The sequence below is a fragment of the Electrophorus electricus genome, chromosome 6 (genome assembly GCF_013358815.1).
Source record: "Electrophorus electricus isolate fEleEle1 chromosome 6, fEleEle1.pri, whole genome shotgun sequence".
Lineage (NCBI taxonomy): Eukaryota > Metazoa > Chordata > Actinopteri > Gymnotiformes > Gymnotidae > Electrophorus > Electrophorus electricus.
Genome location: NC_049540.1, coordinates 16411678 through 16537033, shown reverse-complemented (window position 1 = coordinate 16537033; position 125356 = coordinate 16411678). Strand labels below are relative to the sequence as shown.

The window sequence follows — 125356 nt, the reverse complement described above, 5'->3', positions numbered from 1 at the left end:
CTTATGAAGAGCGACATTATCGACATAACAACAGTATTTTCCTTGTAAATCCAACCCATGACTTTGGTGGTTTGCTTTAATGTTTGACTTAAACAATTTCATTTTTTAAATCAAGTGCAACAATAATTTGTTTTAAAATGTATGCAAATCATGGATTTAAAGATGCCGAACTAAGATTTTGTCCTGTAGGTGGAACTAGTGAGCAGCTGTCAAAGTCAGAGTCAGCGATTTTAATATATTTCACATCAGTAGAGGTAATGACAATCCAGCCCGACATCTAACCCAGTGTTTTCTTCACCGACGAATATACTGGTCATCTTTACAAATGTAAAACATTCTAAAATTAATATTGCAGAACTGTATAGTGTAAATAAATTAATCTTTGTTTACCATGCGTGTGAGACTATTTTTTTTTGGGGGGGGGGGGGGGGGGGGGGGGGGGGGGGGGGATTTGCGTATGACTGCGTATTTTCAACTGCAAGTCATCTTTAGCAATATTTTCTTGTTCACATATTTGTATGTTCAAATGTCAACATTTATTTATAAGCTCTATTCCTGTCATGTAGGGCCTGTGACTTAAGGTCATCTGGAGCCTGACCTGAGATTCTGACTCACTTCCTCTGTCATGTGAGCTGATGAGACAGTATGTGGGTCAACATGCAGCCACCAGAAGAGTATGTGTCTGTTGTCTGAGTACAGGTACAAGAACTCTTGTATAAGTGGTCTTGATGGTTGATGCCACTGTGTAAATAACACCCAACTAGATACTGGGTTTTATTGGGGTGTATTATAAGATGTGCGGAGTTACTGTTTTGTTGTTGTTGTTTTTTTAAAAACAAACAAAAAAAACCCCAATAAAGCTGCTTAAAGTAAAAAAGTAAACTTCTCACTTTAGAAATATTTGCTATGTATAGTCATGTATTATATCTCCATATTTTGCAAAGCACCTTATACATTAACTCTCCTGAGTTACTTAGTTTTGCATACAAATCAATATGTATGCATTTGTTGCAGGCCTATGTATGCAAACTTACAGTGTGACCCAATTTCACGGCGAGTGAAATAATTACTTCAGTATGGCTCGTTTTATCTATTCTACTTAATATCACAGTATTTTTATAAAGCCTTTGATTAACTGATAAGCTTAAGAATCATGTACAAAGAATCTATCTTTCTCGTCATATAAGGGTGTAAAAAAGCAATAAAGACTGTTACAAAAGACTAGATCATCAAACCGTACAGGGGGTTAGGATTTCCCCGTCGCAACCCACGGAGTTTACAGAGCGGAAATGGTGTATCGAATACTTAACCAACATTTCCTCCTGTTCAAGCGGTTGGGGTTTTCTCAACAAAGTCGGTTCACTTTCTTGCAGCGCGACGTCATTAAGATGGAAAAAGGTTGTTATTTGTCTAGTTTATTCACTTAGGCGAATATAAACAAGATTTTAAAACCGTTTGCTGTTGTGTGACGTGCGTCTGTTATAATGGGCTGGATGTGTTGTGCAATTTGATTGTCGCTTTTTGAGCGTCAGGAGAACGGGGACTTTCCCATATGTAAGCTACACGTCTGTAAGGTGGAAAAGGCCCTATGCAAATTAGAGAACGGCCCAGTTATATAGCTCGCTGAACGGGCCCGAGTAGCCTACGACGCGGCTAAATCGAGTAGGCGGTCGAAGAGCTGTTCATGCCTTATCATCGCAGATGTCTCTGAGTTATGATTCAGCATTCAGTACTGGTACCAGAATGACTCAACATCCTAATGCGGGCTGCTTTTGGGAGGAAAAAGCTAAATTGAAGGTAAGCACGACAGGGGAGTGAGTGTAGTTGGGCCGCAATTACATGCATCTTCGTGAACTGTCTCAAAACTATCTCTCGTGAAGGAGCTCTGTATAGCCTCCACAGAGGAAGCATATGTAGCGCATCTTCGTACGTGATAGCCAAAGGTAAACTTTTATGTATAGACGTATGCGCCTTTTGTCCCCCGAGACGTGGCTGATTAACTCCGGACAATACACATTTTAAATGAAAATTTTAGTCACCCCGTCCCCAATCTTTAAACATAAATCTCGGAATTCTTAAGATAACTTGCCAGAAATATTTTCTCTATTTTTCTGCCTTATTTTTTTTTATTACCGTAGGCCAACAACATGCTCGAACATAGTGATGTTAAACTGAAATAATTGTGGGATATCTTCACTATTTACACATCCATGTTTAGAATATTTCTTATGATAATCTAGTATTTTGTCTTAATATATGAAAGCAACTCAGCTCAATGTTTTTATTAGACCTGTTTTTCCTGAAAAGGTTAACACGTAAAGTTCTTTTATAACTAAACTATAAAGATGTTTTTCAACTTTTAAACCTTTTCTCTCTCCTATCTCCCCACAAGGACGATCCCCAGCCTTGATAGTCCTTGTTGATTTAAACATTTAAATATACAGGAAGTATAAGATAAATTATGTGCAGATATAAATGAGGAACAAGGAAATAAAAATATAATTCCCAAGCCAAGAGACAGGTGCTGTAATGACATGAAAAAGTCAATAACAATTTAACAACCACCTGTTAGTTAAAAAAACAAAAACAAATTAAAAAAAACAACTACATGCAAACGCCTTGTTATTTGACACTAGGGTATGCTTGTAGATATATTAACACCAAATGTCATTTCCCTTTTGCTGTAGGTCAGTCTATGTTTCAAACTGCAATGAACTGAGATCTTGGCTTTGAGAACTGAATTCCAAGGGTGTTAGACTGGCATTCAGCCCACGGAGTTCAGTTCTTAAGTTTGGATGCTCCAGACGTCTACCAGTTCTACCTGCAATTCTGACACAAAATGGCTGTAAGGAAACAACCAGTGCAATACTGACTCCATTGAAGGTATTGGTCCAACTGATTATGTGCTCTCTGTCACCTTGGTTTGTGCCTGTAAAAGTGGTAAATGAGAAGTGCTAATTATTCCTCGTTTACAGATACATAATTTTCAAATGTTAAGATCTGAGTTCGTGTTTAGATTTTCAATAATGATTCAAATAATGTGGGCCGTGGTTGGGGTGGACATGAATACCTTAGTAGTTTGTGTGTTAGTATTCTTTATTTCCTTCATTTTAAGTTTATTAAAATGTTAAGGAATATGCAGCTAGCACGCCATGGTGTAAGAGGCCTGTACAAACATGTGTACTGTCCTTGAATAATTTAAAGAATAGAATTTTTACACATTTACTCAATTAAAAGCAAGAGCCAATCAACAGCATCATCTTATGTAAGGATATACTACAACAAAGCCGATGTCCTCATCGTTATAGGACATGGCGGACGAAGTCCATTAAAACCATTAGAAAACCGCACTAAGGTTGGAGGATTTGAGCTACATAGAAACCCATCATAGCTGGGATGCAAGTTAAATTTTATTGAACATGTAATAAAATAGTCATTTAAGCCTTTTAGAAACATATTTACGGATATTTATGGATCATTGATCACAGTATAACTCCTATTATTTTTGAAAAATGCTGTTTTTAGCAGGTTACATTAGAGTACAGCATTTTGAACCTGAGAGACATGACATGAGCACATGAGGCGTAACTATAGTTTCAGCACAAAAGGTTTATATATATATATATATATATATATATATATATATGTATATATATATGTAAAAATATGTATATATATGTAAAAATATGTGTGTGTGTATATATATATATATATATATATATATATATATATATATATATATATATATATATATATATATATATATGTAAAAATACTTTCTTGTAATGAGAATGTTTTTATTAGAGTAAGTGATTCATTTGTACAATTTATTTAAAATCGTTTCAGATTAATTAAAACATTCAAAAACAGAATGAACCAGAAAAATCTTATTTAATATTAGGCCTAGATATTCAGTGAATCTGAAATATGAAATCTGAGCAAGTACTACAAAATAATTATCAAACAATTAAATCAAGGGGTTAAATTAATATAAATGTATATAAAAGTTTTATAACAATCTGTTTCTGATGTCTGTGATAGCATTTCCTTAGTAGCCTTTATAACCTAAAAATACCCCAACATACCAGAAAGACTAAAAGGGTGTGCATATATGTAAATAAATAAATGAAGGAATTCTGTGTTTTAAAGTGTCTTATTTATTCTAGTATATTTAATTATTATTATTTCACTTTTTATAGTTCAGAAGGACCATTTAATATTTATAGAATGGCATTAAGGGACAAATAGCATAGAGAACTTTCACCATAATTAGAGAGGATTTTTTAAAACACTCTTATTCTGATTTCATATCTTGCCTTCTGTTTTTAAAAAGGACATTTTAGGCCATGTAAACCATGTTTCGCGGTTAGTAAGGGTGACATTTTTTCAAGCATGTAGCTATTTTTTACTCACTTGTGTGCATGACTTGGCTGTTTGTGAATGAACAAAGAACTCCACTTGCATTAACAATAGGTGAAAACGAAGAGGAGTGAGAGAGTGGGTCCTAGAGACATTGTAAACTTAATGTCTGCACCACACTCAGATGTTGAAACCATTACCTACAAAGCATACCCCCTCACACACATACACGTACATGGACCAATGAATCAAGCAATGAGTTTTTGATTGCATGATCAACACTGTGCTCTTTAATTTTTTTTTCCACAATAAGGAATGCTACTGCACTATTACATTGTGTAGACTGAACCAAAATACGTCGTATAATTGCAAGTGTGCATGAGTGTGCGTGTACTATGCATCATTTATGTGCCTTCCAAATATTCCTGGGCCTACACCTGTACCAGACACATGTGAAGCCTTTATGAGTGAGACACACACCAACCAGCATGTGTTCAGCTCATTATGGTGCAGCAGCACAGCAGGTACAGGATGTCTGAAAGCATGAGGTAGACACAGATGTCCCCTTTTCTCACCCCACCACCTCGGGTTCCTGCTATCAATGCTGCTCTTCCCATTATAAAATGTAAATGCTTAAGGGACTTATTACAGTACTGCCAAAAAAAAAAAAAAAAAAACAGACTTGAGGGCCCAAGACCAGCTGCCCCTTATCATGCAAAATATCCTATTTATCTCCATTATCGCAAGGCTGAGGGTTTCCTGCAAACTGACCATTAATCTGTTTTAGAGCTGCGGACTGTTTTACGCTTGAGGGGAGGTCCCGGATGGCTGGACATCTCACTTTATGTTCCACTGGAAATCTACACATTTGACATTATTCTTGTTTTGTGAAACAAGGAGTTGTAGTTGCTTTGAATCAAGGAACAAGGAGTTGGGCGACGCAGTTTATCTTGTTTAATTCATACGAGCTCACTGGATTTGAAGAAAAAAAGTACAACTGGGTTGAAGGGCAGATAATCATCTTTAATCCTATAGTATGTGCATCTCTGCTGGGTGAATCATAGGATCCGCTCTTTTTTTTTTCAACTAAAAAGGCCTGTACGTATCTAGATAAATTAACATAATTGATTAAGATCTTTTAGTTTTTCCCACAAATAGTAAAAGCCTTGGTTTGCATAGGCCTAAATTACATTTGAAACAAAATTATTTAGATTTTAGAGACTTCAGCGTGCCCTAATAGCCTACATATAACGTCGCTTGTATGTCATTTTAATGTGCTAACATGGTATTTGTGTTTGCGTTACCGTACGAGATGTACAATGTTCACTTGGAGCTGAAACTTTCCACAGAAAACACAAGAAGCCGGTAATTCGACCAGTGGGAGAACAGCGACGAAGCAGGTGCTACCTTGAAAAATACCCATCTCGCGACTCTCCCCCCCCCCCCCCCCCCCCCCCCTTCGCCCGTAAAACCCTCCCACCAGACTTAAGCAAAATAACACATCTTCGAGTCCTGCTGGCGACGAACGGAGAAGCATGGTTAACCTCAGTGGCGTTACGCGTCTGTCGCCACTGTACCTCGGCAGCGAGAGCTTTGAGCGGAGGTCCAGGCTTATGTAAGTCAAGGCTAAAGAGATGCTGCCTTGAAATTGCACAGATCTACCGTCGCTCACTTCTCTTCGAATCTCTGTCTATGCGAATGGCACGGAGTGCTATGTGGACCAGAGAGTGATGCGCAGACTAGATCCAGTAAAAAGATGAAATGCTTCTCCCGGTACTTGCCTTACCTTTTCAGACCTCCGAGTACCATCCTTTCCTCCAGCTGTCATACAGAAGGTAAGGATTTAACGAGTCTATGTACGTAGCTGGGTATGCGGGTGTGCTAAATATGTTTCTGTGATCAAGAGCTAGTCACTGTGTAAGAAGTATTTGCAAAAAAACAAACAAACAAACAAAAAAACCCAACAACAATACTTTGGTCTGATCCACGCAGATAATGAGTCTTTCGTTACAATGTTTACCTAGAACCGACGAAACCAAGTCTTTACTAGCACTGAGATCGTTGTATTGACATTTGAAACTACAACATCATTTCGGGGTCACAGAAGATCTGACCGTTGTTTTTTCCACCTCCTCATTACATTATTAATGTTCCGTCATCTGGTGTTGAACTGTGTAAGGTTGTCACACTCTCTGATATAGCCTCTTCTCTTCTCTTCAAAATCACTCTTGCAAATGTGGGTAAAACTATTTCTGTTTCTATATTGGATAATTCAGATCTAAAAAAACCCCATGAACAATTATAAAAAAATATATATATGTTTAACACCCACTGTAACAATCACTGTAACAATAGAAAAAGTGGACTGCCTTCTGTGTCCTCTGTACTGTGGTAAACCTAAGTGAAGCCAGTATTTCCCTGCTCCATGATGGCAGAGGAGTGGTTCCAAGTCAGGAAGGACATATAGTGGTGGTCTGATAGACAGGAGAAGCTCTGTGCCACACATTTCTCAGACACCTCAGGAACCACTAATGCAGAGGCCTAGATTAGGTGCACATGACCATTTAGAAATTAGAATAGCAAGAATTTAGGCTACTTTAAACATTTAAAAATGTAAAGCTTTTGTTTAAGATCAAGTTATTTAATGTACATTCAACTAACTTACAGACCAGTAGAGACCAAAAAGCTGTTAAATGTCCTCTAGAGACATATATAAGTATGGAGGACCAGACACATTGGCAGACTTGCAGCAAGATGACTGACATGTATTATCTTGCTTATTTTATGCTCTCTCTCTCTCTCTCTCTCTCTCTCTCTCTCTCTCTCTCTCTCTCTCTCGCTCTCTCTCTTTCTCTCTCTCTCCTTCTGCTTGGAGGTGTCATTGGGATGGTCATGATTATATCAGAACATCTTTTATATAAGTGGGATTCCCTGCTATCTCACATAATTACATATAAGCAAGTTGTTGAACCTTGTGTTTATAGTAATGTTAATATTCAGAGGCTATTTCTTGATCCTGTTTGGATACAGACAAAGTGATATATACCAGTTTGTCAAACCAGTTTAACAGATTGCCAAGTATGCCATATTGCTGAACAGTAGACCTACAATACTTCAGTTTAATTATTATTAATTATATGTAATTATAATTATACCATACCATATAGAACCAGAACGATTTGGTTCGCCTGATGCTTTAGGTCTGAAGTTTAATGCATGGCATGGGTTTGTATATTAAGGTGACCTATATTTGTTTATTCTAGCTGTCCACAAAATATGGCAAACGATCTCTTGAGCACCCCCTAGTGTACTGGGGAGTAAGAAAACGTGATTATTGTGGAGAGTTTGGAGATTGGCATGCTTGGTGCAGAACGACATGGTCAGTCTGGCTGGTTTGGTTTGATCACCTTGGGCACTATTGTCACCAGGTTATGGATTCTGTTGCACAAGCAGCTTACCTGTTGAAGGCACAGTGTGTGTGTGTGTGTGTGTGTGTGTGTGTGTGTGTGTGTGTGTGTATGTATGTATGTATGTGTGTATGTATGTGTGTCTCTCTGATCTACACATATGACAGAGGGCACGCTTAAAACTGCTCTTTTGGGCACATGTTCATATATGGCCAATATTCTGTGTAAGATACTGGCAATAAGCTTATTATGTTCCTGTTTGACAGACTGATTAAATTAGAGTTCAGTAGTCATCAACCTGGCAAGTATTTGATTGACATTGATGAAAAAGTATTGTTTTTTTAATAGGCAAACATATGAAAGCCTATGACTGGGGGAACTATATCAAAACTGGAACTATGAATGCAGTAACTCAAACACCAGGGACAGCTTATAATGCTATGACTCACACATGAGTAAAATAACATGTTTGCACAGCAGGAAGCTCAGTCAGAAAATTGTTCTTTTCCGAATCTAATCAAATATTAATAGTACAGCTTGTGATTATAGAATTTCAAAGTCTTTTTGAATTGATTCGCTGCAAAGCTGAAAGAGAATATGAGGCAACAGGGCAGAGCCACAACTGGTTTGGAGCAATTTGGAATGGTAAAGTGGAGCTGGAGAAAACTGTAGCTTTTCGTCTGAAACCCAATGAAATCACCTTTGCTCCTCATAATTCTCCACTCGATCTGGTTAGAAACATCATTCACTCTTTTTCTCTTTTCCAGGCTGCTCAGGTTCCAGTTAGGGACAGTAATGGACACAGGTAGCCCTCTAGGTCTTCACATAAGTAAAACCTGAGTACTTGCCAAGAAATGGCCTCTGCCAGCCAGACAGATCCAATATCCCACAACCCCCTGTGGCATGTGTGCTGGAACTGGAATATAATGGAACACTATCAGCAAAATATCTGTCTTGCCCTCTTTCACCCTCCCGCAAACACCTCTGCTTCCATTTATTTTGCTCCCTGCCTTCCTTGTTTGCAGAAGAAGAAACCAAACAGACAAACAAATCTTTTAATGTTTACAATTGGGTCTGACAGCTCCCTTTACCTTCCCCTCACCCCGAGTCTTGTGATTTGTCCATTAAGAATACTCGTTTATCCAGAGCCCTCCACTGATGCTTCTCTTTCTCTTGTCCCCACCCAGGAATGATCGATTGGCTCTTAAAAGGCTTTGAATCCCTCTTTCTGCCCTACTTTGGTTTGAATGCAAGCCGAGCGTCTGCGAGCCTCTGTGTGATGAGGTTGAGTGAGACGGAGTGGTTGGGCTCTCCTCAAGCCCCCAGAGAGCACCGGTGGAGCTGCTAACACATACCAGAGATATTAAAGTGGTGTAAACATTCACCCATTGATCTCTTTGCTGGAAGGATTTCGGGAGAAGCAGAAAGCGAGAGTGAGAGTAGAGGGCGAGATAGATGGAGAGAAAGCAATGAAGGGCATAGGAGGGCTTGCTTTGATGAGTCCAGGTAGATAAGCTTGTATTGGAGAGACTGATAAAAGAAGCAAGTTGTCCATCATGGAATCCCAGGGGTATTACGCAGCCGTGCTTCTGCAGTTCAACATGTCTTTGTGCATGGCCTGTTCGCAACTACTGCAGAAATAGTTAACAGCTGACAGGTTAAATAGACCATGTTATCACAGTTAACATAAAGCTTGTTCGTCTTTACGCTGATCATGAGCAGGTGTTTAAAACAGATGCAGATGTTTAACAGAGATGGATAAAGATATTGAAACGGTAGGCATATGTAACCAAGGTATGGCAGGGGCTTCCCAGCACTCTACTTGGAAATTAATATCAGACATCCTGCTAACAGGTGCTTTGAAGGAAGGCAGTGGAGAGCAACTCTCCATACTATGCACTCCAATGGAATTTCTAATTGAGCTGATGGTGTATCCACACGTATTCAATTCTGGCCTGGGTTTGTGTGCTGTACGAAATGAGCACCGTCATGTGAGGTGTGGGTGGCCATATCATAGAATAGGTTTGTGTTAGTGGATGTGGTATGGAACCGTGGTATGGTGAGGGGGATAAATGAATGGAAATAGATATGGCAGGACGTCCTTTTCTCGGGCACACTTGAGCTATGTCAGCAACAGTGAGATCTCGGGGCAAAGGCCTGAGGCTCCGCAGGGAGGATGGGGGCGAGAGGGAGAGAGAAGACACAGAGATGTGAAGGGTAAGAGAGATGAGATGGAGAAAAGAGAGAAGGTGCTGAAGAGGGCGTGGAGGGTGCCACTTGGTTAGTGTAGGTGTATGATAGTGAATGAGGTCAAAGGATGATGGACAAAAGCAAAGTGAACCTGAAGAAAGACAATTGGATATTGTAGAAGGTGGATAAGAGGCCACTGAGTGAAAGGACAGACACAGATTTCACAGAACAAATGAAGGTAGGCCAAATGTTTTGAACAAACCAGAAACGCAGCTGTTAAACAGAACTGGTTACTCTAATGTTTTAGCACTTTGTGAAACACAGAAAATACTTTTTTACCCATTTTCTATCTTTAAAACATATCACTCGAGCCTCCAACCTTCCCCCGCAACCCTAACCCCCAATCATCGTTTATGCCAGAAGATGGATTCCAGAACATTCCACACCAGAGAGACACAGCCGCTGTCCCAGTGGGTGCGAGAGAATGCAGGGGGCTATGTGTGTCCATGCGGGAGATCCCCCTGGCTGAGCTAGGGTTCGGTAGGCTCTACTCGGCTCATCGTGCCCGGGAGGAGGCATCTCCACTCAGAACTCTGCCATAAGCGGGACGTGCTACAGGAAGTACAGAGCGACTTGCCAGTTAAATCCCACAGCGCTCGTGTTATTAGCTGGCAGCTCCGAAGGGATAACTTTGTGAGTTATACGAACATCCTTGTGCTGTTCAATTGGTGAAATCATGTTTAGATCCCACGTTGCCTTTGTTCAAGGCTGTTCAAAATAAACTTGCCATTGTGAGATGCCAGCTGATCAATGGATGAGTTTATATTATATTATCTTTACATGGCAATGGGCTTTAAATAGATGTTGGTCGATAGCAGTATGATTGGACTTGGTTCCACCAACTCTGAACAACTGATAAAACAATAAAGCTCACAGATATTGATTTTTTTAAATGAAACATGATGTGCTGTTTTAAATGGACGAAGGAGTCATTGGTATTGAGCTCATTTGGTGCGGTAATTCCTTGCCCTCTGGGCCATGTTTGAAATCAGCGTTCACTAACTGCAGGACATAGATACAAAGGTGATTCCTCAATGAAGCCACTGCCCACTGCCCACTGCCCAATCTTGTCACTAGTCTGTGATAATTCCTTTGTTTGTTTTGGATCAAGGTGAAACCATGCCAGACATGATTTTTAGATGTGTAAAATGTTTCTTTCTATGAGGAATGGCGTGGGTAATTTGAGAATGCATGACTTAGACTGAAATAGAATAGTTGTATGTCTAAGGTCCCAAGGGTGCAATTCTAGGAAATGGACAGAGCAGTCACCTGCGAACCACATCCCACTGGGAGTACTGGCTGTCCAATCATGAACGCCTGTCCATTCTATAAGCTCCTCCCCTTCAGCTGAGCCCAGCATGTCCTAATCCTAATTGCCTCTCATATGATAACACTTGGAGCATATGCCAGTGCCTCCAGCCATATATAGAGTTATGTAAATGTATGGGGTAGTGCCATTACTCATCTAGAGCAAGAACAGAAGGCACTCTTGGTTGAAATCCCCATTGATTCAAAGAGCTTCTTGGTGTCTGAGTTAGATTCATGAAAATTCAGTTGCTGAATGAAGGGGGCCCTCCTCCTTTGTAAGGGCTGTCAGCCAGATTGAGTTTAGTTTAGACTCCCTGTAGAAAAGACCCTGCTCAAATCAGGGCACTATAATTACAGAACACATGAATGTGCACATGATTTTTCCATGATTAAAGATAAGGTTATATGATCACAGCAAAAAAAAAACTTAGCAATTTTAATGAATGTGTACTATAAATGCCTGTGATTTTTTGAATATAAGCAAATATCTCAGTATAAGACTGTAAGATCCATTACATTACACATTACATTACAAAATGGTCTTTACTGTGAAATGTTTCTATTGACTTCTCTTTCATCAATTCAAAGTGGGTGTTAGCTGGACAGTCCATTCCATTAAAAAGCCTGCAAGGCAGATAGCGATAGCATAAACGCTGTATTGCGATAATAACGTTTTGAGTTATACCGCCGAAGACTAAATCCAGGGCTTTTTTCCTCTTAATGTTATTCAACAGCCATTTGCTCTGTGTTCGATAATGCCCAACAAGTAACCAGAGGAGACCAGCGTGAGCTGTAATTACATGGTCTGTGGAAAGTCCGGCCATTAGCGGGTGTGCATGGTAAGCTCAGCTCTAGGCCCCCGCAAGAAAATAGGCCAGTTGTGTCATTTAATAAAGAATGACATTCCCCTCAGGTGATGGCGCAGGAACGTTTAGGATCCCGCTACGTGTGGGACGTGCCTCCCCTTCAATATTTTTGTTATTTATGAAAACGTTTCAGTCTGCCGTGGTTTGGACGGAATGAAACGCAGAAGCAAAGTGATTGTGTGCTTCATGTTTTACCGTGATATCTGATGTGAGGTCATGGGGAGGTTTGGGGCAGGGGCTTAAAACATGATTCGTGTGAAAGACATGCGTGTATATTTTTGTTCACCCTGCTGCTGCCAACACATGGGACTGGCTGATAAATGGGGGAGGGGGGGGGGGCGGGGTGTTGAACAGAGAGAGTTAGATATACTGAATTTGCTGGATTATGAGTCACTGTTATACCAGTGTTTTGGCAGCTAGAGATATCAGGCATGCTAATGATTAAAAGGAAGTCTAATTTTTTTCTCCTGATGGGCGCTGCTTTACACAACAACTGTTTCAGAGAACATCTTGGCCCAGCTAATCGTACATGAACCCTGACACATCAAAGATGGAAAAAGGACAGCTACACAATCCATCCACCATTAGTGTTCAGTTCGTGACCTACCAACTTTCCTGAAGTATGAAACCAAAAATGTCCCGGGCCTGTTCTGTGTTGCTGTGAATATGATTCAGAAAACGGACAGTCATGGTGCTTGATAAATGCAGGAAATTGCAGGGAATTAAAGGGAATTAAAATCCATTCCTTGGCTCCTCATGTTCTTCTGAACCAACGGAGATGAGGTCTTTTTCTGTTCATTAAACCATCTATAAGTTGACCTTTACAACTTGACCTACTTTGTGGTTAAAGAGAACGGATGACCTGCAAGTCTTTGATCATGGCCTCTAAGTCCACACTTCAAATCCTTAATGACAGTTACTATTGCTTGTGCTCAGTTTAACAGTGTCTAGCTGGCCAACTATGTCATCTCGCCCAACAACGTGCCACAGAGGTTTGGCTGCCAAAGTCTCCCGCTTAGCTGTGCAAATGATCACCTATCGCAGGAAATTCTGCATCCTGGTCCTTATTTTAGGCTCTGACTGTGAAGCTGATGTGATAACATGGTTGCCCAGGCAGTCCTGCTGGCAATGCAGAGGCTGAGGGCAGAATGTGTCCCCCTGAAACCAGCTGTGGGGGATGTGATTTATTTCTGTGGAATGGGAAAGGGAGGCGAGGGGACAGGAGTTTGTGTGCACTTCTGCCATGTGTCTTAAGTGCTAATCTTCGGCTAATGAGGATGTGCCTTCTGGCTGGTTTTCCAGCTAAGATATGACTGAGCAGTTGCTGAAAGAGCTGTAGAGAGTACGTTCTTTAAAATGTCAAAAGAGGAACGTTTATAAAATGTTTACCATGAAAAGAGCACTAGTTTTTTGTGTGTTTTTGTTATTAATTTTTATTAAAATGCAGACTGTAGCAAACAGATGTGCCACTGTCTCAATAGTCCTTTACATTAATTAGTAATGATAAGTAATGGGTAGGACTTTGACCTACTGTCTGATTGATAGACCCTTTATGGCTCACTGTGCACACTCTACATTTCAGCATTTTGCAGTGTAGCAAGTCCCTAATAATTAAGTAGTGCTTTTCGCTATGGCTGACCAGCTTCTCAGTGCGGGCTGTCTGCTGAGCCATGTTTGGGTTGTTTTAAACCTGGCATGTGCTAAGTAGTCACATATCTAATAGTGCTTTTACAATGATCACATCGCTTCCCAGCATTATCGTATCTACTTGGCTCTTCTGTTTTGTGTGTGTGTGCGTGTGCGCGTGTGCGCGTGTGCGCGTGTGTGTGTGTATGTATGTGCATAAATAGTCTGGGCACTTCCCTCCACACTCGTGACTATGACTCACAGTTCAAATGGCTTGTAAAACAGGCAGGAGAGCAGGGCAGCTGGCAAGGAAAATACCAGAAACGCCTGAGACTGACACTCTCTCTCTCTCTCTCTCACACACACACACACACACACTTACTCTCACACACACACTTACTCTCTCACACACACCCACACACACACACACACACATGCACACACACATGCACACACACACACACACACACACACACTTACTCTCACACACACACTTACTCTCTCTCTCACACACACACACACACACACACACACGCGCGCGCTCTCACACACACACTTACTCTCTCACACACACACACACACACACACACACACACACACACACACGTGCGCACACACACACACACACACTTACTCTCACACACACACTTACTCTCACACACACACACACACACACACACACACATGCGCTCTCACACACACACTCTCTCACACACACACACACACACACACACAAACTCACACACAAACACATGCGCACACACACACACACACACACACGCACACACTTACTCTCACACACACACTCACTCTCACACACACACACACACACACACACAAACACGCACATGCACACACGCACTCACACACGCATACACATTCACTGCATGCACACCCAGACCAACAAACAATAACCATAATTCACATATATAGCTATGTCAATTTTTGACTACCTCTTCAAGGGGCCTCCAAGCAGCTGGGGAAAAAATATTAACCAATAATCACGTCATGGTTTCACGATCCAATCAAATCCCAAAGGATAAACTGCAAATCCTGCCAATGCCTGAATAACTTTCACTCTTTCACTTAGAAATATTGTCATATTAGGGAAGGAAAATGCATTATAATTTGACCTTAAAAGAAACGTTTGCCCCACCAGTCTTGCACTGCCAATGTTTGCAACCTATAGTCCGTGGCTGTTTATGCTGTTTAAAGTGTCCTCGCTGTGGCCGGCTCTATCTAAAGCTAATCTTTAGTACCTAAAAGCTTCCGTCCCACAGAGCCTGTGCTGCGATGTTTCCCCTTTCTTTGCTATGTCCCTGTGTGTCTTTCTGTGTCTCTCTGTTGATCTTAAGGATGGTAAAAGGGGTTGGAAGGGGATTAAGTGGTGATGACTAGGAGATGAGCAAAACCCATGCCAGGAACCCATCAAGCAGTGACTGATGGCAGATGAGGTGTCTCTGTACGCAAGCCATGTTCCTAAACCACATTTTGGTTCTAGTTTGTTGATGAGATGCTGATCTTCAAGTTCATTGATGGATTTTCCAAGTGTATCTGTAGACAGCTGAATCCCCAAGCAGAGACTTCCCCTGTCTGAGCTGACAAGAATTGGAGGGGGGCTCTCCTGGTGCTGTTCTGGTGGGGGTTGGCCGCTACGATGGAAGGCAGGACACTAGAGAGCGCCTCTTGGAGTCTGGATCCCACCAACCCCACGTTTAATGGTGTTCAGCATGACAGGCCCACTCCGAGGTCCACCACAGCTCAACCTTCTAGTACTTCCCTCAAAAAGACAACATCTTCAGGAAGCTGTCTGTGAGCAAAAATAACTATTCCTACTTGTGGTCCTTAGACAACAAGTATGTTTTGGGATTTCTTTGTTGTTGTTGTTTCTGTGCTATACTTAGATTTTTAACAGATATTACTTCATGACATATTTTGAAAAAAAAGGCAAAATCATGCTAAAAATGAATCAGATTTGGTTGTGTCTACAGCAATACACACTGTCTGGCTGACTGGTAGTGAGCTGTTAGTTAGCTCTGTAAGAAACCTATAGCAAGTATATTAGCCATGCTTGGTAAAACTCTTTAGGCAAAGGCACATTTCACAATTCACCACTAACCTTCAGATTATTTTTGGTAATTAAAGCTTAATACTGGTTGTGGTGACAGAGACCGTCACACCCTGAAGGAGAGAGGGTGATGTATAATGCCCAGTGTGTGAACCCTGGTGAGGGACATGGATGTAACCCTAGATGATTGGCGTGCAAAGGACCCATGAAAGGACAGGTGTGCGCTCCAGTGGAGCGCACAGACGGAGACGGTCACCCCCTGAAGGAAAGAGGGCGATGTGACAGGGATTGTCACTTCAGGCAGGTCTTAGGGGTGCTCCGGCTGCTATTTCAGGGAGCTGGCTCTTTGATCTGGTGGTCAGGGCACATGTTTAAGACCCAAGTTCAAGACCCAAGTTGTGTGCCTTTAGCCTTTGTCACACTGGTACTTACGCCTTTACTTGGGTCGCATTTCAGTGTGAGGTTTTCTTTGTCATTTGAGAAAAGGAAGAGAGAATCTCTCTTAAGTTTCTTTAGTTCAGTGTTCCTGTAATCCCTGAGCTGTCTGGAGACTAAGTCACTGGGCCCCTACCTCTACATCAAAGGTTTCTTAACCTTAATTCTTACAGGTAGATTAACCAGTCAAGGTTTTGGCATTACTCAGTATTACTGACCTGACGGATGACTGAACACTCCCAGTTAAGCAGTTCACATTCACATTGGGGGTTTATGTCCTGTGCCTGACAGTGTGTTCTTCATGACAGCCCATTGCCAGCTAAGATTGTAATGGAAAGCTGAATCCTAAAACAAAAAAAAATCCTAAAATGAATCCTAATATGAATCCTAAAAAAGAATCTTATCGTATTGTATTATTTACAGCTTAGTTACACTGTTTTATAGAACCTATTTGTTTGTTCAAGGACATGCATCCTTACAATCTTCTGTTCTGAAATAAAATTTCCATTTTGAACTGAACCGATATAGTACATGATTAGAGGTTTCTAGAATAAACACAAATCGAGTCTTGATCTCAAAATAAAAATCAGGAAAACCTGGAAAGGTGCACCCATACTGCCAACACACTCAGCTGCAGCGTGAGCACTTAAGCCCCGAAAATAGCAGCAGCAGGGGTGGAGCTATGTCCAGATGAAGCCGCGTAAGTTCAGGCGGGGTCGGGAAGTGGGTCGAGTGGGACCCAGTGGGATAGTGGGAGAGGAATACTGGGATTGGAGTGCGCACAGATGTACATCCGGAGCCCGATGAGGGGTGGAAGCAGGGGGTGGAGGGGCACAGAAGTGCATAAAGCGTGCCCATCGTTCCGGAGGAGCTCATGCTGAATCCAGCCCTTTGATGGAGGAGGTGGGGCGCTCACCAGTTGGCGACTATTACAGCGCAGCTTTTCGAGCCGGGCCTGGCAGTCTTTCAGAGTGCTGGTTAGGGCCTACTTGAAAGCCTCGCTCATCTGGAGTGTTAGAGCAGGCATCTCGGCTGAGGACATGCAGCCTAATTAAGCCTCACTGTGTTAATGCCTCTTAGGCATTTATTTCAGCTGTGCCACTGCATATTTTTGCCTCCGATGTTGAAATGTTGTCTTGTGGAAATCAAGGCTGCTGTGTACTACACAGCATGGTCCTGTTGTCAAGGCTATGTCCCTTGGGTTGTGCTAAAAAGCCATATGACATGTGAATATAAAAATGGACTTCTGTTGCCATCTGTAGTTGGCTCCCTAGTAGCAGTCGTGTCACAGCTTTGGGTTTGAACGACAACGTATCTGTCCATATTCTTTTATCCCCACCGTCACATAGCAGAGAACATCAAACTCCAGGGTTCTGAGAAGTGGTCAGTGTTTCTTATTATAGCAGCATGGTGCACAGCTGTAGTTTCTCATGACTCATTTCCATCTCTGTTTCCTGGAATGGGCATGGGCACCAATGCTTATTACAGTTTAATGCCCAACGGCAGAAAAGCCTTTCACCTACTGATCCGGGAGCAGTTTTTCACCTAACAGTAGTCCCTTTAGACCAATTCATATTTAGACAATAAAGCTGCTTCTTGGTCAGGCAGTAACTTTCCATAATACAGCAGCACAACAGTAGATATCCCTGCAGATGCATTTGAGATACTCATTAAAGGCCCAGTGTGAAGGCTGACAGTGTGAGATTATAGTAATACAATAGTGTGTGTGTGGCATATCAAGTGCAAAATGTCTTTTATGCACACTGATGCCAAGAGGTGAAGAAACAGCACTTTTAGTGTTAGAGGTAAACAAATAGCTTGTGTCTTCTAATGTGTGTTGTGTGATTTTGGATTGATTTTATGATTTTTCTACAAAATCAATCCATTCCAATTTTTGTACAAAATCAATTTTTTTTAGTGTGAAAAGAATCTTACAAGGAGTCTGTATGAAAAAAGTAATAGGTGCAGACTCATATAAAATCAGTTTTTATCAGTGTGGTTATTTTCTTCTGTTTACCCAAATGTAAACCACTGCATCATGTCACCATATCCAATGAAGAGGCAAAGAGTCTCAGATTTAGTGACTGACCTCTAAAATATAGCCATTAATTATGTATATAGTTCAATTAAGCTTTAAAAAAAAAACTGTTTTTGTAATATATATATTTCAGGAGTGTTATACCATCTTATTTGTGTAATATACATGTTCTGTGGCCCAGGAAAATGATGTAATGTTTGAGGTTAGCCAGGAGGTGGCAGTGTGTGGTAAGAGTTTTAATACTAGCTCTAGATAGTCAAAGGCCGCATGCATGGAAGTGACAGACAGCTGTGGATAAAGCCAGGTGGTCTTATTTCTGCCTCACTGCCTCTGCTAAGCTTTGCCATGGGTGGGAATGCAGCTTAGGGTATGCCAGATCCGTGTGTGTGTGTGTGTGTGTGTGTGTGCGTGCACGTGTGTGTTGTTGGCTGCCTGCATGTGAAGGGTTCATCATTTCTGTGTACCAGAGTATATGTAGCTGCTGTTATTCATAAAGCTACATACACATGATGCAGAGAATGCAGAGAAAGCCCCACTCACTGAGCTACACCCAATACGGTTATGATCTTGTCTATATCTGACTCTAAAGATTGTTAGGGTCAGTTCAATACTATTAGGCTGTTAGTAGTTTGTGACAATGCTACAGTATTAATTGATTCAATGACCTGTAAATAGTTCAATAGCTTCATCAGTAAGCCAGGGAGAAATGTCCAGATTTTGTAACCTGATACACACAGCTGGGCTTAACTGAGTGACCCTGACTTTATGTTCTCTTGCACATCAAAGATGCTAAATATTGAAAACAACAGCGGCTGATGCTGGAAGAGAACGCGACGTGTGTCACCATCACCATGGTGACGGCTGCTGGCTCTCAGCAGGACCGGCAGGGGTGCGGAAGCTCCCGCCATGAGCCGTCTGCCCGATCCCCGGAAAGCCCCCCTCGTGGCCCTGTCGGGGACAAGCTCCAGTGCCCCCTCCCCTCCCCATGCTGCCGTTACCAGGCACAACAACAGGTCACCGTTTAAGACTGATGGGTCTACTGAGAGAGGGCCATATGGTGCTTTGGGCAGAGTGGGGCCCTGCAAGGGAGATGGGCCCAGTGTTGCTGGAGCAGAGAGTTAATTCCAAACTCATTCATAAGACTGAGCCCTGGGGTGACTGTAGACACAGCACCTTGGACAGCGGCAAGCTTAATCCCACAAATCACATTGCTGAAAAGCATTCACAGGCATAGGATTATGTGGATCCACAATCTCAGTTAAATCCTATAAGGTTAACTAGGTTTCAACATCGTTGTTTACCTGAACTCTAGTCTTAAGTTCCCAGTGATGGTACTACTTGCACTGGTTCCAACACTACAATAGATTCAGCTCTTTTGTTTTGCAGAAGGTGGGAGAAGTTGTGTTTTAAACATGCCCCATTCAGATTCTGCTAGCGAATCATATAATGACTGCTGTGATTGGCAAGCTCTTGGTATACCGTACTACGCTGTGCCTAATTCATCAACCTCACTCAAATTTACAGTGAAATTGTACCTGATTGAGACACTATTGTGGTTGTCATAACAACTATAAAGGAGAGTATCTAGTCCCTGTGATAAAACCAGTCACACTGATGCAACTCAGAGTGGCACAAATCTGGCTGCTCTTATCCTGGAAATTAGGGCCACAGGCTTGCTTTGGAAGACTTGCCTTATGAGACTATAGATTTGCTGTATTTCACTGTCCAGTAAATAATTGGTGATAAATTGCATGTTGCCTTGCATATGCAAATGAAAATGGCTCTATTAATACATAGAACATCTTGTAGGGACATCAAAGAGTTACTGCATCTGTTGGCCCGTCGTACTTGAGCCTCATACGCACATTGTGTATCTGCTGATAAGGGATTCCATGCCGTTGGTAGCTGGCTGTTTTCAGTTAGATTGACTTTGCAGCTGTCCCCTCAAGCAGAATGTTCATGTGTGTCATCTATGTATAGAAAATTAAAGATCGTAGCCCAAGCTATGAACCACCAGATAAACCACCTATGGGCTATTGTGGGACTGTCCATGGTCCTGAAAATAGAAGCTCCTGTTTTCCCCTTCCATGGAACATCCCACCACTACCCCATAACATTGTTCAATATTAGAATCACTGTTATATTAGAGATGCTCTTTAGGATTAGAATACAGTTATAACAGTGTTATAGTAGAGATACTCTTTAGGATTAGAATACAGTAATGAGAGTGTTATAGTAGATATGCTCTTTAGGATTAGAACAGTGTTGATTTGGCCCACTGACTGATAAAAGGGAGACACTATTCAATTAACTAGACCTAATAATGTATTTAAACCTAGAGTTGTTGGACCAGCTCAAATCTATAGGGCATTGATAAAGCAAACAATTAAATTGGAACCTATGGCTACAATTCAACGTGTGTGTGTGTGTGTGTGTGTGTGTGTGTGTGTGTGTGTGTGTGTGTGTGTGTTGAAAGATAGGACACAGTTTAGTCCATAAGATCCATATATACCCTATAAAGCAAGAAAAGCACACACACAATATACTTTTGATTTTCAAGTTGCAATAGACAATGTATTCTGCCAAGGGCACATAATCACCCTTATAAAGTTGGATTACCTTGCATCCTTGACAACACATTTGTCTTATTCAAATATGGCTGATATTAACCATAAACCATAAAAATGTAGATATGAAAATATGTAGACTTCTTAAAGTTTGGCTATTTATGGCTTAAAGCACTTTCCTGGCATGTGAGCCAAAATTGCAGTGGTCATCATGACTTTAAAAAACCTATTAGATCATACCAGAGCAGTCTGCTTTTAATCCGCTCCCCCAGAGCTGTGCATTTATCTCCATGGGTCTCTCACACCTACCCACACACAAAAACCCACCCCCCACCCCACAGCCACACACACCCGTGACTCTACCCGGTCCTTGGTTCAGTGTTTTCCTCGTCCTTGGCTATTGTGTGATTGCACGTCTGATCCCCCCCAGCACCCGCTGTCTTTGTCCTGGTGGTTTTCTCACTTTCCCTGTTTGGTCTTGTCGCCTGTGACTGTGTGGCGTTGATTGTGCTCATTCCACCTTTGCCTGTTTCTCCAGTCTGCCGCTGCCGCTTCTCATGGAGGGCACTCTGCACTCCTCTTCTAATCCCCCCCCCCTTTCCAAAATAGATGAGTTGGCTCTCTTCCTAATAAGACTTTGTGAGGCATGGAGAGGTGTCTGAGAAGTGTTCGTGTGTGTGTGTATGTTTGTGTGTGTGTGTGTGTGTGTGTGTGTGGGGGGGGGGTGGCTTTGCTAAAATTATAGCAGGGGTTGTATTTTTGGTATTATTGCAAGCTACAGAGATATATATTTTGTGTCATGTTTCATGCCACTATTCCTTTCATGCTACTACTGTCTTTCATCCTATTGTGTACTAATTAACATAATCCAATATTATACCCTGTGTTTGATGAGTAAATATTCAGTGTTTTGGCAGCATTTTTTTGTCCTAAGACACCAATGATCTTGCTTTATGCTCAGGATCACGCATGTTCTCAGCCTCCACAGACCCACATGCCCACACAACGCGCATGCTCTCAGCCTCCGCAGACTTACAGGTGCACACAGTGCGTGGTGGCGGCTGCCTAGTGTTACTGTCACATAATCCCATTTGCTCTAATTATAAAAGTAAGCCATCTGATGTGCCATTGCACCTCGCACGTTGTCTAGTATTTTTCCGAGTTGCACGGTTTGCCCGAGACTTGATGCTCAGAGTGCTTGGGTTGGGCCCATTGATCTGCGGGAACGGGGGTGTTTATCATCGCAGCTCTCTGTGATGAGGTCATGAGAGTGTGATCTTCCCTCCTTCCAAGGACACTGATGAGTCATTGTGTGTACACAAGCTCCTGTAATGTTGGCCACCTGACCTGTCCAAATCTAAACCTTTTAAACCCCAGACGGAAATTTACAGTTAATGTTTCAAATGACTTATTTGTCAATGTGGCAAATGTCACATTTGGGTCAAATTTGACAATCTGTTGAAACTGATATGTCTCGGATAATATATCAGCATTTAACAATTTGATTCTGGCATTTAAAATCAGAGCAATGTTTTAAGGCAAGAACAATATCTATACAGTATATAGAGAGAATGAATTCACTTCTGTATACATGTATGTCTTCTTGAGGATAGATGAGTAAGGCTTGGTAGTAGCCTTGGAAGAGACATACAGACCATACACATTTGGTCACCAGGTTTGCTGTGATTAATGAGAATAAACTTCAGTGCTAACTGTAATCATGTTGGGCTATAACCAAATACAAGTAATGGCAGTACAGGGGACTATTAAAATAACTCTTATAATCCACATACTGTACATTTAATATCATTTACCATTCAGAATGGTTATTTTTTAAGGTAATCCTAGAATACCTCACCACCAATTATTAAAAAAATATTCAAATATTAAATTTTCCTTTAAAGAAATAGCATAATTTCTTGTTTAACTTTTTTAAAATTAGTATACTCACACTTTCATGTTTGTGCCCTAGAGCTGATACAGCATCCTGTGATTGCCGACTCTGCTAAGATTAGTCTTAGCTACAAAACCGTTTCTTGTTTATGGAAAGCCATTTGTTAAATAAATAGAAAGGGAATTATGAAATAATTTACCATACAAATAAGTAGGACATATCTAAATGAGTAAACTAATGGAGGAAAAGTATATTTAAATGAAAGTCATCTAATTATTCTTATATACAACTATATAATTTGATTTAATTCAATGAAATTAATTACAGTTTTTGTTTCTTTATTTACATTTTATAAATGGGACATTTATAAATGGCTCTTTACCCAGTTTACTTTTATACTTACTGACAATTCATATTTATTTCATCATTCCTGATTTCCTCGAGACTTTATTTCAAGATTGAATTTCTTTAGTTATTTTTATTTCTTTTATTAATTTATTATTGTCCATCTGGTCACCTTAAATAAATCAGTTTTAATGGCTTGAGTAGCTTGACCTTTCAAATATGTTGATGGAAGTCTTCTAGTCTAGACTCTCCTTGGAACCATAATGCCTTTTATCAGTTAGGGGCCCCTTTCACTCCATTGGTAAATAAAATAAACATAATGTGGCAAGAAATAAATATTAATAAAATGAAAAGTGAGTACAAATTATAAAATGCATCAATTTATCAATTAATGTAAATATTCATGTATGTATATATGAATATATTCATTTAATTACTTAAATGATCTTGGCAAAAAGGAAACCTTGAAATTAAAAATGTCACTTTCAACCACCAACTCTAGAGCGTGGAGTATATCTAATATTGTTTATCTAAAGTATATCTAATATGATTGATGGTTTGCAAGGATTAATAAGAAAAACATTATTGATGAATTCAGAGAGGACACTAAAAGCTTGTCAGAGCAAACTGAAAAAATAGAGGCTGTTAATCTAAATTATCACTGAAAATAATATACTTTTTTCCTATTTTTGAATGCTTATATGTAGAATGGTCTACTTATTGTAGCGCCACTCTGGGAATGGAGAGGGTCAAAATGAGGGTAACTGGTGCAGTGTACCAAGCTTAGTATAAGGGGGTAATTCTTGCCTATATCAGATCCTCTTTTGAGTATGAAGACATGTTTGTGCGTACACTTGAAGACATACAAGCACGTCTTAATGCCCAATGGGAATATCAGAAGATCAGAATATTCCGTGACCATGTCTTCATACTGCATATACGTATTCCGCAGACATATCTTCAGTTCGCAAGACCACGCCTTCATTCCTCAAGCGCAGGTTCACCAAGTACATCTTCATGTTGAAAGAGAGTCTGAATACAGGCAGGAATCAACCCTTATAACAGGAGAAAATGTCTGGCTAAAATGCCTCCAGATAATGAAACAACAGAATCAATAGAAATAAATTCTCAATGAATATGCAGGGCTATACCTTGTTAACTATATAACATGTTAACTATATAACAAGTTAATGTTACCTAGGTTGATAAGTTAACACAATGTTAGGTACATTGGTGGTTGCCAAGAAACTGGTGCATGTACAGTGGCGAAAATGTGAGAAAAATGAGAAAAATGTCTGGGGAGGCTAAGGTATGATTGAATAATAAAGAGATGGCAGGGGGTGACCCGACAGTGATGCTGTATTTGCCAAATGACAGAAAATGCTGGAGTTCACAGCCATGTTACCGTGTTAGTCCTCATTAACATTAACATAAAAGATGACACCAGTGCATGCTAAGTGATTCTCAATGCTAACTGGTTCACAAGATGGCCCTCCGTAGTTAAGGTTACTGTAGATGAGTATAGATGCTTATCAACACAGAAGGAGGCAAAATTCTATTTCCAAATTCTATGCCTCCATTTGAACTGTTTAACAGCTTTTTTACAAGATTTGATTGGCGATACTGAATTTTCATCCTGATTCTGATTTGCCGGTTTACCTAACAGAGGATGATCCGATTCTTTGCAGGTCTAAGTGAGCTAGCAAGCTCTCCACATATCCCTGCATTTATTTAGTCCAAAAAAGCCTGAACAGAACCATGCATTTTCCCTGTGAATCTAATTTGCAGTGTGGAAATCACTATAGTATCAGTAACAGCCCTCCTCTGATGTCACTGTGCTGTAAAATAATAACCAAATGAGAGTATTATATGACTATACTTCATATGAGTATATTTGCTCTAAAACAAATGATACATGTGTGATGTATAATAGATGCATGACATGGTCGTTGTCACGTCCGGGGGGCGGGGTGGGGTGGGGGTGGTTGCCCTCCCACTGGTCAGGGTTCATGCTTCTCCTGTGCCAGGGCATGACCCTGTCTGAGTGCCCGCTGTATCACCCTCCTTGGGCCACCTGACGCCCACCTCTCAGCTGCCTCTCAGCATGTCCTGCCGAGTGCCAACACCCTATGACCCAGTGACACCAGAACATCAAAGCTGCTCTGGGCTTTTCTATGCCTACCTCACGAGACCGTGTATCATCTACCTTCTCTGTCCTGGAGTATCCATGTTTGAAATGGTTGTTATGGCTCTTATGTTCATCTTCCATGCATGAACAAAATGCATACATCACTATAATACAGCCTCATTAAAGCATTACAGCTGGATGTTGTATCTGTTACAAATATTCCTGAATCCATCTCTGTTTAATCAGTATTGCAATCAGTCCTTATAGCTTAAACCTACAGTCAGTCCCTGTCTAAGGTTTACTGGTGCCTTTCTAAAAAAACCTTATTCAGTAATTACATGGGGGCAATCAGATGAGGGTAGGTTCTTCTGTAGAGTTTTGGACCTTCTCAAGGTTTATTCTATGTTGTAGCTCAAGCAGTTTATTCTCACCATTTACTCTATTTGGCTTGGATCGATGTGACCTGGGTTTGGAACATTGTAAAGCCACTTCGTGACAGCAGCTCATGCGTGAAGAATCACAGATTTTAATGTTTTTTGGGTTTTTTTTTCCAGCCAGAGCTGCATTTTGAATGGGATAAACAAAGAAAGGGAGTGACACGTAGGCTATTGTCTCTGGACTATACATACAAGGCAGTGAATAGAGAGGCATTTCTCTTTGGCTCTCTGTCTGCCCCTCTCTCTCGCTCTTTTTCTCTCTCTCTCACACACACACACACACACACACACACACACACACACACACACACACACACACAGGCGCAGATGCACCCCTACCCCCGATGCACTCCAAAGCTGGCAGGACTGCTGCTGGCCTGGATGTGTGTCCGGTATGGAGGGGTGTTAATTAAAGCAGGCACGCTATTGATCTTCGCCCAGGCTCCCTTGCTGCTCTCACTGCTTGCTCCCATTACCCTGAAAAATGCTTGCTCTCTGGGGCACTGTCCCACAGATCTCTCTCTCTCTCTCTCTCTCTCTCTCTCTGTGTCTGTGTGTGTGCACGCCAGTGCCTGTGAGAGGTATGAGAGTGAAAGGCACTTGTAAGTGTGTGTGCAGGGTGTGTGTGTGTGTGTGTGTGTGTGTGTGTGTGTGCACAAAAAGGGGGGCAGGGTGTTAGTTTGTTGACTGGTTAAAACCCTGCAGTGCTTTCTATTCTGTAAAGCACTTTGTAATTCTAGTTTCAAAAAATGTTCTATATAAAATCCTTATTATTATTACTTTTATTGTTATTTACTCTTGACTCCTCAAAGATCAGTGTCCTTTCTGTGAAATGCAACATTATGCTTAACGCTTTTAGCTGTTGTCTGCACATTACACAGCACCTGAGAGACACAGCTGCTGCTTAACACCAAGGTCTAGCACACTGACTCCCCAGTTAAGCATGCCAATCTCTTCCTCCCTGAAGTGATCATGCAGTAAATGTGGAAAATCTAGTGGAAAAAAACAGGGCTTTTTTCTCAGTCCATTTTGTCCAATCACATAATAAGGAGTTAAGACCTTCACTGAATATTTTGTAATTATGTGGGAATTGGTATGAAGATCATCCCAGGGCTTTGGCAGAATAGCTCGTATCCTAATTAAAGGCATCTGAGGTGGAGAGGATTTCATTCTCCATGGAACGATGTTTGGTGTTGGGGCAGGATCTCCAGCGGTTTGAGTTATGGTGAGATAATGTCTTTAATTTATTCCGTATGCGGTTCCTGGATAGTGTTGTGTTAAATAACCTGTATGCTGTGAGAATGGTTCAACATGTGGAGATGAGAGGTCAGTAATGGCTCTGCCTACAGAGCAAGTGTTACAGACAGGAGGTGAATTTAGGGAGTTTTTTAACAGTGTCTTTATCAGTGTATCCCCAGTCTTGCATTTGGTTATACTCTGAGACGAAGTATTGGCCTGCCCAGAAATATAAACACATAGCTCCATTCAGGATAGAGTGAACAGATGAACATCATCAAACAAGGAGTACTGAATGAGTCGTTCTTTTGTCCAGTCTGTGTGTGTATGTGAGTGAGAGACTGACACACAGACCCACAGCATTAAGGACAGTTCTGTTGCTGCTTACAATTACAGTTGTATCAAAAAATAAAAATAAAAATAAAATAAAATAAGTTGCACGGCACAGCGCAGTCTTGAGCCCCCGCACAAGCAAAAGTGATGCTGACGCAGGTGGACAGAGGCAAGATGTCGGGGAGGAGCTAAAAACGCATTGCGCGAATCGGACTGCTGCAGCGCTAGTCTCCAAGTAGAACCGGTTCGGCGTGGCGGTTGATGTGTGCGTTATATGTAATACAACGACTATAAGAACGCGAGCCTTATTTTATTAAGAGGAAACGTTAGTCATATTTTGATGCCGCCAAGCTCTAATTTAACTGCTTGACAGCTCAGTTAAAACCATGGAACTTACTGACGCGGCTCCTTGGCTGTCTCGCTGCTGCGTACCTGCGTCGTCCGTTGACCATTAAACTGAATCACGTTTCAGTCTCGACAAGTGCTTTAGTGACACACCCAGACTTTGGACACTGCGTACCGGCCTCCGCATACTACTGGTTATCGTTAACAGAGTCGCTCGTGTGTATTTGGGCGAGGGCTGGGTGGTGAAATTGGTGGCAACTACTTGTCTCCACTCTGTTACGTGTCATCATCATCATCATCATCAGTTCTCTGCTGCGGAGTCGTCCGAGCCATGACAATGCGCCCGCTGCTTGCGCGGACCCTTGTCTGAATGGATGTCAGCGGATCATGGATATCGGTTTCTCCACTCTATGCTTCCAACGTAAACGCGCTCTAAATGGATGAGGAACTAGACAGCCGCAAAGTCAACAACAGCTTCCTTCGCGATCACAACTATGCAACCGAAGGTATTCAAAATGAATCTATTTTTCGAGTTTGCCATCTTACTGCCGTCTCACGTGCCCATTTACTGCAGTGTAAAAAAAATGCGTTAACGAAAGCATAACGATTCGGAATGATTTTGCAATGAGCGGGAATTTTCTAATGTACATCCCCATGATCATTTATCATGTCCAAAATGTTCCATCGCAATATTTGGACAAAAATAGAACCAGCCTGACTAACACCATAAGAAGATTTAGGTTCACTTGTCCATGTTCGTCCCCTCAGTCGCATAATTATCACTGGCGAACAAGAGGTTAGAATGAAAATTTGGATTTGCGCGTTATGAATGCAATACGGTAGTGGTGTCATGGATGGAAGTAAAGTATTTTACTCTATGAGCAATGACTCCAACTTTGCTGACAAGAAGCTGCATGTTGCAATATTTGTATATTGATTCTTGCGTTGAAGGATACATCCTGGGTTCGTCAGTCAACAATGAACAAATATAAGTTTATGATTTCCTTAGAATATTGCACCAATATTCAATAGTTTTTTCCCCCTGTGACAGGCTATTTTAAGTCAATCCTTATATAGACAGTATTGTACAGACTGTACAGACAATCTAACGTTTCTGAGTGCTGCTGAATGTCACAAAGCTGCCTGGCCTCTTATAACGAGGGCCTCCAGGAATGGTAAATGAGGTGACTGGAGCAAGTGAACAAGCTAGACATAGAGAAAGAGAAAGAGAGAGAGAGAGAGAGAGAGAGAGAGAGAGATAGAGAGAAATGAAGGATGAACACTGGGGGAGGCAGGCAGACATATGTGATGGGATTCCAGATGCTAAATCCATCGCACTCCAATACGTAATGTTTCATGTCTGCCCTCTCCAAAGCTCCATTTGCCATGTTCAGACCTAGCTAGTTTCACTATATTTCTGGCAGGAGTCCTCTGGGTACTTAAGGATTGGGGCCCTGTGTGATAAAGCTATGTAATGGTAGTAATGGTCTGCCTCAGAATATTGCTGGGTTATTAGAAAGATATTTGATATTTAAATTAGATTTGTAAATTATTTTTATTTTTATTTTTAAATGGTCTCTTAGGCTACATCATTACTTGCATTTTGATTTTAGGAAGGAGGCTGCACTTTGGTAAACACAAAACAAAAATCTAAATAAATAAAGAAACAAGTTCTGATATTTTACTAACACAAAACTCCAAGCATTTAAATACATCAACATTTAACAATAGTATCAACTTGAAAATGAGTCCCACTCATTTCACAGTCAGGCTGTGTGTATGGCTCTCTTCTGCATGAAGATAGACTAGAGGTGTTCGAATAACAGTCCTCAAAGTTCAGGTCAGGTCCTACAGATTTTCCTCCCTACCTAGGAGTCAGGTGTGATGGCAAAACGGCCAAACAGCTACATGAATCATTTAAATCAACTACAAGGGATCACAAAATCCAGGACCGGATTTGGATTTGAGGTCCAGATTTGAATACCAATGCACTAGGCTCTTGAGAATTTCTGCTGAAGAGTAGTTCCTACAGCAGAACATGGCTAAACTCCCCACCCCAAATTACCACGCATCTAAATGACTCACATACCCAGCTCCCTGGGGACCCAATTTTGAAGGGTTACTCAGAATCACATGGTGCCTAGCCACACATTTCATGCAGAAAGTTAAAACTGGTGCTTGTCGATTGAAAGCCCCATGCCTAACCTCAGTCCCCCCCCCCCCACCCCAGCCCATGCTCTCTGCAGACCACACTCACTGAATTATGTAGGTGCCATACTCATTCATCTATCACAGCTGAAACCACCTCCCACCGAAGCAGGAAGTGCCAAATTTAGTCTCGGGCAATAAAAGAGAGATGACAAGTTAAATGAGGACACCATTTGTAATATGGTACTATCACTAGACGCCACAGCACAAGCCTTCAGATGTCCACTTAGAATTTTTGAGATTGAAAAGGCAAGCGTTGAGGGGAGGGAGTGGGGAATTGGGGGGAGGGGTGGTGGGCCTGCGCTAGCGAATTTGTTTGTTGTTTGTCTGCCTGGTTGTCATAATGTAGCCAGAAGTTCCTCAATGAGAAAACCATCTCAGCTTTTTATAGGCGCCGGCCTTAAACCCCCCCCCCCCCCCCCCCCGGTACACAGGAAAAACTGGAAAGTGGAAAGACACATTCCTTTTTGTGGTTTTTTTTTTTTTTTTTCCATTTTTCCTGGAGCAACATTCTATAATGGGCAAATCACTCATAAAATTGTGACTGATCATGACTGTTCTTAGATAGGGAATAACTGCAGTCCCAAGTTGTTACTTGAATAGTTAACCATTAACTCACTGATGCCACTGAGTTTTTGACAATCCAATGAATAAATATAGACTCATACATTTTTAACACAACTTTAATGTGTCCCCGTTCCATTGCTCTGATGTTTTACAATCCAAACATGAAGTTTAAAATGAAAACCATGACACAAAGGCCCAGATGAAACGCATGCATTTAAAGCCATTGTTCAGCCATGTCACAGTTGTTACGTCACTGTTACGAGGATGACATAGATCCCACCTGTAATGGCATTTAAACAGCAGTTTTGCAGACAGTAGAGCTGAGGGAAAGCACAGCCTGAACACTAAACGACACCTTGCCCCTTAAAAGTATTTGGCTGAGTGTTTTTTGTTTTTCTGTATTGCTGTTGACATCAAAGACATCAAAGAGAAACCGGAGACTCTTCTTTTTTGTTGTTGTTGTTTTCATTCCCCATTACATAGTATCATCATGCTATGGCTTGTCTATATAACAGCAAACAGAGTGTGATTTCATGTTTAAAAGAGTGAAGATCCACATGAGACCCACATGAGAGTTTTAGGTATGGATTAGTGGTGAGCGATTGGGGCACGCACTTGAACGCTCCTCCTAATCCCATCAGAGAGACTTAGCCTGCTCCCCCCACGTCCAGATGATTTCTGTGCATTCACTGGCAAGCAGAGCAGGTCCTATTTGTGCAGACAACAGAGGAGGAGTGCCAAAAACCAGCAAGAAATCCAATTAACATTAAAACGCATTAAAGAAATGTATAAATTTTTTTTTGTCAGATTGTAAAGAGTATTTGATTTTAGAGATAATATGAAGGCACAAAGAAAGCCTATTTTTGGTCCACTAAAAAACTCTATAAAGGAAAAAGTGCTTGACAGATGCTCAAAAAGAGTAATATTACACTGAACATTTCAAAAGTATAGCAGACGCACAGGAACACTCAAATGTGGAAAGTGATCTCAAATGTTGGCTCACGGGAGACTGCATGTGACACGTCATTCAGAAGCATTAGGTTTCAAAAACAGGCTTTTTTTCTGTAATTACCAAATATTTTTTGTGCTGAGGCAGTGCACAAAGCCGCATGTCTGCTTCGAAGGCTGAGGTTGAGTAAGTATAGTGTTTGGATGGGGCTATCTCGGGAGATCCCCTCCCACCCCACCCCAGCTCTTCAGCGGAGGGAGCCTAAAATAAGGCTGAGTCTTCTGGGACAGCGCAGAAGTTCAAAGGGACAAGAAAGATGGTTCAGCACAGACACGGGGGCTGCTGGAGAGGATAAATAAAGCTCACTGAAATCCGTCATTAACCTGGGATCTGGCTGACCTAAAAACACAGGCCTTTTCTACTTGGGCAGGAACATGTCTTACAGAGAAATGCTCCAAATAATTCTTTACTTCATTGTGGAGAGGGAACATTTTTAAGAGGCGCAAAAACGGCTTACTTCAAATAAAAATGTGTGTGTGTGTGTGGGTGCACACACCGTGTCAGACCACCCAGGATTAAGCTAGCATATGCTCTTGTTTGTATTGTTGGACTTTGATTGGCACCAGTTCTTCATAATTGGGAGGTGGGGAGTGAATATTTATGTCTTTGCCCTACGTTTGTACTGTACATGGTGACTTGCAGCTACAGAGCAGGCTTTTGGGGGACGCCCCTGTGTGATATTCATTGCAGGGTAAATCCCAGTGGAGTTGGCCTGCATTTACAAGACGGAGTGAGCAGGGCTTTGCATAATTAGTGTGCTAATAAGAACTTGTGTGTATGTCGAGGTGTGCGGATATCTGAGCCTGGGGCAAGCAAATTCTGTTGTGTATTGCGAGCTACTGAGTAACCTAAAACCAGTTCCTTGTATGTGTGAACATACCTGGCTGATAAAGCCTGATTCTCATTCTGTTCTTTGCACTTGGACCCATTTTTACTGAGTACCATTATTATCTGTTACCTGTAAGTTCCATTGCTCTATTGTCCTGTCCAGTGGCATGACTGCATTTTTTCTTTAACACTAATTGGACTCAACCTGTAATCTCATTGGCTCCAGCTGTTGCCCATTCTGGCATCTGCTTCAGGTCCTTGTCTTTGTCATTTTTAAGGGATCTCTAAGAAATTCTAAGGAATGTGCTTTGTATATTAAAATAGCAAAATATCATACAATAATACAGTAAATACAAGGTGTCAAGATTTAATAGGGCATGCACACGAGGGCCAAAGCAGAATTTAAGTAGAGCTGTGGTGATCGGTCAGTGTCATTGGTTTATCCCGGCAGGAAATTTATCATCGAGAAATTGCATTAGTGACATGTCGTTCATTTAAGAAAGACACACTGGCCTCGTAGCATAATTACTCTTTGGAGAAGACAGCATGACTTGCTTAATTGCAATCGTTTTATCTCAGTGACAGGACCACCAGACTTTGAAACCATTAGTATAGCAACACAAGGTGATCAAACTTCATTCAGACAGATCAGTCTGTTTCTGTGTGTTAAAGCATCAGTCAACAATTCAGTTAACATTCTACATATGGTGCTATAATGCAGTGCTCATTAATACGCCTGACCTGCCATTGCATTAAGTGCATGAAATGTAACAAAGCCCGTTTACCCGTTTACCCCTGTAAGAACACAGGAGTTGTGAAATGTGCTCCTTTCAGCTTCAATCTGAAGGTAGCTAGCTGGACTTTGTACCCCGTTCATTGTTTTGGAACAGCTGCACGCTTCAGTTTGACCTCTGGCCAAGTCTCATACTTTTCTGCTTTTCTGTAGTCCCCTTTATGGAAACTGCACGTGTTTTCCTCCTTTAGCCGCATGCTTTTTGATAGCTGCCTGAGCAGCAGTGCTCACTGTTTGCGCAAAAGCAACGGTGGGCCTTTCATGTGAACAATAGCCCCGAAAGCAGGATGAGAGTCACTGGCAAAGAGCGGAAAAGTCGCCGATGGTCTCTGGAGGTGTGGCCCGTCGGAAGGTTCCAGAACAGCTTGTGCGTCCTCCACCTCTCTTTGTCTAGACATGGAGGAGGAAACTAAGAATGTCCAAGTGGTCTGATAACAAGTGCAGGGCACAGTTAGGAGGGCAGAGAAAGGACACTGGGGAGGTAGAAGCCTCCATTGTTTCAGAGTGTGTAGAGGGGCGGTCTGTTAGAGCACTGTTTTTAAGGCTTAAAACAGTACTGTGGGAGAGGGGAGCCAAGGAGCTCAGCCATCAGCGTTTTAGAGTTTATGTTCTCACAAACACAATGGGTTGGCGGTGGTTAAGATACTGTTGCCTATGACTTTTGTGTTTCTGTCATCAGTCCTGCACACTAGGCTGGATACCGTATAATGGCTTGGACGCGATAAGATCTTACATTAACTCTTTAGAGTGATACTGTATCGCAAATATCTTTGATACATATTACATTTGTAATTTGTGATGGTCAGCACTAGTCAACCTTTGCTTGTGAACTCATGTGAATTTAGTGACTCATCCAAGCATTCACAGTCCTTTGAAATGTCTGAGCTTAGATCAATGCACACAACGCTATATAAAATGTGAGGATTTCTTACTGGACTGGTTTACGTATTTAAGCCATCAGGCATGGCAATACTATTAGAAGCCCCAAATTGGAATAACAATTAACAAATGATATAATGTGCAGACCTAGTTACTGGAGTCACTGGAGGTAGCTAGTTCTGCACAATACAGCATTTGTTAATGATGGGGACTGTACCTTTCTATAATCTGTGGAGTCACTATTCTCATGTTTTTTTTTTACTGTATTTTTATTTTTTCACTTTCAAAATCATTATGTCATATTGGTATTTAGGACTAAAGCATTTAGTCAGTACTGTCATCCAAAGCAGGCAAATAAAACACTGAAAAGACACTGGAATTATTCTATTGGAGGATCAACTGCATGAAAAGTAAGTAAATCAGTCAGTATAAATGTGATTGTGTGAACATGACATGTGAACATGACATGCTTGATGGTGAAGCACTACTGTGCACTTTTATTTCTTTTAATTCTTCATTTATTTTGCTTTACTTTTTACATTTTTCTTTATTTTTATCACATGTTTGATTTTTATGCAGTTTATGTCTTCTATTTATCATATTTATTATTTATTATAATATTTACATATTTATATTTTACAAATGTATATATTTATACCTCTTTATTTAATTTTTCATTTAATTTCTTTAAATCAACTTGTTAATTTTCTACTTAAATCAACCATATTTAACTTTTATTTTAATAGTTTTTGTAACATTTTCTGGGGTTTTTTTGGGCAAAAACCTTCCTAAGGTAATAGATCTCAGGATGTAATCAGCTATATTATTCTTTTATGTCTTTGTGAAGCACTTTGAATTGCTACTGTGTATGAATAGTACCTACAAATAAACTTGCCTTGCCTTGCCTTGCCTTTCTGGATGTTATCAGTTGGGCTGTGGTTGATGGCCAAGTTCTTCAGCTAGTGAGCTATTGATCTCACACATCTACAGCCTGCAGCAAACATTGTAAACATGTTGGTGATGTTTACAGATCTCAGATAAAGGTTAAATTATCAGATGATAATTAAAATGTGGAGATACCACATCTCCCAATGCCCTGTATGACCATGCATATGTGGATATGCATGTGTGGGCTTTCTTGCAAACTAAACGGGCTGCTCACCACCAGTAACTGACCAGCAGATCCTTGCAGCCAGCCATGCCTATATGCCTTCTGCATGCATAATAGGGTGAACTGGATAACATTTGTTACAATAAAAATGAAAAGGAAGCTGTTTATGATTGGAAATTGATCCATAGCTAATACCGTCTACCAGATTACAATGCATCAAAGACCAAAATATCTGCACAATGTGTGCAAACCCTACTTTACTCTGCTGTCATCCGCTGAAATGGGACTTGGTGAGTGGTGATCTTTCAATAGTGATGCAGTGACCCACTAGCTGTAGCCCTCTTCACTCAATGAGTCCTCGTACCACAGCCACCCTCTCATGATGAGGGATGTGATCACTCATTTCCCATGCTTGGGGAGACGTACCTCCAATTTACTACTCGTTGGTGCACAGAAAAGACACCCCCTTCAGAACACTTGGTGCTGAGGTTAGTGTTACAGTAGCGCCACTCTGCTGGTAGATACTAGAGAGGGAAGGATCCTGAGAACCATTGGGAGTAGAGGGCAAGCTTCCACCCCTGCAAGATTGTGGCCCTCTGGTGTAGGCTCATTAAATTTGGATTGCTAGTGTTTTTCTGGCTCCCACTTCACTTCTCCGTTGCCCTGAGGCACCGTAAGACCAATTTTGAATGTCCCTATACCACCCCCCACCCTCCACTGCAGTAAGTGCACTACACAAAACAGCTAGGCAGTATTTTTTTTATACCTCCTACACCCTTAAAGGCTGAAACCAAGCCCTGTTTCTTCATTTCTGTGAGCACATTATTGCAATTGCACAGTCTTGAGCTTTGCTGCTGATTAATGCAGCTATCCTTCCCCTGTGTCTTCTCCATAAACGTCTGGCCTGGTCTTTTTCAGGAACTGCCTCTAGAAGTTCCAGTGAACACAATGGACTGCTGAGATCTGAGCTCTGAGATTTTTTTCCTGGCAAGAGCAGCCTCAAGTCTGTATATACGGGCTATATATTACTCTGTATATATATATAGGCTGCCTAATCCCCAACCCCCCCCCCCCTACATCTAGCTAGTATATTGCACATCCACTCTACCTCTTAACACAGACCCATGGGGATCGCCCCCGGAGCTAGTGCTTGCCCTATCTGTGTGCTAAGCTCCTACAGACCAGGGCTTAATTGTTTACTTCAAAGCTCAACTGTATACAGTCTGACAGCCACGTCTTCGGAATCTCATGGGTGGAGATGTAAAGCCAGCGTGGCTGAAGCGCATTGTGCTCGAGCTGTTGTTGCATCTGCCTTCCTTTCGGTGCATCCCACCCCTGAAAGCAGTGCGTCTTCAAATGAGACTTTGCACTTTGTGCCTATTATGTGCCCAAGCTGTTATTACGAGCTCATTAATACCAGGGCTTTTTATGACTCAGTGGGAGGGGATGCTGAAGGAGCAAGTTCTGGACCATTAATGTAAAAGAGATCTGTTTTAATGATAGGCCTTATGTATGCTCTCAATATCCTGCATGCATCCCCTGAAATGAATCGGCCGACTGCTCACATCACTCTGATACATCATCTGATTTATTAGCTTATATGCTCGGAATAGAATGACTAGGCCTCTCTCAAAGCAGGACAGTGTTTGTTAGGTCACATGCCAAAAAAAGAGAAGAACAAATGCCAAAGTAATGCTGCATATGACATGAAGAAAAGGGTAATATCACACACCATGTGGTTTCTTATTAGTTTCACAGATGCAATTAGCATTATGGACACAATCTATTACGTCCTTAATGTTAACACATGCAAAGTCTAGTTCAGTACATAATTACACGTGGTAACATGCTTGACTAGTTGTTTTTTTGTTTTTTTTTCCAATTTCTTGATGATGTACGAAGCTGTTTTGCACCGACAGTTAAGTGTAGCAACACTCCCCCACAACTCTGTGTTAGCTTATTTAATTTCCGATGCTAATGCAGCACCTCCAACCCCTGACGCTGGAGACCGCAAAATTAAAGTACGGAGGAAGCTGGACTAAATGGGTCCCTCATGGTCCTGTTTTCACTTACACACACACACACAAACACTCACACCCACACGCACTTAAGCTCATAAAGAGTTTGACAGCTAGACATGTCAGTGGGGATCACTGCAGGCCCAACCCAATCACCCAGTCTCCTAGCACAATCGCTCCACTGGCACACTTAAACCCGCAGGTCTTGCGACGCAGACCCGGCCACAGACAGCGCCAGGCTGACATCGGCTGGCATGGGCCAGCATGGCCTTGGCATGGAAATTGGAGGAGTTGTGTGGCGTGTTTGGGGCGCCCCTGCCGAGTGCCAGGCGTGCTCTGTCTCTGCGCCCCCTCACTTCGCCTCCGGCATACAGCCGTATCAGAGACACGGGCAGCCACAGATGTTGGTGTAATGGAAGCAGCTAGTGCCGGTACACATGGTGCCGATTTGAGGATGCAGATGAATAGTGCCAGCACTCTAGAGGGTACTGTAATATTTACATTGCTGTAGTGTGTAGAGCGTGTTGTGTACTGAAGTGTGTAGTGTACTGTAGTGTGTAGGGTGCTGTAGTGTGTGTAGTTTGCTGTGGTGTGTAGGGTGTTATACTGAACTGTGTAGGGTGCTGTAGTGTGTCGGGTGTTGTAGTGTGCTGGAGAGTGTAGTGTGTTGTAATATGTAGAGTGCTGTACAGTGTGTATTGTGCTGTAGTGTGCTATAGTGTGTAGTGTGTTGTAGTGTGTAGGGTGTTGAAGGGTGCTGTAGTGTGCTGTACAGTGTGTATTGTGCTGTAGCGTGTAGAGTGCTGTAGTGTGTAGGCTGCTGTAGAGTGCTGTAGTGTGTAGTGTGCAGTAGTGTGTATGGTGCTGTAGAGTGTGTATTGTGCTGAAGTGTGTATTGTGCTGAAGTGTGTAGGGTGCTGTAGTGTGTAGTGTACAGTAGGGTTTAGTGTGCTGCAGTGTGTAGTGTGCTGTAGTGTGTAGTGTATATTGTTCTTTGCTGTAGTGAATGCCAAAGTTGCCCTATATGTGACCATTAGTAGAAACTACATTAATCTCTAGAGATAATGCATGAATATGAATGTAACTATGAAGTAATACATCTAACTCATCCTAAGCCTCTCTCTCTCGCTCTCTACCTACCTTTACAGCTATCTATCTGTATATGTGGAGAGAGAGAGATATTCAAAGTTTCTTGAGAAACAGGATGTTTCGGACAGAGGTCCTTCATCATCCGCTATGCAAGCAAAGTGCTTCTGAATTTGCAGGAAGAGGACCCCAACAAATTCAGAAGCACTTTGCTTGCACAGCTGATGAAGGTCCTCTATCCGAAACGTCCTGTTTCTCTCGAAACTTTGTGTGCTTCACTACTATTTAAAATATCTCTACATCTCTTACTACAGTACACTGCAGTTTTATATATATATATATATATATATATATATATATATATATATATATATATATATATATACACACACACACACCACACACATACACACACACACACACACACACACTTGTGTGGGTGTGTACACATATATTTTATTAGTAAAGAGTTACAGAGAAGCATTTGCCAGTGTTTATTAACAACAGGCAATAGATTAATTCCATTCTGAATCACTGCAGCGCACAATTAAGTTCAGCTTTTCCCTCCTTCACCATCTGGTTAGCGTAGGCTGCCTGTAGGAGAACTATATGTGCAGCGGGTTGTGCGCCACTGTGGTGAGCTGGCATTGATCTGGCTCCCCTCTCCCCATCAATGCAGAGGGTTATTCATAGCAAGTGGCTCTGTGCCGAGCCCTGTCTTTACGGCTGCAGTGAAACGGAGAGTGCGGCTGGAGCTCCTGAGCTCAGCAACCCCCCCACGCCCCCTCTATTTACTGCAATCCCCGCAGTCATGTAGGCACCCCCCACCCTAATATACGTGCACACCTGCCCACGCATACACACACACACACACACACACACACACACACACACACACACACACACCGGACCTACGAGACTCTAGCAGGGAAAAATGGACGACCAGTGCCACAGAGAATCCACTGCCCTCAAGGGTGAGGCAGGGTTGGGGGGGAGGGGGGGTGTGTGTGTCTGAAATACTGGACACCAGGGACCGATATTCAGGATTTATGTATTTACCCTGATAGCATGTTTCTCACTCGCCGTTTTGCGTGGGCCCATTGCAGGTGTGGCTTGTTGGCGGTCTGCTGCCTACCGAGGCGGGAAAGCTGCGATGGCTTTGTGGCTACAGCGGAGCTGACAGATCCGCTCTCCAATATGGAAGCAAGCTCGGAAAATGGGTGCATCCTTAAACATCCTGAAGCAGAAAGGGTCTCATGTTTCTGCTTGTGGCACTGAAGGAAATTCCAGTTTCTTTCCAGTTTGAAGTCTCCACTTTGGAGATGACATCCGGTGGCCCAGTGTGAACAGAACATTTAAAACAGAATTTGAATTCATTTTAAATCAATATAGGTTTATCTACTTGGGAATGTGCTCCTTCATGCCAAATCATTGCCATATTTCTTTGTCAGCTCATTTTTTATACAATAAAATGAGTAAAATGGAAGTATTCCATTCCAGTTTATTGATAGTGAATGATAATTTAGATGCAATTGTAAGATCTTCTATTTGTCAGTTGTGTTATAAAATCATAAGCCTATACAACTATGTGCAAACATGTTAAGAGTCAAAAACACAAAATCCTATCGTTTAACAAAGTCCTACAAGCCTTTCTCTAATATTGGCTCTGTGCACCAAACACACCAGGAACCAGCGTATCAGATCAACATAAATCTGTTTCCATCAGCTCAGAACTTTCAGTTTCAATGAAATTTTATTTGTTTGACACTCTTTACAATACATGTCACAAAGCAGCTATACAGAAACCATCTATACAGATAATTTGGGTACAGGCCCCTAACAAGCAAGCCAGAGTGTCAGTGGCAAGGAAAACCTGCCCAAGAGCAAGAGAAAGAAACCTCAAGAGGAATCAAGACCCAGAAGGGAAACCAATCTGCCTCCGGCCTTCACCGGATGGCCGACTTTGCTTCAGGCATGCGGCCTCCCTGACAGGGAGATGGCGAACGAGCAACGAACTCCAAGCAAAGAGTCTGCCGATCTGGCTGTCTTGGAGCAGATCCGGATCTCAACCGGACCGTCGGATGGGAAGTTGGGCACAGATTGTTATAGAGGGGGCCTCAGCGAGTGTCTCTGCCAAGTCAAACAGCCCCCCGGCTACCCCACGTTTATCCAAGAAAAGAAATGTTTCATCCAAGGCCCCGAGAGGCACATTCATTATTCCAAAAGAAAATCCTCCCCTGCTTGATGTGTTCGGCTCAGTGACGGAAGGAGGGGCAGGTTATTTGCCGAGGGGTAAAGGGGGATGTAGGGCTTAACACAAAAAACACTGTCTCATTCGTTTATGTATTCACAGATTTTGTTGTGCGCATTAGCTTTCGGCACAGCCTTTCCTGAACAAAACAGTGTTCCAAGTGCTCGATTCTGAAGCTTAGATTGGTTGACACACTTCATGGAGTGTTGCATTCCTCAGTGCAATTCTGTTTGGCTATGCAAAATTTAGGTCTAATGGCTTTAGTGCAAGTTCAGAAAGCGTACGTCAGGTTTGCGGCTCTGGCCTGCTGTGCTTTAAGGATCGAGCCATGCTCAGTCCTTGGGGACATGCAAAGAGACCCCGCTTATGTTTTAATGTCCGGTTGCTTAGTTACACTGGTGATGAAAATCAGATTGTAAGCTCTTGCCTTGCATTGCTCGAGGAGCCATGAGATCCTTATCCATAACCCTGCCATCCTACGTTTCACCAGAGACATCTACTTAATCTATGGTTGGTCTTTCACCAAAGTAAACAAAGGGGCCTCTAAATGCTAATTTTACTTTCACTTTCTGACATTTCCCCGATGGTCTTATTCATTATGGACTTAATGTCATTGAGAAAGGACCAGTTTTATTCTGTCTAGCTGCCGGTGCTTGAGTAAAACAAAGGCTTTTGTGGAATTAGCACATGTATCAAGGGCTCTGCACTGATGTGTCATCAGGTGTTGCCAAGCGAATGGCATTTCAAACCAAACAAATGAATTCATTTGAAATTGTGCCTGTGGAGTTGTGTGACACGGGGTAGTTGCTGTTCATAACCCAGCGAGAGAATTACACACGCCACTGTGGCTGTCGCTCACACACTTGAACTGCATAAGATGGCAGGAATGGCGGGAAACTAGTGCCGTAAGAGGGCTCGTGGTATTGGTGTGGTATTAGCTGGAACCCATCACTTACCCTCAAGTAGGTTTGGCTCAAAAGCAGACCCGCATTTGGGGTGATTGGGGTGCGTTGGGAGAACTTGAACTACACCAGCCCTTATGGCATATTAATCATGTTGTCATAATATCGGGCTGTTTCTTGTGCCCAGTGCTGGTGCTGCGAAAGTTTTTTGCAAACTTTTGGAGATTTCATTTTTGATACAGGGGATTTCCACTGAGTCAGAAAAGATAGCTCGGTGTGAACAGATGACCGTCTGTATTTGTGCCTCCGCTGAACACAGACGGGGCAACCTGCGTGATTATCCTGGAGCCCATCGGCCTGACGCATGTAGGTTAATTCAGTAACCTTATAGCACCGTAATCTGTTAGTCATGCAGGTGTTTAGCAATGCGTGACGCCACACAAACTACTCAGTTTCTCATTCACTCATTGTACTACAACGGGTTTCCATGCTCGTGCTGTTTTGTTTGTGCTGTTTTTGTTCTCATGCAATTTTACTATTTGGCTGTTTAATTTGATGCTTAGCGCTAGTAATTCAATGAATAACCATTTTTGCGATATCTCTCCTGTTACTGTTACTTAACTGTCTCTGCCATCCATACTGAATCTGGTTGCAATGAAATATCCTTAGTGGAGGAGGGTCCTGTGACCTTAAATAGGAGATTTCTTTAATATTTTCATAAAAAAACCCTTTTAAGCCTCCGTGCACATCTGCGCCTTCAATATAATCACAAATTGCTGCTCAGTCCACTCCCCCACCTTTTCATGGTCACCCAATTGTTGTAAATGGATTTTTCTTTTCCATTTTTGTTAGAAGTCTCTATGCTTACAAAAGATCTGTATTGTAAAAGAGCTTATATCTCTAGATCTTTTTTCTTCTGTTTTTGTTTTATTCATTTCCTGGTGCATTCCTGCTGCCTTTCAAGCAGGCAGAGGCGAAACTGTATAACGCCTTGTTTTTAATAATCCACCCTCCCACCCGCCCCCTTGCCCTCTGTGCCTCAGTTACGGCCAGCCTGGGATTCAGCAGCAACCGAATTGTTTTTTTTTTTCTAATTTTAGGCTTTTCATCTCCCGTTGAATCCATGCACGGCAGAGACCGCAGAGAGATCCAATCTCCGCCGTGGTAGGGTACGCTGAATCTGCAATCTCTGATCTGCACATGTAATAATAACAGAGCGAGAAGTGCTCGGGCTCTGTGATAAATTTGTGCCCCCCTGAGAACCCATACCCTCCAAACCCACCGCTACTACCCCCCAGCCCGCGTTATTATTCGAGATGGATTTCTGTTATCGCAGGACGTGCCTTCGTGCAGCACGGCGACCCTTGACCTGGCAGTGTTCACAGGCTTCGCCAGCTTCATGATTTATTGTCTGGCTGTGACGGCAGGTTCCGCTAGGGCCTGTCCGTCCAAGTGTCCGAGGCGAGGTACGATTGGCTGTGGCGTGGCAGATGTGTGCTCCCCTTGGAGAGCCAAATTGAAATCTTACATTGCTGCATGTGACCGAAGGAGAGGAGGGAAGGAAAAGTGATCTTCTGTATGCACAGCGAAGTGAATGCAAACCAAAACAAATGATCCAAACGAAGGATCTGTGATGCCATGGTGCATGGTGGAGTGAATGGAAAAAGAACATCACCTTCCTAACATCGAGGGTTAGGATACGTGTAGTGGACTATGGATAAGGGATTATCATATGACTGAATGGGTACAGCGATTCAAACAGATGAGCGCTTCCTTGGAAATCTGTTCAGTCTGTGGTTATAATAAGGTTGAAGGTGACTTTCAAGAAGTGAGATTAAATGTCAGTAGTTACATTCTTACATTCTTCCCCTGCCTCTGGGTTCTGACAAGCTTGGCTTTTAAAGGTATTCTTTCAATTGCTTAAGGCAGTGTAGTGTTTTGGTACCAAAAGCAAAGAAAGTAAGTAAGAGCCGAGCCCCCGTGTTTTGACTGTGCTTGTGTGTGTGTGTGTGTGTGTGTGTGTGTGTGTGTGTGTGTGTGTGTGTGTGTGTGTGTGTGTGTGTGTGTGTGTGTACACATGAGATGATGTCTGTGCCAGGTTGGCCATGATCACAGGACAAAGCTCCATGGCCTCTTCACTCATCAGGCCATCTCCATTAATGAGCTACTTCTCCACTTTCAGATCCACCCGTGTTTAATGTGTTAATAACGACTGGGGAAGCCGACTCTTTAAGAGCACTCTGGCTGCCGAGTCTGTGAGCCTTCTTGTCATACCAGACACAGACAGCAGTCTCAGTTCCTCCCTCCATTAAGTAGCCCACAAAGAGGTTGCTGTCGTGTCAAAGTGGCGCCCATGACACAAGCCAAGATGCACTTTGTAAAATGACTTCATAAAGATCACAAAACCAAAATGGCGGTATGTTTCAGACGATAACAAGGTAGCTACCCGCTTGCCCCCAAAGCGTTTGCATATCTCTTTCAACGTTTAATTGTGCTCCGTTTTCATTCTCGCCAGAAAGTTATGCCCCCTCCGCTCCTCCACACTCCCCTCTGAAGATAACGATGAAAAACACCCGGAAAAGGAATCGGAAAATTGGATTCTCCCGAGGCCTAATTAGGTCAGCATGTTTTGTGAACTCATTCGGAATTCTGCTTCTGTGTGAGGAATCAGAATATGATTTAGATGTAATTATTTATGCCCCCGGTTCCATCTCCTGCATACACTACACCCTGTGACGCTCTTCGGGCTGTGATTTGCTCGTTTGACATATTGCTGGACCAGCACATTGAGTGGAGTCTGGGGGTATATGTATGTCACTGTGTGTAGCATATGTAACTGTGTGTGTACAAAGCATCCTAGAAAAAGATTCACATGGAGGACCAATCTAAGTAAAAATGGGTCAGACCCTGTCATATGTTACAAGGTGTGACAAGCCACTGCTTGCATGAGAAGGAAAGAGAATGAGAGAGAGAGAGAGAGAGTAGTTTCATCAGTCTTTCCATAAGAAAACAGTATCTGTGCTAGAGAATCAAGAGCCCTTACATAAAACGTACCATGACACTATGAAAAAACTGCCGTTAACCCAGAACACAACAGCCCCCCCATCTGTCACTGAGGGCCAGTGTTGGCCAGGACCCTCGTTAGTGTAACACCAGTACTGAGCCTTCAGCGCCAACAATCTGTCCAGTTCCCAGCGTTCACGCCAAAGGCTCGTCGCTTTTCACCACGCAGAGTCCCCGCCGACTGTTGACTGCGGCAAGACGAGGAGCAGCACGACCGTGTCGGCTCAGTGGCCAGCCATCCCTTCTGGCTATGCTTACGGGATGCAGTGCCATTAATTAAATGAGAACGGCAGCTTAAGGTCCGCAGAAAGAAAAAAAAAACAAAAAAGGCGAGACTTAGCTCTGTGTCGAATGTACAGAACAGGAAGGTGTGAACACTTGGGCCAGCTGTGGCTGTGTAGTGTTGGATATTGGCATCGCTGAAGAGCCCCGCGTAATGGAGTTGGGTGCAAATGGCGCTACATTTACTATGTGTGCTGGCACTTTAGACTTCTGCGTAGGAATAGCATGAACAACCCCCCGGTCTGGGAAAGGGTTGTCATGGAAACCGTGCCCTTAAATTCTCCACGCATATAAAAACCCATGGAGGTGTGTCAGAGGGAACAAGTATAAAAAAAAAACAAAAAAACAAAAACAACAACAACAACCGGATGCTTTCCTCTTGCTCTCCGTCTGATTCTCTCACTCTGTCTCTCTCTTCCCTCCCTCCGTTTGTGACGGGCTCCTGAAGGAACAAAGGGATTTGTTTCGAAAGGCTCGGCTCGCTCGTTTGCTGCGGCCGCGCGCACGCAAATGACGGCCGCCGCACACCGTAACGTTTTGAGTGCTCGGCGCGTCGCGGGGCTACGAGGACGGAGCTGATCGGAAGCGAGGTGATACAGTGCAGTTGCGAATATAGCTGCCTGCGATAGTAAGGTGAGCGAGAGAGTGGGAGAGAGAGCAAGAGGGGAAGAGAGGAAGAGAGAGAACTGCAGTTAGCACAAGCGGAGATAGTGTCCTTTCTTTTCTCGGGAAGGATTGCATAGCAACAGTGCATCGCAAAGCCAGAGAAACAGATGCATCTGCTTGAAGAGGACCAAGGAAGATGTGTCAAAGGTAGGACTCGATTGCGTGTCGGAGGGTTGGAGTCAGGGCTTTTCTGAGTGAGCAACTTTAGGTCCACAAACCCATCTAAACCACAGATGATGGACCTCTTTGCATCGGTGATCACCAGTGGTATCAGTTATGGCGTCAGATGCTGCCGAATGCTGGAGCTTGTTGGCCAGGCCATTGAGGACACGGCTCCTATTTTGAGTGGTGGTAGGAACTAGAAGAGCTCTGGGTTAACTGAGGACAGGGTGAGGAGAGGACTCGTGTTTCCTTTCAGCTTAGGACTTTCTCAGAGCGATTTGTGGATGATCAATTATTGCCAAAGAGCAAGCGACTGAAAAATTATGTTCTGGCTATGTCATGCATGTCTGTCCAATGAGCAGGGGGTTCGGGGATCTGAACAGACTCTTATTTACATAACGAAGCATTAAAGCTCCGGGAGCTTGTGGACACGCTCGTCACTGGTTGTCCCAGCCTAATACCCCCCCCCCCTTCACAAGACTCTCCCTTCCCCCTCGATGGTGGAGAGTGATTAGACACTTGGAACGCGTTAAGCATCGGGGCTCTCAGAAGCAGCTTGAGTCTTTTTTGGGTTGGGATGTGGGTCATATGCAGTGAAGTGTGTGTGAGCTTTTCATCGCGAGCTGTTCTGCAAATGCAGATGAGAAAGCAGAAAAACAAGAAGAGCTAGCTGGGAGGAGGCTTGCAGACCAAACCTGCAACTAATACATCGATTATGATGAGGATCATTGTCTCTTTAGGAAAACAGCCGTTGTTTTCTTAGGGTGTCTATAATGAACTGTATCTAAGTCCTAAAAACAGCTAGTCTCAAGTGTATGCATTAATTATCTGTCTCTGTCATAAGAAAATCTTTCTAAACGTTGAAAAAGAAGCTGCCCTTTACTGTTTGTGAACATTTCACTCGCTATCAGATGTTTGATTGTTCCCATCAAATTACAATTTTGGAGATACGATGTTTTTTTTTTAATGCTGACATGATCATTATTGGCTTCCCCATTCACACAGTATATTTCACCCCAGACAGGAAAGAGCATTCTGTCCAGCATGCTTGCAAACACCAGCTCGTGCGTGCTTTGTGTGTGTGTTTACTGCTAAGGTCCAGCGGATGTTTCCCATGTGCGGGTCTGTACACAAGGGCTTTTGACATGCAAGCGCTGCCGCCATTATGGAGAGAGGAGTATCACCCCAGTTCATATCATATATCATGCCTTCATCTCATTAAAATAAAGACCTACTGATTGTGTGTGATCTAGGTTTGGCTGAATGCTAGCTATAGTCCATGTAAGTCTGGTGCTTATTAAGGAGTTTGCTTTCGCTCTGTCTTGCCTGGAATTATGGAAGTATGCGATATTTGGAGAAGGGATTTGCATATCAATGGAGTGGTAGCAAATAGTGACGTGGTGGTGAACAGTATTGGGGGGAACAGGCTAGTCTCCCAGCATCGCCTTTCATCGTGTATGGCGTGAGATGGGTGGCATGGTGGCCTTGGTGAACTCCTAGACAGGGAGGGTTAATCAGGTGGTATAAGTTACTTCTCAGCTATGCTGTCACTGCAGACAGCACACGATCATTTGAAATGCAGGCAGCTGAGACTATACTGGGATATAATCTTGACAGGCAGAGGAACCCCAGCCCCCCACCCCCGCCACCCCAACCCAGTCATTTTCATTTTCTTTCAAACATTTTTTTTTTTAACTGGAGGCTGTCCTGAAACCCGACATTCCTGCTGCACATGTATTGAATTTTTACGCTCTCTCCCCTCCAGCTGACATCATATCCACGGTCGAGTTCAACTCCACCGGAGAGCTCCTGGCCACGGGGGACAAAGGAGGTCGTGTGGTGGTGTTCCAGAGAGAACAGGAGGTAAGTATACAGCCCATATGCTAACACTAGCTGGGGGACCATTAAAATGGGGGGGGGGATAAAATAATTGTCTCCCTGCTGAGCACATTATTATGTGTCTATTTCAGTTTTGCCTGTCATTCATGGTGTTTATTTCTGGTTTTGCCATCTTAGAACATGACAGTGCCTTGATAGATTATACCTCACATAATTTTAGCAACTAATTTAATCACACACATTTTCGCAACTATTATAATTGCTCACAAAAGCACATAAACAATACCCCAGGGTTCTGTCTGGCTCAGTAAATGTCTGAAAGGGTAACTCCCCACATCTTTGCTGCCATCTTCTCTAAATCTGTTTTGGCGATATCTGCTAATCTCTGTCTGCAGAGAGGCGTCCCCCCCACACACACACTGAGGTTAAATCTGTTCCCATTAAGGTGTCCACTTCGTCTGATCTCACCCTATTGACTCAGATGTTTCCTGAAGAGAGATCGGACCCTGAGGGTATTCATGGTTCGATCTGTATCAAGATATTCTGGGCCCGTGGACAACCTTCATGTCTTAGGATCATGCCCCCTCTTCAGAAACAAAGGAGGGTGGGGGTGTATCCACACATTAAAAATCAATGATATTCCACCGCCATTGCAGTGGGAATGTCTGAGGTCTGAGACCTTTTTTAGCTACAAAACAAGAAGGGTATGAGAAAGTGAAAGACACAATATGAGACTACTATTTCAACTCTCCAAAATACAGCCTACATACTGCCCATATGAAGAGCATATCGTCATATTTTATGCTAGACAAAGTTCCCTTCTTATTTATCATCTTGTTTCATTCTGATTTATTTTATAACCTTGTTTACCCTGATCATCAACATGATGCACAAATTATTATTTGGTTAAACTTAACATTAATGTCCAATTCTTCTCATGGTGTGTTTGAAAATCTTGCCCTGTGGTCAGAGTAAGAACCAGCCCCACCGACGAGGGGAGTACAATGTTTACAGCACCTTTCAGAGCCACGAGCCTGAGTTCGACTACCTGAAAAGCCTGGAAATTGAGGAGAAGATCAACAAGATCCGCTGGCTGCCTCAGCAAAATGCTGCCTACTTCCTCCTCTCCACCAATGGCAAGCCAGATACTTTTATTCTCAACCAATGCTAGATCAAACCTAGAGCTAGACTTTTCATTTATAAAAATCCCGAAAAGTCCATAATTTATGAAGTGTAAATAATTATTCAAGGTGTCTCCCTGAGAAGGAGAATAGAATAGGACAAAATAGAATAATTCAGTATCGTAGATGGAAATTTTACAAAGCAGGATTTTTCTCTTTGCCAGATAAGTCAAGCCTTACTAAGAGTCAAAGAGAGAAAGTTAGACAGTTTTCAATTTGGCCTTATATTACTTGATTTATTATATACAGAAATATATATCCACTGGATACTGGATACCCCATGGTTTTCACATGATCATATTATCACACAGTATGACCTACTGATATCTATAAAAAACTAACAAAACCATACATGTGTGACCATTGTAATGTTTTGCTTCGATAACAACATCATGTGAATCAGGAAGTTATGTGGATCATAGTATAGCAATACTTTGAACATAAAATAATATTCTACTTGACTTTTTACAGCATAACAAAAGAATAAACAGTGACAGTGAACACCTGTTTTACCCTCTACATTTACATTTACATTTACAGCATTTAGCAGACGCTCTTATCCAGAGCGACTTAGAAAAGTGCTTTGTCATTTACTCATAGAATATATCCAAGTACAGTACAGTAGGTTAGAATTAAACATAGCAATGAACTAGAATACTGTAGAATACAGGGATGAATGCTGATACCTATAAGTGCAAAATACATAAGGTCTATCTTAAACAATGATAAGTGCTATAAACAATAAGTGCTGGAGTTTGTTAAACAACATAAACAATGCCTTACAATAAGTACAAAATTAGTCAGTCAAGATGGGAGCAGTGTCAGTTGTCCTTTAAATATTCCTTTAAGTAGATGGGTCTTTAGTCTGCGTTTGAAGACTTTAAGGGACTCTGCTGTCCTGCTCAGCAAGTGGGAGTTCATTCCACCATCTTGGAGCCAGGACAGAAAATAGTCTCGATGCTTGTCGTCCATGAGACCCGAAGCAAGGTATTTCAAGCCGAGCCGTACTTGAGGTTCGAAGTACTCAAGGTACGGATCGGGCTTTGACCATTGACCTTGTATGAAGGGGCTGGTCCATTTTTGGCTTTGTAGGCAAGCATCAAGGTTTTAAATCTGATGCGTGCAGCTACAGGGAGCGCAGCAGCGGAGTAACGTGTGAATTTTGGAAGATTGAAGACCAGTCATGCTGCTGCATTCTGGACAAGTTGTAGAGGTTTGATGGCTCTTAGAGGAAGACCAGCGAGTTGCAGTAGTCTAGCGAGTTGCAGTAGTCTAGCTTAGAGATCAGAAGAGATTGCACAAGCACCTGGGTAGCTTCCTGAGAAAGAAAGGGTTGAATCCTTCGTATGTTACAAAGGAGGAATCTGCAAGACCGGGTTAGATTAGAAACATGAGTTGAGAACGACAACTGGTTGTCCAAAGTTACGCCCAGGCTACGGGCAGCTTCAGATCCTAATACCAGGGAGTTCTCAAAGGAGGTCCTGGTAAGGGTTGGCAGTACCTAGGATGACCAGAAGTTCGGTTTTACTGGGGTTGAGCTTCAAGTGGTGGGCTGTCATCCATGACACGATGTCAGTCAAGCATGCCGAGATACGTCTGGAGACCTGCGTGTCAGAGGGTGGAAAAGAAAGAAATAATTGAGTGTCATTGGCATAGCAGTGGTAGGAGAAACCATGAGAAGATATTACATCACCAAGAGAACGAGTATACAAAGAGAAGAGAAGGGGGCCCAATACTGAGCCTAGTGGAACACCAGTGGAGAGTCTACAGGGTTTGGATGTGGATCCTCCTCATGTCACCTGATAGGACCGTCCATATAGATAGGTCTGAAACCATCTCCAAGCAGAGCCAGTCACACCAAACCTGGAAAGAACAGAGAGAAGAATGTTGTGGTTCACTGTGTCAAAGGCTGCTGAAAGGTCTAGAAGAATAAAAATGACTGTAAAAATGACTGTCAGCTTTAGCGGCATGAATTTTCTCAGTCACTGCTATGAGGGCCATTTCTGTAGAATGTGCCGGTTTGTAGCCAGACTGATTGGGACCATGCAGCTGGTTCTGGGTGAGAAAAAGGGACAATTGATTATAAACTGCTCATTCAAGGGCTTTTGAGAGGAAAGAGAGAAGTGATACTGATCTGTAGTTGGTAACGCTGGAGCTTTCAAGTGTGGCCTTCTTGAGGATTGGTACCACCCTGGTGGTTTTGAATACAGTAGGCACATATCCAGAAGATAAGAAGTTGTTGATGATATCAGAGATGAAAGGAAGCAGATCTCTTGCGATTGTCTGGAACAGAGCAGAAGGAATTGGATCCAGCAGACATGGAAGTCAACTCTACCCACTCCTCCTCGTCCTATCGGCTAGGCTAGATGAAAAAAAAAAAGAAAGAAAAAGAAAAACAAAACACAAAAGTAAAGCACATTTATGGATTTTTTATAAATATTTGCATGTTTAATACCCACCTACACTTCAGGCTCTATTTGCTGTGCCTTGTCATCTAGATAGATAAAGGGATTCCAGGTGTCTAAAAATGTACTAGAGTACGATGTCTGATCTTCTCCATATGTACTTTGAACTTAAATTTCTGAACACAAATTATACATGCTATTATACAAAACTGGTTAAAACCAATAAATAAAAAACATCCAGTATCAAACATCTCTGGGCTGATCGGCTACATTTGGGGTAAATGTAAAATTGTGTAAACTAGATTTTGTATTCCTTATAACCCTTTATATGTTGGGTCGGTTGCACTACAGCAGTGAAATGCAGAATTGTTCAGCTCCCCTGGCCTGTTGCTGAGACTGAAACCCACTGGAATAGTTGATTACTATACCCCTATCCCCCTCGAGACCTGATTGGCACGCCTTTGCAGATGATCATCAGACTCTCTGTGATACAGTGATACATACTCTCATACTCAAATACTGAGTAATGCAGGGCAAAGTGGAACCTGGGAATGAAATGTAATTGATGTCTTTCAGTTAGCGACTCTTGTATTCCTCAGTCCACCAACCTGCTAAGCTGCGATTGGCGTTGGCTTCCTTTTCAGGTTAATTAGCCCAGGAAAGGTGCCAAGAGGCCAGCAGGAAAGCACTGTTCTGTCTTTGGTCACATTGCAGCAGTGATGAAGGCCAGGCAACAGGAAGCTTTCATCAGGTTAATTGAGAGATACTGATCTTTGCTGACATATCTCCTGTCCATTTGCCTCATGTCGTCTTCGTTCATGCTCTCCTCCACCGGCCCTTCTCTAGCAAGTCAGCAAACTGTTTGCTCTGCCCTCGGCCCTCTCGGTTGCTTTGTTGCCTTGCATTTGACCTTTTGAATTGTGGTTCACACTCCACCCCCCCCCCCCCCCCCCCCCCACCTCACCTCCACGCTCTGCCCACAGACAAAACCGTCAAGCTGTGGAAGATCAGCGAGAGGGACAAGAGGCCAGAGGGCTACAACCTAAAGGATGAGGACGGCAGGGTGAGGGACCCCTCCACCATCACGGCCCTGAGGGTAAGCTCGATTGGTACGGTGGCGATACTGGAGCTGGAGCTGGTTGGGTGGGGCATGAAGGCTTAAATCTTTGACTTAAATCATTGGCATAAGATGGGGTCCAAACATCGCTGCTAGCCTGGCAGCTATTCCTTGAACTCACAGTGACACAAGGCGGTTTCTGGGGGATTCCTGCGGCCGAGGGGGTGGGGGGTGGATTACGGAAGTAGAGCAGTTTCATGGCTTGCCAAATGCAGGTTGGGGGTGGAGGTTTGTGGGGATGGGAGGAGTTGGTTGAGGTCTCAGAGGGTCTTCAGAGGAAAGAGCGGAAAGACCCATGCTTATGGTTCAGGTCTGCTGAAGACCAGAACAGAAATAGGCCATCTGTCAGTGTGGACCCAGAGGAGGAGGGTCAAAGAAGGGTCGACTCTAAATGCCAAAACCTGCCTGCCCAACCCCACCCCCACGTATACAATCACACTGGGAATATGGAATGTGTCCAGGAGTGACCTGATGGTCCGTCTGAGGGAAGCTGATAAATGTCACATGTTAATGCTGTTGACAGATCTTAATGCTGCATTAATACTAATTAAAGGGACAGTTCAATTAAACAATTCAAATGTGGCACACATTTTAACACCAGCTAGCAATCAGCATTGGCTTTTTGAATATCACTTTTGCATTCTTACAATCTTGGATTCTCAAATAGGCCCTTACATAACGTGCAACCTCAGGAATCAGCAGGAATCGCATTATGCTGAGAGTCGGAATTCTGAGGCGCCCAAGACAGGCTGAAGTGAGGAGAAACAATACAACACCTGGCATGCCTCCCCTCCTCTCGTCTCGTCTCGTCTCGTCTCACTGTTGTGTGCCCTTTCAAAGAGTTGCACAGTGAAAGGCATTGACAAGTTTGGTGACTGGGAGCAGGATGAACTGTGTAGTTTGTCGCGTAGTGGTGGTGGTACCGAGGTCCCTGACTGCCTCTTTTTAATGCCCAGTTTAACATCTCTTTTAATGGAACATATGACTTGACCTATGTGGTCATGTTTTTATGAACCAGTTTCAAAGTCCAATAGGAAGACTTTGACCAAATCACAGACTATAAACTCTGGTACAAGCCTAAATTTAAAATAGAATTTAAATCTTAATCTAGGAATTACAAACTCATGGATTATGATTGACCTGACAGATCACCTGGGGATTTACTAAACAGATCTGTGCATCAGATTGGTGGTGCCCTCATGCCCATCCTAGAGACCTTTGTGTCTTTACTGAGGAACTAAGACGCAAGCAACAGTTGAGCCCTCCAGTGACAGGCAACTAGAAGAAAAAATGCAGCAAAATGAACCTCCGTCCGTGCCCAAGAAATGTGATTTGTGGGTAATGTTTTAGTCACTTCTTTGTGATTTCAAGGTAATAGTTTAGTCACTTCTAATGTGACAGTGTGTGGTTTTGCTAGTAGGGGCTTGTGTTACACTTCTGTACTGGAGGATAATTGCATCACAGTGCTGTAGCATGGTGTTAACAGTCGGCTGGTCTTTAGCATCAGATAATCTTCAGACATTCTCCCTCCAGCAGGCATGAATTTACACCTTTTTTTTGCTTTTTTTTTTTGCCAACAATCGCTCTCCTGGCTCCCTCCTTCGCGCCCTCCCTCCGTGCCTCTGTAGTACGGCAGCCCCTCTTTCACTCAGACAGCTACTGTAATGTGGCCAGCGCAGTGATCCCCCTTGTCCATCACCTGTTCCTTAACTAACACTGCAGCCCACTGGAGACAGGGCAGATTATACTGGAGTAGCTGGAATCCCATCCCCAAGTGCAAGGTGGATGTGTGTGTTGTTTTAAGGGACCAAGAGCATTTATCACAGCACAACCCGAGTGAGGTGTGGGTTAAAGGGGGTAAGGATGAGGCAGAACAGGGGATTCTGAGTGGGTGGCCACACGCTACATCTGTTGCTGACCATACAACAGTTCGGCACGGCATGCGATAGTGTTTGCTGGCTTTCTTCCTGTTCTGACTCGCTAAATAAAAGGGAATTCACCCTGCAGAAATGTTTTGCACGAGGAGGAGAGGGAATCACTCAACAACTGTAGAGCCTAGAAACCTTTAGGAAGATGGGCAAGAACAATGCGGGGCAAGAACAATGTGATTGTGTGGGGTAAAGAACAAAAACTGAAGATTGTTCCAAAATTCAGAACAGGGAAATGGACACGAATGTATGCCTACACCCACACAGACACACAGACACACACAACTAAATCATCTGAGATTTTGCATACACACCTGCTGTGATGACAGCAAAACTTAATATGAATCATAGCATTATATTGTATTATAATTCACTAATACATTGTAGCAGTTTTATAAGCTTTGCAGCCCCAGTATTTAAACACTAGTAGCAGAGATATTAATAATGCATGGTATGTACTGTGCCCACATAACTACCCCCCCCCCCACCACCACCACTCATTAGTGGCTGAATATCACAGCAATTGAAATTAATTAAAGCTTGATTCCCAGATAATAGCCCCAATCAGCACAGACTGCTCGTCAACTTAATTCATGTACTGATTTTGTTAGAAGCAGCATCGTTATACACGGTCAAATAATCAACCCTCTTAATAGACTAAACAAATTGCTGTCATCAAAAAAATATTACTGTAGTCTTAAATATCTTGTTTCACTCCTGTCTGGAGTGATCACCTTACATTTTATATCAATTAATACCTCATTAGGAATGAACTAATAGGAGTTCAGGGTTATTTCTATTGTTTTAGTCTTTTACATACATTATCTCACAAAGCATGAGGGGAAACATGGGCACATTTATTCCGGATAAACTGGAGTGGTTCTAAATCCCTGCGCCCAAATAAAAGTCCCCATGTGTGCAGTGATAATGACCTGCCTCAGCAGTGCCCCCGCTCCCCCCACTCCTCCAATCAATCTAAAAAGCCAGGCGCAACTGCGGAGCCGAGGACCATCATTAGAGAGGGGCTTCTCCCCATAAAGCGGGTGGATTGGGGAGGGGCAGACGCAGCCCAACCCCAATGCAGCGGCGCACCCCTGCGGTGTGACGCACGGAGGAGCCGCGCTCTTTAGATTAGTTGTCATTAAAGGGCTGGCCTTACCACAAAGGAACCGTGATGCCTATTAGAGACCCTCACGGTGGGGGTCCACAGCACACAATGATGCTTGGTCAGGTTGTGTAGCTCTCAAGGCTTCAACGGTACCACTCTGTACGCTGGCTGGACTGACTAGTAATTGGGGCAAAGAGTGCTTGAAAAAGCTCCTATTATGTGCTCTTTCCGTAATCAGCTCTCTTATTATTAATCAGTGGCACTTCGGGTTCATCCACTATATAACTGTACAAAACTAAGGCTTTGACTATTAATATGTAAGTGTTATTTATTATATTAACATACAAGTGATAATAAGCAAAAATATCTTATGTATTATGATGTATTATATATGTATTATTTCTCTATTTACAAATTGTGATCTCATATACAATATTTCTAGACACTTAAGATTACTTAAACTTAGTTCATCAAATGAAATGAAGTAAATAAATGAGTAAAATTACCTGCTAGTGCAATAATAATTTCACTTGGCAAGACACTTAAAATAAATGTTTAGACATAAATTGAATATGATTCAAAGGTTGAAATGACGACTTTATTTTACATTAGATATACTGCCTACATTCAAGCTGTTTTTGCAAGAACCATTGCTTCTTAATCCTTGATACCCTTTATTTGTCATCTCTACAAGGTGCCGGTGTTGAGGCCCATGGACCTGATGGTGGAGGCCACACCTCGCCGAGTATTCTCCAATGCGCACACCTACCACATCAACTCAATCTCAGTCAACAGTGACTATGAGACATACATGTCCACAGATGACTTGAGAATCAACCTGTGGAACCTGGAGATCACCAACAGAAGCTTCAGTATCTTTGTACCAAGACTGATCTATGCTGATACATGTTTCTTTTAATGGAGAGATTGATGCCTTAGAAAAAGAGTGTATCTATGTAATTAGATATCAGTCACTTTTAATATGTAATTTGACTCCAGGAATTTAAAATGTTAAAGCCCGTTTTGCTCTTAAGAATACCACCAACCACCAGCTCATGTTGCCTTATAATGCTCAAGCTTATCTTCAGTGGCAAACTTCACACTGGTGCATTGCCCGTTATCAAGCATTCTCCACTAATGTGCAGCCTTCCCAGAGGTCAGTGTGGTTCACCCATGACAGGCATGTCTCCCCATTGATCACCAGTCTAAAGACCTTTGCAGAGTGATGAGAAGCTGCCTTTGACAGCCTAATTGGACGATGACGACTGGGGTCGGATGCTCATGGTGCATGGAGACCCCCCCAAGCCTCCTGTTTACCATGCTTGGCTTGCAATATCTGCCAGAAGCAGGCCATAATCTTTTGAACCTTTGCCCCATCATGACAGAGAGCAAGGTTTTGCTATAGCTCAAGAGATAGGCCTTTTCCCCTTTAAGCCTACAGTGGAAGTGTACCGTGGACTCTCTTGAGGAATAGTTGATATGGAAAGGGTTTCCTCACAGAATGTACAATTTTCATGCAGCAAGCTGGAGTTGTTTCTAGAATGCTCTCAGTATACCTGGAATGCATGGTCACAGTCATGTGACATGCCTTTCAAATCATGTGTGTTGAATATCACAATTGCATATTATAGCCCTGCTTACTATAAATGAACCTAAAAGATTGATTAAATTATGACAGGTGTAAGTGAAAGTACAGGGGTAAAAAAGGTGCACATCTCCAATTGGAATCCACGTCACACAAAGCATTAATTGATATACACCCCATTTTGTCATTTAACATACTTTGACCTTGCATCAGGATACATGTGGTTCCTTTACCATAATGTTGCAGATATTGTAGACATTAAGCCAGCCAATATGGAAGAGCTGACTGAAGTGATCACAGCAGCAGAGTTTCACCCCAACCACTGCAACACATTCGTCTACAGCAGCAGTAAGGGCTCCCTACGGCTGTGTGACATGCGCGCAGCGGCACTCTGTGACAACCACTCCAAATGTAAGTTTATTCAACATTTTGCACATAAAGAAACTGAAAGCTACCATGTTTCTCCAAAGCGCAAAGCTCACTGTGAACAGAAGCTGCTCATGATGCTTATTCTAAAGAGTAAGGATGCTGTGGTTTGTTTTGCAGTCTTTGAGGAGCCAGAGGACCCCAATAATCGCTCCTTCTTCTCAGAGATCATCTCCTCCATCTCAGATGTCAAGTTCAGCCACAGTGGTCGCTACCTAATGACCCGTGACTACCTCACCGTAAAGGTGTGGGACCTCAATATGGAGAGCAAACCTCTGGAAACTTACCAGGTAATTGGATACTTGCTCAATTAAGATTGAAACTGAGGCACTGCTCCTCCTCACCCTTTAACTGCAATGTCATGAGTGTGCAGTTGTTATACACCTACATCACTACACTGGCACAAGAGCTAGATACCCTAAAAGCCTTTGTAAAAACCTTCCTATTAAAAAGAAAACAATTCAGTTTAAAGAGAGAGGGTACTTCATGCTCAGTTTATTGTGTCAAGATATATTACACACAAGTGGCACACAAGACTGTTCACAGCAAAGGGAACAAGGCATAGTTTGCTATTCCACAGAAGTTGGAACCATTTCTCAGCAGCCTCATATAACCCTTCTCTCCCCATCCAGTACCCCAACTAAGGGAAAAGGGGGAGTGAAATCCACATGATTATTGCACTACCACTACATCACATGTCATCTTAAGAAGGCAACCAAACCTGTTCTTTATGATCCAGTAGTCAACACCATTCTCTGACCCATATCCCACAAGTAGCACATCAAGGGTAACTTTAGACATGCCACACTGTGGGTCATCATAAATTCCTAGTGAGGAAAAGTTAGTAGAGTGTTACACTGAGTTACTTTAGCTTTAAGCTTGCTCAGCTTAGTTTACTGAAAAGGACAAGATGAGGAAACCCCTGTTCTACAGTGCTTAGGCCAGATATCACCATAGGAAACTTGTATTCAAAAGTGGGATGGCTTTGTCCATAGAGAACATTCATTTCTCATTTTCTACCTACAGAGGGGCATTACATTAGTAAAGCCCTCTGATTTCAGGAACTTTGAGGTAAATACTGCTTTAACTCAGGTGTGAAAGCATGCATTTCTGAGTTAGAGCTACTGCACCACTCAATACAACTTCATGAATGTTCAGGGCAAAAAAAAAAAAAAAAAAAAAAAAAAAAAAAAAAAAAAAAATCAGAAGTAGAGAAGTCAAAGCATTACCTGTTTTGTAGAACATAAAACTGATATTGCTAGCATCAATGGTCACTGTGATTGGGCCAAAGGAGGCTAAAGCCTTTTTCAAGACTTCCTCATCTCCAGAGGGCAGCCTGCCATGACCCTGTATCATTATTACATTCTCATCTGGGTCATGTAAGCAGTCCTGGTTAGCCTTGAAAAATAAGTTATGTAGTCACATTAAAACACCACACAAGTGTACAGGGCAATTGGTTTCAACAGCTCAAGTATCAGATTACTACCATCTCAGTTGACAAGCCAAAATGCATGTGCCCACCTTCGCCCGATACGGGTAGTTGGCTTCCGAGTTAATTCCGCGGCTTTGGACGTAGTTATAAGCGTTTCCCATCCATGCGCCATCACATCCATAGGTGATGTTAGTAGAGCAGTCTACCAGGTTTTGTACGCTCAGAGACAGCAGTACACCAGTGGTCTTTGCCACTTGAGCCTCAATAGCTCCAACAACACTAAAAGCCCAACTTGAGCTGCAAGCACCCTAACAAAAGAAGCAAGAGTTCTTTTAAAAAGTATGGCTTTAAAAGCCACGATCAAGAGGTGCCTTTCCAGCAACAGATTACCTGGTCCTTTACAGGAGTGACAAAGCCCAGGGCCCTGTAGTCCAGGCTGTCCGGAGCAGGACCAAGCCGGGGTACTTTTATGGGACTTGGGCTCAACTTCGCATTCAGGATGCCAATGTATTCACTCAAAGTCTATGGAGAGGAAACAACTCCCCAGTTAGAAGGGGGGGGGGGAAATAAAAAATAAATAAAAAAATAAGAAATAAAAACACACCCCTCACAAGCTATATTAGTGCAGAGCAGAAGTTTAGATAGGAAAGTGCCACTACACACCGCAGCACCAAATTTATTCACAGCCATTGTGAAATTGCTGCGCCCCAATAGGAAGACCTTGTTACAGTCAATAATTGCATTCAAGTTTTGAGTCCAGATCGCCCTTCGCTTGCCATCAGTGGCTGGCTATAAGGGAACAGAGATTTCAGTTAGGATACAAACAGAGATCAAAATGGAAACCCACTCACAAGCCACTGAATACTCATAAGCAATCATAAGTGAAAACTTACCCCAAACTCCCGCTTGTATTGCTGCTTCCAGTCCCGCCATCTCTGCAAAGTACCCCACTCAATACAAAACACTAAGGCAAGACAATAAACTGCCACAGTAAAACCCAACAGCGCTCTCATGGTGTGACAAAGAAGCAGTCAGAACCATTGAGAAATAACTGCGTAAGTGTTGCTTAGCCACTGCAGCCCTTTAACACTGCAGCCTTACTTGCTAACAGGTGTTGGACATTCTTCATCTGATTGAGGGGAGCCAGGTGACATGCATTATGTTATCTGCTGGGGTGCAGGTGAGCACACTGAATTAAAAAAAAAAAGGTGTACGCTCCAAAGCCTTACCAAATGTAGATTCTTCTTCACATTAACTTTTGATCCTGACTGTTTATATTTATGTTGTTAAGCAGCCCATACCTGACAGCAGTTTGAAGAAACATCAACCATGAAATAGCTTGGGTGTGCACACATTTACAAAGTCATATGTGTGAGACAGATCATTATTGAAACAAAATGGAAGCAATAGTGAAAAGAACATTCAAGCATTCACATTTAGAAATAACCCAGATCTGACTTGGAAAAATAGATTTTTCTGCTAATAGTAATGTCTTTTTCATTAAGACCCAGCTGTAAAATGTGTACTAAAAGCAGATACAGTAATAGCACCTTTTCCTACTCCAGGTCCATGACTACCTGAGAAGTAAGATGTGCTCTCTCTACGAGAACGACTGCATCTTTGACAAGTTTGAATGTGTCTGGAATGGGACTGACAGGTATTTATTTTCTGTATTGTAAAATATGTAGGTAGAGCTAAAAAGCTACATAGAACAGAACAGTCACAGTAATACACAAGGTTAAATGTTCAATCTGGACAAAGAAACCTATTAAACTTCTGTTGTTTTCTTAAAGAAGTGCACATAGTGCAACCTCATTTGAATGATCCCATTGTTTTGTATGCTCTTTAATTATATATATTTCTGTAGGGCTCTAACATTTCAGCATATAACATGATTCTAACCCCCGCCCCATAGTGTCCTCATGACGGGCTCCTACAATAACTTCTTCCGCATGTTTGATCGTAACACTAAACGTGACGTGACACTGGAGGCGTCGCGGGAAAACAGCAAACCTCGAGCCATCCTCAAGCCGCGCAAGGTGTGCATGGGTGGCAAGCGTCGTAAAGATGAGATCAGCGTGGACAGCTTGGACTTCAGTAAGAAGATTCTCCACACAGCCTGGCACCCATCCGAGAACATAATTGCTGTGGCCGCCACCAACAACCTCTATATATTCCAGGACAAAGTCAACTAGCATGCAGCTCTGAGGTGCTTCATCATCCCAGACAGACTGGCACCACTCGTCAATGGGAACTGGTAGATTTAAGGACTTATGGGCAGTGACTCCTGCTTTCGGGGAGCAACGTTTGATTGAGCATTTCTGGCCTCACAGCAGATTGTAACCACTGCTATGAATCCCATGTACTGTACATTTCAGGTTACTACAAAACCCTGAAGAATGCTAGTGGCTGTTGCCTGTTCCTTTTGATTTAGTTCTCCCTTTCTCCAAGTCTCCCTTTGCTGTAGATTTTAATTTGGTATGCACAGCAATACAGTGGAGATATTTCTGCATTTCATTGCAATGTAGAGTGTTTTTTTGTTTTTTTAAATCATCTGAGCCCAAATACTCCAACCGGTTCTTTTTTGGCAGGACTAAAGGTTATCTGATGGAAGGCTGGATGCCAGACTGCCTTGGCCTTTAGGTGCCCATCAACCATACCCTGATCCCCTTTTATTTATTCCCCATTTTAGTTCACGAAGGTGCATGCATCATTTCAACAGTCTGGGTTGGAAGGTGCACCAGGGAACTGTTTTAAGATGGAAGAAAAACAATGTAGCACTGTACTGCTTTTGTTCTAATTTTCTAAGGAAACTTTAAAAAGTGTAATAAAAAAAACAAGAGGAACCAATTTTTATTTTCTGTGTCATGGTTTCATGAGTGCTTCTGTTTAAGATAACCACCCCCTTCCAACCAAGAGCCTGAAAAGAAAAAGAAAAGGGGGGCCTGAGGTTGCATTTATTTCCAGTCAATGTGTACAGAAACATGTCAAAATCCAAACACTAAGAAACATTCAACCTCCGCTTCATGTACATAATCAGTACACGACTTCCTAAAATGATTGCTGCATTGGCCTGCACAGTACCGTCGCCGTCGGCATGACAGCAGCCTACTAAAAATACATAACCTGGGTCAAACAGAGGAGGCCGCGGTACCACTGGTGATGCATCTACAGGCGCGCTCGTTTGACCCAGCCTCACAGCCACAGTTCACAGACCGATGTTCACACGTGTTCTTGCGCTGGTCCGTGACCCTTCGGCCTTCAGTTTGACGCGGTTTGAATAAATACACAGGTATTCTGTGGTAGCCGAGAGTCGTGGCAAATACTGTACTGGAAGGCGGAGTCCAGGACAGACTCATGCTCAGTTCGCAGGGGCATGGGGTGGTGCGTCACTTGGTGGAGCGCCGCGTTGGCTCCGATGCCGTTGGGGGAGGTGGGGGTCCTCGGCGGTCCAGATCCTCAATGTAGAACATGGTGAGCTTTCGGCGCTCTTCGGGCACGCACTCAAGGACCAGGTAACGTTTGTCATTCTGTAGGATCTTCTCAATGTCCCTCAAATGCTGGTCTGACTCCTGGATCAGCTTTCGGGATCTAATCCAGAAGGGATCAAGAGGTGGAAAGGGTTGTGTTGGCTATGAGTTTTCCATCACAGTTCTGCTAAGAGTCCTATTCATACATGAGGATAAAAGGACTCCTATTGTGATCTTGTCATCCACTATAAGAACTGGATGCATTTTACAATGGATGCATCCCAAATACAGACCACAAAAAACTAAAAAACAGATGGTAGTCATACTGTGTAAACAAACATTCTCTTACCTGTATGTGATAAACTTTGTCTCTTTCAGGAGAGTTCTAAAATCAGCTTTGGCTGTGATGTACTTGTCCTTTATATAATCCTCAAATTCCCTCTGTCTTTTCTATGAAGAAAGAGAGAAAAAAAAATTCAGCATACAAAATTAGCATACCTTTGAAATAGAGGGGAAAAAAAAAAGGATTGTTCACACTATAGGCATACACCAGGTGCACTCACTCGATCACTACTGGAGAACTTGATGCACCGAGGGTCATCTTTAATGATCTTCTTCACCTCCTTCCATGTTGTGGTGAGAGTGATCTGCCAGAGAAGGAATAAGGACCGATCAGTATCTCAGAGTCTCCACGCTCCCGTTCATCAGTCAGAACTTCAGGGGAAGACACAATTGCAGAAACAGTGGTTGAAGGAGGAGTACTCAAGGCAGAGAAGGGAAACCACACCATGAACACACACACACAGTCAACTAAATGAACGTTCTTCCGACAAGCAGAATAGCCTTGTGATACAAGTGCTGAAGGGTTTGACATTATCCCTCTCACCATGGTCGTCTCATCCAGCAGCTGCCTGAACTGTTCTTTTTTTCTTTTGGTGAGCGCCTCTACATGTTCCTCGAACAACTTCTCCTTCTCGTGACGTTCCAGCAGCGAAGCTGACTCCCAGCGATGGTCCTTCCGCAGGTTGCGCCTTGTGTCTGCCCAGGAGGCATCGGTGGACCTCACCTGTAAGTGTATGAAGGAGTAGATAAAAAGGTCAAAACCTCCTCCCACACTAAAGACTGGGACAGGGAACTAAGTAATATGCAACTTCTAAACCACAAATGGCCCACATTGCACTAAACAGATTCCCAACATGTTCGGCAGCCCACTGACCATATCGGACATGAGGGCTTTGAAGTGCTGGATGGCCTCCTCGCGTTTGTGCTGCTCCCTCTCTCGGTCGATCTCCTTGGTCTGCTCAGAGCGTGCCCTCTGCACCTCACGCTCCCTCTCCCGCAGGCTGGCCTCGATGCGGGCCTGCCGCTCCAGCTCCTTCTCCTTCTCGGTGTCCACGTTCTGTTGCACAGACAGCAGTCATGATGCCAGGGGCGGGGAGGAGGAATCGTGGATCCAAACCACGAATGGTTGGGTGCTTGGGCCATATGTTCTTACTTTAGCCTGCTTCTCCGCATACTGCCTGTAGAGCTCCTCTCTGGCAGCCGAGCTCTCTACCGCTTTGTAGCGTTGGTCCGTCTCCAGCTTGTCCTTCACTTTGCTCCAGCGCTGCTGGATGTCCACGTGGTGGTCGGACAGCAGGTCAAAGAAATCTTGCTTCACCTGAATAGAGAGGGAGAGTGGGGTCAAGAATGCAGCATCAAAGCCTATACTTGTTGAAATCAACCATGCAGTACCGTGGAGAAGTCCTGAAGTGCTACGTTCAGACTGAAGGTCTAGAGAGGGCATGCCAACATCTAGCTTCAACTCCCGGTTAGCGCTCACCTTTTCTCCTTTGTTTTTGGAGTCTTCCTTCTCCTTCTTCCTGAAGGCGGTCATGAACTCTGTGAACAAAGCCTCTCTGTCCTTCATCTTCTCGATGTTCTTAAAGCGAGGGTCCTTTGCATGCTTAGAGGCGAACTCACTGAATGTGGTCCTGGAGAAGAAAATGGGCAAAAATGTGTTAACTTAAACCTGATTGTTGATCACAGGTTCTAGTATTTTCAAAACGACACAAGCCCACACAGAAACAGGCTGAAGAGTTAATGCTACATAAAAAGCTACAGGTAACTAGTAATTACAGTTAAAAGGTTCACCTGTCTGCCAAGCTAAATCAATATAAATATATTCCTTGCTAATCCGAATTAAAATCAGTGATGGTCAAACACTGTTCAATTATTGCACAAACCTCATTTTACTGTTGCCACAAGTATAAAACAGCAGTGCAGCACTAAAGCAACATTTGTTTGTGTTAGTGTAACTTTTGTTCCAGAAAAGGCAGAAATGGCATTAGGAACACACAAGACACAAAGCAAGAAACAAAAACTGCCACCAACCGGATGTTAAGCCTGGTGTCCTCCATCATCTTCTTAAAGTCATCTTTAGCCTGCATGAGCTTGTTTTTCTTCTCCTTCCTCTCCTCTTCGGCACGCGTCTTCACGTATTGGTCAAACACCTGTGTGAACACATGGCAAGTTGCTCGTGAATCTGATATACGTCGGGCTGCTTTAAAGACTTCTGCCGTTTCGATTTCTCCCTTCAACACTAACTGGAAGTGCTGGCCTACCTGCTTCCTCTCTTTGGGATTGAGTAGCAAGTATCGCGGGTCAAACACAATTTTGTGCAGCTCCTTTTCCCATGTGGAAAAGGCTGAAACCTGCCGGGATAGAACAGGATCGTGGCGTTAGTGGCGGCCAGCTTCTTGTTTGTCATACGAGAACCAACTGGCTGCAGAAGAACTACGTCAGGGTCACAACCACTCAGTCTGGTCAGTTACACATATCCATCTGCTTCTGTGCATTTATTGCCTTAAAAGACAGAGAACAAATTGAAATTTAAGGAAAAGCCAGAAAAGCTGGAGGAATGGAATCCAGTTCTGAGTGTGGCGTGTGAAACGACAATCACTAGCAGGTTTTACAGCTAGTGAGAGCATGCCTGGTTGAGCAGATTTTGTCCCAACTTTGCTATGGATTAAAGCACGACTCATTGACCTGGAACTACAATTAGCCTGCTTTGTTGGACAAAAACTCCTCAGGCTACCTCACAGGCAACTTTAATACCTAAAATTTGCAACAGTTTACAAGTTTAATGCTAGATGAGATCAGAAGATGAATACAGGACATTCTGCAGTGCTTAAACACGTCTGAATGTCTACACTATTTCAATGAAAATGACCACAAGAAGTCCTGCAACCAGTGGTAAAACATGACAATGACAAGTGTGACAAAAGAATTTCAGATTCTCAATGCACAAATTACAGCATTCAATGAGCAAAGATAGTGAAAAGCATGAAGGAAATAGTTTAAAAACCATTTCACGTAATAATAAATTTAAATATACACAGTAACATTACTACAGGTATTGGTATATAACTGTTTAAATTTCAGTGTCATCAATATAGTGTGAGAATACCACATAGAAAAACAGTGTTAAAAAACCTGTAGTGGTATTTGCAGAAATAAAAAGGTCAGAATTTACAAGTGCATGCCTAGGTTTTTTTCTCTCTTATACTTAATGTAACAAGAGTGACAGGCTTAATTCAGGCTTAAGGCCTGTCTAGAACAGCGCATCTAACACACATTCACTCAAAATAAGAGAGCCAGACAGGAGAATGAACACTGGCAACAGTAAAAAAAGCAGCAACAGTATACTAGACAGACAGAGAGAGGGGGCACAAGAGGAGAACAAACTGAAGATTGTACCTTGGTGGGCTTCCATTCAGATTTATGTGTGTAACATTACAGAGCTGGTTAGAGTATTGCGTTGAAGTGTTTTACCCCTCTCTCCAGCAGCATGTCCCTGAACTGATTCAGGCGGGCCTCCAGGGGGACCACCGCCCGATCCCGAGCCGCCTTCAGCTCGGCCTCCACGGCCGCCTCTTTCTCGGCATCGGTCTCCTTCACCTCATCCTTCCTGTGAGGAGGGGAAAAGGTGATGTGAAAAGCAGTTGGGTGGAACTTTAACTTTTTTTTTTAGGGGGGGGGAGGGGTTGGGAGTGATGACTTCTTGTAACGATCAATAGAAATATTTTTTTTGAGGGAAGAATCAGAATACGCAATGGCTACATCAGTACCTGACTAACTGGCACCATCTGAAAAAACTACCAGTTCCGGATCAGCCCGTAACAAAGGAAAGGGTGCATGGTCTCCGCCAACACACAAATTAAGCCTAAACTCCCCCCTCCTCTTATTCCTACTTCTGACTATCAAATATTCAGACCAAACGAGAAGAAAATGAGGGCTCAAATCAGGGCGTTTCGATTGTTTCACTGGGGTTTTTCCTAATGCAGGCTAGAGAGAGGTCAAGCAAGGTGGGTTACCTTGGAGGCCCATGTTGGCATCGCCAGAGCTTAGAAGCGTTCCCTGAAAAATAGTCCCCAGTGCAACACGACCACTGTTTGGGGTAAGGGAGAAGCAGGCTTGAAGGGCACTGATGGGAAACAGTGACTGATTTGACTTGGCAAACCTGGATAATATGGAGTCACCACCAATCACAGACCTGACTACAGATTACCAAAGCTAAGACAGATCAGCAATGGGTGCATTCCGGAAAAAGGAAAGGAATAAAACAATGCCCCCGATAATTGCAGAACTCTATTAAATATAGGTATGATTTGGGTTTTGTCCCCCCGTGTTTGTAACGAATGTTTGTTGTTCATGCTCTTAGTCTTTTCAGACAACAGCAGAAGCTAGGTGTTCTGCAGGGTGGAGTGATTGATCCCCTGCCGTCTGTGTTGGGGATGGGGATGGGACTTACTTCCTCTTCTTGGCTTTAGTAGGCTCTTCGTCTTGGGCTTCTTCCATGGCCGCTTCAAGGTCCTCTTTGTTGAAACCCATGACTGAAATTAACACAGTCAATGTAATTTGCATTCATAGGACAACTAAGCTTTAATTTTTTAAATTTTTTTAATACAAACATTGTGTTAGGTTATGGTTTGCACCCGTTTTCTTGACATCATCTGGACCCCTTTTGTGTGGAGGTTCCTGGATTAATTTATCTACATCTGCCCGGCCCACTAACTCATCCGGCCGATCCCACATGGAGAGTCGTGTGGTGGGATTGTAGAAGAACACACGGTCGTCACCAGTCCACACCACGCACCTACAGATTCCAAGCATTCCTCAAGTAAGATGAAAGCACAGATCATTTCCATATACCTAGTAGAGTCAGTGGATGCTATGGATGTTTGAGTCTTACCAAGGAGTCCCAGCTATGGGGTTGGTGGCCACTGGCTTAGCCTTCTGAGCTGCTTTTTCCTCTTCACTCATTTCTTCCACCTTTGGTGCCTGAAACACCAAAAAAATGAAGGCATGCAATCTTATTAACTTTCACAAGCCCAATGTTCTAGCAGCATACACTAAACCATGAGTTCTAAAGCCAGTACAGTATTCTATAGAGCACTGGCCGAGGGGTGTTGGGTTCAAGATTAGCAAATAAAGCTCAAAATACAGGATCTTCACTTACCTCTTTGGCCAGAAGAGAGGTTTCTGGTTTGAGTTCAATATCACCAAGTTCCATAGGCTCACAATCATCAGACAACTGTCCATCTTTAGTCCTGTCTACATCCTTATCTGCATGGTGAAAACAAATGATTCATTTAAGACGTTAGTTTTTAAGAAAGGTAGGAGCACAATGTGATCTATTGTTAAATAATATTAGCTTTTGTGACACTGAAAAAAAATGAGTGCACAAAAAAAAAAAAGAGACAGATACTTGTTAATGTATCTAACGTACCTTTCTCCTTTAGTTCAGCAGGTTTGTCCCAGGTGGATTCCTGAGTACGGGAGTTGTAGTAATAGGTCTTGCCATCCACAGTTTTGTACTCGGACCACTCCGGGAGTGGGAGTGCACCAGCCAGACCAACGGGTGCTGTGCTGATGGCCAGCTGGGGGTGCATCATGGGTACTAAAGGAGGGGCCATGCCTGGTAACATACCTAAGAATCACAAATCATGATTCATGTTACTCCACGTATCAAAGTAATCTGTGCTGCCCTCAGTGCCAAGAGGTGCGTTTTAACAAGTGGGTTCAAAAACCTCAGGAATTCTACAGGTCCAAGAAGCACAATAATAAGGGTAATGCTGCCCCCTTCTGGTCAGTAGGTAAATAAATAAATAAATAAATAAATAAATAAATAAATAAATAAATAAAAATGTGTCAAAGCATGCAGCATTTTAAAAGATATTTTTAAGCCACAAATTCAAGCATATGATTATTGCAATTGCTCAGCAACATCACTTTAGTTCCATCTGAAAGATCAAAAAGGTCTCTGGTGGGAAGAGTCTTCAGTTTTACATACCTGGTAGCGGGATATGCATGCCAGGCAGAGGCACTCTGAACGGGGGCACCATCACAGGCGGGAAGGCAGGAATCGGGGCCGGTGGCTGGGCCACAGCGTGGGGCAGGCCTGGCGGGAGGCTCTGGGGAAGCAGCGGCACCGTCTGCACGGCCGTCACCGTAGCAGTCACAGTCGGCACGCTGACCACAGCAACAGGAGCCACGCCTACGCTCACGCTCACGGGAGGGGTGGACACCACTGGGGGCATCTCATTCACAACAGGAGCTGGAGGGGTGGACATATGGAGCAAGGAAGACGGGCAACATCAGCATTTTAGTTTACTTCTGACCAATGGAAAGGAACAAGAACACTTCACAGTACTTTAGCCTGCACGTTGCATCTCAAAGATCTTAATCTGGAAAATGTCCACACCCCGTCGACCCGCTGCCCAAAGGACTCTCATCACTGTGGTTCTACAAGCAAACAGCACTCACAGGCCATGGGCTGGGGTGGAGCGGGGACCGGGCTAGTGCTGGGTTCTGGACTGGCACTGAGGGCACGTGTAGGGGAAGTGTTCTGCGTGGAGGTGGAAGCAGGCGTCACTGTGGCTACACTGCTTCCTGCAGGAGAGGCGGAGCTGCTGGCCGAAGTAGATGACGCAGGTCCCCCCTGGGCGTTCATCACTGGGCTGAGCTCCGACTGCTGGATGACCTTGACTCCCTCTGGTTTGGTCCACACTGACTCACGGGTTCTGGCATTGTAGTAGTACACCTAGAAAAAACTTAAAGGCTAAGACATGTGTCACATGATGGAACACAGACAATGATAATGCTGACTGAGTGACATTTTCAATTACTTGCTGGATGGAGATTGCAAGTTTACATACACCAGCTCATAATTATCAATGCTGTGCAGTCAAATTTAATCATGAAATGAAAAGTTTTTTCTGAATAATAACTTGAATTGTAATTGTAGATAAAAGACTAAGGAACTTTTGGTGTGTCAATTGCAAACACTTCATACTTTCATTTTGCATGCTACCCATTTCATGGTCACAAACTATGCAAATTTGAGAGACATCAACACCAGCACATCCATTTCCTCTTAAAAGATTTTTTCTTTCCTCTTGATTAAACTATTTCTGTGCCTATTACTGCTCACTGCAGTTGGCTGAATGTTTTCCTTTTACTGGTTCAGTATGTGGGCCAATGTGTATAGGGGTGAACTGGGGTGCATCATACATATATGATATGCAAATAAGGCACATGCTCGTTTCTGTGTGGGTAAATGTCCCTTCCTACAGTACCTGTATGAACGCTTCTAGCAGTTGAACACAAAGTGCCTTTAACAAGTGTCTTGCCTTTCACCACAATGTCAATTTCGGTAGGCAAGCTAATGATTCGGTCCAATTACTCCTCAAACTAGCCTGTAGTCTGGTCTACATTTTTTTGTTTTGTTTGCTGCTAGTATAGTAGGATAGCTAATCAGCAAAAGTGTAAAGTCTGCTAGCACACAGAAGCAAACTTAGTTTATTGGGTTAAATAATTACAACACACTGTCGGGGGATAAAACAAAGTTACACAGAATTTAACGGCATAGTTTATGTCCTTGATTCCAGTGCAAATAAAACTAAGTTGTGTTTAGTACCTTGCCCTCTTGGGTAGTGTTCTCCACCCAGATCTCTTCAGTGGCCAGGCCGCCAGGACCACCTGCTGCTGGGACTGGGGGCATGCCCGGGGGGAAGATCATGCCAGGAGGTGGGGGCATGTTACTGATGGGAGGTGGCATGAAGGGTGGCCTCTGAAGACCCAAAAAAAGAGGAAAATAGAAACTCACAGTAGAAAAATCAAGACATCTGGACCAGCTCTGACAAGGTGATTAACATGTAGCTATCCCACATTATCTATATCCCTTAACCTCAAGCACAAATGTTATAACAACTTTGGAATAATTTGTAATTCTTTCTTTGAACACTGAGGAAGACAGCTTACACTGTAACTTTGTGTACTTCCCACTAAAAGTGGTAAATTGTTTAAATTGGTAATGTGACTTATGGTTAAACAGATCAAAGTTCTGTCAAAGTGAAGGCCTGTTTCAGGAGCTTTGCCAAAGAAACATAAGTACCTGGAGGTGTGGGGGTGCCATTGGCGGGGGCATAGCACCAGGCGGTGGGAGAGGTGGCATGTTAGGATCAAAAGGTGACCGTCCAAAAGGAGGCCTCGGGGGAGGTGGGGGTCCCCTCATTATGCCAAATGGAGGGGGTGGCGGTCGAAGGAGCGGAGGGGGACCTCGCATCACTGTGCTGGGGGGAGGGACGGGGCTACGGAAACGTAAGGCTTGTTGCATCGCCATTCTGAAAAAAAAAAGGCCCTAGTTAGTGGTACACCCGTTTCAGAAGCCCAGGCCAATATTAAGCCCAAGCCCAATATTAACCTGACAATTTCCCCTAAAACCTAAGAGACAGACTTTGAAGCAGGGTTACAATTAGTAAATCTCATAGTTACCGTTCAGTTTTATACACATGCAAAAACAAAATTGCACTGTTGCATCAGGCCCATTTCCCTGTCCTCCTGGCTCTCAGCAATAACTACATTATGTTCACAATACTAATTAAGTTTTACACAGATCAGAGACAGTTATATGATAAGCGTTAAAATGGACACTGAATTTTGCTTTGTTTTTGTTCTTGTACTAGGGAGGGGATTTTAAATGTTCATTATTGTTTTTATTATATGTTTGGTACAAACACAATGATAATTATGATAACACTGACAGCTAGCTAACTTTCGAATATCCGTTTGTAATGTACATGCGACACTTGGAAAAACCTGTGTGAATGCGCCTTTTCCCTACAAACAACATTCAGTAAGATACCGAAACTGTTAGACTTCTCGAACTACCCTAACCTAGCTAACCTATTTAGCCTTGATGGCTGGCTAGCATGATTATTAGCTAAAACTTTACACTCTAATTGTTTTGGGCAAATGCTTTGTGTTTTTAAAAATACTTTAAGGCAGTATGCTAAATAGCTATTTGGTATCTGTATCGGTACACCAAAGAAATAATATTAAAATCGCAATACTATCTATAGCTCTGAAGACTCGTTATCGAACGCGTCGAAAGTTGTTGGCCAGCTGCTTCCATGTTGTTTAGCAATGGCATGGGCATTGTTAGCTAACCAGCCAACTTCATAGAGCAGTATGAAACATCGTAAACAGACCATTGCATAAAGTTATCCATAATCATGTTCTTTTTCTGGGTGTTACAAGGTTTTGTATGTACCCACCTAGCTAGCTTTAGCTAACTCTCAGCCAGTCGCAGCAAAATAATGCAGACACGACTATTCACGAGTGATTTGGCCTGCCGTAGACGGCCGTAGTTCGGCACCGCAACAACCACTTTTATAGCTAGCGGCAAGAACTTATATAGCTAGATAGCTAACCTAGCTATCTACCAAATTAATAATGCTCAAATTAACTTTAAGTTACTGGATCACAGAAAAAAAACCTCAGTCGCTACAAAACAACATACCTAACGTTAGCTTGATCGTGTGCTAGCAAGACATATCTCGCTTGGTAGGTAGCTAGCTGTCTCACTAGCTTGCTCCCTTTACTCTATGGTATATAGTCACGTATTGGTGGCATATTTTAGAAGATAATAATTGGACGATTAATATAAATGTTTACTTGGAAAGTTTAACAACAATATAAGCCTAACCTGTTGTCGCTAGACGCAGTGTTTTCTCCATCTAGGTGCTCCGCCATTACTCCAAAAAACTAAACAGTGAAAATCTAGCTAACTTCCTGTAGGCAAACCCTTTTTTCTCATATCATTGGCTACGCCGACTTTCTCTCCGGGCCATGATTATCCTTTCAAACCACTGATTGGAGTAGTTATCTGTCATTCAGACAATTGACGTTTTCTCAAACTGTTCTTTTGAAAATCAACTGTACGCCAGAATTTGAAATACATTAAAACTACAGGATTTCATTGCATTTAAAAAAGATTTAAGTGTAGAAACGGAACTAGAACACAATCTCAGCGCTTGGAAATTTAATAAGATAACTCCAAATTAGGACCTTGTTAACTTCAACTTTCAATAGGTACAAATACGAATAAATGTAGGCATGGCAGCAGTAACACTAAAGCAACCTCAGCATTCGAATTTCACCACCCTCTTCAACCTCTGAAATGCTTCTCTGCACTCGAAGAGAATTCTCTGAAGCATTCTCCAAGGCACACCAGTCCAGGGATGGGACAGATTGCAGTAACTCTGAACTGGCGGAAGGGCCTTTGCTGTAATTTTGTCCCCCAGACTCTGTACAGAAGGCATATTCTCGTTTTAATGCCTCGTTCTTTTGGAAAGGGTCATCATAGGGTTTCATGAGATCAGCCATGTGACTAGTGCAGTCTGGATAAGGGTAGGTCCTGTGAGGGAATTAAACAGAAACCCTTAACAATCTCCAATCATTACACCTACAAATAAAATATTGCTAATATTGCATTGACAATATTTGTAGATGCCTCATGAAAGACACAAAGTGTCTTAAGACTTAAAAGTGGCTGATGATTTAATACATTGTTAAAACTGGTTCCAATAAAATAAACCATACAAGCTTCCAAACTTACCCTGTTGGATAAAACTGTGGTCCAGGCATTAAGAAGGATGGGTGAAAGGGGAAAGGAGGTGGAACAAAGAGGGTGCTACTGGGATACAGTTGTGCCGATGGGTACAAATGGGTAATGGCAGGCAACTGGAAAACCTTAGAACTAGATGCTGGGCCACTGGCTGGTACCTCTTTTGGCACATCAATGGCTGTATTATAGTTTAGCTGTGGGCCAGGTGTCCTGCATGAGGTTCTAGTCAGCAATTCACCTAAAAGTGGCACACATCATATGAAGATCAGAAGGCAAGCACTTAAAAGACCTAAGTGACTTTTATCCATGGCTAAACAGCACATCATAAACTGAATAATGTAGTTCATGTGATTATGGCAAGTAACTAACAGCTCTGGTCAATAGATGAATTGAGCATTCCCAGACATGGTTGGACAGTAACAGAGTTCAGCACAGTTTAATAAAGATGTCATTAAATTTTGCACACACACACACACACACACACACACACACACACACACACACACACACACACACACACACACACACACACAAACACAAATCACTTAGCTTTTTTCATTAATGTGAAAATATTTTTAATATGTCATTTTTTAAAAAGTCAATTCAGGAGGTGAAGTGATTACAAAGGTTCAATTGCCTGAAAAACCCTATAGTAGTATTAAATCTTAACCAGAGTCATGACCTGAATTAAATGATATCCAATGTCAGGCACACACACACCATCAGGACCAGGCTATGAAAATCTGAATTTTAAATTTTATTTATTTATTTTTCTCTTAAAATTGTTACTATTGTGGTGACAGTTGTGGATCAGAGGAGGATGCCCCCCTTTGATTCTTGGTTCCTCTCAAGGTTTCTTCATGTTCTAGGGAGTTTTTTCTTGCCACTGTAGCCCTTAGCTTGCTCACTGGGGACTTGGTCTTGTACATTTGTAAATTGCTTTGTGACAACATCTGTTGTAAAATGCGCTATCCAAATAACTGATTTGATTTGATGACATCATCATTTTCATAGCCTTGAGGTAGCCAAAACAAGATAAAGAAAAATAATATGGTTGGGGCCTTCTTAGGATTAACACTGGGTGCTGCTCATGCTTTTACTACAAGGGGATGATCCAACAGAGCAAGGGGTTTGCTTGAACACCGTGGCTACACTGGTTTCTTGGGACACGTTAGGTGGTGTAATCCCAGTCACCTATACAAAATCCTAAAACTATACAAAATCCTATAGTTGCATTCTTATAGGTGCACAATTACAGACTGTAACCCATATGCAGCCTCCAGTTTGTCAGCCATCATCGCTAATCTGTTTCTGACCACAAGGTTGCTGCTAACCAGATGTTACTTGGATGGCATACCATTCTCAAAACAAATTTTAATGATAAGGGGAGTGTGGTGGTGGCATGAGTGTATCAAGCATAGCTGGAGGTTTTGCATGTGTCAAGAGTCACAGCTGTGTTGACCGTGTTCTGCCACATGAAAACATCTAGCCATCGACATCCATGACCACTGATGATGAGTTGCAGGACTGCTAAAACAAACTGCATAGTCATAGATAGGCTACAGTCTATAAATGTATAGCTACAAGGTATTTCTAATAAATATTTCTAATGACATGTCTATGTGTATATGGAAAATGGTGTCTTTGCAGCCAATACAACTAAACATCTTCATATATTATTTTATGTGTAATACTTCCATTTAAAAAGCTCATTTAAGCATAACAAATATATGTGGCATTTGTAATAAATAACAATAAACAACATTAACATGAGCCTCACAGTGTGACATGTGCCTGTGGTTGATCTTTGCATGCTGCTATAAAAATATTTCATATCTATAAAATGCTTGTTTCTACATTGTGGGTTCTTGCAGGATCTCTCTATATCTTGCATCACTGTGGCAACTACTCTTGCATGTAAACCTTGTATGTATGTAAACCTTCTATGTATGTAAACCTTGTGTTGTGTCACTCATGTATTGTTATGGTTTCTCCTTCAGTTTCCATGCCCTCTGTTTCAAACAATGTCCTCAGCTGAACCACTCATGTAGATAATCTTAGCATGCTGATGGGTCTAGTTTAAAAAAAAAAGGCCTGAAGATATGCCTCACTATTAGTGCCAGCCACAGGGGAAATAAAACGAAACCTCGAGATTTAAGTCGTGTTTTTTTAAATCTGGCTACAGTTGCAAGACCTGTCTTTGAGCCGTCAGCTGTGTTTTGTAAATTGCTGGGGATAAACATCTGGAAGGAATAAATAGACACATTGTATGTAAGAGGTATAGAATGACCGTGGTGCATACCAGGGAATGTTAGCTCAGTCTGCAAAGCTGAGGCCTTGCTCCTGGGGGATGTCATAGGGATATAATAAGGGGCAGACCTCTGACCTCGTGTCACAGCTGAGGGTGATGAGGTCTGGGCACTCTTATCACTCAGGCTTACATCTGCCCCTCCTGGGCCAGAATTCTTCCTCTTCCCTGGCCGTGGCTGATAGACCCAACCTCAATTAGTAAGAAAAAAAAAAAAAGGTTTAAAGGAATATTTCAACACTGTACTTCCATACTTGTCTTTCTATTTCTTAACTTATTTTGAAAGCCATAGCACTGCTCACCAGGAAATTCCTGGCTGTGTCTTTGTTTAAGCCTGTGGGCCTCCTCATAGTAGGGCATCTTCTGATCTTCAGTCAATCTGCTCCACTCCAGCCCGAGCTGGACACTAATATCTGCATTGCTGGCACTGGGGTTGGCCCTAGACAAGGCAGGACGGTGGATCTTTGCCCATACCATGAAGGCATTCATAGGCCTCTTCACATAGCCATTCTTGTCCTTGCACTGCGATATATTCATATAACCTCGAGATGGTAGTTGAATAAGAGCAAAAACATTTTAAAAACAAGAATTTGAGACCAACTTAAAGTATACATAATGACACATATAATCATGAACATATGTTAAAAACATTCCTAGAAAGAAAGAAAAACAAACAAAAACAAACGAAGGAAGGATCCTGACACAGTACGAGTTTAGGCTTCTTTAACTAGCGTTAGCTAACCTAGCTACCTGCTCCTGACGGAGACTGAGTGAGGTTAAGTCCTTTGGTGCTAACTTTGACGGTCCCTGGTTCTGTAGGGAGCGGTGGCAATGGCACTTCACTGAGTTTGATGGGCACACTACCCGTCATGGTAAATGGCAGGTTGAGATCAGGAGATCTGTGGCCTTGATCGAAGAGGTTGGCGACCTCTTGAAATTGAAGTGGTAGGTTTTTCACGTCTTTCAGCGAGAACACGTTGTTAATTTTTAGCGTGGAACAGCTCTCTTCTTTGATTAACGGCACTGGATCCAAAGCATCAGGTTTTGAAAAAAGATTATCTACCTTGTAAACGAGTGCTTCTTCCTCTTTAGCCGTACTGTTTTTAGGCGATTGCTTGGTACGTGAATTGTTATTTGTTCCTATTTCAGCATGTATTAGCATATCACGAATTTGTTCGGTATCGTTATCTTTGCTTAGCAACGGCCCTTGACTTACAGGTTGTCGCGATTTATCAAAGCTCGACTTCACAGGACATTCGGACTTTTTCAGTATGCATCTGTTATCTTTCTTTACAAATGTAGGAACAAGTTCCTCAGGTTGACTTTGTTTGCATGTCCTGAACGTCACCTGAGCCCTCCGTTTTGGATGCCTATCCATTGTTGCGGTCAAAATCTTTTGTGATCTCAACTCAGACGCTTTTGATGACAGTTAACAGTCGTGGAATATCATTTGCACGAGATTTTGATTTCACATCAAACTGTCACATAGATACCATCATAAACAGGACACTGAAAAAAAAAATACATTCAAGTCATAACAACCGCTTTCTTTAAATTAACTATATTTGGCTTCACTGTTGAACATTGCTTATTTGCATTGTGTATCAGCGTGGCTAACATTTAATTTGAGAAAACTGAAAGAAGAAATTGGATTGTTGGAGTTATGTCGATATTCATAATTGACTCAGCTAACTAACCCACTTAACTAAAAATCGTTTACTTTGTCTTACGAATTTGTAGTAGCTTCCCCATGGTGTAGTAGGTTAATGCCTTCAATGGACTACCGTGTATTACCACCAGGTAGTGCCATAGGACTGGTAATCGTCAGAGTAAGTTATATCGCGCCTCCAAAACGGAGGTCTAACTATACTTTAACATACCCATTACGACGACGTCCATTTAGATACATAGAGACGTTCTTTATAGTTCTTATTCTCTGTTGGGGATCTTAAAAGTACGTTGGCTGGATATGAAAATGTACTAATCAAAACAGTCTTTCTAAATTGGCCCAAAAGATGATTTAATTGGTGGATTGCAAACGTGTTAAGTACATTTCTATTTATTCATAGGTCTCTAAAAATAAATGGGATCACACAGCAGTCCTTTCCCTTTGGAACCTGGCTCCTGATACTAGCTGGTTGACTGTATATTTAGATACCAATGTGCCACACCCCTATCTAATGAAAATAAATGAGGGGGGAATTGTCATACATAAAATTTTTATTGAATACAATTAAGTCAAAAAAATCAATTTGAAAAGAAACTATCATGAAAGAGGCGCTTGTTCATTCTTTCCTTTCTCTTTTCAAGCCCATCAGCTAATAAGGGTTTTCTCAACAACTGGCCCATGCCTACACCATAATATGCACAGGTTCTGTATAATGTAAGTATTAAAATAGGAAACTAAACCCCTATAGAATAATCTCAAGTGTAATAAAATAAAGATTTGGTCATTCTGAACACAATGTCTTGATGTGGAATGAAGAGTTGTCTGAATCTGTGTATAGCAGCATGTGGGGGGGAAAAGGTAAAGAACAATAACAACAGAATATGACATTTGTCATTCGGAGCTCACAATTCCTTGACTGCCCGTCTAGCTGCCGTAGCATCCTGTGACAGACTCCATAAGTGTAACACTGAGGCGATGCATAAAGAGAGGCATCTGAAAGACCTTTCAGTTCATTTCATGCATGGTGACAAACGTGAGGCTTCTTGCACACTGATTCAAGTAGGTACCCATTATCTTCGCCGTGTCCGCTGCCGCTACAGTTTGTACTTGTGCAACTTTTACTTCATTTGAACAGTAGAACTGTGCAAAAAGGAGATCACAAATGTAACGGCTTCCTTCTCTCCCCTTGCTCCCCTAAAGTAAATCGAAACACAGGAGTCCTTCCCCATTCCATAACTCCCTGCTCCATAGTCAGCACCCCCAGTTGCTTGTGCTGTATACGTAGCCCGTCCTCTCCGATAGCCAGAAAAGATCTGTTAGGGGAAGACATGCCTGCTGACATTCACATTCTGTTTATGGGCTTCAGCACGAAGAAGTTTAATGGTGTCAGTTTTCACTGTCAGACACTCTTTACCAGAGAGGTCAGCACAGATATTCAAAACAGGCTGCTACAACATTTAAACATAGGTGCAAGTCAAAGGAAGATTTTCCTTAATCCAAAGACTGAATGGAGTGTTTTTGGTCTGGTAACACCATATGGGGGTGTGGGTGTGTAGGAGATGAGCTTGGGAGAGAACCCAAATAGGAAATATAAATTAAATGAAAAGGACCTGTGGTATTCCTTTGACTTTCAGAGCTTATTGTTCCCCTCATACCCTCTGAGAACTCAGTAAAACAACACAATAATTTATAGTTAGTTTGCTTCTTCACCAAAAAAAAAAAAAAAAAAAAAAGTTATTTACAAAAATCAACCACTTGCAGCGTTTTTAGTCACAGCATGAACAATGGACATTGAGGTAATTCCTGATTTGAACATGGTGAGAGGAGGTTTAAGAAAGAGCCATACATCTGTAACGTTTGTTGTGAGGGATCTGACGTTTATGTCTAAATAGCCATTGGCAGATATACCTAAATGGCAAAGGACACCCTTTTCAGCCTGTAACTTGCACCTTTAACCATTACTGAAACACCTACAATTTTGGTCACCTCATTAACCCCCACCACTGCCACCATAATAGGAGGAAAACAAATTGTATTTGATTCCCATTTATTTGTTAACCTAAGATGACAGATGATTGAAGGGCCCAGACAGTGGCTAGTTTGTGTCAATTTTACCAGATGCTGCTGCTTCTTTTAAGGTGTATTTGGACCAGTTGCTCTTTTTTTTCCCTTTTCTTCTTTTTTTTTTTTTTTTTTAACCACCTCCATGCTTTTCTTCATTTCCCAAAGTTGCCAAAGTTTGCAAAGGCATCTTGTTTAGGCTGCATCATGGCAGGACTCATGCCCACGCCTGTGCCCGGCACGCTAATGCCGCCAGGGAGGCCTAAGGCAACAGGTCCCATGTTCACACCCATCAGTCCCTGACTGGCAGGCATTCCTCCTATACCCATGGAGCCCAAACCCATGGTGCCTGTTGCCATAGTGGGGGGCATTCCCATGCCCATATGACCGCTTGCCATCATGGGGTTCATGGACGGTCTGGTGGGCACGCCTACGGGCTGAGTGTTGAGGGTCATTCCTGCGAAGTTCTGGGCAACCAAATTCACAGGTGGTTGGACACCTGAAGAAGCAATGCGAGAGAAAATCTGCCATCAGCTAACAAGTTATCTTCTAAGAATCTTATTATTATAACAATAATGATCAAATATTAAATTTAAGTTTATGTATATAGCACTTTTAAGAACAGACGTTGTCTCAAATTAGTTATAGAAATCCTGGACATCCACATTAGCTAATATAAAATGCTACTAATCAAGCCCTTTCATGAGGTGACTTGGATGTGATGAGGCATGGAAAAAATCTGACCTGATGGGAACTGAATTGGAATTAAGCAAACTATACGTGGCTAGAGCCTATTAAAATTGGGATGGCCCAATGACCATCTCCAAAGGTGGTCCATTTTAAAAACCATGCTGATGACCAATGTGTGAGTGAAGGCTTCACCTTGCTGCATCATGGTGTTAAGGGTAGGCTGTGCCGGTTTGGGAGGGTTCATGCCCATGGCCAGAAAGTCCAGGCTGATGTTGACACTGGGTTCAGACCACGTGGATGGCATCGACACCGTCCCTCCTGCCTTCGGAGCGCCTATTTGCTGGGGCAGCAAAGGACCTCCTAAACTGTGCACAGGCCCTCCCAGAGTCTGTGGGGGGAGGGGGGGAGAGAGTTTGCTGAGATTAATAGCAATTAATCTACTTTTAGGTAGATTGCTTTTACAGCTAGGGGGGGAAAGACACGATTAGAGAAATGGAGAGAGAAAGAAACAGAAGAGCCCTTTCAGGTCCTGGCTTCTGAAAGCAAAAGCTCTATAATTATTGTAATATTACATATACAAAAGTCCCACTTTGTTGTCTGACCAGATGGAAGCATTTGATTCATTTTAAAATAAAAGTTTATTCACACATTGTACTGAAAGCAGGTTTAGAGGCTATGGTCACATACAGCACAAGGAGGCTTAGCACATTCAGAGTAGGATGGGGAGGGCAGCGGAACACAGTACACAGTTCTTTCATGGATCTTTCTTTGCTTCACAGTGTTGCCTGGCACACACCAGTGTTGCTCTGGGCCTCCTTAAAACTCAGCTGGTCTAAATACACCACATCACGATGTGTTTCATAGCTAAAAGCTACCTGTGATCTGGACATGGGCACCCCTGCGCTCTGCGGGCACATGCTGAATGTCATGCTTTGGGAAGCACTGAGGCCGCTGTGGTTGGGGCCCATCAGATCCAGGAGGTCGGCAGACGGCGGCTGGGCGGCTGGCGGGATGGGCCTGGAGGCGAGCGGTGCTGCGTTGCAGAACAGGTCGGGGACGGCCGAGGACGTCGCAGACGGGGGTGGGCTGACTGACGAGAAGGCATTCCAGTCTCCAAACTCCCCATTCCCGGTCGACAATGACCCTGCAACCACAGGACTGTTTCTTTTCTGCAGTCACATCACAGACAGACAGTCCCCACCCAACTCCTGAAAAAAAAACCTTGATGACAGTGCAGCTTTCCCCACTTCCTAAGTATACAGCGGAGTCCGTGACAAAATGCCATACAAGCATACAAAATGTCATACAAGCAGGGTGGGGGTGAACCCAAACCCCAGAAAGCTTCAGGCTCTAGACATCGGGTCAGAGCAGGTCACAGCAAAACTGCTAGCCCCCCCACACACACAACCAACCCACCGCTCTCATGATTACACACCAAAAAGATATCAAAATGTCTTTACACAAACAATGGAACAATGGTTGGTGGTTCCAAACTAATAACTGTGTGCCAGTTCAGCTGCTTAGCTTAGTCTAGGGACCAACATGTTTACAGTGCCTGTTATTTTAGCTTTAGATCCCACCACATGACGAGCCAAGCGCCGACCTCTCCACCTCGGCTTGGGAGCTCGGCGCCGGGGCAGGAGACGGGGCACGGGTGATAGGAGCTGACAGCTGTCTGTCCCCATAATGCTCAGCAGGTAGCAGCTCTGTCTGGAACCTCCACCCCTCATCAATATTTCACCCTGACCCATGCACTGCTGTCTGGGCGTGCTCCCTGATTGCATGCTTCAGAAAATCGTGGGGGACTGTCGCCATGCCACTCGACTGCTGTGCGGCATGACCCACTCTGCTCCAAGTGGAAGCTCACAGCAGAGGAAGGAGATATTCCCCTTTTTTTTTTGCAGCATCCCCCCCGACTTGTGATATTAGAACAAGTCTTTATATGGGGCTGCATGAAATGAACTACAATATTAAGACTATAGTGTTACACACAACTGTGATATGCCTTTACAGCAGAGCAAAAAGTCCAAGACAAACCTTTGAGGCGGCATTATTCTGACCAACTTGTTTAAACTTTTTGATTTATGTGAATAATTCATCAAAACATCCACATTGCTTGCTCACTGGGGGCTTGGATTCGGACATTTGTAAAGCTGCTTTTTGGCAACAACTGTTGTAAAGCGCACTATATAAATAAATTTGACTCAACTTGACATCTGAAAACTAAATCAGGATGCAGGATAGCACCCAAAAAATGGACTTCTTGTTTATCTCCATATTGAAGGCTTCTGCAATACGCGTATTGCAAAGGGTAACACTGTGATGGTGATTAACACACAACATACTATTTATGTACCTAGCCCACACCAGTGTAAGAAGACCTGTGCTGGAGTTGAGAGAGATGTGCATTTGAAGAGGGGTGATGTAAGCTGAACTTTCACACATACCAGCAGCAGCAGTCGCGGAAGAGAAATTGGCAAAGCCAGCAATGAGGTCGGAGCTCCCACCTACAGAGAAGCAACATTAGACTGCCATCTGTAAATGAAGCCTACATTAATCCATTTAAAGTACAAAAAAAGTGGAGCAGACAGTAGCTCAGATATTCCTAAGGACTACAGTGCACCCAATAAACAAGTGCGTGTACGAGAACACTTGGACACACGCGCGCGCACCCACACGCGCATGAGGAAACAAACCCCTTATAGTAAGCCTGTGTCTTTTTGAGGGATGCTGGGCGACAGAGCACAGCTGTTGGACTGCTGACAAGATAAAGAGGGACAGCAGCATCTGTGCAGCTTGCACACACACACACACACACACACACACACACACACACACACACACACACACGATGCCAGACAGACTACAGCCCCCATCTGGGCTTCTTGGACCATGCGTCGTCAACAGCTTTAAATAACTTTCCCTGAAAGGTCTTCATCATTGTACCAGTGCTACAAGAGCACCAACTATTACAGTAAAGTTTCCTTGTGAGAATAAGGTCAAAGGATATACTGGACAGGAAGTCTCTTTCACCCAGAAGTGAAGGGTGTTTATTATAGACAGGAAAAAATAATGAATGCATAGTCTGATGCATCACAGCATACCACCCAGATCTACCCTCAAGTTCATACAGACTGAAAGAGAACATCAGCATCGCACAGAGGCCTTTGGCTGAGAATTCTACACCAGTGCATGTAAACATCATGGCTGGATGGCCATCATCCTGAATAGCTTTACCTGCAGGTGCTGGCTGATTCGCTCCAGAGTCAACCATGAACAGATCTGAAAGTCCTGTGCTAGATGACTGACTGCCTGATGTCTAGAATGAGATAGAAGGGGACATACAGACAAAAAAACAGAATGACAAGAGACATCTTTAGATGTTATCTGTTGCTACCACAAGAGAGCAGCATAGACTTAATAACTTTGCCACAACCACTTGCATTCACCTGGTAAGAATTCCATTTATAGTACTTGTCCAGTCTGGAACGTTTTTAAAACCAGCAATGCTAAAAAACACATGACACGTGAACAATAGAATAGCAGACTATATAAGAATATACTTTGGTTTGACCATTGTCACTATAGCCCCTTTTTTCACTGCAGGGCTTAACGGATCTGTATACAGACAGCAAGTATTGCAGTCACATTTCCACACAAGGACAAGGTTAAGCACTGAACGCTTATAAACCCGTTCTCAGAACAGTTTTCTTTGCTCAAAGCTGTAGAATCGTTTGGGTGGGATGACAATACGCAGCGGACTGGTTCTACATTTTTCCTAGACGGAAGTCAGCCTCTTGTTGCCAACATTTGGCATTTGAATACGTCCTGTGCTAAACATCTTTGCCGCATAAAAAGAAACACCAAAAATAATCCATAGAACTCCAAATTATACAAGATGATCCATCTCGTCATACACATGCAGCGACAAGTTGGGCGACAACAACTGGAACATAATTATAACAACTTGTCGCTGCCACAAATACTTCCTGGCCCGGATTTCCACCACAACAATTGGGGTAACCGGTATCAGGAATCTGCAGCAAGGTTTAGTAGCCGTTTGGCCCTACAGTGGGAAAACAGGCTTAGCAGAGTGGGGTGGTGCTAGACGTTACCTTTGCACTGTCTTCATCTGGACTGCCCGTGTAATGCGCAGCTGCACCCAGGTCCACCGTTTTGGAGGGCACCCCGCCCCGTTTGCGGGTGGTGCTGCCAGAGGCGGTGCTCTCCGAAGCCTGCGAGATCTGTATGCTCTTAACCGACACCGCCTCGTCCTCGTCCTTGAATTCGGACTTGGCCGGTCGGCCGTTCTGCGACACTCCGTCCTCCTCGTTGTCGCTAGCGATGGTGAGAAAATGAAAAATGTTATTCAATCCATAACAAAATGTTCCCGCACCTTTTGTCGAGATGCTCTTTCTAAGCATAAAATTAACTGTAATTTAATCTCAAACAGTCCAATTCTTGAGTTTCTTTATATCAGAGCACCTTGTGTTGACATGGCACTGAACTTCTGACCACATATTTAAAAGCCTTTCCAAGTTGCTAAAATAATTAACACCACTACAGCTTTATGTTATAAAAGAACAGGCAGTCACACACCTAATCTGGTCAGGCGAGTCTTCTCTTTCCTTCTTGCGGAACTTGTTAATGGTGTCGTCGATAGTACTACCGATCTTATCGCTGATCTCACCGAGCTTCTCACTGAAAGGGAATCCACTTTTGCTCCTCTCCCAGTCCTCTTCCCACTTGCTTTTGGACTCTGAGTCAAAGCGCTCTCCCGCTAAGGACACACACAAAAATTTCAGCTGGAGGCTGGTTACAGTTTATTTAAAAGATGAACAGAGCTAATAAACGCTACTAAAGGCTTCTAGTCTCGGAATATCATCCTAAAACCAGAGGCAGAACAAAACACCTCAAGCACATTAAAACATTGTTGGGACACATGTCAAAAAGACCTTTTTGTTATATTGTGCACATTTATTGTAATTAATTTTAATTTCATTTATTTTCATTGAAACCGCTTCATATTAAGTGCAGCCAATGGTCTCACACAGTGACTAAGGATAACTGAACGCATTTGGAGAAGAGCACCAGCTACCTAGAACTGCCTACATGACCTAACAGATGAAGACGATTGGCTAGTGCTGCTAGCCAAACTAACCAAGCCCCAGTGGGACCCCCCAGACATGGCTGACCCTGCCACCCCAGAGCTTCGTTATGCACTTTCAAAGGTCACAAGAAATGGGAGAAGAAAAATATGTACTTTGGTTAACCTCAACCACCACCTCCCCAAAAAAGGAAAAATTTGAGCAAAAGTGTCATGGAAGAGAATTATTAAACCATAAGTGAAACACTACTTAAAACTGCAACTCTGTAGTAGATAAAGTCCTGGGAGACACAAATCAGTTCTGAATGTGGCATCATTAACTGACAAAATTGTGACTCTGGTTGGACTAATCAAGTGAGAAATCAATGCAGTAAATCACAGGTGTAAGAAAAAGGGAAGAAAACAAAAAAAGTAGTGTTTTCCTGAGTAGTGTAACTTTCAATGCTAATAACATGACAAGACAGCATCCGCCCTTGATTAGATACATTTAAGACAGGAGAAAAGGAAGAGTGATGATTATTTTTACAGCAACATAATCACAAGCCTGACAAATAATGCACCCGAGTCAAGATTAAACAACAGATTTCCCTGAAATCAAACGATTCTAAAAAAGAAAGGGGGGATCCTGATGGGAATATGTGGGATGCCAGCTCTGCAGAGGACTGAACACAGATCCCTGGGGAACTCCTGCTGCATAGAAATCAATAATACTTGATTCCAGGTTAATCGCCAAAGCGTCTGCACTAACTGGCAAATAATCCCTTTAAAGAAGTCGTCATGACAGATGACGTTTGCACTTCACTGTCACTCACAATTACTTTGCCTAAAGCCTCCCATGCTGTCCGACGACACTCCAATGTATTTGTCCTTGTTCTTCTTGGCTTTTTTCCGCTCCTCCCGTAACTTGTCATCGTCCTGGACGAACTCCACCATTTCTTTGACCTTCTGCCGCACATTAATGCCCTGGTCTTTGCCATTCTCATCTAGCAGAACAGAAAACACCATCTAATAATGTTGCACTGCACGTTAGCATTCTGGTTAGAGAAAAGAGCACAGTATGACATGGATATCGCCAAGTAGATAACAAATAACCCAACATTTTATTTATTTTTATTTTATTTTTTTTTAAACAAAGGCAAAGCAGCCGGCCCCTTTGCTAACTGAAGTTGCTAAGTGCGTATTATAGGCGAGTTATAGTAATTACTAAGTGTGTGTTATATGATGGGCCTCTTTCAGGAACAAACAGTGCCTTATGTAAAAATGCACATGGATATATGCAAGTAATCATATAAGGAAAGGAGATTGTTACACCAGCCTACTCCAGATTTCTGCAGAGTCTCCAATGCACATTTTTAGAGATCTTTGCATTTTCCAGATGCATTTTTCTTGTGCTTCAGTGTGAAAACATTTGGCTAACGCTGCAGGATATAACAAAATGACTGCAACTAGTTATACCGCACATCCCATCTAGAGGAGTTCAAGTCTTACAAGTCTCATGCTGGTACACATTCAATATGTATACATTTCCTTTTTCAATAATAGTTTCTAAGTATGCTGTGTAAAGCAGACTCTTCAGAAGTACATATAAAAAGGTATTCAAAGTATAAATCTTATATTCCTGTTTGACTACAGTTGACCAGCTGGACCCCTCTCAAGCAGTTAGGACTCACTCACTAATTTAATCTCTTGGGTGTTGCTAAGAATGACTGCCTTTCTTGAATATGCCAAAATCTACCTATTTTGAAGTTTGCCTGGCGCTGTAGCTCATTTCAAAACCCAACTCACCTACAAAATGATAATTTTCCAGCGAGCGGAGGTCATAGATGTGCTCTCTGGCACTCGTGACAACCCGCTCCGATCCGTTTCTTATGAGGTATGCTAGAAGTAGTAAGGCCTGAGCAGAGGATGATAAACAGGAAGTGTGAAATAAAGATTTAAGATAAATTCAAATTGCATGTGAACTGACCACCTTTTAACTGTGAGATAAAAAAAAAAAGCATACCATTTCATATTACATTTACAGCACCACCCTACGTCTAGGTCGAATGTAAAATCACATTGGGCCAAATGTCAGCAATTTTTGAGGAATGGGTATAAAGTGCCAGGCAGCGTACCTTGTAAACTCTCCTCCAGTTCTTTTTGTTGTCTTTCAGCATTCTGGTCCAGAGCATGTTCATTACCTCAGGGAACTGCTCATACATGAATGTGGATCTGTATGGTGGAGGGAAATACCTGACGAATTAACTAGTTTAATTGCTAGATTTCTAAAAATTGGCCTAGCTTTGGTGTCTTAACTTTAGCACAGACTTGAACAAGATTACTACATTTGTGTGCGAGACCATGCAATATGTAGCATTCTAAATATAGTTAATTCATACAAAAAAAAATATCATGTAGTAGTAAGTACCCTACTAAGGCAGAAGTTGAGTCTAAGCAAAAATGTTTAAAAATAGGACATGTCCAACATGTTGGTACTGCAATCAGAACACGGCTGCATGATGTCCCCAGAAATTCTACGTAGCAATATGCCTCAAAATGTATTAACATACAGTGCTGAGTTCATGATGTGACAATATTTTAACCAAGATCAGTTATATTTGTTGGAACATGGGAGTGATCCAACAAATAGAAATACTCTAAACACCCATATATTCTTCTGGAACATCTCTGACTTTTGTCAGTTTTTAGTAAGAATACCGCAACCTTCCATGACCAGTACTGCAATAGCGATTAACAAACAATATAATATGCAACCATAACCCAACATCCTTTCTGGTGAAATCAGGGGTGGAATTCTTAGGAAAGTTACTGAATGTCTGAGAGCTTCATGGAATGTGTTGTCTGGCATGGAGCACTTGGCTTACTTGGCAATTTCTCCCATGAGCTGACCAGAGGGGCCCCAAGGGTCATCGTTGGTGGCTTCTCGAACCTTGGACTCTATCTCTGAGTAATTCATCACCACGTTGGTTCTGGGGGAGGGGGAGAAAGGAAAACCTCATGAGTGTCACGTCTTAATTCAATCAAAACCACAGATGAAAACTAATTTTAAAAAAATCACCTCAATTAAGCTCGCAATTAGATGCATGAATGTTTCACTTGGCCCATGCTGATCTATGGGGGGTGGTAAAACTCTCGCGAGCAGGTCATTCTCAATTTGCCTCATGATTTTGGAATTGAGGAGACTCAATGGTCTGCCAAGGTTTAATCATGTTCAGATGAATCCCCAAATGAAAACCTCTGATGAGCCTGTTCAGTGTAGCATATACCAAGCAATCATAAGAGATTCAACCAATTTCTGTGCAAAGATGTGCTCCTTCCCAGGCTCAACCTGTCCGTCAAAGACAAAATGGCAGGAAACAGCTGGGAAAGGAAGCCAAGATTATAGATTCAAAAACACATAAAATCAAATCCTCAAACCCAATAAACAGATGACAAAAAAGTAAGAAGCTCAAGTCTCCCACTACATTCCCTCTGCTTGAGGTTGCATAGAAATGGGGAGAACAGAGTCTCACACAATAGTAGGGTAAAAGAAAAAAAGGGAATTAAAACTTAAAACAGTCCTATGAGTAGTTTGTTCTGGTTTTATGAGTGTAGAGGTACGCACCATGTGTAGACACAAAGATAATTCTGTTCCTGGCATTGGTCAAAAGAGGTTCTGTTCTGGAGCTGTCTGACAAGGGTATTTATTGTAGGCTTTTATAGGTTGAAGGCTTTGTCTTTTTAGCTTTTTAAATGTGTCTAGACTTTCTGGACAATTCACTTCTTTCATGGAAGACTATAAAATAGAAATATATGTACATGACATGCAAGAATGTTGATCATGGTGTAGAAGTTTTAATAGCATTAGAATACTTTTGGTGTACTTTTCTAGTTCATGGGAATTCAGAAAGAATTTAACTGATAGTTTGGGCCACTTTGAAAAGACATAGGGCTAGTGGCAAACCTACATGAATGTTAAATGAATGATGTCAGTCATGGCTGTATTTACAGTGTTGGTAGTCAGTGTTCTAACCATGGAGACTCTTAAATCAGGTCTTTCACCTGCCTTCAGAGCTACTTTGCTTTATACAGGTCTAATTATAGATGGCATGGATTCAAACAAGAAAGTCCTGCAATATGCTGCTAATATATTTATGGTTAATATATCCATGTGTTTGAGTGGCACCATTAATTCTCTACCATATGGTCATAGATTGAATCTCTATGGAGTAATGGGAGGGAGAGGCACTGCTTTTTAGCTTGATGGAAGTCTGAAGTGAAACATCGAACACTGAAACTGAAAACATCATGAATTACAAATTGATATACAGTGGAGTATTGTACCTGCAGTGTCTGAGCCACAAATGGGCAAATCTCCAATTTAAAATAATACCACTACACAGCTGTCTGCCACCACCACTGGAGCCGAGATGAGCATTAAAGAATGCTAGCTTGCTCAACAGCTGCTAGCACTTTCCATTAATCATCACTAATGTCATTTAGATTGAAAACATGAATTCTTCCTCCACTTTCACCATCCCATGGGTACAAAAGAAGGGGTGGAAGAGGAAATCAAACTTCTGGAAGTCATTACATGACCTTTCGGTGTTGGATGGTGTGTGAAAAACAGCCATCAGATGTAAAGCAATAGTTCTGTATAAAATAACCACCATAGCAGGTGGCTCAGCTGGAATGCGTGGCTCAGTTTTGATTGGTTCGCATCTCATCACCGGTCAGAGCGAGAATTGAGTGAGGTGGTCTGATTTGGCATGTGGGGGAGATTCAGGAGAATTCAAACGAACATGAAAACAAGCCGTTTTTTACTAGGATGATGGCAAGGGCAGCTGTGAACATGTAGCAAATGAGGAGGTGGACAACAGAGGTCCATGCACCATTCAAGTAACCCCCAGCAACTCTGGGCTTAGACGGGACTTTCCTAAGGAAATACTTTACTAAAGGGATGAGCAAATACAACATGTTAAAGCTTTCAAAGGCAAAACCACAAAATTGCAGGGTAAAATCTGCTGGAGGCCAAAGTTGTGCACACATTCTTCATGTTTGAATGTTTAATCCAATTCTGTGGCAGCTGGCAAAGAACACTGGCTAGATTGAACAGGATGGTTCCAGTAAGTCTATTTATTGCACAAACTAGATGCAAAACGTCTTCGCAGTTCTTTTTTTTTTTTTTTTTCCCACCAGTATCATGAAACCCAACACCAAGCAATCCCAGCACTATGTTTTACCACAATTTTCAAGAGGAAAGACTTTCATGGAACTAGGTTCAGAGGTTCAGGCTCAGAACCCTCAGCTTTTAACAGTCCACAGAAGGCGAATAAGCACAGCCAGTCTATTTTCACGCATGGAAAGCAAGTTCTTCAAAAAGCTAAGGCTTAAATAGCCTTATTGCAAAGCAGACAATGTAAGGTTCAGCATGTCGGTCAAAAAAAAAAAACAAACTTGAGCAGCTGTTTGGATGTGATAGCAGATAGCAGGAGGATGATGACCGCTGACCTATGACTAAAAAAGCAGAATGATAGCAATGTAGCATGTCAGAGGGCCCTTTTAGCTTCCCAATGAAGTATGACCCTTGCTGTTCTTTACAGTGCTGAAACAGTGACACTGCTGACACAGTTTCATGTGATTACGACTGCTAGATTGGTTGGCTGGAAAATATCCCAGCATTCTTGATGCAGAAACACAGCAATACCACTACAGCGACTGCTAACATCTTTTCATACTTTTCTTCCCATTAACAATTTTACAACCATTACCAAATGGTTTCAGACACGGAACATTTTTTAGTGTTCTAACAAAAGTTTCAGGACTAAAATCCGAGTCTGCTAAATATTCCGAAGATTGTTCAGCTACTGTCACAACATAAACAAGCTGGTTAAAAGTCTGCTGGACTCTGCCTGAACACAAACAAACCCTTTGTGGTGCTGAGGGCCTAGGCTATCCAGCAGTAGCAGATTACCATAACAGTGAGGTTTTACAGTAAAAAAAAACCCCAAAAAAACAGCGCACCGAGGGGTGGCACACGATGCAGCTCAGAACTGTGAGAGATAGAGAGGGGAGTGTGGCAAAGCAGACCCAAGATTACAAGGGAAATCTCAGGCAACTGAATAATGAATGATGGTGGTTTATGAAAGCGGGCGGCCTGAACAGCAGCCACGCAGAAACACGTTCCACACACACACACACACACAGAACGGTGTACTGTGCAATGTGCAGCAGATTCCACTAGAATATTCAATGTGCAGGAGAGACAAAAGGGAGAGAGTGAGCTTTCTTTCTCGCAAAGGGAAAGGGACGCAGACAGGTGTAGGGGCAGCTTGCCACCCTTTACATTCTCCTGCTGCTTTGTTCTATGGGCCTCCTGGACTTTTTTTTCCCCCCTTCCCTCCCCACCAACAGCGGTGGGTAAGTTTGCTTAGGCATTCACTATAGACCAGAGGCCTACAAAGAACTCTGTATGGCACACTTAAAAGCTCTGGGAGTGGCGCCAGCCTCTCTGCTCCACCACTGTTGACTGAAAGAAATATTAACATTAGTATATATAATTAAAAAAAAAACAAAAAAAAGAGGAAAAAAAAAAAAAGAGAGAGAGACTACCTGGAGCATTTGAGGAAGGTATGGGCCCATGTTAAGCCTCCAGATGGAGATGAGGACGTGGCCAATGAAGATGGCAATCAGTCCGATGGAGACGGAATGAGAGCACTCACTAACACAGATGAAAATCAAACCGTCTGGACGTGTTTACGGTGGGGAAATAACCCCCGAAGGGAAAGAGAGATGGTCTACTTTATACAGTCAGAGCGCTTCTGATTGTAAATCCAAACCCGGTGCAAGAAGAAATTGATGAATAACTATACATTCTGTAACGCCCCATGGCACAAGACAAACCAAAAGAAGTTAGATCACTACTAATTAATTTCTTCAGGAATTCAGTACAGCAAAGATGTGAGAAATGGGTGAGTCCATAAAATAACATTTAATCACATAGCATATAGAAACTGATCTGACAGATTGATTTGATGTTTAACTATACATAGGGACAAAGCGACCGTAGTAATGACTGAACATGAAAGTTACTTCAACAGATTGCCATTTTTCTTTATTTGCTAGGCAACATTTTTAGATAAACAAATCTATTACTCTTGTATTGACACCACTACACATGTGTTAGTAGCTCTGCTGCTTTCTAGAATACTACAAATATGTTTGTTAATGTCCTACAAGGATGGTTCAGAAGGAAGACTACTCTGGCCCATCCACAGACATCCAACAGTCGAATGCTTAACTATTCATTACATTTTCACCACTTTCTTAGTAGACTACGCCATGTAGAATAAACCGTAGAATTTAGGCTACTATGTGTAAAAAAAAATAAATAAATAAAAAAATTTAAAAAGTGAAATATTCAATTGAAAATAACTGGTTAGTCTAGGCCTAATAAGACACTGTATAAATAACAAGAAAAAACAAGGAATTTACAGCTGAGCAAGTATTTAGTATATATGCTATTTAGTAGCAGTAATTTTTGCTTAATTTTGTGAAAGGTTTTCTTTGTTTATCTGTGGTAAGTTTAAGAGTAAGAGTTTTTTTTAACAGTTTCTGTGGTATATTTCTGATGGTACTGGGTGTTTCAATGGTAGATATTCTATTGTATTGGACCATGAATACAGATTTGCAGATTAAGTCATAGAATATAGCAGAAACCTAAACTGCAAAAATTACAAGAATGTTTTAGAATAAGTTTGATGTGAAATTGAATAATCATATTTTTTACTTTTTTATCAAAAATAATTTAAACTGAAAATGAAGTCAACATTAAAACAAATTATTTCATATTGATACAACAAATGGCCTTCGCTTTGCAGAGTCAAGAATGAAGCAATTAACAGGTGAAATCATTTCAGGCATCCTTTAATGTTAGACTATAATAGAAAGCACTGTAAACAACCAGTGACATCACCGAAATGTGACCTCAAAATAGACAAACAAAGCATCACACACCCTTAAAACTGACCATGGCCTACATTTCCTGCTATATGCAGGAAATCTGTAATGATGCATCTTCCTGAGCAAGAATTTGTTGTGCTGTGACAAACTCTTCTCTCTCTTACCATCCGGGAAGAGGCACCAAAGCATTCGGCCCCAACAGCCAAACCATGCAACAGTTTCTTCCCCCATGCCATCAGGCTCCTCAACTATCAGAGATGAACAACAAATATTTTAACAAATATTGTATTCCATTTAACATATGCATTCTTAAATTAGTGTACTGGCTGTTACCTCAGTGACTGCTGTATGCTATAAGCGCATCTTAAAATATCACAGTATTGTACATCCTTTGCACATCCACCCACTCGGTGTCGTGCACTGGTTGGTGTTGCCATATACATACCTATCCATCATATTTATTATTTACACTTATGAACTTTTGTGCTGCACTATGTTCCTGCAGGAACATTATTTTTGTTTCACTGTATACCTGTATGTAGCCGGAATGACAATAAAAAGCCGAAATGACAATAAAAAGCCTCTTGACGTGAAAAGTTGGGGGTGTCATCAGATTGTAATGGACTATGAATGGTATAAAGGATGAGAAGAAAAGCCCTGTTCCCCAAGCCTCCTAGATGAGTCTAAACCAGCAGTATCAATAACACCTACCATTCAGATGAATTCATGCATACCTAAGAGGTGCACAGGTGCCGTCAGCAGTGGCATCCATTACAGTAGCCTGACTGGAGGACTTGTTCTTATGCAACAGGCTACCATCAGAGCACGAGCAATAAAAAGAAAACCAAGTATAAATTCAGGGATAGGAATGCTGAGAAACTGCAACAAAAGCACCGAAACAGTTTATATTGTCAAAAAGGGCATTGGCTATGCCTGCAGTTGATTCGTATGTACACAGTAGATGGTGATGGGAATCCCTACTGCTCTATGCAGTTTCCTTCGCAAAAGAGATCGCTTGATTCCTTCCATTTAATGTTAAGCAATGCAAATGGCCCCAAATCTTTCACACACTGAGGCCAGCAGATACACCCTTCCTTAATTTGTATGCAATTGAACAAAATCATTCAGAATTCCCATACATTTTCTGTGAGCTCAAGCTGGAGTGTCCAGCAACTTTAAACCTAGGCCCAGCTTGCCACAAACACAGTATTGTATGGGAAAGAATCAAGAGAAAAAGTAGGCAACAGAACCAGAGGTCCATTTTCGGTCAAAAGTCCAGACAGCACCTTACACGGTCATTTAATTAAATTCAAGCAATTCCCGCTCCTTAAAAACAAAACAGGAGCATTCTGGTGTGGGATATTATTAAGAATGATAATATTCAGAATGATCCTGAGTCTATTCAGAACGACCATGTTTTGTTTTCCAAGAAAGTTTCTTTAAGTCAGACAAAGACATGAATGAACCTTTTAGTGGAGGAAACTGAATATACCTGGGAACATGAGGGATTGGTCCCCCAGACTCACATTAGGTTAAGGCTTATCCCAAACTCTACTGCTGAATGAATGATTCTTCCATGGCTTTTTAAAAATTTAAAGTCAAGTAACTAACGTGTTTTTCTTGAATGGAATTAATTTAAAGGGTGAGAATAGCCTCGGAGCCTAGTGGACCAAAGGTCTCTGCTCATAGTTGTCTTTAGGGAATGTCTTCACAGTTGAATAGTGTATTTACAAATGAATCAGGCCTCTGTGTATAGGGAAGCATGTGTATATAGAAATGAATCCAGCCACTAGGCACAGCGCATCATCCACCCTTGTATGGCATGGTACTATGCAAACAGGCTCTTAGCAGTTTGTTTTTTTTTCTCTCAATACTGGCTAAAGGAATGTCCTAGATCTCTGACATTCAACACTCATCCTAATTTTTATTTTTTAAAAATCCAGAGGGAGCTCAAATGAAGTTATTTCCAGATGGGTCCACTATTCACTCACTACGTAGATTAGACAGGGAAAAAATATTCTGTTCCATCTGCTTTAAGACGTTTCTTTTAATTTTGGAAATAACTATAGAAAGAGAAGTTAAATCAGACCATGTGTTGCAGTTCTTTCAATGGAAGCGAAATATTTAAGGTACAAGAATTGAAAATCCCTCTCCACAATGCACGCACTTGGAAAGAATTTAAATGAAGAAACCAAAGAAACATACTTTCATGGTGCTGAGGCTACTGCAAACAACACTTGGTTGCGTTTAATTAAGTTAGGAGATCAACAAAACATCCTAATCATCAGCAACATGATTATTTTAGTAGCAGCTAGCATGATTGAGCATAGCCCCACGACTCCAGGCAGTTAGCTAGCTAACTAGCATCTACCATGTCCACTGCAAGTAGGCAAAGTTACCCGCAAAGACGCTAGGCTGAATTATTTTACTGTCTCCTATTGCCCTTCATTCAAAAAAGCCAATAGCCGGCACGCGAATTCAATGCTTACGGTCCTCAACTCGTATAGCTACACACCCATTGCTTATTCCGACTAATCTAGTTCTACCAAAGTAGCCGGTCAAAACATGGGCCTTATCTGGCTAGCGACACACTGAACGTCCATCGTTATAATGATAACTACTAATGCAAGTCTTAAGACAGAAGTATGTGGACGTTTTGTTAAAGGCTTATTTATAACCGTGGCTAGATATTGTGTGACTTGCGCAGGCATATTGGTGGCACAGCTACACCGACAAGTGTATCTTAGCTATCGTTAGCTAGCTAACGGAATACAAGATGATTGCATTAGCACCCATGCTGATTAGGATATTGTCATAGTTCCGCTCTCACATTTGATTTACCAGGCGTAATCTTAAATAGTAACCCAGAACAAAGAGGAGTAGAATGATAAACTATCATTCTTGAAATAATATAGAACTATAAACACTGATTAAATTTAATCTGTACTAAGGAAATGATGCTAAGATTCCATCAGCTGAGAACGTGACGTCACGACCATCTTAGCATCTCCCTTGTCTGCAGAAGTACAACTACAGGCCTTTCAACAAAAATATGAGAAAACTGTTAGCATACTCACGCTTTATCCACCAACTCCCTGACTTTCCACATATTCAGCATCTCGGCGCTCTAGCAGGGGCTTTTCGCCTCAACGACGCGTGGCCCAATCCGTAAAAAAACCACAGATGGACTAGGATATCTGTTACCAAAAACAGAATCCCCCAACCCCTTTCGCCTTTCCACGGCGCTAAACGTAGCCCCACACACGGCTAAGCGAGTTACCTCGGAGACACACATCATGCGTCATGAGGCTACGGAAGCGAGGCGCGCGTTTACGTTGACAACATGGGAAATGTAGTTTCCAGTCAAACGCCGGCAGCTCACTTATAAGGTGCATAAGTAGATTTTCTTCATTTTCTTACTAATTCAAATAAACGGTGAAATATATACACAAAACAATTATTTTAACAATGGCATCAGCTCACGCGTACAATTGCGTTCTGGGACGGAATTTAATTTTGTGCTTACATTGGATGTCCTGTCAGTCCCTTTGTGAGACACGCCTCAACGCCATATTACTCCACCCCCATACCAGCCTGTTAGGAGGAATCCAGCGACCTGGATCGTCAGGAACTTGTACTGTGGACGACAAACAAGCAAAAAAAAAAAAAGAAAGAAAAATACAACAAAACGTAATAAAACTAGAGTTAACACTATCTTTTTTTTTTTCAAAATGGTAAGAAATATTACCTTTATGCAAATGCGATCTAAATAATACATAACCAATTGAGTAGGCCAGATCAATCTTTATTAACTAAGATAATTGAAGTAATACTTTGGTGAACCACCTAAAGATAAATATTTAATTTCAATTAAAGTAAAATGTAACTCCATCAAACTAACGAAGCCAAATTGCTAATACAGGTAAGCTTATCTCAGCTATCAAAGTTGTACAAGGGAACACGTGGCCCGAATGATCTCATTACAAAGAAATATTCACATATTACAGTGTGAACTTAAGCAACCATTTGTTTTTCATGAGAAAAATTCTAAAAATATATGGGATTGATAATTTCACTATCAAGCAGTGAAACGTCCTAGTACACGACACCACATATCAAGGTAAAATCTTAACACCATTAGCACTCTTACCCCTTAACCCCATTTTTGATACTCTGACCAAACGTCCCTTCTATATCAAGGCTACTTGCTCTGTGCAGGCTACTTGTAACATGAATAACTCATATATTTCTCTGAAAAAGAAAGAAATGTAATGGTATGTCATCATAATGTGCCAAACAGAATAACTAAATTCTTTGATGGGGGAGAGCAAGGTTGTAAACCTCTCTTGATGCTTAGCATTTATCTGGGGTTCTGCATGCAATCATTATCACCCTAAGATAATTACTATCACGCGGTTCACTTTTGCTAACAAACGGAACGAATTATTATTGAAAACCCGGCTAGTTCATCGCTCAAAGTGAAGTTATAGCAACTTTAGTATAACGGGAAAAGTATATAAGTCAACTCCGCAGGACATCGTAGATCTTAAAGGTTTGATTGTTTTCCTATGCGAGAATGAAAGGCAGATCCAAAGAGTAATCATTAAAAAAAAAATGTTATTGTTGCTGTGTTCACCGACTTAAACGTTAGAGGTGGTGTTTCTGAATGCTGAATAACGCACCTTTAAATTAACGGTCCAACGCGAAACATCTACTGGTCTCAGCGTGCCAACAGTAAAGTGCCAGCAGTAAGTTAAATCAAGCCATAAAAATTACAATGGAAGTGGTTTTAACTGCAGTGAATATCATGGTCATATTGAAAAGATATAAGTACTTTTTAGAACTTCTTAAAAACCAACAGTATCATTCCATCACATTGACCTTTCACTTCAAGTCTGTGTGTAGATGCTATAAAAAAGAACCTGTCAAAAGATAATGCACGTTTCCAGTTCATCTTTCAACAAGAACTCAATAAAAGCCTTACTACTGCAGTCACAACAACACAAAATACCCAAAATAACACTGTGATCCCTGACAGCCTAAATACAAAATGGCAGCAGAGGGGTTCTCTCTCCACTTTGCAAGTTTACCATTCTTACAGCACTCTGGCATATTGAGTCCATCACGTTTGCCTCGGTGACGGACAGAGCACATCAGCACAGGATGTGGTGATGGCTTCCTGATGTCAACTCCGATTCAAGGCCCATTTCTCAAGAGTCCCGTGTCATGTTACCACCACGTGTGAATCCAAGGAAATGCTGAGATTTTCCAGACAGAATCGGCCAGAGCATGATACGTGCGGCCTCCTGCGTAAACATGTATAATGAATAAATCAGTAGCAGGACGACAACAGAGCAAAGACAAAGAAAGGCGAGGAGACCCCAGAGTAAAGACAAAAAGGAGACAAGAGTCAGCACTTAATGTCCCCTGGTGTAGCGTGCCCACGAGAGCCAGCAGATTCCAGAGCCTGACTGCAGAGACCACTCAGAAGGTATCCGATCTGTCTGCCACCCAGGACTGCCAGAGATTGACAGCCAAGAATTCCCTTTTACCCCTTTTTTTTTTTCATTCTGGGGGCCTGCTGATAAAGTATTCCGGAGTGGTGCAACCATCGGGAGAGGGGATAAGTGGTAAACTGTGTCCCTCTGAAGCACTTAGGCTGAGCGCCACTGCCTCAGGGAATGCTGATGCATGTTAGAGGCTGGTGCGGTTGGGCTGGAGATGGTGACACCGCCTGACACACCATCTTCCTTCTACTATCCCCCACCTCTACAGGTCTCAGTTTGCCCACGTTTTTCATTAGAATTGGCTAATTCTCAAACATTCATTGATCTTACATTGGTAGACTCTGCTTCCTGATGTGGTTAGTGTTGGACTAGGCTTAAACTGTGTTAATCCATGTCTCTGTGCCACAGTAACAAATATTTGCAGAATCTAAACATGCTGACCCTGAAAATCCTGTATATTTGTGCTGATTTTGAACATTCCAAGATTACAAGTACTCACATGCTTGAAGTACTCATGAAAAGTATTCATATATTTGAAGTGAAAAATACTCATTAAAAGTACTCTTGAAATACTCATGCTACCGCTGAATCACACATTAATTGCATTCACAGGTCATAATTGTTGGGATCATTCTTCTGGTTCCATTGAGATACTTCAGTAATTTAATTGAAATTGGATGATTTAAAATCCCCCAAGTGTTAATTACCAAAGAGATCCATAAGTAATTAAATGAAGCCTATTAAATTCCACTGCAGTCGACTTAAGAAACTAAATGTTATTTTATTGGATTTTGCTTAAATAAACGATATAAAGTGGTTGCATTGACCATGCAGTGGGAATAATTTAAAGCAGATATTTTAGATATTTTCTTTCATATGTCTTCTTTGCAATCTTTCTAAGAATTGCAGTAGTTGGCTCTTGTTTGTTTCCCTTATTTCTTATTTAACTGAATTGTGAATTAATGAATTGAATTAACTGAATTGAATTAATTGAATTTAATTGAAACGAGAGAAATTTACCTTTAAAATGCAAATTGCGAGCCATATCAATTGTCTTCTATTTTGCTTTAAAGCAAATGACAAATATTTATTACAGACCATTTATATATTCTATCTATTGTTAGTGCTTTATATTTAAATGTTCATACAGTCCTTTGTCGCATGTATAACCCGTGTCACAGTCCCTGCTGTATAGATGGAGGACAGAATGCTTCCACCAACAGAGGGCACTGTGACTCTTCATATCATATGAAATTGAGAACCACGAAGTACTTACAAAATTGGAGCTTCTCTTCACTTAAAACAGTAACATCAGCTGTCCCCCAGTGAAATATATAAGAAATACATATAAAACGTATGTTTATTTGTTATACTTTAGCAAATAAGCTGCACAATAATATCGACACAAAAAACCTAAGACAGCAGCCTTGCTAATTTATGTGACTATTTATTAATGGGCCTACTTTTGGCCACTGTTTAGTTGTTGGTCTTGTTTTTGTTTTGTACAAATGAACCAGTGGAAGACAGAAAGCAGGTGACCTCCCTTGCTGGCCAGCATCACACGATGCATGTCATGTTCAAGCCACAACACATATACCACTTTTGGAAAAGGGCTCAACATCTGCACACAGTCTGACAAGCGTCCAGGAAAAATATTGCAAATGAAGGGGCATAGAAAGAAACAGAGATGACATGCACACTCGACAACCTGAGAACCATACTGTAGGCATAAATATCTAATAGGGCAGAACTTTTGTCAGAGACAAAAAGTATTGTATGCCTAATGGGGGACTTGTAAAATAACAGAAAACAACAAAAAAAAATTCCCCCCACGCACTATTTTACAGGGCTTAAACTAATTGCATCCATATGACATTGACACACACAAAATGCACACAAAGAATAATGGGAAATGTGGATAGTTTTATTTATGTCAGTTGTTTTTTACCCAGTTTTGTTTTGATAAAGCGGAGGGGGAGCTCGAGAGAGTCCATGACCACGGACTACGATTTAGACCGACTCTGCCATGGGAAACTCAGCTGAGTAAACAGGTCTGGTCCACTAGCGCTTATGAAACGTAACAAATGGCTTTGGACCACCATCTTGTCCTATCTTCAGGTTTGTGAATACCACCCCTGCCACCTCCACCATACCACACTTCCTTCAGCTCTTTCCATTGAATCAGAACAAATTTTTATGAGTTGGAAACATAATGTTTGTGCACCATCACAGAGAGGGGCTGCTTCCCGGTCAGCTGAGCCCTGTCACACACCAAATGATATGGGAACTGACAGAACCAAACCCTGATCTGAGATCAGTGGTTGTGCTCAAGGACCCTTCTCAAATAAAGAGGCCATGGCACTGGTTGAGAGACTTGCCCACTAGTTTGTGCAGAGACCCTGCTGGGCACTCTGTTGAAGAGGTTTGGGGGTGGTGGTGCAGTATCTCCAAGCTGGAAACAATTGGCAGTTACAGACTGTTTGCGCAGGACTGCTTTGGCACACTCGGATCCTTCCATCTGAAGTGGCACATGTGAGACACGAGCCTGTTCTGGAGATCCGGACTGTTCTCCTCTGTCTGTCTCAATCTGTGGGCGGAGCTGGCTGTTTTTCATGTGGCGACGAGGCCCAACTAAGACGTGGCGACGGGAGGGGAGTGAAGGAGTGGCCCGTCTTCGACCGAGGCACAGGGACGTGCCACAAGAAACGCTGTGACCACCCAGGACCCCCCGCCAACTTAAATAAAGAGCTGTCTTGCTGTCGTTCCTGCCCAAAATTTCCCCCATCCCATTCAGTCAGACGCACAAGGGCAGCGCCTTGTTCTTTTGTTGACTGCGGCGGCATTTACCGAGAAACAAACGTATTTATTTCGGGCGCAGGCAAAAGGGGGAGGGAAATTCGTTCCAGATCTACCAAAATAAACTGGCGAGCCATGAATAACAAGAGCTGTTTCAGACTTGCAGTACTAATCTGGGGTGCATGGGGACCTATGCCCATGGGAAAAGAGAACTCCTGTGCGTTTACTGCTTTGTATTTCTTTTCTTATCGCAGATTTAAGAGGAGCTGTGTGTGTGGTTGGTTTGTTCATCTATATACTGTATATGTCTTTGTGTGAGTGTGTTTATGTGTTAGGAGTTGGGGCAAAGAGAGAAAACACACCCTTTGTCTATGAAACACATACTTCACATGTGAGAATAAACCTGGTGAGTCAGAGATTTTTTTTCCCCGTCTCTCCACACACAACTTCAATTCGTCGTCTAAGAGGCTCATGAAACCCGGGGAAGGCCCAACACACGCTCCCAACCTCTGCAACATCTCCGCACAGAAGGCCCTAACCTATGGAAGTGAGACTGAACACGTCTTGAACTGCCAGCCATAAAAGCAAAGTGGATTGTTTCTGGAGTTGGAGAACGACCTTCCCTCCCCTACTTCGGCCTCTCAGTCTGAAGACCCACTGGTGTCCACAAGCATCTGCTCTTTTATGGCCTGATTCAATTAACAATTTAGTTAGAAGTGGGGGGGGGGGGGAACATCTGGAGTCATTAACAGTTAATGTGCAGAATGAAACGGAAGGTAAGTGACTTTCAAACACAGAGACATGCTGAGCAACTTCAAGTAAGGACCTGTCAATCAAACCATGGAAATGAAGATAGTTTAAGACAAGCCACAGATATTCGACATGTTTGTCGTATTAAGCCTAAGTCTGGCCTTGAAATCATTCTCAGAAGATTTCAAGTGTAGTCAAATGTTGCCAAGTGCAGTTACTAGCAGCCAAAAAACAGGCCCAAGATGTTTCTCTTGGAATACTTGCTCAGAAGGTTCTTTTTGGAAAGACTATAATAAATAAAGAAAAGAAAAATATTGACATGTTGTGTAATATTTTGAAGCTCACTTGGAGTATCACCTCATCCAATTTAGAAGTGAGAAGGACCTTATGAAATTATACTTGTTTTTCTTTTTTCCTTTGGAATCACAGCACACTTTCCATTCTAATGAGCCATTTACTGAAATGGCACACAACAAGCTGTGAAAATCTGAAACTAGGCAGTAGTAACATTTGATGTTCAATATACTCAACCTAGTACTATATATACACACACAATATACTAACCCTAGCTTATATGGAAGTCTGCATAGAGATCGCTATCACCAATTACAGCTCTTCCACTATTAGAAATACACTGGTTTAGAGAATATTTTTAAATAAACAATTAGGAAAATATCAGGGTGTCAGCTATGTGTGCAAAATGAATACCACTACTCAGTTGCAGCTGCTAATTTATATACCTTGTGAACATAGTTGCTGGTAAGTGTTGTACTATGACAGATATTTTAAACAGAAATTCTATCTGTCATTTATTTTGTGTGAGAATGTACTCTTTATTTGACTGGGTTACAGTTCAAGTGTAACTCAGCCCTGGAGCAAGAGACTAGTATACATGACATTGCTGAAAACACTTTGGATACATTGCACTGGTCCAAGAGTCCCTTCGGTAGAATTTCATGGCTCAGAAAGAATGGACGCCAACTAAAGCTATTCAACAGCAGACTCAAATAAGCCCAGACTATACCAACGCTCGCACAGGACATGTTCCAGTTGTAAAATGGATCGATTACTGCCTAAATATTGACAGTTGAACATTTACTTCACACTGACTAATTCAAAGGCAATGAGCATTAAGCATACTTCCAAATGATTGTGAAGTCATAGGAAAAGTATTCCGCAATGCGGAGTGCATGTGTGTGCGCGTGTCTGCGTGTCAGTCATTTGCTTGTTAGTTCAGAGAGCCTGTCTTTTTTTTTTTTTTCCTGGGCCATGAATTACATCAAGGGCATTAAACCCTGGGAATCAAGGGAGAGAACTTAAGTGCAGTGTTTGTGTGTATATGTGAGACTGGCCTTGACCTAAGAGAGAGAGTGAAGGAGAGAGAGAGACAGTCAGAAAGACGGAAAAGCTGGAACAAGCGAAGGAAAGCAACAACCCAGACGGAGGAGTATACATTCTTAAAACAACACCACCTCGTCAAAGCTGCTCTCTCACCAGTCATACAGGGTGCTGAAATCTCCATTTGCAAACACAGTAAAAACCCAATGAGCTGACGTGAGCCATGACACTGCTGGTGAAAACAAATATTATTCTTCGCCTGGCCAGCAGGAGAGCCTGCGGCGTCAGAAGAAAGGTGTTAATTGTTTTCAGGCTGTCGTGTTTAAAAGCTGCTGAGATCAATTAAAGTCATCGCTATGCGCTGTGCTTAAATCAAAGGGCACTCACAGAAAGGAAATTCAGCCTGTATATCGTTTACGGAATGCAGGGAGCTGACATAGAGTAATCGTGTGAAAGCAGACAGTGAGAAAGCACTTAAACCAAGAATGCAGCCCCCATTCGCTCAGTGTGGATGGAGAGTAAGAGTAACGGCTTATTGAAATTTGTCCGGCTCTGCTGGGATGATTAAGAACGAGCCCCTAGTATAAAGATTTGTTCACCATCAACTTACCAAGTATATTTTTCACTTCTTTCAGATAGCCATTTATCTTTAGAGTTTGTGTGTGTCTTTGTGTTTGTGTCTGAGAGAGTAAGGGAGGAGGAGAGTGCACGCTCGCAGGAAATTAAACACATTTTATTAAACTAAGCCAAACTAAAAATTCACATTTTGTAACTCTGAATATGGCAAAACTTTTCCACACAAAAGAGCCTGTGCATTTCAACAAAAAGCACTGCTTTTCGAGTGCACAACAGCGACACGTAAGGAAGCAAGGAGCGAAAGGCATTTTTGCTGAGCTCCAGTGGCATCTGAGATTCGTACTCCAAACCCTTTCGGTTTTCCGGGCAGAGTTGGTCAGTCCCTGAACTCAAGCCCCTGAGGACACCCACTGATTGGCAGGCGGAAGCCAGGCATGAATAGAGTGCTGGTGATGGCAGAGGTACTTTGACAAAGACAATAGTAAAGTGGAAAATTGGGTAAATGGCTCAAATCCTGACAGTGCAGCCAACTCTGTGAGTTGCTAACCTGCCAGAGTCGATAAATGTCGAGTTTCAGTGTCTGCGTGGCTGCTGGCTGAGAATGGCATTGCAGAAGAAACAGAGCTCTAACTATTTTCTTGGGTGCTGTTATTTGTAATGGATTTGATGTCAGGATAATCAAGTTTGTGTGCGGGTGGGTGAGTGATGCACCAAGCTTATTAACGTCATATCACCTGTGACGCTGTACTGAGCTACCTAACCTAATGTTCAAATGGCAGCCCTGAAGACTGCTTGCTAACCTTACGTAACTGGTAACTAGCTACTTTTGACTTTTACCTATTTCTACTGGCTAACAGGAAATAAACCTCGTACCAGCACCTAGCATCTTTTTCACCAAGACTGCCACAATGGCTGGTTCACCAATGTGGGACTATGTCATGCATATGCAAGAACTATTAAAAAGTTTAGAATCGAACTCACAAGATCGCAACTCGCTAGCTATGTCTGGTTCTGACCGGATCTGACTGGAGCATGTGGCAATAATCAGGACTGTTTCCTGAGAAAGATGCTCCACACTACCGAGTTTTCCGTATCACAAAGTGAAGGAGGAGGGAACAACATGTAACAGGAATGGGCCTGCTTAACACCAACTTGCCACCAAAAAGAAAAACAAACAAACAAACAAGCAAAACCTGACTGATATTCCAAGGTTTGTGAAGTCATCCTTAGCTGGAGAGCAAACACACGGCTCTGTGGAAGTGTTGTTCTCCAGCACAATATGTGCCTCAAACCAGTCCTCTGTCAACAGCCATCTGAGCCAAGCATTCTGCTGTCAAAATGCCAACAGCATCCACAAATCATGAATTAGTGTTTGTAGCCATCTACGCACTTCACGATGAATAATAAAGCTAATTTGCTGCCCTGATTTTCACATTCAAAGAACCAGTTATTATAGTACTCTCTGTCTGCACACATCTGACAGTCATTGTGCTGTTACAAACCTACACATAACCACAAGTTTTGCCCCCCCCACCACCCACCCCCCCAGACATGTAATTACCCAACATACGAATAGTAGACTCTGCATCAAATATGGTTCAAATAGTTCAAATATTGTTTCATTCAAAATCTATCTGGCTGACATTAACCTTGTGCCCTTTAATTTCACTGCATTTGGGTCGTCTGGCAACCTTCAGGGTATAAAAATAATTTGTGAGATATAATTCATCTTATATAAATCTTCTCAAACAATAACAAAACACTACAGTGCTAACAACATACTCAAGGCTCTGAGATCCATCAGCGATCATGCATCTCAGCATGCTGTGGTTTGGAGACTGAGGGTGCAGGTGACATAAACTCGGTCTTGACCGAACGCGATTCGAACACCAAACTCCACCCTTAACCCTTGTTGGATTGCATCGACGTCAGATACTGGGACAAAGGTCACACATGAAAATTGTTTGTCAATATTTGGTAATTCAGGCTTGTTTGGTTCAGTATTGGGAGTTCCAGCTGCTCTTCAGTGTAACAACCTGACATTCCCTTTTGAGACTAGCCTTAGCTTTAAAGGTAACATCATCAATTGCTGCTTTGCTTTTGTTTACTGTATATCCCGGTGAAATGATCCAGGGCCTGACTTACTTAGCGCATCTGATCAGTGGAACTTCAGCAACCCCAACTGCACGACATGAATATTTCATTTCACATTTGCATGGGTCTGTCTCAACCAATCAAGCACCTCGTTCGTTATCCGCCGCCCACTCTTTGCCATGGCGACAAGCATGGCTTTCTCTTGCGGGGGAGGAACCAGCTCCATGCTCCATCAACAGTAATTATCAGCAATTGCGAGAAGGAAAACTATTACTGCTAATGCTGGGGGAAAGTTGTATCTGCACAGATGGCTCGGTGCTCGTTCTCCTCCTAGCTCCACGGAGTCCTGAGAGAGTTCTCCTCGGCAGATTAGCGCTGTCAACTGACAAAGACAGGCAGCTGGTGCTCCTCCCCTGTTTCTTATCTTCCAGACTCCTGTGATGCAATCGTTTCCACTGATGTGTTCTGGGAGGACGAGCTGTGAAGTCCGGAATAGCTCACTGGCATCAGTAGAGTCTAATATTGACAATGGCGTCGGGTCTGTGATGGCTGTGAAATCTAGAAGCTCTCAGGTTTTATAACGAAGTCCGTGTTTGTAATGGGGCCTTAACTATGGCGGAAGCAGTGCACTTAAACTAAATGGTCTCTGAGAGAATGAAGTACAAGTTGCACTGTGTATCTGATATTCCTCTATGTAAAGACACGCACTGCACGTTGGTTTAATAATGTGACAATGACAGGCTCTACGAGTCTCCACCAGACTCTATGAGTATAGACCCAGGATATGAGGTAAGACATACTCAGGTTGTTCAAATAATAGTGTTACAGTTCTGACAGAGTCTATTTTGAGTCAATAACTGCCTGGATATCATGCTGATTAATCAATCTTGCTGTAGCTACGAGTAAGGCAAGAAGAACTGAAAGCCAACCACCAGAGCCACCTCAGGAAAGATTGCAACAGAGAAATAAGATGAAAGGATGGCTTCCAAGTGCTTTGACTGGTGAAAGACCCCCCCCCCCCCCCAATAAATAAATAAATAAAAGGGGGATTAAGTGAGGTGGTGACCAAAAAACCCCCCAAAAAAACACCCTAAACCATGTCTCTAAAGAATATCTAGAAAGATTTTGTTGTTGACAAAGATCATTAAATATAGGTGGGAATCTCTAAATGGAACACATATGGAAGCCATTTACTCTTCCAGGCATTTCACAGCAAAATCACATCAACTGTACATCTTGGTGTCTTGACAAACCTTTGGATGGATTCAGTCTTTCAGTTTCTCCACAATTCAGAATGGCAGTCCATTACGACTTTGCCTGCATTATCCATAGACCTAAATGTTCCCATTTGTCTTGTAGCCAACAAAACCTATCAGTCGATGGGCCTGGAATATGGGAGCCTTATTAATAACTCAAAGCAATGATTTTCTTATGCATTATTCAAATCACTTGGTACCAAAAAAGCCCTGGGTTAGGAGTTAACAGTATTGTGTTACCGAGGGAGCACCGTGGGTTTGGCATCTCTGTGCCTCCCACTAACCCTGAGGTGCCAAGGAGGCACTTTGCTCTGCCAAAGGACAAATTTGATGGCATGTCATAAGGTAGTCTCCAGATAGTGATTGGAGAGACCCATCATTTTTACATTCACACTGGGGCAGAATTACTAATGGATTGTTGGGGTTCAAGGTTTAGGGGCAGAAACGCATACTTGTCTTCCTCTCTTTTTGTAATTTTGTAATGCTTTAAATTGGTTCAGTCAAAAGATAATATTTTATCAACAGAATACTGAATACAGAAGTAAGCCAAAAGAAAGGAGGGGCAGAAAAGATGCATGACTGTTCTGATGAGCCTGTCCACCAAACATGGGATGCCTGTTTGTCTTTTAGCATAGCATGCATTTCACATGTAAGATAGATAGAGAACATCATGTGTCATGTTGAGGAGAACATCACATTCTGCCAAAAAACAAGAACACGGAAAATGTTTTCTCTCATGTATAGCAGGGTGAGTTGGTGGACTGGCAGGTGGGATGTGAGAAATATAAATGTCTAGGTCTAGGTCCTGGACCCATCAAGGGTCAACATGCCACTTTCTCTCCTTCTCCCATGTTGTCTCATGGTCAAAGGCTTCCAGCTCTTAGCCCTTTGGTCTGATCATCCTGTCAGCTCGTGTATTTACCAGAGAAGGAGAAAAGGCAATACCATAAAGCGGGGGGGGGGAAAGACCAGCTGTCATCCCAGGGTGCACTTGGGATCCACAGGGCCACCTGGGGAATGTATGCAAGGCCATAAGGCCCTGTGACTCCGGTCGGTCAGACAGCATCCGCCCTGTGTTTCCCTGAGACAGTAGCTTCCCCCTCCCTTGCACTGTCCCTCTTTCTCTCTTTGACAAATGAGCTAGGACAGTGTGAAGATGTGCATCTGTCCATGCAGAGAACATGCATTAAAGTATATGCTGTCTGGCACAGACATGCAGTAAGCAGCCCTAAGTCAGAAAAAGGGTAAACCGGGGCTAGATGACATCAAAGCTGCAGGACAAGCATGCGTGCATGGGACTGCATTGGACTGTGTACATGTCTGTGCATGTGATTGCATGTGCATGCATGTGCTTGCATGGTCTTCATTGTGTTTGTTCTTTTAAGCTCAAATCAATTTAGTTGTCTGGCAATTTACTTGATTTAATTGAATGGTGCAATATACCCCATGGTGAATATAAGATCTAATTTCAGGTGTAATTACAGCAAATTCTGTAATCTACAGCCATTGATCTCAATGGAAATGAGACAACATTTGCAGATCTCCCCAAATTCCCAACCAGCAACATTTAGCATAACACATCCTGTCCCTATATTCTCCCACGGGAGTGTCGAGAAAAAGATACTTCCTGCTCCAGCACTCTGACCTCACTACATTACGCCAACACTTAAAGGCTGGAAAATATGACTACAACCCATGGGAATACCATCAGCCATTGGCTGGGTGTGGCCGATGAGGAGATTAGGTGTGTGTGTGTGTGTGTGTGTGTGTGTGTGTGTGTTTCTGTGAGTGTGTGTGTGTGTGTGTGTGTGTGTGTGTGTGTGTGTGTGTGTGTGTGTGTCGGGGGGGGGGGGGGGGGGGGGGGGGGGTATGCGTGTGCAAGTATAAAATTTAACGGATGTAACAGTCATTTACCAGCTACCAATAGTCTAATAAAGAATGCAGTGTATATTAATACTAAACTCCACACAATAGATAATGGCCTCTAATAATGGCCAGGGATTGGTGTCATTTTGTAAATGGTTCCCCAGTGCACAGCTACTTGGTTGTAAAGTGACCAAAGGGTGGGTGATACCTGATAGATAAAGCTTTTACAGTAACCCTTGAGTAAATGAATACTTTTCCTAGGTTTACTCCTTATTTGGAAATATGTAACCTTAAATGAAATCACTGTATTTTTTAAATTGCATCAATTGAATGAATTTGAAACACTAAAGCAATGAGAGACTCAAATTTGCCCTTTAATGTCCACCAGAGTTATGAAATCTATTACAGTAGACTTATTCACTTTGTTGTAACTGCAAAAGCTAACAGCATTTGGGCAATCATGCAGGACTTTTTATTAAGAGAAGCATCACAGGAACCAGGTTCTTGTGGAATTCAGAATTACTACTTGTACTCACTCTAATTTAACAAAAGTGAATGTAAAATGTCTACATGTTTATGCTCAAAAGATGAATTATTACAGCAATGATTAATATGGGTTTGTGTTTTTTTTGTTTTTTTTTTACATTTTATAATCAAAACCAAACTGGAAACTTACTCTTCCAAAATATTTCATAGTAGACTGAAAAACATCAACCTTGTGGTTGATTTTTTTATTACACACTTTTGTATTTACTACAAAACAAACGGTCTCTGATCTGACAGGTTCATTTAATGTTAATTCACATGTTTTCAATTTTTAATGTGCTTGGGACAATTTTGACAGATTCCCAAAAGAACATTTACTGTTTTTTGTGGTGAAATGATTTATTTTGAGACTGGTAGTACATTTTGCAACAGAAATTATTAGATGTTTTGCAGTGATATTTGCTGTAATAAATAAATGTTATTATTCAATGCACGGTTAGTTTGAGGTCTGTTAACCCCTTTTCTTGTCTGAGCTTGCTGAGCGACTTCAGCTGAATTAAATCAGTAGTTACATGGACGCAAAAACACACAGTCAAACACTAAATCCTTCTGACTCACAGGTACTCATGCACACAGACACATGCATGCACAGCCACACACCTATAAACTCCATGTGAACATAGCAAATATAACTTCAGCAGATGCAATTAAAATCTCACTGTGCCTCGGTAAAATTGAGCAATTAAGGCAGAAAAATCAACACAGAGAAGAATTATTCACCCCACAATAGGATTCTTGCCAGTATCAACTAACCACAAAGGTTTCCTTACTGATTGTTTTATTGCCATCATACAAAAATGGCCGGAAAAGCCAGACTTTGTTAGACGATGCATCTTTGCCATTACATTTGTTTCATCTGGGATGGTGCCCTTGGGCTTTCAGTGATTTCCTTATTTCTTGTGTGTGCACATATGTGTGTTCAGAATGCTTGAGTTGTGTGCGTGTATGTGTGCATGTGCCTGTGGGTGTGTGCGTGTGGGTGTATGTGAAGTGCATGTCCCAGTCCCAAGGTCAGGCAGGAAATGTCTGTGCAGATGTTGCCGTCATGTAAGGTTATGATGAGAGGCTGGGTCCGGGACTGGCTAGGGACAGGAAGCAGCTTTGCAGATTATTAAAATGGTACATTCTCTTCCTTTTGAATTTATTGTATTCTGAATCCTGCTCTTTTTCTCACGTGGATTGTAAATGCGCTCCGTTTGTATTTTATACGAGAGCGATATTTTAAATAAATAGACTTAAAAAAAAAAAAGAGATTGTACATTTTCCCTGTTTTTACACTAATGACCCAAAAAGAGATTTATGATTGAGAATTTGAAAGGTGAAATTTAAACGCATTATCTCTTAGACTCCTTCCCACTACAGATTAAATTATTGTGTTCGATAATAACATCTGCAAAGAGCGAGTCAAAGGGAAAAGGCTGTTTTATAGACTAGATGGCGCCGTTCAACCAAAAACATCACCACCGCTGGCAGGTAAAGGAGCACTTACTCCGCTGTCTCTGGGTTCGCAGGTGTAAAGCTTCATTGGCCGAACTGAGCTGCAGATGGCGGGATGCACTCGAAAATCTCCGTCACCTCACAGCGCTGCTTTCCGTTCATTAAAACACGTCGCATCCCACGTGTGTGAACGCATTTCAAAACGGCGGAGCTAACGATCGCTCGGCAGCTGCGACTGCTGGTAGCAAGTCATCGTGATCCAGCGTAATACTGACAGTGTCGTATCCTAAAAAGCTTTTTTCTTCGCATGTATAACATTTAGGAGTGATGGCCGACGGTTACCTGTTTTGCATTTAATATTTATCCACGGCTAAACGGTTAAACATAGCACTTAAAACAGTGGCTGCGCGAAAGATAAATCGACTACATAATTGCAGAATGAACATGAGTCGGTGCAGAAACAGGCTTTTTTGTGTCCATCCTAAGGCGACTCACCAGTTAAGGTAGAAAAGAAACTAGTCTTTTGCTGAATCCTCCTTAGATCAAATTATTGAGCATTAATTGGCTAGAATGACTCAATCTTAAGAATGAAACAGACGAGTGAGACAAACAAATTAACATGTTTTGACACATTCTGCCAGAGATTGTCTTTTTACTTTGTTTACCCAGGTGTTGAAAAGTGAACGCGATTTCGGCTACTGAGCTGTCACTATTACGGTTTTGTTATCATCTATCTTAGCATTAAAAGTCTGGCATGTCCCAAATTCAACTCTCTTGGGAAGGCAAATATCATAATTTATGCCAGTAACTTGTTATACAATTCTATTCATGACACTGCAAAGCAGTGGGCCTTCTTTGCAAAACTCTTTTTGTGGTTTGATAAAGAGAGATTTTGTGAGCAATGGCCAAGGAAGGTTGGGAAATGTGGCGAGAATCTTTTTTGTTTTTCCTCAGGTATGGATGAGAGACAAATACACACAACATGAAAGAGGGCTCTCTCAGGGTTTTTTGGCTAGGAAACACTGAGTGAAAATGCACTGGCTATGCCCCATTCAAATGTGCTGTATGTCACCGTAGTGTGGATGTACAAAAGAAGGAAGGTATGAAAGATAAAAAAAGTGTGTGTATGGGGAGGGGGGTGAGGGTGCATGTGTGAGACAGAAAAGAGAGTGTGATGTGTGTGTGAGTGTGAGTGTGTGATGTGTGTGTGAGTGTGTGTGTGTGTGTGTGTGTGTGTGTGTGTGTGTGTGTGTTTGTGTGTGTGTGAGTGTGTGTGTGTGTGTGTGTGTGATGTGTGTGTGAGTGTGTGTGTGTGTTTGTGTGCGTGTGTGTGTGAGTGTGTGTGTGTGTGTGTGTGTTTGTGTGCGTGTGTGTGTGAGTGTGTGTGTGTGTGTGTGTGTGTGTTTGTGTGCGTGTGTGTGTGTGTGTGTGTGTGTGTGTGTGTGTTTGTGTGCGTGCGCACGCTCGTGTGTGTGTTTGTGTAAGAGAGAGAGAGTTTGAGTTTTAAGTTTCATTTATTATAAACAATCAGTTACAAATGACAGCTGAGAACACTGTTATCATGCATTGCCTATGCTCTTGGCAAATATTATTTCACTATTATTAAAACTGAAAAATGCTCCATCATAATCCCACACCCTCTCAAAAGCCCCGCTCCCCTGTTAAATTTGTATTTGACCACATTCATGGTCTCACCAGTCATTTAAGAATAGCACATTGCAATTTGACCTTATTCCAACATCTGGTTCTTACTATAACAAACAGACATTTTGGCTTACCACAAAATAACAATTAATCATTTTTCTTATTTTTTAAGCAGGGAAAATTCAACATGTTAATATGGATAGTGAACACCACGTCAAATTTTATTAAACTTGAAAAGCTGAGAGAATCTTCCACATTGTAGCAACCAGTGAAATACTATTTCACACATTGCTAAAAAAGGGCATTTACATCTGACTGCTGGATTTAAAATCAACACAGAAGCATTAACTACAATGATTGCATGTAAACTCCATTGCCAGTCCCTGAAGCGAGAGGGAGTAGAGGGAGATAAAGAGAAGGAGAGATAGAAAAAGGGTAAAGAGGAGAGAGGGAGAGAGAGCGACAGAGAGCTAGAGAGGGGGAGAGAGGTAAGGCAAGAAAGAGTTTAATCGCGGGCACCTGCAGAGAAGACAGAGAAGGTCGGTTTCCCCTGTGGAAAAGTTTTAAAGATGAAATAATTCATGAGCAAGTGAACTGAGCAGACCACCTAAAAAGAGCATGAAGAGGGAGAGAGAGAGAGAGAGAGAGAAAGAGAGAGGAATGAACACCTGTCACTCCAGCAGGCCAAAAGAAGCTCAAATGAATTAAGCCCTCTTCATAATTGGACTCTCCTTAATTGCTTTTATCACAGAGGAGACTCTTTCTTCATTAAATTCAATGTCAGTTTCTGGGTTAAGGAAAAAAAAAACCTGTCACTCTACTTTTATTGCATCGGCTCTGTGCGTGGTGTTGCTCAAGTTGAACCTTGAAGTTATATCAGGAATAGTTGTGGGATACGAAACTTATAGGGCCCCTGATGTGTGCACCTGGTAAGAGCAAGGTTTAGCTCTGCCGAGGTTCAAGTCGCAAATGTACCACATGCCTTCTGTGCTTAGAAGATCCAATTGGTTGCTTTACCACTGTCTGATAATGAAGTGACCCACCCTGCCCCCTTTACATGGCCTTTGGGCAGAGAGCAGCTCAGAGAGTTCTCATCCAAACGCATTCAGCTACTTGGGACCTCAAGATGCTGAGAACCACTCTATTACCCACAAAAAATGTGTTTCTAGAACACCTCAGGGACTGGTGAATGCCAAGAACTGGTGTACATGGTTTTGCCAGCTAGGCTGATAAATTCAAGGAAAACATGAAGATTAACGGCACCATAAGCCTCAGGGTTGCACGAATCAACCTTATGCATTTCTGCATGTATATCAACTATCCGCTTTCGTTTGTTCTGCTGATCGTTGTGAATTATGCCGTTAAAATATTTGAATATTTCCAACAGAATATGTGTCTTTAAGCGGGGGAAGCGCGTGCATACAGGCGCTTAAAGATTCCAGCATAAGGTCCGACATATCTACTGACAAAACTTAAGATCTAGCGAGCATAACCAAACCACGCCAAAGCTGATCTCTCCTGGTTCCATTTGATTGACAGGGAGGCAGGTAGGTAAACTGCAGGTCGTTGCGCGGGTATGACAACAGAGGCTTCATCACTATGCAGAGCCGCGGCGCGTGTCTGTGCGCCGAGGCGCGATCGCTCCCTCGCCGTCTCTGGCCCTCATATGCATTCGGGAGGGCCGCGCGGGACGCCATTTGCATTAGAAAGGCGAATACAATCACTTTAATTTTTAACAAGACATTCTGAACGAGCCACAAAGACCGCATCCCCGAGACTGACAGAACCCGGGAGAAGAAGAAGAGAGAACGAGAGGAAGAGAAAAAAGAGGAGAATTATTATGCGGGAATTAAAAGAAAAGCCGGGGTTGATGCCGGCGCCAACTTCAATCGAGCTCCGCGAGCATCGGAGAAAGGGCGGAACGCGCTGCATGTGTGTTTCCAATAAAAATAACATTAAAGTAAATCCGCCATTAATCTTGCATATTGATCAAGGTCGCCGTTAAGGAATTAATCATGAGTGAAACGCTATACATCAAATAATCATAAATAAATAAACAGGCCAAACAATGTGCTAAGCTTGGGTTGAAGTCAATACCTCATTAGCTTGAGAATGTAGACGCCCCGTACTTGTTTTCAGGAGCAAAAACTAGACGTGGTCTAAAGGCCACGATTACTGGGACTATTTGCATTTGATGGATGGATATTTGCAAGGATGAATGCTTTAAGTCGAAGGTCTAAAGTTAATACAGTCTAAAACGTATTTAATAAATGGCAAAACACCCCAATATGAGCAATAATAAATGGGGTGACAGAATATGAGCTAACAGACTCCACAGGGTTCTCGCTTTGATTCAGAATTTTAGTTTTACTGCACTTCAGGTTCTCTCCCCTCAATTTTAGCATTATCAGACAAAGAGAACAAATGTTCAGAGATCATTTTGTGAAAAGCATATTGTGTTCAGAATTTTGAACACAAAATGAGAGGAACTCTGAGGAACACAGCCATGCACTGCACTTCTTAATCACAGCACCAGCAAATGAAAAGGTCTGTCAAAGACCGTTCGTTTTGGGGGAGCATAAGTTTTGCCCGTCTCTTCCAGGCTGAGTTGAAGACAGCATGGAAAACGATAGCAGTAATTACATTTTGATAAGTGCTTACATTTCACACACGTGGGGTGGATAATACAAGTGGGCTGAGAGACCCACAGACCCTGTGGTAGGTCTCGGCGGGAAACGCATGTTCCTGGCTCCTGACACGACGAGCCGGAAAATTAATTTGTTTCTGCGCGTTCTCCCTTTCTTTCTCCTCCTGAGGGCACCTGTCTGCCGACCTGCTCTGGTGTTCGTCGCCACTCCTGACTGATGCTTGCGCCTGGTGGGACCGCCGACAGTGCTTCCCGAATAATACGTCCTCCCAAGCCCGGTGAGCCAAAAAACCTCCCTCATCAGCCCCTCAAAAGCACCCTGGTGCCTGCACAGAACAAACCCAGCAATGCTTGCAAACGTGGGGCTCCCAAGCATCCAGAATCCGGACTAGGGGTTAAAGCAGGGAAACTAATCAGGGCTAATATACAGCCTGCCTGTCCATGAAGGACAGCAGCGATGAAATGAAATGATGAATTCCGTGGAGCTCAATGCCGTGCCCCCTTCTACAGAAAGGATCCCTTCATCTTTCCCAAAGGGAGAGGAAAAAGGCTTCATTAGGGAACAAGGGGGAAAGACAAAGCCCCAGTAACGTGGCATAGAGTCGTAGCCTTGTTACCCGTGACATCTGCCATAATCTTTGGAGATTACCTTTCAGTGGCCATAATTAAAAGGGCAGGTGTCATGAACAATTACACCAACCGCCATGTCCCACCTCGACATGATTCTCCACCCAAAACCCCACCCCTTACTTAGCTCTCCCCTGTACCCACCTCCTCGCCCCAACCTCTTCATGAGAAACTCAATCAAGTTAGCATTCTTTGGGGAGTTTACTAACACTTAGCATTTGAAAGAGGCAGTGATTGGCATCTCTGCTTGACTGACCACTGAAATGAGAGCTTAATGACGGCAATACTCTGACGCTCCTGATTTTAATTTCTTCGGGGAGCAGAGGCACATTCACACTGCATTCAATTCACATGAACAAAACTGGATTTGTTTCAGAGACATATTATGTGAAATGCAGATGGTTTAATTGAAAAGGAAACTTAAATTGGTTGGTGTCTAGTTGTCAGATGTTTACTTTTCACAACTTGACAATATTTAAGTATATAAGTAATATGTAAGTAATCAAAACACTTGGATATATCTTTTGATGTCAAAGCATAATTTGCAACTTATGGAACTTACAGATGCCCTTCAGCATTGCAGTCCAAGCTGTTCCTGATGGGGGCCTGTGGGGGATGGCTCGACAGATTTGGGGAAGCGCTACAGTTAATTCAACGAAACCTGCTTTGGGCTGAAACGAGTACATCAATATTAGGCAACCTTCCATTCTAAAACAGGGTCTAGAGCCCCAGACCTCAGCTTTTATTATTAATGTCTGCCAAAGGAGGTTATCCGCTTTACTGTATCTGATCTGTTTCACTTCCCTTTTTCTGGAGTTGCCAGACTTCCTGCAGAAAACTTTCAATTTGTCACCAGCCACGTACAAATTCAACACCGGTTACAAAACTCAATGACCTTCAATTGGAACCAGATGGTGCAAGGGGCCTTCACGTCGAAGTGCATAGCAGCAGCTGGTTTACACCGAGCAGTGCACTCAGGACTACGTTTATACAGTTGAAGGCCTTTTTAGTTGAACCTGCTATATCAACTGCAGCACAAACTGGACTAAGAGGCCATGCGTGCCGTGTAAGACTAAGACAATATGCAATATAATTCAAGTCAGGGAATTTGGCCCAAAGTTGGCCCAAAGTTGCAGCACATCCACGCAGGCTTGGGGTGAGTTCACTGCTGGTGTAGGACATGGAGACACTACTGCTACTGCTGCTCTCATAGACAGGCTCCAGCTTGGCCACTGCTCATTTCCATAATTAATCCACCGAACCCATATGGTCGAGGGCAGGGCCTCGCTGTCTACTGGCTCAGCTTCTCTGAAAGGCAATGTCACATATGCATAGGCAAAGTCACATTTTAGCACACACGCGCTGCATGGCACATCCGCACGAGAGGTGCCTCTGGGTCCACGGCCGCGCCGACCTTCATTAGGCCACGCTTACGTTCTCGCCGACATGCAACAACTGTGCGAGCGCTTTTACAAATGAACTCGCCCACCACCTCCTCGCACTCGTTGATGCTCGGAAGAATAATTTTCGACTGGCCGATTGGTATTCTCTTTGTGTCTGTGGCTAATTCTCCCTTTGTCTTCCTTTATTACCAGACGTTTGGCCCTCACTAAATAGCACCACCAGCATACAAGTGCAAAGCAGGATTAGCCGCTAGCCATTCGAGCTGGCCTCCTGGGCGACTGCTGCAACTCAGGCGGCATCTACTCGGGTCTGTAATGCACAGCAGCTGTTCGGGACATCTGGGTACAGGTGGGAATATGGTGCATGAGCCCCACCACGCCCTCCCTACACCCGCCTGAGTCTGCCACCCTTCACAGCCGGAGCAACTCAGGGGTCAAAAGATCATTCCACTAGCAGCAAAGCTTAACAGATTACCATTTGTAACACAGCCCAGCTAGCTGGCGCTGAATGCTAATGACTCAGACGGGCTTAAAGGAGAGTGGAGATGGTCTGAAAGATTAGGAGGTCCAGATCTGTGTTTCAGTCATTCGCAGTGGATTAAGTGGCCTTCAGCCTACTAAAAAGCAGCTGACGCTGGGACTATTTTGCGATCGCTGTTCACTAGTGTAACAGGGTGTTAATTTTGATTCGCCTTGGCTTGTTTATGAGACCATTACACCCAAACTCCCCTCTCTTGTGTCTCTTGTGCTGGATTGGTGTTGATCTCTTTCGAAGACCTGCGGAGATACCTGTTTTTCTTTAGCAGTGACTTTTGACCTCTGGGGGATGTGATTCTTTTAGACCAAAAGAGGGCAGCATAGTTCTGTCAACAGCTTTCTGAAGTCTGATCTGTTTAGCAGCGTAGGGGCTCACTCTCTCTGGTCAGTTTTATCAGTGACCTAGAAGTAATCAGCACTTACATTGCTCTATGTTCTGCGTAGAAAAAGGATAAATTATAAGCACGGTACAAATACTGCCATAACACAATTACTATTTCTGTAAATGCTGTTCAGCAAAACACATACTAGTGCTGCCCAAAAAAGACATTAATAGGATGAGGTCGTAATTTAGTGGTAATGCAGGATATCATACTAAATACTTCAACTATTAGTGACAAAACACTGTTCCTTTTGTGACTGCTTCCTGCATATTCATGCATAAAATTATAGCAATTTCCCATAAAGCATTGTTTCTTTTTTATCTTCAAAGAATGCAGTCTGTCTCCCGTGGGGCTGGACTGATGTTAATGTTATTCCACCCAAACAAGTATTAGTGTTTATGGTCGAGGCTGGGTTTAATAAAACAAAAAAGGATGTTTGTATTGCTTGCTTGCTTGCTTGCTTGTGGCTTATACAAGCACCAGAAAGAAATGTTTACTGGAGGACATGTGAGTTGACAACCGAAAAATCACCATGACAATCTGGGTGTTCCATCATAGGGACACATGTTTCTTTTCTGTGTCTTTTGAGTCTGTCAACTGTCAAATTAGACATATTAATACACTCTAACTGAAGCTAATAATATACATATATAAAATTTAGAGCGCAATTCATTTATACTCAGTAGTCACTTTATAAGAAACACCTAACCTGTACATTTATATCCACTTTAGTAGGTCCACCTGTCTTATATGTGTTATAATGTACAATTACCATGTGTACCCCATTCTAATATTTGTCAGCACCCTCGACCATGTTAATTGCTGGTCAGTTCCTCACCACCAGGTAAAGTGCTGACTATTTGGGTGGAAGACCTTAGCACAGCAGTCACATTGCCATGGTAGAGGCATGGTAGCTGGTGTACAAGTGTTTTTACCTGAGTTGATGTCACATCTGAGTCAAGAGTGGACCACCTTCTGAAAGCATCTAGCTAACAGCTGTACTGCGATCCTTACCACTGATGAGGGCTAACGTAAACTGAGCCTGACAACAGATACAGGCCATACTCTAACTGTACACCTAAATGTTATTTCTAATACAGTGGCCCCTTTGACAGGGTGTATGGTGTGTGTATATATATATATCTTTTATAGGAAATCCTAGCTCCTTTTAAATTGAGATGAGATGACCACACTAGGACGACTTCTCGCAGTAGTTTTCAATGTGTATGCGTATATGCACCTGCAATATGTCTTTCAAACACAGGTCTGCACAGATGACACTTCGTTAAAGAATTGTCAAACGAAACACTGCTATGTCAAGTCAAAATTCGAAGTGAAAAGAAGCTGCTTGCCAGGAACTTCTGACTTGCGCAGTACTGTCGCTACCCAGCATGTGTAGACGCGCACATGCACGTCACCGCGGCTCCGTTGCCAGCGGGACCGTGCACGGATGCTGCCGCTTGGCAGATGCGGCACAGTGGCGTCTCCACGCCGCCGACTGCCGCTCACCGTGTGATGTGACGGAAGAGATGAAAGGCGAGGTTGTCGCCATGGCGGTAATTACCGTGGATACAAACGGGGTAGCAGAAAGCTGCTTTGTTTGCCACTCTGTCTTCCAGTCGGCGGGGTGTGTTACTTCTTATCTTTTTTCCCCCTCTCCGTTCCTCTGTCGCTGGAAGAAAGTTAGGTGTCTCACTTTCCAACCTCCTTCAAGTCCTAACTAATGATAAGTGTTTGTGCAACATTATTTGTGTGCTTGAAACAAATAAAAGTATCATTTTAAAAACAATGACTTTTATTTTATGGATGGCATTGCACTGAATGACTAAAAAGTGTTAATTAAATGTCCAGTCAGTTGCTCATGCCATGTGGAAATGAGAAGACAACCTTTCACGCAAGACATTCTCAAAGTCTCAGCTAAACTTATCCACCACCACAAATAAGTCGGTTATCACTTATCAAACCATATAAAGTGCGGTGTCTTTAACCTATTGGCCCACCACTTTGTGAAGAACACACAGACCATAATGAGGTCGTGTGACGTCATGTGTTGTAACAGCACTGACTGTATATGTAGCAGTGACCAAAGACGAAAGGGTCCGCATAAAACGACGAATTCCCATCTTCTTGGCCCAAATGCATTATTTAGGCTCATCGTCAGCCGATGTCAGATCAGAAAAGGTTAAATCCTGATGCAACGACAAGCAACTGCTAATTGCAAGCTGTCGGACAAGGAAAACCTCAGCGGAGGCATTAGGGAGACTGCGTAACGAACTGCAACACTTTGTACATGTGTCGAACGGGATTTTTGCTCGTCGCACTCAACGACTTCCAGCCGTCGTCTCATTCCCGGCTTTTCCCACCGTGCACTCGATGTCCTTGGTCGGGGCTCGAAACAAGTTCGGGCCATGAACCAACAGAAACTGTACACCCCCCCCCCCCCCCCCACCACCCAAAGATCACTCTTCAAAATGAACCCCCTCCCATCCACCCAGGCCCAACTGCAGCTGCTGCCCATCCTCACTCACTAACCCCTCTATCAAGGACCTGATCTTGGGTGGGCTGACCTGCCTAGAACTTTCAAGACTCAGCACTGAGAGGAGAGCCACCCTCCCACCAACCCCTCCCCATGCAGAGAAGCACCCTGAAGGTTAATGTAGGCCCAGTCCCACTTGGTCATCTCCCATTACTAATGTTCAGGGGTATGGCTTACCAAATTGCTCTCAATTGGGCTTGAGGAGCAGGTTCTTGGGCCCGTAGAGGGCTGGTTGTTGGAAATAATTAACAGCGGCTGTGGCTGGCTGGTACCGCGCCACATGTTCGCACATACTGAATGACACGGCGGAACGAGGTCGCGGCTGCCAGCCCAGGGAGGCTGAGGAAGCCCTGAGTGCATGGTAAGGTCTCTTTATTGTTGCTCCGGACAATGTCGACACATGCCTGGTGTTCGCTTAAGCTTCGCGACAGAGGTGAGAGGTATTTTGATAGGTAGCAGGGGATTGTTAGGCCGAAATTAGCCACGCTCATTCGAGAGAGTGCGTGCAGCCAGGGGAGCGGGTGAAAATAGCTCGTGATTTAACAGAGGGAGCTTGGAAGCACCCGACAATATGCATGCACACACATACACACACACACACACACACGTGTGTGCGTTTCACCCTCCAGCATGTAAATACATAGCAATGGGGTAATTTGGTAAGTTTAGCAGCAGGGGAAAAAAAAAAAAAGTTGATTGAAAATGCTCTCTTATTACAAGGCTCATTATTATAAAGTGATCTCAGATAAGGAGTCTGCCCCAGGACCTGACATGGAAACCCAGATACAGATCGCATCTATTAAGGGTAGCCCTCGCTGATTATAGCCAACCTGTTAATCATTATGCCCAGAACAGTACGTTTATTGAGCACACACTGTCTGTGGGTTCCTTACAAGCAAGGGGAGCCCTTAAGTTTGATCTCCTGCTGTCTCACACTTAAAGCACAGATTACAAAATCATTTTTAGTGCCTCTGACACAAACAAAAATAGTTTAACAACCATATGAACCACACAAGCATACAAGATAAGTAATATGTTAGCTTAAAATAACATGTCAATGTATGTGTGTAGTGGTGATTAAAGCCTTTAGCCTTCCTGGGTTCATTTCCAACAGAATACCCTACCAACCATTGAAGCTCAGAGCCACCTTTTTTGTGATCTTTTCCTCAAGGCCCCTTGCTGGAAGATGTACTTTGATTAGATGGCTATTATATGATGAGGCTATTATATAAAGAAATAATTTTTAAAATGAATGCAGTATAGTAGTAATGACATAACGCATGACCTCCGAGTGCTATACTTCCACCATCATAGAAATCAGATGGGTGTGTGTGTGTGTGTGTGAAACATCCACACTTTGCCTCTGTTGTGATGATGAAGTGCCTCTCTGAACCTGTTAAAGGCATATTTCATTTCCAGGTGATACCATAGTTAATTGGGCCCATGGGCTTTCAGTGCACTGGCTGCTATATACTCTCTCCACTGTCAGGTTTTACATTTATATATATTGCTCACACACACACAGACACAGACACACAGACACACACAGACACAGACACACACACACACACACACACACACACACACACACACACACACACACACACACACACACACACACACACACACACACACACACACACATATGTCCAAAGAAGATCTCACGCTATCTATCTATCTATCTATCTATCTATCTATCTATCTATCTATCTATCTATCTATCTATCTATATATATATATATATATGCACAGAACTGGTGAGGCATGGCTCAATACTAATTTAATGAAATTAGATTTTAAATGTAGTTCCTGCAATTTGAATTCCTTCTTGGCCCAAGTGTTTTGCAATAAATCTGCACATTGCACCATTCACTTTTGCATAAAGCACAGACTGTGTCCCAAAACTGCACACTATTGTACTAAATAGTATGTCAAAATAGTACGATTGGCACCAACTTTCTGCCAACTTGGGTTACTTGGACTCTCAAGGTAGAGTGTCCAAAATGTGCCTGTCATATTGGCTCATGCCCTAACAGAATGTACTGATACGGTGATGACATAGTATGTTTTTATCATGTTGCATGTTGTTTTGGAGACAGCCTTTTATATGAATCTGAGTTTGATCTAAGATCATGCAGACGTGCACTGTTTAAGGTCAGCTTTGGAGCGAAAGTCAATGTATTGTGCAGACAGGCTATAACATTTTCTCATGTCTACTTTTCGTTGGAGCCTCTGTCTCCAGAAAAGAAACACTTTGACTCACTGTCAGTGAACACCCATTTCATATCGCATTTTCCTTTCAGCTGTGACACTGCATCAAGGACCTAGCATCTAACATCTTTGCAACTATGACATGCAAGCAAAATTCAGCCCCGCACCTCACATGACCTCCCAGCAGCCAACCAGCGCCCGGTTCGAGGCATGAGGTTGGCAGGTTAGACGGCTTTATTAGGCCTAATGGAGAGCTCCCCTTCTACCCCCAGCTGCTGGGGCAGATGCTGAGCTTTACTGAATTCCACTCCATCATGGCGTCCTGCTCACCTGTCAACCGTGTATTTAACGGCATCCGCCCATTATCAGCACCTGTCACACCACGCCTCCGGCCCCTCGGGTCAATGCCCACCTCAGGATGGAGGGGGGGCACACTCATGCCACATATGCCCAGTTGCTATTGACGATCCATGGTGCAAGTGATGATGAACACCCATGGCTACCAATAAGTCTGTCAACCCAGTCTGACTCACACGTTTCAGACACACACACACACACACACACACACACACACACACAGAAACACACAGTGGCCATGGCTTATTAGAACCAGCTGTTCGGAGACAAGGCCACGGCAGACAGCTCCACACCCTGCAGCGTGCCGCAGCACTGCTAATCCACAGGATCATCAGGGGTTTGTGGAGACTCTGATCTGGAACATACCAACCTTGTAGTAAAGCAAACCTTTGACAACTAATTATAATGTGACAAGCTGATGTGTTATTTTCTTTTAGGCTGTATGGATGGTGTCGTTCAGATTTCTTTGTCTTAAAGCAGATTTTACAAAACAACCAAGTAAATAAGTGCACAAATGCATTTTTCATTATTTATTCTATGCATCAACATAAAAATAATTCTTTTATGCATAAACTACTATTATGAATACTATTTTAGCAGACCTATACCACATATCTACATACTCTGGATTTAAAAGAAAACGATATGTTTAGAACTGAAAGAAGCCAGTTAACTTAAGCAAAAACTGTTTGTGTGTTGGTATTACCCAATTTCCAATGATCAACTACACTTAAGATTAATTATGTACAATTTATTGACATAAAATTGTCCAACATACTGACCATTTTAACAAGAATAAGACTTTTTCACCTCAACAAAAATTGGACTCACTTTTTAAGAAGACCCACAATCCTGTGCTGAGAGCTCCACTTTGCCTAGCTGGCAGAGTTTCATCATGTGATGAGTCTCAGATTTACTGTGAGCTTATTAGCTTCACTGCACTTTTCAAGACTCTTATAAAAGGATATAAGTAATGTACATAGAGTTGCCAGAAAAATTATTCTGCTGAACTAACAATTGTCCATCCACACCTGCTCCCCCCGCCTCTCTCTCTCTCTCTCTCTCTCTCTCTCTCTCTCTCTCTCTCTCTCTCTCTCTCTCTCTCTCTCTCTCTCTCTCTCTTGCTCTCTTTCTCAGGCGATAATGAGCTAGCGAGGTAATTTTAGCCGGGAGCAAGTTTGGACGGCATAGTGGCCCCAGCAACAGTCTGCTTTTGTCAGAGGGGAACGCCTGAGTTATGGTGTGGTGACAGGCCAGAGGAGCATGATTTTATAACATCCCACTGAACGCTTCCTGTGAAAAACGAGAGCTCACTGTCTTGCCGCCTCGATTATGCCACCAGGATCAATGCCTCCGTTTTTCGCCAGGTATGGACGGGAAGTGGGTTTGGTTGCACTTTATGTCCAGTTTAAGTGTGCCCCGGTTCTTAAACGAGGGCTAAGTCTAATGACCACTGAAGGAGTGTAAAAGTATGAAAAAGTATAAGCATCATTAGCGGAGGAACAATGAAGACTTCAAGAGAGCAAATTCTAGTGAATAAGCGGCTGTTGAGTGTATCAGGGTGTTGAAAATGGCCTTCAGGTGCAGATTATGAAGCAACAAATGGGAAAAGTACACTTTCCAAAGTCTGATGGAGTGGATTGAATGGTCTGCTATGAAATGTTGTGAGAAGTGGTGGAAAGTAGAATGTGTTATGATGAAAGCTCTGAGTGAAGCCTGATCTTGAGACACTCATACTACAGGGTAACCCACAAGATATAATTGTCATTAACCTAAAAATGATTTCAGTGGTTGAATTATGTGTGTTGCTGATTGCTAAAAAAAGAAGCCCATTCCTCTGTATTATAGGGCTAATAGGATCTCAAAGTTCTACTCTTTCTCAAAGATTAGTTACAACTCTGACTTAACATTTTATTCACTGTATTTGTTTGCTCCCGAGGAACCTGATTATCTTGACCAAGTATCATATTTTAAGACCTAACATGGATTAGGATCTAACTGGGGATTAGGCAATCCTGTCATGGTGAACATGTCCTCTGAGGTTAATGCCATCAGGCCTAGAAAGCGAATTTGATCATATAAAGCAGAAAAACAAGTCTTTATTTGGGCTTGCTGCTGTCTAAACATAGCCTCTGTAACCAGGGTCTGAACTTTCCTGAA

At 42.5% G+C, this 125356-nt stretch overlaps 4 protein-coding genes across 8 annotated transcripts; 1 reads left to right on the top strand and 3 right to left on the bottom strand.

The window, feature by feature from the left end:
• Positions 1-5884: 5884 nt before the first annotated feature.
• Positions 5885-61338, top strand: ppp2r2bb (protein phosphatase 2, regulatory subunit B, beta b). Of its 3 annotated transcripts, none has more exons than XM_027023452.2 (9): positions 5885-6194; positions 47233-47330; positions 48277-48442; positions 51876-51988; positions 55740-55917; positions 56877-57041; positions 57177-57346; positions 60054-60145; positions 60404-61338. In XM_027023452.2, exons 1-9 carry the CDS (start codon positions 6116-6118, stop codon positions 60681-60683), a joined length of 1341 nt encoding a protein of 446 aa, XP_026879253.1. In that variant the 5' UTR covers positions 5885-6115; the 3' UTR covers positions 60684-61338. The 3 variants fall into 3 exon arrangements, with proteins under 3 accessions (XP_026879253.1, XP_026879252.1, XP_026879254.1); XM_027023451.2 differs by lacking the exon at positions 5885-6194 and adding an exon at positions 27513-28148; XM_027023453.2 differs by lacking the exon at positions 5885-6194 and adding an exon at positions 45188-45452.
• On the bottom strand, positions 57368-60039 carry LOC113585755 (cathepsin L1-like). Its single transcript, XM_027023455.2, has 6 exons — positions 59152-60039; positions 58879-59010; positions 58578-58796; positions 58286-58454; positions 57778-57883; positions 57368-57696 (listed from the first exon to the last, which is right to left on the bottom strand). Exons 1-6 carry the CDS (start codon positions 59176-59178, stop codon positions 57597-57599), a joined length of 753 nt encoding a protein of 250 aa, XP_026879256.1. The 5' UTR covers positions 59179-60039; the 3' UTR covers positions 57368-57596.
• A 92-nt stretch (positions 61339-61430) lies between the features above and the next one.
• On the bottom strand, positions 61431-72067 carry tcerg1b (transcription elongation regulator 1b (CA150)). Of its 2 annotated transcripts, none has more exons than XM_027023449.2 (20): positions 71989-72067; positions 70396-70624; positions 69919-70071; positions 68766-69042; positions 68293-68556; positions 67729-67929; positions 67459-67565; positions 67192-67280; positions 66911-67095; positions 66751-66832; positions 65772-65907; positions 64562-64651; positions 64332-64450; positions 63781-63931; positions 63454-63618; positions 63175-63357; positions 62845-63024; positions 62522-62605; positions 62308-62408; positions 61431-62079 (listed from the first exon to the last, which is right to left on the bottom strand). In XM_027023449.2, the coding sequence occupies exons 1-20, from the start codon at positions 72033-72035 to the stop codon at positions 61878-61880; spliced, it is 3045 nt and encodes a 1014-aa protein (XP_026879250.2). In that variant the 5' UTR covers positions 72036-72067; the 3' UTR covers positions 61431-61877. The 2 variants fall into 2 exon arrangements, with proteins under 2 accessions (XP_026879250.2, XP_026879251.2); XM_027023450.2 differs by having other exon boundaries at positions 66935-67095.
• Positions 72068-77419: 5352 nt separating this feature from the next.
• On the bottom strand, positions 77420-95955 carry clint1b (clathrin interactor 1b). Of its 2 annotated transcripts, none has more exons than XM_027023465.2 (12): positions 95763-95955; positions 87609-87713; positions 86859-86955; positions 86530-86638; positions 85557-85727; positions 84237-84417; positions 83753-83975; positions 82875-82956; positions 82085-82144; positions 80513-80781; positions 79830-80025; positions 77420-79446 (listed from the first exon to the last, which is right to left on the bottom strand). In XM_027023465.2, the coding sequence occupies exons 1-12, from the start codon at positions 95801-95803 to the stop codon at positions 79103-79105; spliced, it is 1878 nt and encodes a 625-aa protein (XP_026879266.2). In that variant the 5' UTR covers positions 95804-95955; the 3' UTR covers positions 77420-79102. The 2 variants fall into 2 exon arrangements, with proteins under 2 accessions (XP_026879266.2, XP_026879267.2); XM_027023466.2 differs by having other exon boundaries at positions 85563-85727.
• Positions 95956-125356: the final 29401 nt, after the last annotated feature.

Excerpts from the sequence above, each read along its gene's own strand:
- LOC113585755 (XM_027023455.2), bottom strand. The coding sequence starts at position 59,178 with ATGGCTGTGAATAAATTTGGTGCTGCG. Across the intron at positions 59,011-59,151 it reads TGAATAAATTTGGTGCTGCG|ACTTTGAGTGAATACATTGG; the intron begins GTGTGTAGTGGC and ends TCCTCTCCATAG. Across the intron at positions 58,455-58,577 it reads ACTACCCGTATCGGGCGAAG|GCTAACCAGGACTGCTTACA; the intron begins GTGGGCACATGC and ends TTATTTTTCAAG.
- clint1b (XM_027023465.2), bottom strand. The coding sequence starts at position 95,803 with ATGCTGAATATGTGGAAAGTCAGGGAGTTGGTGGATAAAGC. Across the intron at positions 85,728-86,529 it reads GGAAAATTATCATTTTGTAG|ATGAGAATGGCAAAGACCAG; the intron begins GTGAGTTGGGTT and ends CTGTTCTGCTAG. Across the intron at positions 80,026-80,512 it reads TGCCCATGTCCAGATCACAG|ACTCTGGGAGGGCCTGTGCA; the intron begins GTAGCTTTTAGC and ends CTCCCCCCACAG.
- ppp2r2bb (XM_027023452.2), top strand. The coding sequence starts at position 6,116 with ATGAAATGCTTCTCCCGGTACTTGCCTTACCTTTTCAGACCTCCGAGT. Across the intron at positions 47,331-48,276 it reads TGTTCCAGAGAGAACAGGAG|AGTAAGAACCAGCCCCACCG; the intron begins GTAAGTATACAG and ends CCCTGTGGTCAG. Across the intron at positions 60,146-60,403 it reads GTCTGGAATGGGACTGACAG|TGTCCTCATGACGGGCTCCT; the intron begins GTATTTATTTTC and ends CCCGCCCCATAG.
- tcerg1b (XM_027023449.2), bottom strand. The coding sequence starts at position 72,035 with ATGGCGGAGCACCTAGATGGAGAAAACACTGCGTCTAGCGACAACAG. Across the intron at positions 65,908-66,750 it reads ACTAAAGCCAAGAAGAGGAA|GAAGGATGAGGTGAAGGAGA; the intron begins GTAAGTCCCATC and ends CCCTCCTCACAG. Across the intron at positions 63,358-63,453 it reads ATGCGGAGAAGCAGGCTAAA|AACGTGGACACCGAGAAGGA; the intron begins GTAAGAACATAT and ends TCTGTGCAACAG.